We start from the raw sequence: 144,179 nt of genomic DNA on the forward strand, positions 1-144,179 counted from the left end.
TAATATCCTAAGTCGTGTAAGTAATTGATTATTGTGGATTTTATAAACCTATAATATAAATGATTTTAATAGTAGATCAGAAATCAATATTTCGAAGTTAACATAATTATATTATAGGAAACTATACAGGGTGGGACGGTAGAACTTATGTGGTAACTGAATGACACTATAATGTTATTCGGCATTGAGAATGGACGACAAATTGACCATTATAAAAACACTCAAATTAGGTACCAAATTGTTTTTACCTTATATTAGTACATGTATACGCAGTTGGACTTAGCTATAGTGTCTTTATAAATGGATACGTTCTAAACTATTATCCGACTCACCCTGTATACGATTACTATAGAATATTATATTTTTATACATTTTATATTAACCTATTTTATTGTAGGTATTGCTTCATCTGACAACCAATGCAGAAATGCATTTTGACAGCAAAAATAAAAATTTCCGATTCTATTGAAATATAAGAACAATTTAAATATTAGTGCCTATTTGTACCTTAACTAATTCTCAATTGTGTAAAAACATTTGGTATGTTTTAAAAATATTAGCAACAAAATGTGTGAACGGAAAAAAAATAACAACTTAGAAATTAACCAATAGAACACTAAACAAATAATACAATTCAAAGAATAAACATGAACAGTTATAATAGTTATAACGCGCATACTTAACTTAACTAATAATAATTATTATACATTAACATTTGAAAACATTAACGCTAATATTAGGTTAAAAATAAAAATAAAACGAAACATTAAATATGAATACTATAGTAAAATAAATAATAACTATAATAATAATAATACAAAAGATTAATTATAAGTTCATAACCTATTAATACAGGAAAATCTGAAAAATTTTATCATCATTGTTGGATAAATATGTAATACCTTATTTTTGATGTTCATTATCATTTTGCTTTTCCAATGCCCAAGTGTTGTAAAATGATCTTAAAAATAATTAATTTAATATAAGTTCAATATTTTTATTAAGTAAAAATATGTGGATTAAACATATTATATCTATACATTTTGTTAATAAATTCAAACTATACAATAAATATTTAGCCGCAACATGATAACACATCAAATGATATATTTTTTACAAATATGGTAAAATATAGTCAATAATCGCAATAATTATTTTATTTTTATTTATTTATAAAAATCAATATGTATAGTATTTATTAAAGATTTTCTTAAAAACGTATAATATATTTTATGGTATATAGTAACTATGAGTAATAAACAAAAATGTATTATAATATAAAACTATTGGCAGGTACGGGTGCCATTGAATTGCATACCCAGAGTGCCGTCTAACTAATTAGAAAAATAGAAAAAATATTTAGGCATCTTTAATATTGATTTTATAATTGTTATTTATACATCAATATTTATATGCATAAGTAAATAATATACAATTTTGTATAATAGTTATTTTTAATTCATTTCAAGGTGAAGATACTTTAAATTTTTTTAGCATTAATAATAAGGTATAACTTATAACTGTTAAAGTAGTATGTATGTAAAGAGTAAACAAATTATAATATGTTTAATAAATATTACACTTTCATACATACGAGTAGTATCACAATAAAACTATTAGTTTACTATTTAAGCAACGTTTATAAATTATATTTTAGCTGAATGATCTAGAAATAGACCTACTTTATACTATATATTTCTTAAAATTGTCCAGCCTTTTTTGTATTATTTTCTCCTAATATTTTTTCGTTTTTAGATAGACTAACTAGATAAAAATAAATATAGTACGCCATATAAAAATAAAAAAAACTATAATAGTTGTATTTTATAGACTAAAATTTATTAAGGTTGGATTAAAATTTAAGTTAAAAAAAAATTATAGTTGTAAAAAATCACAGGTAATGTCATTTGTTTTTAAGCCTAACTTTATAAGATAGAAGTTTTGGGATTGTATCGTTTTCATTTTCATCAAATCATTTTCTTACCTCTTTCATATATTGATTTAATGAATCGGTGACTTGACAATGTGATTAGGTGATACGTAATGATAACCGGGCAAGGCTAGTCCAGCAGTCTCCATAGATATCCTGATAACAAATAAAATAACATTTAATAAAATAAAAGTATACACAAGATTGACGATCAACAGATACGTCGAATTGTTTAGTATAAGATATAGTGTTATTAATATGTACAATATCTTAATAAAATGCCAAGTTTACTGACCTTGATATACGTTCAAATACAAGTTTCAATTGGTTTCAAAATTAAACGATATTTTTTTGCTGAACACGCATGCTTAATAATACACTAATCAAAATAATGAAAGAAATAAAAACAACTTAACTTTATGATAAAACCATTTATGTAATATGATAATAATATTATAGTCTCATGCATATATTTGTTGATTTGATTTAATAAGGTTTTCGTTTCATGCACATCAAATGACCTATAGTGTAAAATTGAAAAATAATGACTTATAATAAGAAATAAAAACCTGTAGGTAATTGCAAACACGTTCAAATTTATATTACCACGAATATTAAAATATTCTAAAATACATAATATATTAACAAAATTTATATTTATCACTATCGTCTACAGAATCATTAAACTGTAAACTTAACAAAACATAATATTAACAATATTGTATGACATGAAAACAATAATATAGATTTAAATCGTTTAAACTTAAATAATATACACATTATTAAATTATTTTTATAATTAATTTAAGTGAGCATCATATTTAAATCACATAAATATTTTGATATAAAATAAATGATAAAAAAAATATACAAAATATTTGTATGGTTAAAAATTTGGTCTGTAATTGTTTATACAAAATTAATACGCTTTAATGAACGACTGAGTATAAGGCACTTAACATTTTGAATATAATAACAAATTAAATTAAATAGAAATATTTATGATTAATAAAGAAATTTTAATAATTGAAAAATGACTAATAAATATAACGTAGCAACGAATTTCAATCATCCCTTCCCCCATGAGCACTCCATTTTCATGAAAATAATTAACAAGCACACACACACACACACACACACACACACACACACACACACACACACACACACACACACACACACACACACACACACACATACACACATACTATGATTGTAACATTTTCAAACCTTTTCTGTAACATAGTTGAATGTAGTTAAATTTTTAAAAAAGCTGACAATAATTTAATAATAAAATTAACTGTATACTTTATACAGACAATTGTACATCAAGTTTTTGAGAAATGTAAAAAAAAATGTTGAAAATAAATCTATGTTCGGGGGATAATCGCTCTACCATCCTTCCCAGTAGTCGTATCAATGGTCGTGATATCTTCATATCTTTCTATAATATGCAACTATACGATACGCAAGTGACAAAGCATCTGTAAACACCTGTTTTACTCAGCGCATATATAAATACCCATAGTCCATACAACATCAGACAGTATATCGTTTGTATCTTGAAACTGGCCCCGTCCACCCCTTCACATCAATATACAATATAAATTGATTACAAAACAGAGACTAGATATCATATTATGATTTTTTTCAGTTTCAGATGGGTTCCTATAAAAGCAAATAAGTATCAATTTAAAATATTTAAACGAGGGTCCCTGCAGTGAAGTTTTGATTTGAATTATTTACCAAAGGAATCCGATTTCAGAACCGATTAGTATGTTATGGGATTTTTGAAGTGACGTGATTGACTGCCGTTGTCGCAATCGTTTAGTGCATTATTTTCGGACTGACTCAATAGTTTAAACGTTTTTTAAGTGTGCAGTGGTTCGCGGTGGGCGTCGATGGGTCCACGTAATTAGAATCAAATTATCGTGAAGGTACAATTTTTCGACGGTAGCTGTGGTTGGCGGATAAAAGTTACTATAGAATATTATATTGTTACGATATATACTATATATTTTATACTGTGTACTATGATATGTTATAATACATAATATACCGGCAACCGTGGTTAGAAATAGGTTTGTTTGTATATATTTTAATTTTATAATATCAGTACGGCGTGAACTTGATGCGGTCGGTTTTGTGTTTGGCGACGGCCGGCTGAGGGGATAGCAGTGCGGCTACCGCGGGGCCGTGGAAATGGTGCTGGACGGGTAATATGTCAGCGGCGGTCGTGTACTGCTGTTGGTGGTGTGGGTGGGTGGCTGGCAATGGGTTGGCGGTCTGGTGGACGTTCGTGGCCGAGGTGGTGGTGGTGTTCGTGGTGTTGCATGTGACGAGCATGTGGTGAACAGGGAACGGGTACTGGTGCGGCGGCAATACTAGCTGTTGCTGTTGTTGTTGCTGTTGCTGCTGCTGCTGCTGCTGTTGCTGCTGTTGGTGATGTTGTTGTTGGTGAAGGAGGTGATGATGGTGGTGGTGTTGGATTTCCGATTGCAACATCGATGCGCGTTGTATGTCCAAGCTATGGTTGAGGTCGAGGAATGGCGGTGGGGGGAAGTAATAAAAAATAAAAATAAAAATAATATCGGTAGAATAAAAAATAATAAAACGTTTTATCATTATGATATAATATGTAAGTAAATATAAGAAAAACAAAAACAAGAAAAAAATACATTAAGAATAATGATAATAATTATTGTTAAAAATTCAGGGACTGGAACCGGTAACATAGGTGTGTTTCGGTTCGTCAAAAAATAAACTATGGTATCATATTTTGTTCTTTAAAATACAAAATTAAGGTTGCATTGTTGTCAATATTAACTATCTAAATTTTTATCTACTACATCAAAAATTAGAAAGCAAAACTACATACTGTATATGAAAGCGAGTAAAATTTAAAATTGTAATTACCTATATAATAGGTTGGATTAAAAAGAAATAAAAACTTTATGTATATATCCATATGCTATTATTTCGATTTTAAGTACATAATATAACATGTTTGTGTATTTTATTGTTCAGTTATATATCATGAGTTCTATAGGGAGTCTAGAGAAGTGACCAAAGCAAGGAGTATTTTTTATTTATGAAGGAATTAAATAAAAATAAAAAATCATTTTCAGTAAAAATCAAAAACACCTCTTCACATAATACACTGTTTACAATTTTATTTCTTTAATATTATGTGTTGTGCTTTAATAATAGAATGAATTAACCTATTATCAAATTAAAAGGTAATGATGGTTTCTATGTTCGCGCGTTGGCTTTCTTATGATATTTCTGAGTAAGTTAAGAATATTTTTAAATTGTAATATTTGAAATATCGTTTTTCATGTTGGGTTACAAATCAATTCATTTTAATATTTAAGCTAAAAACACAAAACTAATTCTTCTAAACGCTAATTAATTGTGTTTGTAAGACAAATACAAAAATAGACAATACATAACGGTATTATTAAACTTAAAGTTTTTTTATTTTAAAAATTTTCGGTTTCAATACAATTTTTTACGATTCAGTTCCAGTCCCCGTTGAAATATTTTAGATATGTACACCCAGTGGTTCAGCCAGTGTAAGATTTGGTGAAGGATTTTTAATAAGATCTTGGAGTAGGTACAGTATTTTATTAGAATATATCATATCATTGATTAAATATATATTTTTGTTTTAATACAATTTAATATAAATTAAAAACTACAAATTTTCTAAGAAGCACTACCGCCACTACCAATTTAAATTCAATTTTAATTGTCTTTAATTTATAAATACTAAAATAAACATTTCCATTTTCAATATTGTATTCTAGATAAAACAACAATATACATTAAGTAGTTATACATACTTTTGTTTTATAACAACCAATAAATTGTGTTACTAAATTTTTGATTTTTGTTCTTTCAGGACAACATTTTTATACAGATTAGGTAGAAGATACTGTTTGTAGCTAATTTTTTATTAATTATTATTAACTAAAGTATTTAAAAAACTATCAGTGATAGTATAAGAAGTATAAGAATTATTTTTTATAGTAATAGATACATTCTAGAAAACGGGTTTTAAATAAAATAGTTTTAATAATTTAATAACCGGTAGCTCTTTTTGAATACTGGCTGTACCACTGTATGACTAATGCTGTATTCGATTACGATTTAAACGTAAATCAGATACTACATACTGATCAACGTGTTTAAACACTATAGTATTGAACTTAAAGATTTATTCTTTCTTTATTTCGGATTCCTTTTTTTTAAATTAAGTATGTTACTAAATATTGAAAACGATGGTTAAGTCAGAATTTTGCAGTCACATTTAGTTTCAAAGTTATAGCCATTTTGAGCTTATAATTTTAATAATACTGCTTAAATAGCTATTTTCGTTATTTCGAAACACTATATCATATCTTGTTGAATAGGTCTATAGTAAGCCCAAACACTATACATAACATTATTAACATTCAGCAAACTTTTACAATTTTTTTCTGATACGAAGTGATTTTGCATAGCAAATCGAAATATGTTTTCATTTTAAACCATCCGAATGAGTCTAGTAAGTGAGCGATCTAGCGATTATGTTTATATGTGTCATCGGAAAGAATAAATTTACCTATCAGTGGTGATTTTGTTCAAAAATAAATAGATGTTTTCGCTTTTATCCCTCTAAGCGAGCGTAGCAAATGAATTACCTCGCTATTTCTATATGTACAGTTAAAAAATTAGTCTTTACCTTATGATCTACCATCTACCTGCAATGTATTTAAAAAGCTAATATTGGGGTTTTTTTATTTAAACCATTCAAACTTCATAAAAATAAATTGAATAGTTGAAGGAAATACTATTTAAGGTACTCGAATGGCATATTTTTCATTATGCCACGATATACCAATTTATTAATTGATTTAAAAAATGATATGTCCTAATGCCAAATTCTGACTTAACTATAATTTTAACCATTTCAAAATATATTAACCATCTATAAAAAAAATAGGGGTATCAGGTAAATTAATAAGGGTCTAATATTAAATATAGATACCTAATCTACAGTTAGATATTAATGGAAACCAACTTTTTAATGCCTTTTGCGCATAATTTTTACCATAGGAATTCAATATTAAACTATAATTGTATTGAATGTATTAAATGCAGTTAAGAAGATTAGTGTAAATTTATCATTTAGGCTACAAATATACATTTTTATTGGGTCTCTACTATATTATATTTCTATTGAGGTGGCTGAAAAAAATTAAGATTGTTGTTTAAACTTTATTGCTTATGATATTGAGGTTATTATAGTAATAACAAATAGGTGACATTTTGAGCCAAAACTGTACTTTTTCCTTTTTCATCAATGTACTCTTTCCTCAAACAGTATGACAGTTTGATTCATTTCTTTAATTCAAGTCAAAATTGTTCTTAAGTGCTACGAATATTATGTTCTAATATTAAATGTTAAAAGTTTTTATAATATGTAGTCCCTTAATTCCCAATCTTTAAATTATTTCGTATTAATAAATAAATTTTATTACTATAAATTCTTATATGTAGTATGAGAATTTAAAATATAATTTTAATACATATGGATGTATATTGTGATTTGTTTTAATTAAAATAATATTAATTAACTAGGTAGGTCGTAGGTATATATTGAATGTTTTTGGATGTGGACTCCAACTGCATAATTCGGGATGGGATATACAATGTAAGTTAGATAATAACTATATAATTCGTGAAAATGAACTTTATGTAAAAACTATGTACTTATTTCTGTGGGTCTTGTAAAATGTTAATAAAATATTTATTTGTAAATTTAAGTTATTAATGTATTTCAAATATAATTATATTTTATTCTTTTGGGTCTAAATTTCACATTCATTAAAACATTACATGAATTCAACCAACTGCTATTATACATTTATATATCTAATATATATTCACCGCATTGCGAAGTTGCGTTAGATACGGTGAAATTTAATCACAGCGACGACGCCTCAAACGGATTAATGGCTTACATGATTCAATTAATAAGCTGCATAAAATTTCGACCGCAAATAACCACGGTGTAACAGTGCAGCCAATTCTAATTGAACGCCTACCAGCTTTAAAGCCGGGCTCTGTATTCCACATCTATATATTCTGGGTCAGCTGAAAACTGCTGATATTTAACAACTTTATAATTCTTGACAGCTTTCAAGTGCAAGCTACTGTAGATTAATGCAAGGCCCTATTGTCCATTATGACCCAGAATCGCTACCGAAAAAAAAAATAAAAAGCCGAACGAGAACGCAAAAGCGAAAGTGTGTCCCTGCCAAAAGGTCTGGCAAACGAGTAGTAGTTCTATTCATGCTGTAATCTAAATATTAAGCACTCACCTCATGTTGATTAAGTACTGAGCTAAAGCCACTGAGTCAGGATTTCCAGTTATCGTTATGGTCCTATCCGTGCTGGCACTTCCTTCGCGGTCTTCGCAGTTTGAGATCCGTATCATTGCTCCGCTGATTTGCCTGGAATCATAAAATCAACAATAAGTGAAAAATAAAAACCAACAAAATTAAATACGCACCTAATTTCAGCGATTTTAGTACCTCCCTTGCCAATGATGCACCCAATTAAGTCATTTGGTACAGTCATTTCATGAGTTTGTTGACCGCCTCCAGATCTACTGTTAATATTGGCACCAGAACCATTAGATCTCAACTGGCTACCAGCTAATGCCGCCAATGCTTTAAAAGTATATTTTTTATAAATTATAACGTTGTCAAATAATTTTAAACTAAATCATTAACTTACCAGCTGGATTAAATGAGTTTGCGGGTCCTCCCAAGCTTCCAAGTCCAAGTGCCGCAAGACCAGCTAACGGATTCCCAGTCAATTTCCCCAACTATACACATTAATGAAGTCATAGTAATGAATTTTTAAATTAATATATGTACACTTGAAATAAAAATTTATACTTGTGAAGGTCCAAATGCATTTTTAAGCAGGGGATAGTCCAGCGGATCAATTAAACCTAGACTTGCTGCTGCACCAGGCGATGGAGGAACCATAAGCATTGGAGCGTTGTATGGGCCACCACCTACCATCATGGTGCCTACATCACAACCCGCCGCAGATCCTGCACTTGCTAGAGTAAATGCTTGTCCTCCGGCTAGAATGACTGGTGCACCCATCTGAGGTTTAGCACGATACGGTATTGTAACGCCTTTAGGAGGTGACTGAAATATAATTGGTAATTGATTATTTTAACTCTTAAATTATACATAAGATTAAAAACTATTAAAAATGTTTGTTATTTTAATAATATGAATTTTTATTTCTATAAATTATAAGTTTTGTTCTTTCAAATTTATGATCGGATAGAAAAGAAAGTGATATCTAGTACAACATTTTATTATACATTATAATAATTATAACTATTCTGTATTTATAGTGTATATGCTTAAACTAAATATAGAAAATATGTTATAATTTTATAGACTTAGTTATATTATTTTTTTTAATGTACTTACTTCCACCATAACTGCGCAAATGTGAAATATACACTGCGTTATTGAATCTCTCGTACCAGTTAATGTAACCGCTCTCTCTGTAGATTGAGGAAGTACATCTGAAGCCACTTGTATCTGTGCTCCTGTAGCTTCTCTAATTTCTTTGATTTTATTACCACCCTTTCCAATTAAAGATCCACACTGAGATGCTGGAACAATCAGCCGAAGGGTCATACCACATTTCCCGATCGCTGTTGCACCAGTTTTGCCATTTTGCATTTCAATAAACTGTAATAAAAAAAAAAGTATTTATAAATTATAAAATTAAAAAATTTTTTATTGATTTAATATTTATAATTTTAAAATGTTTATATTTAAATTTGAGTAAATTATTTATTTTGAAGGTAGTATGCTAGTAAGTGTATTATTTACAACATTTATTTGTGTAAGGAAACTAAATCTATTTGGGTTTAAATAATTATATTCAAATTATTATTTTTATTAATTAATGAAACTACAATAAATAGGAATAGAAATATTAAATAATATTAGTATAATAAGTAAAGTTAATTAAACAGTACTATATTTTTAGAAAATGTTAAAAATTATTTTTAAATTTAATTGGGTATATAACTTAGGCAGCCAGATTCACGACTCCGTTGTATATCGTGCCATGTTCAAAAGTTTGGCTGAGATCAACTTTAAAAATTTCACGGTAGTTAGTAAATGCTACCATAGACTACCATTATTAAAAAAGCTAATCAGAATGCGATACTAGGAACACAACCCGACATACGAAAAAGTTGTAAACCTAACTATAACCATTAAAAATTAAACCAGATCCAATAGAATAGTCTATCAGTAGAATTATTCATCATGTAAATGATGACAAATTTTTTTCACATAAAAATGAATACAATTATTGTCGTATAACATATTATTATATTAGATAATTAAAACAAACAACTGCAAATTATGTTAGTATTATCAATTCAAAAGGTCAATTATTTATTTTTAAATATATTAAAACAATAAAATAACGTGTTATATTTTCTATATAATATTATTTACTATTATCGGTATTATCTATACCGAAAAAATTTTTTTTTTAAAGTAACAAATTTTGTTTAATATTACAAATATCAATGTTTGATAATGATTTACTATACTTTTATTTTACAATGAAAGATTAAGAAGGGAATACAATTCTTGTTATCCAAAAATATATATTATATAAAATTAGGTAATAAAAATTAATACAGAAAATGCTTATTATTACCTTTTTAATTTTCTATCAAAAAAATTAGTTCGATTATATTATAAAAATATGATACACTTTAGAGGGGTAAACCCAAATTAAAAGGGGTTCTTTTTAAATATCTTAGACATTATTATGCATTTTTAAATAGAAGTATTATTTAAATGTCAAATATAATAAATATTTTAATTTTTGTTAAAGTTTGAATTAAATAACGTTTTAATTTTGTAAAATGATAATAGTTTCTTAATTATTTTATTTTTATTTTAACAATAGTTACATGCAAACTACTACATATGCGTGTATACTTTGGTTTATTTTAAAAATTAAATATTAATTACTAACTATAATACTAACATAACTTTAAAATATTTATCAACTTTAAGACAATTTATATATTTTTAATTATTTTACTTTCTCCTCAAATTATAGATATATTAATATAATTATAAAATACTATCTAAATCAGTCAAAATTCTATAAGTCATTATTTATAACTTGTAAGTTATTATAACACATAAATTCCTGATGAACGATAAGAAAAAGATTTTGTGTTGTACCTATGCGCTAACTCCGCCACAATGAAACATTCACTTAACAAGTACAATACATCAAAACCCAACTCATCAGAGACCATATTTCACTTACCCCCTTTCCGGAGAATACTTTCCCAGCACCCGCACATCGTCTGACAATCTTTTTCACGGGATATAAAGCATTTTTGACGCTAATATAACCAACGTCATGCCCATAAAATTTTCTTAAAAATATCCAACAATATGTATTAATTGAACTTGTTGGATATTTTTGTGTGAGTGACTCGGTGTTTGTAGGAGCGTAGTTAAATATATATAATTTTTTTTTCAAATTGCTCATTTTAGTTCACATCGCGGATTGATTAAAAAATCGTATTAAAAACCTTAAATAAAAATTATGGGTAAATTTTATTTTATAATATATTGGGAAATCAGAAAGTGTTTTAAAATGTTATTTTGACACGGTCTTTTTGATGGATAATAAATATTATTTATATTTGACTTTAACCTATTTCTAAAATATAAACTAAACAAATTTTAATACCTAAATATAAACAACTTAACTATTATTTTTATAACCTATAAACAATATTCAATTGTACATAATCTTAAATGTTCTAAAATATTAATTATCAATTATATAATGAACAATTTGTGGTCATACTATATTAGATATATTAGCCATCTTAACATAATCATTATCCAAGCATGGTTAATGCTATACGTAGAAAAACTTACCTCTTCAACTTTTGTGCATATTAAAGAAAATGCTTTATAGATGGCTTCAGTAGATCCTGATATGGTAACTATTCTCTCTGGACAAGAACCATCAGATATATTGATTTTGGCACCAGACTAAAAAAAAATTAATGATAAACATTGTAACGATGACAGCCAATAGTAAAATTAATTAATATTAAAATATTATTTATTTATTTTGTTAAGTGGTTGTTGGAGGGGGGAAGAGTAATCAAAAGAAATCTTACATACATTTTCAGTGAAATAATATACGGATTTTCTTGAATCATGGAATACTAGAATTAATCGTATAGAACAATTTTAAGAATATTACGAAACATCTTAAATAAATAATGGGTAATTTTAAAAATGTATGTAATAACGTCAGCCTTGTTATATAACATTAGTAAGTAATGCTTCTGAGCTACGGTATTCTTTAAAATGCTACATCTTATGTACTTTAAAGTAATAACCCACAATATTTAATACAATTTTTGACCTAAGCAATTAAGAATAATACCTATAATATATTAAAAATAATAATTTCAATATTAAATACGGATACAAATGCTGACCATCAGATGCATATACTAATTACTCATCATGGTACAAGTTTATATTGTTTAAATATTTTTAATTAAAAATATAATTAATGATTAAAAAATGTTATAATACAATTTACATTTATTAGATTTGGTAATAACTTAAGAGTATTGTGCAGAGTATAACTTAAGCAAAATTCATAAGTTATTACCTAATTTTATTATTTGTAATTAAATAATGAATTATTTATTTTAAGTCATAAATTGTTAGGTATTGTGTATTGTGTATTTTAAGTTATAATTATTTTTAAAAAAAGTTTCATTGTTTTTGCTTATCTAAGTAACGCATTAAGGTTCATCAGTCGTAAAATGTCAAGTTCGATCAACATTAAAGAAATGTATACTTCTGTGTAAGGATAAAATTGTCGGAAATGTTTCTCGCACAATGTATAATATCACTATTTTTCGAGGTCTTTCTTGCCTCAATCCTATGACCCCATTTTTAAATCACCCTGTGATTAATATCTTTCAGGATGGTCCATATTAATCTAATACGCGGGAAGAAATATTTCTCGAAGAATTATATACATACCTCTTCTCTGAACCGCTTAACAATTTCTCCTTTTTTTCCTATTATACTACCAACTTCCTGTAAAATAAATTATATTAGTATCTATAATGAATAAATAGGCCTATAACGTCTAATGCGAGTAATATGAATATTTTTAGTAGGATAATATAAAACATTATTCCAAAATCCAATTTGGTAATTTAATTAAACATCACATTTAGTTAGAAGTTATATAAAATATATTCACAATGTTACAACTATTATTTACAATTTTATTATTCAATTATTTAATCAATTGCTTAACTATAATAACTAATAAATCGTTATTCGATATACACGCACAAGGAAATAAGAGGTAATAACTTTTTACTTTTTAAATTAATTAAATTAAGTCAATATAGATACAAATTTAAGTTTAAAGTAACTTTTTTTCGCTTGTAAAAGTTACAAGTTAATAGAATAAAGTACTACCGCTTAGTTAAAAATCAATTCATTTTTTTAACAACATTTTTACGATCAATGCCAAAACATAAAAAGAATATTTTATAAAAATGTAAACTTAAAAATAAAAATGCGTATATAATAGTAAAAATAATACATTTTATGAGAGTAATGAGTAATGTATTAATAAAAATATAATAGAAACGGAATAGTTATTCAAATAGTTATAGTTTCCTACTAATATAAGTTAATACTAATTATTTAATTTTTTAAAAGATCAAAACATCAACATCTCTTTAAACTTTGAATAGATATATTTATTATGGTTATCAAGTATCATTACCTATCTTAAAGTTATAAATTATTTAAATATTAACTTTCAATCCCATGAGAGTCTATGTTATAAAAATTACGGTATAAGTTTCAAATTTCAACATCATCGATTAAAATAATGGGAAAGTTGTTGGCATATTCAAAACTCAAACTATAATAAAACTTTCTTTTTCTTTTTAAATGTTGGAGCTATATTTAGAAACTATATGTACAATGTACCTACATGCGTCAAATCTCAAGACTAACGAATAGCATTAAAAAAGTTTTGTAAGTAAGTTTTTAATATGTGTTCTACACTTTTTGAATATTGTGTAAAAAATGCCTAGTTAATTTAATGTAGTATGTTTCTTAATTTAAAAAAAAAAAGATTTTATAATTTAAAAGAGTGTTGTCGTTGGAATATTCTGGTAGGGAAATTAAAGAAATATTGTTCACGTGCGTCAAAAGTGGCTTTCAAAATACCGTTCAACCTATAGTCTAAACTACTTTGGAAAGTTCACAATTTAAAGCGATCATCTAATTATTATTATTATTTATTTATACATCAAATTTTTGTATGGCTAAGCAACAAATTTTATTATAACAGAAAAAAAAATATAAATTTTTCTTGTTGATATAAGCAGGACTTGTTGTATGTTTGACTTTAATCAAACTTTGACGTTTTTCTATGGATAAGTGAAACTCTCGAGTATTTGTATAGAATGTTTATTTTATATCCCTTGGAGAGTTAAAGATTTTATGTTGAATGTTTTTTCACATTTATTTTTTTTTTAAGTTGTAAACTAGCATTTTTATTTTGTAAAAAAAGAAATCCATCATAATTTTCATTGCTTATTATACATTAATGGAGTACTAAAATATTTAGATAGTCAGATTTAATTTTTGTAGGTGGTCGTTTTTATCGTACAAATTAACAAAAATTATAAGACTTTAAATTTTTTTTATATCCCTGTAAAAGTTCTAATTAACTTTTTAATTAAAAGTTTTACGTATACTTATTCATTAGTCAAACAGTTTAAAATAAATTTAAATTTAAACATTTCGCATGTTAATTATGGAATATATTTACAATTTATAGATTTTGAACAGATCAATGAATGTATTGATTCAATTGATTCAATAATAATGTGTTATCTTGTGTTTGTTGTGATCCCCTTTTGAGTGAAAATTGTTCAATTTTAAATTTTTGAAAATGATGGTCAAGTAACAAATTAGATCTAGTTGGTACTCTAAGAGAGTTATACGAAAAAAATTCCTTATAATTTTAAAAATAATTAGAAAATAGTTTAAAAACAAAATTACGAAAAACTGGAATATTTACAATTATTTTCTTGAAAGACAAATAGTTAATTAATGAAATCGTCAAAGTTACTTATTACATCTATAAGTATCTAAATTATAATTTTGATTAGGGGTGCAGTAGATAAACATTAACCGAGTACCTCGGTTTTGAACTTTTCCAACTTTTCAAAATAATGCGTGTAAGCATTTAAACCGATCACCTTGTATAACATTATATATTTACCTAAATGTATACATATTATATATAACTCATAAAAGTGTAATATACTATTATGGTTTCACTTATGAGACTATTTAGAATGGTGGAAGTAATAATAACGCTAAATGGATTATTTACTACATTTTTTTTAAGGCTTCAATTCCACGAGGGGAAGGAAAAATCGAAAATTACAATATTCATTATTATGTTTCTTATTCTTTATTTTTTCCCCAGATTAATTCATGAATACATACTATTATTTTTAAATTTTAGGAAAATAAAATTATGCTAAAAACAAATATACAATATTTACCTTTCCTTGCATTATTAGCCGTAATGTAAGGCTGATATTGGAGTCATCTTTCGATTTGGCGTCCATTTGGTCCTTTCGTTGAAATCCCTGTAATCCTTGATTATTCGAGTTACTGTGAAAAATAAAATATTATTATAGTATAATAGTAATTAACGGTACGTGTTAATTAAACACGAATTTGCATTGTATATTTATAGATATCATAATATTATTGTATATAAGTTATTCAAAATTACATAGATACTTATTTTCTAAAAGATATTAAAGAACATTAAAAATTAAATCCACTGAATATTCCACTACATAAACGACTATTATACATACTGCAGTATCTTTAATTAAGGAGACTATATTATGCAGATGTTAATTATACGCGGAGTAGGTATAATTGGCAAACATGATGATAATTAAGATACTCTTCGAGTAAAATTAAAATTAAACTACTATACCGTTATCATCAATTTATATTAGGTATAGTTTTAAAATAAGATATATATATTTGTATAGTGAAAACAACATTTCAATGAAATATTAGTTAAAACAAAATGAATAGGATCTTTGATACACGTATTCAAGATAATACAGAATTTAAAAGTATTAAATACGTAGATTTGTAGGACAATTTGATATTTTAAAAAAAAATACGTATTATACAATAAATTTACAAAAACAAAAACCAAGAATATTTTTATAATATTCTTAATTAATAAGTACAAATTAGTATTGAGGGACTAACACTGTCTAATACGAGGAAAATGATTAATAAATCATATTTGTATTCGTTAGCTTTTACATTAGGTTTTAATATTATGTTAAAGAAAAACAAGATTAATTATTAAATTACTGATCTCTATTTTATAAATAGACACTTAACGAACTGCTTATGTGAAAGAGGAAAGCAACAATTTGTTTCTGAGGTTATTTCATTAAAATGATAAATACATAAATCAATGTCAATTTACAAATGAGATTTCGCAAAATCTACACTCGTGAACATAGTAATGACTTTTAGCTTAAACCATTTAAGTATTTTTTAGTAAACACGCGCGTCGCGCATATTATATGTATATTTATAATTAAATTAGGCTAGATTAGATTAATGCTTAATACTTTATGTGTATAATATAAATTTACATATTACACACGATAATGTGTATCTATTATCAACCAAAATCAACGGTACACACATACAAATTACATGAATCAATAATCTACGTATAGTTTTCTGTATTTTGCTGTACCTAAACATTTCAGGAATCCGAGAGGATTAATTGATCGTTGTTTACGCGAAGTCTAATTAACAATTTTAAACAATAAAATACGTCAATGCGTTAATAAAGATGCATGATCTCTGCTCTTTAGACATTTCCAGTAAAATAAAATATACACAAACGCCGTGTAAAATACACGGCAACCTAATTTGCACCTAACCAGACTACAAGATTGATCAGACATAGAGCGTATCAAAAATTAAGTAAGTTATATATCATACTTTACCAGGTTCCTTTTAAAATATTTATAAATTAACTTAATAATATCAAAAATATATAGGTTGGAAGTTTTCAAAATTTGATAATACTTACTAGCTATGGTATTTAAACTCCTTTTTTTTAAACAATTTTTCTGCTATCCATTTCAATTATATGTTTTAATTCGAAAAATATTGTTTTTAAAGACTTGAAACTCTCCGCCATTGAAACGTGCTACGTATGTTATTATTTTCTACGCACAATGACATTTTAAAAACTGTCGTTTAATAATTATACAATTATACATTATTAAACTTATTTATCATTCTGTTTCTATAACATACCTACTTACTTGTAAGTTAATAACAATAATATATTATGCAACAATAGTGTTATAGTTAATAATATAATAAACAATTAGTTAATTTCAACCGACTGTATACTGCGAATAAGGAAGTGATTTACCTATTGTAGTATAAATATATCATGAAATATATCTTTTGAAATAGAGACTGACAAATAATCTCCTTTTAGAATTGTTTTTCATGTACAATGATTTATCATTTAATTCTCAAATCTAACACATAAATTACAGTGAACTACTCAATAACAAAGCTCGCTTAAAATCGTTTATACAGCAGAATGAGTTATCTGTTTTTTTCTAAGATTTAAATTTATTTTAACATTTATATTTTTATAATATAGGTTATGCGCGTCATTATATGAGTGGTTTTGACGGATGCTCAAAATATTTTTATCTTTAAAAGTGATTCAACTAAAAGAATCATAACAATCAACAATAATAACTTATTTTAAGATTTCTATAATCGAAAAACAGGGAACTCTCTTTGCTGTGTATAATAAAAGTTTATACCTGATCATTTAGTAAAACAATAATACGTGAAAAACATATTTTGAACAAAGAAAACGATAGATCAGATACAATTTTCTACTCTGATCAGTAGATTGAACTAATTTTTATAGAAAAACGCATACAAGTTGGTTCCGTAGAAAATTTCATTGTGCATTGAAAATAATAATTCTTAATAATTCTTTTAGAACTAATTCTGTGTTGTTAGCTTTAATACTAGAGTGAATTGACCTATTATAAATTATGTATAATTTATGTATCATACTATCAGTACTTAAACTTTGACTTTTTTTTCGATAAGTTAATTTTTAAGCAAGATATGAGTAAGTATTGTAGATATTACAAGTTGAAAATTACTATATTTAGATTTAAAATAAAAATATAAAATATTCCAACGCTTAAGGTACAGGCAATTAATGTTCTTATCTATAGCATTGATGGTCGTAGGTCAATTACAATAATATTAAAGTAAACAAAAACAACACACAATTGATACTACCGAACGTAAATTGGCTGTGTTGTATATTTTTAAGACGGAGACAAAGCATGTGAGGGTAGTGTCCACTTAATGGTGGAAAATGTCAAGTTTCTACTTGTCATAAAATGACGAAAAAACATATTTGACGAAAAGTAAAGGAAACTAATACCAAAGTCTCTGCGTTATACCAAAAAGCTATTTCTAATGTTCCAATAAGATATTATAATGAAATATTATCGTAATTTTCTAACGTTGCAATTATAAGTATAATAGGAATAGAAAAATCCAAATTATCAACAGTCAAACTCTGCAATATCTGAATTCTATGTTTCAGATTTATTAAAAACTCTAATTATCGGCATCAATTATTTTTAAATGAAGAAATTTTAAGAAAACAAGTGGAAAAGACAATTGTAATCTCTTTTTTTCTACAGTTTAAAATTGTTACTGCTATTCAATGGGTTATAGACGGATTTATCATGATTCAAATCGTGTCTCAAATTAATTAATCAAGTTTTTGTAATTCACAGTTTCATTTAAAGAAAAAGTGATAATAAGATAGTAGTGCCTTTATTATATGCTTACAATATAGACCGAGTTTAAGATTTATTACATATTCAAATTTTTTTACACTTAAATAAGACGCTTAACAAAATAAGTTTAATATAAATTTCAACATTGAAGATTATCACTGACAATCCTTCCGTAAATATTCATTAAGAGAAGTGTTTCCATTTGCTATCCATTCTGCTTATATTTTCAATCTTTAAAAATCAATTTAGAGGAAAGTTAAAGAGAAATGATCTTGTAAAAAACTACACAAGTAATATTTAAATAAATATAATGGAACATAAATAGCTGCATTAGTTTTTTTTTATTACTGATCAGATCATAAGAGCGTAAGATTTAAAAACCTTCAATATAATGTTCTATGTAGGCTTAGCAATTAAAAATTATCAAAATAATAATTAAGTACCCAAGATTTTTTTTTATAACCTTTGAAGTTAAAATAATTTTAACCAAATTGTAGCTTATTTTAATTAGTATAAAAATAAGTACAAGTTTCCAAGTTTTTTGGAAAAATGATGTTGAGTTTGAAAAGTACTGGACATTTTTTATTTTTAATCAAACTATACGTATAGTAGACCCAATGTGCTACCAGAAACCTGAATCAATATTGAGGATTACGCTGTCTTTTCTTGTATAAAAAGTGTTTGATAAAATAATATTTAAAATAAATCCATAGTCAACATGATTTTTCCTCTATAAATTTATATAATTTATTGTTCTTCAAAAAAATAGTATCATATTAATTATTGGAACTAAAGATTTTTTGCCAATCATCACATTATATTCATAATTATTTTCTTTGCAAAATATTATAATTAATTTGTATATTTTTAATATTTATATCATGATTCGTTGTCCTAAGTTACGTTACCATTTATTTATTAGTTAATTATAATTATAAGTATAAGATAGAATATTATTGTTCATCAATTTCAAATTATCAAACATTTAAATAAATAATTATTATTTATTTTATTTTATGTATGATACATGCAACTCAAATGATAATTTTATTATATTACTTGATAATTTATAAAAAATAATTTCATAAAACTCAATTTTATAGGATTCACTTTTAAAATGGTAATATTTGTATTACTAATATAGAAATCTCTACGATGTTCCTTTCAGTTTTTCGAGTTACACAACATCAAAAAGAAATCGATTTTTAAAAACTTCTATTACGTAAAAATTCCAATTTTATCGCTAGTTTTTGTTAGTTTTTCTCGATTATTAAGAAAAGTTCTAATAATTTCCTACTTTGGTTTTCTCAAAATATAAACTAGATTAAGCCTTCTAGAAATCATGCTCATTGTTAAATATTGAAACAAATTTTCTACTTTAAATTGTGATGATAAATTCAAAATAAAACTTCACACTATTCAGTTATTGTAAAATTAATACGCATAACTTGCTACATCGCTCAGAATCTAAAAATAATAATAGCCTATGTTTAATTTTAATTTGTAGGTGTAGAGCTTTAATATATAGTGTAATCTACTTTTTTTGTTTATATTAATATTTATTTATATTTTTAGTTATTATTCAAAAATTGTATTGTAAACATATTTTTCGTCTAAATATCAAATTGATTTATAATTTAACTAAAATACAATTATGACAATATGTAAGATATAAAATATGGTAAAAGATATTAGAACTTCAATATAAACTTTAAAAAATAATATAATTATTGAAATAAAGGCAACACTTAATTATTTGGTCCTAAGCTCTATTAAATTGAATCAAAGTTATAAAATTATAATTTTTTATTCAATTCTAATAATAGTAACTCACAAAAAATAAGTTGAAATGTATTTAGAAAAGTTCTAAAACTTCTAACAATTACCAACTGATTTTGAATACAACTATATAAATAATAAACTATTATTTACAAAATGTAATTATTATGTCAATTTAATAATGTAAATTAATTATTACAATTTAGGTTGTCATATCATAAAAATGATTTAATTCATCTCCCGGGATCATATTTCTAGGTTTATTTTGTTTTAAATTGTTTGATTCATTTTGTATTTATACACTCTGATTTCATTAATATTAAACTGGTTCAGAACAAATTGTACTGTATAAAGTTTTTCAATAATTTTTTTAGCATATTTTAATTATTGATTAGCTTTTTATGTAAAATATATTTATTCTATGTATATAGAAACTGTAATTTTAGGCTATAGCCAACAATAATATTACTGATAGTAAGTTTTAGTAGAACCTCAACTGAACTCATATACTGTAGGTGTTTAATTTTTACTGTTTTTCTTTACTTAAAAAGAAAGGAAAAACATTATTGAGGATCACTATCTAAATAGGAAAACATAAGGGAGAGTTTTATTTTTTCAACGGGAATCAAGTGTGTCTAGGCGCTGGGGTCGTACTTACTCTCTAGAAAATAAAAGAGACGGTTCTATAAAGAGTGGTACTCCACATTTGTATTTGTATATGTATTTTGCTGTTTCGCATACGCCATGTTTGATGCAGATTTCCAAGTATTATTTTTTTATATTATCATTATTATATTTGTATGACAACTAGGTATGTTGTGCAGCCCAAAATAATGATGTCATTATTCCTACGGCGTGCATAATTGTATGCATACTTATATTAAAAATGATATTAGAGTGTACGTATTTCAAACAAAATATTACTCTAGATACTTAAAACAAATGTATTTTTAACAATAAAACATCGAGAATATATTATGAAATTCTGTTTTTAATTTTTTAATTTATCTTATTATTAATTATTTATGATAATTGTATAAGTGTATTATATTCAAACATCAAACTTCGGTAATTGCTATTTAGTTATAGTCTAACCCTAAAACCATAATATTAATAAATAATTATGTACCTAATTAAAATAAAACAAAACGCACATTAAGCTTGAATACCATAATGAATTATATTTTTTATCTGAAAATCAAAATTAGACATTCAAAAGTAATGAATAAAAATTAATAATTGTTTAGCGAGTATCGATATACTTTACAATACCTATGTATAATGTATTAAAGTGAATAAAATTTGATATTTTTATAAGACATAAAAAACTATACTCTATAATCTATACTCAACTATTAAAACTATTAGTATTTATTGTATCATAGAATATCATTAATAGTAAAGAATAATACATTTTTTATTCAGTTAATATATTATTAAATACTGATTTAATAATTGGCACATTCTTATAAAAATAAATTCATTTAGAAAATAAAAGTGTTTACTTTTAAGTTTCAAATTATAAAAAAAAAAAATAATGATGGAAATAAGAAAATCAAATTATCTTTTATTTTATTTGAATTTAGTTTTAGTAATTTGTTTGATAAAATAACATGTTGTAACATTTTGTAGCTGCTATATAGATAACCTTACTATCAAGATTCCTACTACAATTTTAAAACTTAAGATTTTTAAAGTTTTATTACCTACATTATTTTTACTCACGAGATGATTAAATTTAACTACACTTCAAAATTCATACTGGTATTAATTTCATATAAATAACAACGAACTTCTGAGGGAACTGAAATATAATGATATTTTGTTCCGTGTTTTACAAAATTATATTCATTGTACGTGCTGTTATTTAAATAAAAAACGCGTTCTAAGGATTCGTTTAATGCGGGTCTAGTTTTTAATGAATTATATTTACCAATAGAATTTTTAAATCGCTCTGCAAATGACTCTGCAGTTGTATAAAAAAATACAATCTACTATAGTTATTTTTGTAAGTAAGTAATTAAAACAGTAGAACTATATCATAATAATATTTATAAAATGTTATAGAAGATTTAAATAGTTTACGTATATTAAATAATTTATTAAAACATTAATTAATATTTTAAATTGACATTTTGTCCAACAGGTACGCGGGGTTGACGATAAAAGGACACTGAATTTATTAAAATTCTACACTTCGCTAATTTATACAAACATTTTTACTTCAATGTATTTAATATGTGTATAATCTATTTGCCTTCAAGTGTGCCAATTACTTAACGAGAAGACTCATGATGGTGTTTAAGAAAACGAAAGATGTGTGGTCAAGAGGCTGATCGGAATTTTAAATCAGTTGATGAAAATAAAAACCAAGTCCTTGGCCATGAGATTTATAAAGTGAAAGGGTAGTAAATATTTTAACTATAATGGCATTAGTTTAGTATGTATTACAAAATATCGGTATTTTTTCTCCAATCTTATTAGTTGTAATGGATTTATTAGTTTTTTTATAATATTAATCATATAGATACAAATTTTAAGTAGGTACATCATAGTTTCGGTTTAATTTGGCGTGAACCCATTTAATCTACTGTCAATTGAAACTTGCCATTTTTGGACACTGAGAGTTCGAATACCTTTTCACAATGTTTTGGACTATATCCAGATTAATCTTAATCTGAGTTCAACAATAAGATCAATGATCAGTTTTTATTTTCAACTCTATAGCTAAAATTAAATCGTTTAATGCCAAATTATATTTAACGTATTTATGTAATAAAAACTTGGTAATTTTAAAATTAAACTTTCATATTTTTATTTTGGACCATTAAATCATGAACATTTAACTTCGCCATTTAAACCTTATACTAAAAGTTTCAAAAGTAATAAAACAATCAACACACTCAACAATATTCCTTATAGTTAACCTATTGTTAATTTACTTATTAATAAAACCAAAACCCCATGTGAGTTATTTTATGTCATGTACATAAATTAGACTAATAGGTGCCATGCAAAAATCTTTGTACTTAACTCGTTTAATTCGAGAATGGTTAATTTTAGAAAGAAATAAACTTATAGTTTCGCGTTAAATGTTCGTAATTTATAGTTAGTTGAAATTTTTTTTTTAGGAACCCTACTAGAAATTTACGCCGCTATATAATATTCTCATCTTATGAAGTATACAAACAAATAAAAAATTCCATAATACCTGGAGATTATACCTGCAGCTATATATTATAAAAAAGGCATATCACAAAACTTTATTCAATGAGTTAATCGTTCAAGTATCAAGAACAATATAGTTTTAAAGAATTATATTTATTTACCATAATAAATAACTATATTTAACGGTAAATAATAAATATTAATTAACATGGAAATATATTTTACCATGTAAATAATTATAGTAAAATAAACAATAAATAATTAATAATAAAAACAAATTTACTTGTTTATCAAGTTGAAGGAATATTAAATTTTGCAAACAAATCGTACCACTTAAAAATATTCAAACTAAAATATTGCATACCAGATTCGTACTATAGAAAATATTCACCGAGAATAAAATGCTTTTTTTTAAAAAGATCTAGAATATTTCCTGTTACTTTTTTTTCTCTTTAAAATATAAATGTTTAATAAGAACAAATCTTATATTTTTCATTTTAAATTTAAATTCCACTTAAATCATTTTGTATTATGAATTATGTCAATTTCTTGCATTATTCCTTTATAAAAATCAAAAACTGTTTATATTTTTAAGATATTTTATTATAATCCTTCAATATTTTCATGAAAAATATAATTATTAATTATATAGGATTAATAGTATAAGTTATTTATGAAATTGTAATGTTTTGGTTAATTTATCTGATCTATACAAGAAAAAAATAAAATATGATATAATATGTTCCAACATATGATTAATAATTTTTTATCATTCAATATTTTATTAAGTATTATGATTATTATTTGTTACATACAAAAATATAATTTCTATTAGTATTCTATAAAAAAATCATTTATTGTAAATAAATAAATATAAGACTATACTTAGTGGCAAAATAAATTAATTTATAATATAATACCACAACAGCCATTGATTTGATTCGTCCAGACAGTATCTTAAGCTGATTTTCGGAGTTTAAGTAGGTATTTATTAGTTGTAGATAATGTTCATATTTGCTATATTGCAAATCATTTTAGCGGAATATAAATAAAACCATTGATTTTCTTTGTATAGTACAACTTTTAGAGAAACCACAAATCAAAAATATTTAAAGATTTTAAATCAAATTCGATTAATTAGCTAAGTATTATAACTTAATGAGTATACGTTCACTCAATACATAATAGATATTGCATATTTGCATCTGAAAGTGTATATAATATATACATATTTATACAATATTATAGTCCACAAAATAATACTGTTGTTATTATTAATGATTTTAAATATTTTTATAATTAAATATCCATGCAGTGATCGTCCTGTGACACACAGATGTGTATTATGTAATTATTATTTTTATAAAAATAATTATGTATGTATATTTAATATATACATAATTAGGTTTATGGATTATAAACAGCCAATAAATAATAGTTTGTAGTAGTCACTTGTCATTTGTCAAAAGTGTAATAATATATTTCTTTATGCACTAGACCATGGGTATATAATGTTATTATAATGTATCGAGACCACAAAACGTCGAAACAAAAATGTTAACACGTTTAAAAATAATCGAAGAATCGCAAATTTTACATGCCAAAACCAAAACAAAACAGTATAGCTATGCAGTTTTTTTTTATTAGTTGCCATTTGGCCAAACCATAATTTGTTGTGAAAGTGGCGTGAAACGAAATAACACAATTACCTAACAAAATAATAAAATAAAATGACGAATTTGTCAAAATTCGTTTATGGTCGGGTCGGAGAGAAAACAAATTTTATTAAAACGTTTTTTATTTCATTTGTCCCTATATTATATTGTAATTACAATATAAAAATTTAATAAAAATAATAATATACGCGTCAAAATGACGAAACAATGATAATTTTTGCATCGGCGAGTTTCTGTGTGGTGCACATTTTTATAATCGTCTCTAAGCTCTCGTACATCGACGCACAGAAGCGTAAGCGTTATAAACTATATTTTCGCATTATATATTATTTTATATGTAAGCGCGTACCGCGTACGATATAATGTATACATCGGTAACGTCGTTTTCGAACTCGCTGGGTACCACCAGCACCATCACCACCACCACCACCCCAACCACCACCGACAACTCTCGGTAAAACTTCCGGTGGTCGGTAGCATTGAATCTAGCAAAACGGCATGCGAGATGAAAGACGCCTGCTGTCCTGACGGGTGGGTGGTTGAGTGGGTGGTAGTGGACCAAAACGTGGTGGTGGTTTTCGGGTGGGGGGTATGGGGTAGTTGTAGTGGAGTGGTTACGGAGAAAGGTGAGCGAACCGGCGGCGGCGGAATCGATGCGGCGCGCACTCACGGACCACGGTTATCGATAGTCAGCTGCGGCGGCGAATCCCGGGCGTCAAGCCGTCTACGTCATCCGCCGCGCGTGCACACACACGCACGCTCCGCGTACACGCGCGCGCACGGCGACGCTCTCTCTAGGCCGTTGCTATTGACGACGGCCGCTGCGGTGGCGGACGAGGAAGAACAGCGAGCGCGAAAAGTCCCATCGGCAGCGGCGGAGGTCTCTCATTGATTCATCTCGCGCGTGCAAGCTCACAACTCTCGCCCGCGCGTGTCCCATTAGTGACGGCGGCGGAGGCGGCGGCGTGTGCGTGTGCGTGTGCGTGTGTGTGTGTAACGTACAAGCGAAACTCTCGGGGCCTTTCGGTTTTGCACCTACGGGCTACGACTCCCCAGCACCGTCCACACCGCCCGCAACAGTCCGCCGCCGCCGCCGTCACATAGCCACAGCCGCCGCCAGTCGGTCTCGTGCCGTCGCTATACTACCCTTTTTGCACCCCCTCTGCCCGCCCCTGGCTGCTCGCTCGCCCCGCTATTGCCGCCACCGCCACTCCTGCAGCAGACGGCCGGTCGCCAAGGCAACGGCCACGACGGTGAACGGTACTCTCTACACGCACAGCAGCTCGGAGATCGCACGCACGCGGTTTTACCAAAATAATATTACGTTCTCTCTCTCTCTTTCTCTCACTCTCTCTTCGGGGGGCTCCGGACCGACTACCTACACGGACCGCCACCGACGATGACCGCCCCCCCCCCACCGTTCGGCCGCCTGCACGCCCGGCAGTGTTTACCCTTTTCCGTGTCCACCCGTATCGTGTGCGTGGGTGCCCGCGTTTACAAATGGACATTATTACGTACGTACGCCGAGCGGTGTGTGTATATAACGATCGTGATAGGTCGGATGATGGGGATGCTGTATATCGGATATAGGTGATTTGGCGTAGGTGACGATGGTATCCGATAGTTATTATACGGTATATGAATATTGAATGTATAATATATACGTATATCAGTGTATACACTATACGCTACACGATGTGCCTAGGGGTTTTATTATTATTGTTATTATTATTAATAATTTATGATTGCCGGATTTAATTGGCCATCGCGAATCGCGATGAATAAATATAAACAAAATTTGTTTTCTCGTTTACGGTCGGTCGAAATAATAACGGACTATCGTTCGGATTTACCGGAATCATAGAAATTCCATTATTATCCCGAGTTACTATGGGTTATTGATATAATTATAATTTATAATAATACAAGAGTTGAGAAGTCACATGTCGTATGATTTCACGTTAAAAAATAATAAACAATAGTACAAAACAATCACGGTTATTGAGTTTCCCATTATGCAAAATATTTTCAAGATTTATCTTCATTTACTATCTACTTTAACGTTAGCAATGACATATTAACGACTTTTTCATGGAGTTGGAGGATGTGAAGGGGTAACCAGGAAAAAATCTGTATGTCAAGCAGTCTGGGATACTCATTGGTTCTCCTCCTCTTCTTATTATTGTTATCAAACATTTATAGGAAGCCCACTAATATGGGTCAATGGCTTTTACTTGAGATATGGTGGTGCTTTGTTTGTTTATTCATATTGTTTTTTTATATAAGTAACTGACTTGATGTACAACAAATATATTTAGGTGCTCGGTTTTCAAAGGGTATCGTAAAAATGATATCCATTTGTATCGTAAAAATGATATCCATTTTTAAATAAAAATGTTTGATGTTTTGTTGAACCTTTTGTTAAGTTTTAAAACTTATTGATACATAAAAAAAAAATTGATAGTTGAATAAAAAAGAAAATTTCAAATGTCTATAAATAATTCATAAAAAGACAAAGTATTTTGAACATTTATTTTTCATGTCTAGAACATAATAAATGAAAAATAAGCATTGAAATATTTACGGTCATTCGTCTTCGAATTAACAAAATACAGTATCTATTCTTGATTACAAAAAAAAATCCAAAATTTTGGTTATCTCCAAAAGACCAATTATTTTTATTTTTACTTCTATAATCTAATCACACTAATATACTCAAAATTTAAAACTCATGCATTTTTATTCATCCAAGGGGTAATAACCGAAACAAAACCAAATAAGTAAAAAAGAAATACACCAATGTAAACCAATATATAGTCACTGCTTCATTCAAAATTTTAAAGACTAAAGAAGTAGATGGTAAATCATCCAGATAATGGTGTAAATACACCACTGAAAATTAGATACACGGTAATATGGTACTAATATATGTCATAATGCATATTATTACATAGAACAATGTACTTACGGTAGTATGTTAAAACAATTGTCCTTTTTTTATAATAGTATGATTCAAGTTGAATATTTTTTAAATGTTAAAATGATATAATATACGCGTAGAAAATCGTTCAGAACATAATAATATAGACAACGATTTTACCAATGTATAGAATAAAATACTCAATGTATACATCAAAAACCGAATGAATAACTCTGCTAACATTTTAATGAGAACGATATCATTTGAAAGCTGGTGTTCATTTACAGTGTTTAAATAGGGTTTTATATAGGGGTTGAGGCCGTTGAGGTACATATTTTAATACATGCAATATTTTGATACAATCATTAGTAACTTTTATTGATTTATTTTTCAACAGATTTTTATACTCATTACCTATATACTCTTTGACGTCAAAAGAGTAAATAAGTAATTTTTTATCGTAATGGAAAAATACACGTGTCAACAATATTACTGTCAATTTTCTTGTCAATTTTAAATGTTTAACTTTAGATTTCGTCTAAAGTGGAAGTTTTTTTTTATAAGTTATTTTTTTACACATTAAGTGGTTCAAAATTCATTATTCGTAAATTTAAATTTATATTTATATTCAATAAGAAGTTTGATAGAGACCTAAAAACAGAACCTAAGAAGGTGATTTATTTTTATTTCTGTTTCAAGTAAGTAAATTACTAAATTATATATTTCAAATCTATATTAATAATATTAGTTTTAAATTGTATAGAAGTTTATTCAAATCCAATTATATTTCTATAGGTTTAATAGGTTTAAATATACATTTTTCAAGCCAAGTTATTTTTTTTTCCTTTAAACTTCTTTATCTGAATGATAAACACAATTATTAGATGCCTTCGACAAATTGTTGTTTGTACGTTCCAGACAGTTTTCCACGACTAATAGCGTTCTGATGTGTAATCACATAACATGGTTAAAAAAAAAATTAATTGATTTAAAATTAGTTTTTATAAACCAAGTCAATTTAGGGTTTTTGATAAATTTATTTTATGTAATCATTTAGGTTCTTTAGAATTAAAGATTAAATTGTTTTTCAATATAAATATTTAAGTTGATCGCAAACAAGGTAATATATATAGGTATGTTTTTGCCTAATAACAAAAGAAAAATGGTAAGATATTTCTTTAGCTAATTACTGTTTTTTAAATTGATAAAGTAAATACTTTTTCTAGAAATAGATACTTATAACGATTTTTATAATAAAACATTAAATATACTAAGTAAAGTATAATGTACTTTATAGTAGGTATTGGTTATACGTAGAATAAATAATAAAATTAATCTATAATCAATATGCTAGTAGATATTAGCGGTAAATATAATTCAATCATATTTTTTTTTTAATTTAAAGATTAGCACACTTGCATATGGTTGTGAACCGCATTATTACTAGAACTTATGAATTATGATGGTTTATACAAAATATACATATTTTTATCAATCATACTCCATTTGCCCAAATGAATAAATTGTTTCCATAAAAATGGTTATTTGTACACTTATTGCTCGATAAAAACTTGATATTGTTTTACACTTATAATATATTGTTTACATTTTTAACATCTAAATTACATTTACAAATCGTACATGGCTCATGATTTCCCAAGTGAAACAAGACAAATGTATTTAGGTACTTAAGTAAAATATCTGTGTTACATTTTTCTCGGAAACACAATTCACTCAAGATACCCAATCCAAATCCTACAACAACGCTATTGTCCACAGTCGGAGGACTTTTATAAAATTCGGAAATGTATAAAATAATAAAAAGTGCTAAGACCGTGAAATAAATCCCCAATGATATAATATACTCTGAATAACCAATTTCACTGAAACCATAGATTACATTTAAATAAAAAAATATCAAAACTCCAATTGACTAATTCCAAGTGATTTGGATAAAAATGACTATTAAAGGTGAATATTTAATGATTTAAAAATGAATAATCAGCATTTTTATTTATACCTAATCATTAATTTGTGAATTAAAATGTTTATAAGATAGTTAAAAAAAACTCGGAATTCGCTCAGTAATAGTACCCAGATAGAATTATTAATTAATAATGAACAAATAATGACATTTTCAAAATATTTGCCTATTTATAATCTACATTTTAGTTTTTTCGACTTCTTTTAGAAAAATGTTATTTTCAAGTCAAATAGCTTAGAAACTTAATATAATTTTTACATTTTTTCCCTATTTGTATGTTGATAAAAAAATTTTCTTAATCAAAAACATGAAATGTAATAAAAACGTGGTTTTTCATAAATTGTTCTTACCTTACAGCAATTTAATTTATCATTTAATTCGAATTTTACGTATTCACTTAAGACTACAATAATTAATCCAAGAATGAGGTAGATATACTCAAAACCTATACATTCTATACATTGAAACAACTTCCTTGGTTTTTTAGAAAAAAAAAATTTTAAAAAAATATTGTCGTGTAAGATAATATTGTATAAAACAGCCTATTCAAAATTTAAACATTATATTTAAAAATGTCCATATTAAAATGTTATATTATAATTTAAATCTAAAGTTCATAAATCAGTATACTCACTGACTCTGCAATCTTTTGACATTAAATTTAAGATACTATACGTTCAAAGGCATTATGCAATTTGTATGGTGTCAACTTCAAACCTTATAATAAATACGTTCCTTTAGACATAGCTTAAAATTATTTTAATACTCTTCTGTTAACAATCAAAAATATTGAATACTTTTGAACTTGTACGTCATGTAAATATTTCAGAATATAATACATATTGTATTGTTACAAGAATTTAGTATTTATTTCACAATGTGTTCTATATACTCATATACCTTTCATTATTTATTCTAGAGATATTATTCCCAACACATAAATTTTATAAGTTTTCAATATTATTATTTAAGTATATATAATTAATATAAAAGGTATATAGTATGACATACTTTCTATAAAACAAAAAGGAAAATTGGAATTATTTAAAAGCTGGAATTTTTCATTTGAATGAACTTTTTCCAATTAAAAAAAATACGAGTGCACTACAATTATACGTTTTACTTTCATAACTAAGCTCTTAATATGATTTTAATTTATTTTTAAGTAAAATCATTCATTTAATTTTTTTTTCATACCGATACAACAAAATGTGTAATGCTTTTAAACTTTTAGAATGTTATTGAATTTCTACCAAAAAGAAAAAAAACAAACTCAACCCAGAGAAATAAAATGTATTTAGAAACTTTTTTCTATATAAATATAAATTAGTTTACTATACATAGTTTATAATAAATGATGTGTGTATAAAATGTGTGGGATCATGTTCGTTATTGTACCTACCTTATATGAGTTGAGTTATTATGAGTTTATAACATATAATAGCTAAATAATATATATATATTTTTTTTTTTTATAAAATAATTTTTAATTCATTAGTTATTTTTTGGAATGATTAATGATATTTAATGTGCATAACACTAAAATGTACACGTGATTTCAAACATTTATATACTTAAAGAAATTGGATCTAAATTGGATTTTGACTAAAGCTTTTGATGGTATTTTGATTACATTACTTAGTTCAATACAATATAATATAAGCAGGTGTTCTGTTATTTTATTGTTTTTTTGGTAGTGGTTAATGCTGTCGTTTCAACACATTGATACATTTTTAAAAAACAATGTGATTTTTTTGTTGTAATATAATTTAGAAAGAATTTAAAGTAAATACTTAATTTTTGTAAACATGATGTTTTTTACGATTTACTCTATAACACTTATCTTTTTGATCAAGTTGGCATAGGTAATACAGCAATATTATAATGTAGAAAATGAATAGCTTTATTTTTTTGGTATATATATATAATTGCACAAAATTCACGTTTTTTCCCTGATAGAATTTAGTTATTTTATTGTAATTCAAAAATTATTAAAAAGAGACTTAAACTTTCCACTATTTCTTTAATTATTCTAACCTGACATTCGGTAGAAACTCAATATGATTTTTTTTGTCAAATATTAGTTTAACATATATCATATTAAGAAATTACTTATAGATATTTATAATAGTAATACACTTATACAGATATGATATAAGCTATCCTTTTCCTTAAAACTAAATAATGAACCTCTTTTATTCAAAATAATATTTTTGTACACAATGGATTATCATTGAATTCAATTATAACACATCCATTACAGTGACTTACTCAATGACGACGTACACTCGAAACTTAATATGCAGTTAAAGCGAGATCCTCAGCTTTTTATTTTAAACTTTGTTCCATTATACTCAAAATAATATTGTTAATAACATTTTTAATTAAATAATATTCGAAACTAAAGTAAATTAGTTTTACCAATACAAAGATGAACAATAAACTCAAATACTTACAAATACGCAGAATTTAGTGGATACTTATTTTAATTGAAATATGTTATTAAATATTTAATGATTCAATGATAATTTAAACGATATTGAAATCAAATATCGAATCATATTACAACACTGATGATATTTGTAACGTTGCTACAATAATGATAAAAATAAAAATATATAGTTAATTAATATTATATTTTAATATTTCTATTATTTCTTGCTAGTAAACAAAAACTATAGTTGTTCCGAAATTGAAATATTTTGTTTCTTCAAAACTCGCATAAAACACAATATAATAATAATACATTATATAATACTTATAAAAATATATTATATTATTATATATATATATATAAAGGACATAAGAATTTTTTTAAATTTTAAATTTAGTCACTCTTCACGCCACGTGGCGAATTCCAGTGAAAGAACCATCGAGAGATGCGACAGCGATCAGTGCCAAAAGAGTGATAGGAAATAGCAACGAATTCGCACGCCGATTTAAACGTTAAACTATTTAGGCCGCAACAAGATGAGTGTACACAATTGGAATGAGCAAGATAGAGATATGTGTCTATTTTTGTTATGTCAGAGAATAAAATGTTAGTTTATTTGTAGTAGAAACAAACAAACGACGGCGATATTCCATTGTGCAGACGGCCAAAACCTATCTGTTTAATTGATTTCCACGAACGTAATATAAGTGCAATATATAATATATCATATTCAATACTGCACAAGAAATCCATAAAACAGTTACAGAAACTGTAAAACTGTAGAATATCTATGTAGGTTGTACCTATAATAGATAATACTTCAGTAGGTATACCAATTGCTTAGTTGCATTATTACTAAATATTAAATAATACCATATACTTTTTAGACTTTCTATTTGTATATTCAAACACTATAAGAAACAATCACTATACACTATACAGCAATCTTTATTTGTAAAAATAAAAGTATGTAATTTATTTTTTAATGTGAGCACATACAGTTAGTAGTTACTATGATACTTTCCATACATTTTAAGAATATCAGAAAACCAAAGTAATATTATTATAGATGATTATAGAGAGAAACAGAAAAAAATCAACAAATTCACTCTTCGCACATTAATATCAAATAATTTTTGTAATTAACTATATCTGAAATCATATGACGCCTGTAATTAAGACAACAGTGATTAATTAAATAATAAACTATACCTTTAACTGCATACATAATCTTACTGAAAAAAATAAGTTATGTTTAAAAAATCAAATTAATGGGAATTTTAAATTTGAAACTATAGGCATTCATTTATTGATTAGGCTTTAATTTAAAAGTTTTAAACAGAGACGTAAAAATCATCAAAGTTCTATAATATGTACAAAAAAAAAATAATAATTTTTACAACTGGTTGCTAATCGTAGTTTTCTTATTTAGAGAAAGTTAGGCATTGTATAATCAAAGTTTATAAATCAAAAATATATATTTTAAATTGTATTATTCCATGTGTCTTATAACCACCATATAGATAATATGAATCATTAACTAAAAATATTTTATTGAATGTTGCTGTTAAAAAGTTGTAAATAAAATAATAGTTTTCAAAAACACAAGTATATTAAAGAATAAAATAAATAAATATCTCATACCAAATAATTATGAACCAAAATAAAATTTATTTGAGTATATAAATATAAGCAATAAAAAAATAATCACTTTTGTATTTAACTGCTAAATTACAACACTACATTTGAGATTAAATTAAGTTTGCGTTGTTTATGATCATTATAAAAGCAACATAAATGTGACATATTTATTTATATGTTAATAATATCATAATAGTGCTGCAGATTTCCCAGATACAAGTATAATAATGCATTGTTTTTATAATAAACGAAACACATATGGATATTAATATTTCCTCAAAAACCATTGATCAAACATTATGATTATTTGTTAGACAATTTTATATAAGTTATGAAAAAAAATATTATAATATTGTCAACGGGCCATTTGTTTTCACTAACTTTTATTTACTCACATTTATTTTTCAATTTTTTTAAATAATTTATTGAGTACAATAATTTATAGTTGGAATAATCCGTATAGACGTACCTACATTATACATAATATAATTAGTAAGTTTACCTATTATCGAATTTTACTCATCGTTACAGGAACCGTGTAGATTATAATATATCATGTATTATTTATTATTATTTACTGCGTAAAAATAAACAATATATATGTACAAGCAAATAATAGTTTATAAAACTAAATCAGTTGATGTACCATTTATAGGTACACTATTAGGTGACCTTATATAGTATATGGTTATAGCTTTAGTAACTAATTTTCAAACTCTTCTTTCCACTGATCGTTCAATAACTCATGAGGCACAGTAAACTTAACTATAGATATTTAATATACTGTAGTTATTAATTATTATACTTATGAATTATGATATATTTCAAGGTTTGATTTTAATACTCCCCTTATTTGACTCACGCACACATGACGCACATAGATCATATATTAGAACCACTCTTTCTTAGTACAACCCCCTTCCCACTACTGCAGCCATATACACTTCAAGACAAGGATTTCACGGTTCACTTGACTGATAAAGTACGCGGTGCAGTACTTACACAAATTCGCAGGTCGTTGAAAAACAACACTTATAATAACAGTAATAATAATGATCGTCGTGTGACAAAACAACAGCTTTATAAAGAAAGTAAGATATACATAATATACATAACATATGAGTATATGACGTAATATGAAAAAGTTTTCAACATTTCTGTCGAAACAACTTTCATGGTCCTGGGGACACACTTTTTATTCAAAAACATTATATTCGTGATTCAATCTACGTTTTGTTGGTCGTCGCGTATAAATGTGATATTTTTATTTAGATTTTTATGGGATACAACTGAACTTACATCTAAAAATTGAAAAAAAAATAGCTTCGGCCTATAAGAAACACACATAGGTATGTACACAATATATGATAAACACTAACAAAATTAAAATATAATAAGAATTATATACAATTTTCAAAATAAAATAAAATATCTCTTTTCATTGCAAATTATGTTATTTAGTAGTGTTGTTTCAATTAAAAATTATAAATATCAATGAGAGTTTATGTAAGTCATTATTCGATATTTTTTATAATTATTTAAACACCGTGTAAATAGTTAATCGCGAACAAAGATACAGCAATAATATGCTACTTGTTGACAAACAATGATAAAATAATGACTTAAACTTGGGAAAAAAACAATAACAAAAACATTTATAGTTTCTTTCTTTTTCTCTTTACACATCGTATAAAAGTTATGGGGTCAGAAAGCAATCCAAACGTTTTGTGTGCCACGCTACACACAGTTCCTTCGGGATATTAGACAAAAAATGTATATATCCTTTCTCTCTTCGTATAATATATAAAATTTAAAATAACGAATATGCACGACAAATTTTACTTCCCTCAGACATTTCTAACTCAAATCACCTCAAGTTAAACGTACGTGTTGATGGTACTATCGTCGTACGTGCTCTGTAAGTTTTTAAAAACCTTCAGGGAATATCTATACTACGGGGTACCATAATTTTAAATCTGATCGAATAAAGTTTTTGCACTTGTCATATATTTTAACCTAAATTTTTGTTTTTTTCTCTTAGTGGCTAGATTTTTATTTTTACAATACTTTCAACTGTCAAAATGATTTTCTATGTCATGGATACAAGATATTTATACTTTATAATAAAGGTAGTCATAACTTAAGTTATATTATACAAACGCGTAGTAGTACTTGTATAACTTGTTGCACGAGCCGTTAACAATTTATCGTGCAGCAAGCGTCAAATGAAAATCAAAAATAATGGGTAAAATGTTCACATTCATTTCTTAAGAAGATGTTTTAATTATTATTGCCGATTACTATGATTATTATATTTTAGATGGCAGAATAATACATTTGAAGAATAATGATCGTCCACAAATACGATTATCTCAAACGGATGTTATGGTCCTATGAAAATTAAAAATCTTGAAATACGAATTGAAAAACGAATAACAATGAAATTAAACACAAATGAAAATGTATTATTTGTCTTGTTTTTTTTTTTTTAAAAAAAAAAAAAACCTTTGCAATGTTGAAACCGGTATCTATTAAAATGTAAGAAATGCTAATGTAATCACAAAGTTATGAATCATTACTCAAATGATAAATGTAATAAAAAAGTTGTTTGCAAATATGATTTGCCTATACTCACTCACCTTAAAAAAATTATATTTAGGCAGTTAAATCAATTAATTTGTGGTATTATAGTTGATAATATAGTTACGCGGCTTCCCATTAACTATATGGTTTCTTTTTTCAACACCCAACAAGTTCTAGTCAATAAATAAAAAAACTCTACCCTGAATATTTAGGTTTAAAATCATAACTGTAAAAATACTACATGTATTGTTAACGAACAAATTAAATGTATTTAGAAATTATTCGTCTAGACGTTAATAACAAATTCGTGTAGACATAGTGGCAACAGCTGTGAATTTGTTACTTTAAGTGACTTAAATAGTCTATACAATACACACAACCAAAATAATGATGAATTAAATATAACATTCTATAAAAGTTACGTGAAACACAAGAGATATGAAATTCAATTGTTATTTTGTTAAAATTATCTCGAAGTAGAGAAATACAACTTTTAATTGTTTTTCGAAATGACAATAATTGAAATTCTTTATTTAAAGTTATATAATTTGTTCATTTTCGCTCTTAGTTAAAAAACGATTATTTAAGCTTAATATACTTACATTGAAATCTTATGAATTCAGGACTAAGGACATGGAAGATTGCATATTTTTAATAAACTAACTAACTGATACACAAATATTTTGCATTGTATAAAGAGTTATTTTTTCACTCATTTATAAGTACATAATTCTTATGTGTGTATAAGTATGTGCTGTATACTACATTTTGCTATTTGTATATAAAATTGTTTTGGTTTATGATGATGATGATAATATTTGTTTTAGTAAAATAATTAAGTTACCCATTAATATTAATAAATAACATGAAAATTATTTTTGGAGAAAAAACTATAAAATAAATATCAATAATGAATCATAACTGAAAAGCATTATATTATTAATATAAAAAAACACGTTAAACTGTTCCCCGACAGTTTATAAAATCGTATTAAATTAAAAGATCAATATGTTAGGACATTACTTCATAATATTTTAATATCTAATTATAATTTAAACCTATAGCGCATAAGAAAAAACTGATGACTACTAACCATTATTAATAATGAATAATTTTAATTCCCGTACAAAGATGAAGATTTTCAAATTTGGACTTTGACAAATATAATAATATCCGTAAACCGATATAAAAATGTATCAAACCATATGTATCTAAAAATTATCTATACATATAGTATACGTATATAGAATGCTTATATGTTATTTATATCTGAAAAATTACAGATAAATTCAAGTTTATCTGAAGAGATTTACTATACTTGAATATTCAGCAGGTGCATTTCTAATCTCAATATCAAAACTATCAAAACAAATTTAATATCAATATTTACATTTGCACAAAGCTCAGTAGTCTTACATCATGCGAAAAAACGGAAATGTTGTTATTATTCAAATTACCAACACAGTTTTATTAACATAGTTAAAATATAAACCTCAGAAGTTGAAAAAATTCTAGTAATTTTAGTAGGTAGTTATATCTGATATCATTTTTATCAATACTTTATGAAAACTATTTTCATTAAAATATTATATATATTTTATATTAGTTTAATTTTAATTATTTAATTCGTTCACCATAAAACAATCAATAATTTGTAAATATTTTCGTAAACCTAGAGTTCTGAGTTGATGTATTGCTATTTTAACGAGTACGTGTAATATAGGTATACCATATAGGTACACCTCCTAATCATGTCTTGGTTTTACTCTCTTATGAAAAAAAAAAAACTGAAATATGTTCTATTTGAATAGATATATATGCCTAACTAACCTTTGATTGACTGTTGGTTTTGTAAGCGTCCGATTGCGTGTACGCTATAAGTGATGCTGCAGTAGTTGATCTACCGAGTGATTGCGGTTCCGGTGTCGGTGGCGATGATTGTGGATGAGGTTCGCGTGGTGGTGGAGATGGTGGCAGCGGTCTTATCCTAAACGACCTGGAACCGGATGGGTCGCGTAGTAGGTATTATCCTCTACAGTGGTCTGGCGGGAACAATAATGTCGGCTGCCGTTACCTAAGTACATGCACATAGGTATATAATACAATGTATAATCGGGCGTACGGAGGTATTGGTGCGAAATCATAATATTACGCGCATAATAAATGCATCACAATTATGATTATCCATCACGTCACGCCGGACTGCGCGTCGTGCGGATAAACACTAAATGCATATATATATGTATAATAATATTATTATTTACGGTCAAGCCGACTATATGATAATATTACGTTTGGCGGCCGCTAGCCATCCAACGGGTATTCGAGAGGATAGGTACAAGCAGCGGTGTGATGGTGGTGTGATGACGGTTATTACACGGCAGTGGAGGATCTAATGTGGTGGCGGTAGTGGCGACGGTGGTGGTTGCGGTGTGGATGTGGCGGTGGAGGTGACGGTGGTGGTGGTGGTGGTTGTTTTGGCGGTGGCGGCGGCAGCGGAGACGATTGTGTGTGGCGGTAGTGGTTACGGATGATGATGTGTAGTGGTGGGATGACGTCGAGCGAGTAAAGTCCAGCGAGACGACCGCGACGACGGACGACGACGGCGACGACGACGACGACGCGACAACGACGACAACGGTGGTGGCGGCGGCGACGATGAGCACACGCACACACACACACACACACACGCGCGCGCAGCAGTGGCAGAGTAATATTTTATTATTGCGTGGACGACCGGCGAGCGTGATCGACGGGACGTTATTGTGGGCCGCTGCTGCTGCTTCTGCTGGGAGAATACGTTTGTGTATACATGTACACGTGAACGTGTATATGTGTGTGTACGTGATGGAGTTGATTGTGCGCCTCCGCGAAGAAGTTGATGAACACTCGTCCGTCCGTGTGCGCGCGCGGACGAATGCGTATGCGCCAACGCGTGTTTGCGCGCATCGCGACGTATATATATATATATGCAGCGCTGGGCGGAACGCGCGAAACGTTCGCCCGGCCCAACGTGCTCAAGAAGTGCTGTGGCGCTACCCGTGACGACCACGAGCGCTTTGCTATATACACATATATACCTGTGCCTGTCCCTCCCCGCCGGCGCTTGCTCGTGTGGGTGCAGGTGTGTGTGTGTGTGTGTGTGTGCTTATGTGAGGGTGTGTGTGGGCACGCTCTCTGCTTTGAGTTTTCGCGCAGATCAGTCTTTAGAAATGTCTGTCTGTTTGATGGTAATATAATATACGCATTGATGGCATGCCTCTGCCTGTAATATTACAATAATTGCGAGTGCGATGCGATTGACTATAATATCAGAATATTAATATGTATAAATGCACATTACTCGCATTGCATGTATTAAACATAATATATTGGTCATAAAATCAGAGTAGGGCGGAATGGGTATTTTAAATTAGGAGTCGTGTAACTCTCCTTACTGGATATAGTATATAGTAAGAGTAACTATAGTAAGTAGGAAACCAGCAAATTATCTCCTTAAAATTGTTTAGCCGTTTAGGTACCCAACAATACGGTTAAAAAAATGATTTGGTATATTAGATGTATTAATTACATTTCAGTCATTTCAGAGATATTTTATACATGAATCTTTATTGTTCTATAGAATCAACAAGAATGGACTACACCTACAAATATGACATAATATTAAAACGAATGTTGATGTATCCATTGTATGCGCTCGAGCTGGTAGATAGGTTCAACAACTCTTGGATCAATTTGTACGCGGTTTTTTTGAAAAATAGTTCGCATTATCCGTAGAAGATTTATAAACCTATATATTGCCATTGAAATCCCTCGATCGCCCCACTACTTCCTCCACGAAAACTAGTTTTATTTACATAGTTTATAATAAACATTATAATAATACATTTGATTTGTGGGTTACCTTGGTGTCGAATACACTACAGACGACTTTAAACATTACAATATATAATGCATATGCAGCATATAGGGACACAATATTATACCTAATATAGATACAAGATATATTATATATTATATATGTTTTAGCGTGCAAGTGACTACCATTAGTAGAGCCAAAGAAACAAATCTTGTTGAGGCAATATGAAATTATGTTATTTAACACTGCCGCTGCGTGCAAGGACAGTCCCGCTGCTAAGTGTTTATTTTACGATTGATTTTTAAAACCAATAACTGTTTCAGACCAAAAACTGCATCTGAGTTGTATTATATTCATTTTACATTCCCAGAGTGCACGGTAAGTTGAAAAAACACGATCATAGGGATTAACACTATCACTCAAGTACGGGTAATACGACAAAGTAGTACCCAACGTGTAGCTATTTTAAAAATTTTAATGTAAAATCACTCATGCATAATGTAAATTTGGACAAAACCAACCATTTATACGTTTATATAATATTAATTATATTATAGTTTTAACTCTAAATGTAGTGTTACATTTACAAAAACCCAGGTCGAAACCTCTTGATATACCACATTCAGAGTTATATTTTGTGGGGTATAAATCTCTAAATGATCAAGTCTTCGTACTCTAAAAATATTACTTACATTGTCCATTCGAGAAATAGCCGGTACGATGTTAGATGTTTTCCAAGTATTTTCTATGCGACACGCTAATGTTCGTAGATCTTGCACTTTATTTATTTTCCTTGCAGCAAAACAAACTTTATTGGTAACTGAACCTTATGAATTGAACTGGAAAATATTTGAGGTATAATAGTATTTTCGGTAAATATATGTTTTCTCCCATACTACATCCTATCAAAATTGCAAGGAATGAAAAATTCAGAGAAATATTTTGAACAATTCAATAACAAAAAAAATCATAAAAAGTTCAATAATGTCGTCCAAAATGTGGTGTATAAAAAAAGGCTTGTCCTTTTATACACATAAGAATAAGCCACCGTATAAAATTTTATTTGAGAAATAACATTTCAAGTATTTTTTTTTGTTTGACATACATCTATATTGAAAATTCTACTATTAGAAACTATTATAACCTCACGACAATATATTTTAATTATACTATAAATAATATTTTCCATTTGTTAAAACTATTACCTAATTTGAAAATTATAACGTTGGTTAATGAATTATACGTATATTTATTATACTTATGTGTATACCTAAAGCATCTATATTTTCAATCCTAAATAGATATTAATGTAAGTGTAATACACATTATTTTTATGTATCTATCATTGCGTTTTGAAGCAGAAAATGTATTTTAATTTTTAATTTTGAAGGTGATTTCTAATACTAAATTTAAACTAGTAAGTATAATTTGGTATAATTCGATACAATTTTTTTTTGTAAATCAAAAAAGAATAATCGTAGACTTGAAACTTTTTAAGTAAAAAAAATAATATTAACTAGATTGTTAGATTCTTGTAATTTGTTTAAATGTTTTTTACTCTTCGATACAATAATTGATTGACTTATATGCTTATCAAATCAACAATTATTAAACCTCGAAAAATCTATTTTAATATTTTAGATAATATTTGAAATTAAATTTATAAATTTAGTACACTTGGAAAAAAACCTCATTGTATAATATATATACCCCGATTTATATTCGTCCGTTATTTATGTATAGTTTTTTCGTTAATTTAATCTGACGAAGGTACCCAATTTATATTTTGTCAAGGGATGAGAACTGATAGGATAGCTAACCTTCACCACTGGATCAATTCAATTTCGTAATGGCCATAAATTAAAACTAAAAAGTAGCACGAGAAAAACTAAATATATATTGCTATTTTTCTTCCTTGAAATAAAAATAAAATAAAAACATAATTTTCAGCCTTAAATAAATGTATAATTAATGTATTCAAATTATTTTTATTATTATAAATATCAATCAAATAACATCAATTTATAAAAAAAAATGTATAATAATTATTACGTATATAATATAAAGTAATATCAAAGCTTTATTAATTATTTAAATACTGATACCTGGTTAAATTTAAAATTAGGTCGGAATACCTTAAAAAAAAAAATCTTCAAATTTAGAAAATTATTATTTTATTATAATGAAAGGGCCAAGGGGCTTAATATTTAAAACCTGAGGCATATACTTGTCAATATCAAGATTCATCTTTATATTTTAATAAAATAAAGAGTATTTTCACAAAAGCATTTCTACCTTTACAAAATTACTCTATAATTTGTAATTATTTAAGCTGATACGAAAAATTATCATTACAATGTTCAGTACATTTTTGGAATAGTTTACGGAATTAAGATTTTTGGATTACTTTACTAATTCAAATTTTACCGAAAGTGTGAATATTTGTAGAATTTTGGTAAGCTTTTTGTGAATTATTATAACACAAATTCTTATTGAAATAGTTTTAAAGAAATGTATGTAGGTATACGTAATGGTTTATACCTTTAACATAAAAGTTATTTTCTCTTGATAAATTGAAATGGGTTTTTTTTTTCATATTATGAAAATGTCTACGCTTGTTTTAAAAAAAAAAATCACGTTTACATACACTTTATAGCTGAGTACTTAAGCCGAATATGTTTCAGAGTAAAAATCAATACCTACTGAATTTCATAAATGCATATATTATTATATTACTGTCTTATATATATTTTTTTTTAATCATGTCAACATAAACTTGTATAGGTAGGTATATAATGCATATGAAGAGTGTAGGTTTTTATATAGTATAATGTATATTCATAGTTCTTATTCAAACCAACACTTAAACAGAGATATTGATTAACTTATTATAATATTATACTCATCTGGCTTACGTGGTTTTATATTTTAAATCTTTGAAAATGGTCCTTCAATGCACTATAATAGGCTTCATAAACTACATAATATTATCCTATTCAACCTTCATCAAAATTATGTTGGTTGTCTTACATTGACTGTAATTAAATCAATAATATACGTGTACTATTACTTATTAATAGAACAGTGTTTGTTCGAATCTATTCTGAAAATTAACAATTTAAGTTTTAAATTAAAAACACTCAAGATTAGACTATTATAATATACAGATAATTAATTATAGAATGGGAAAATAAACATAACTTTTTATTCCATGAACGTATTTGATAAAATTTTGAAAGGTTGTGATTATTCAATTGAATATGTATCTTGTAAGTACTTATACGTACTTATAAATTATAATATAATATATTAATGTATACAAAATCATATAGGTGTTGTATAATTTTATCACGCAGTATGATATATATATATATAATAAACACTACCTATATTTAATTATTATTACCTACTTACTTACACATATCTACAATGAGTCTATTGTGTCAAGTTTAAAGTTAAGAAACGTAGAGCTTTATCGTCTATACGTATATACATCTCTTGACTTTTTGAACACTGTATATATAAATCACATTAACACTTCATAACCCGCAGCAAAAAACATAATATTATTAACATTTTAAAATATTTAAAATAAAGCATTATTGTTATTAATATTAAAACTTAAATTTCGTAAGTTTAATAGATTTACAAAACGCATTAAAATATATTTAAATACTTCTCGTAAATGGACACAATACATGTACAAATCGAAAATGTTTAAGTAATAAAAATACTATATTTATCTTTTATACGTTTTGTTCATATTTCATCTTATTTTAATGATTTTCCTATTCGAAAAATGTTAAGTGTTTGGTAAGAAGATGAGATCGCATTATAAATGGACGCCAATTTGCAAATTCATTGTGAAGAACAGAAAAAATTTACAGATTTTTTTAATTGTACATAAACATAAAACATTTTCATAATATACCCATTTTTTGCTACATACATATTATATATACAATAAATAATAATTTAATATTTCAATATATACTAATTTCAATGTATATATATATGTATAACCAATTCTCTATAGCGTATCTCTATAAAAGACATTTAGTAATTTCTCGCATATGTCCACTATGGCACTATGTAGAGGTTTTCTCAATAGTGGACAACTCCCTATAGTGGACATTTTTTAATTCTCCGTTGCTGTCCATTATAGAAAGGTTTTACTGTAATAAGTAATCAGATATATTATACTTTTAATCATATTTATTTTTTATTTTTAACTGATAACTTTCCTATTATTTTAGTTTATTAACCATTTTTTAGTCTTTGCGTGTGTTTTTTTTTTAATCTTTATATTAACGACTATCTTAGAAAATGTCTACTATGTCTTATTAGCTATCTTGTTAATAATTGCCATACTAGCTTTTTATTGTCTGTATTAATATATTTTTTTTAATTTAAAACAACTGATGGTCTTTAATTCATTTTTTACCAAGAAGTGTACTTTTCAATTCTTTGCTTAATTGCTCTGCTATATATTTTACAGAACTATTCTGTATACTATAAAGAGTGAATAATTTATGATTATTATTTAATTTAAAAAGTTCCATGCTTACTTCAGTAAATTTACTTTTTCTTGGTGTATCATTTACTGCTTTGCTACACCCACACACTGTTCTGGAAACCATACCTATTTAGTGTTTAGGCCAAATGTGATTATTTTAAAACTCTATTCATCAGAAAATAATTTGAATGGGTACTTAACAATCAATAAATGGAATTGACACTACTTCATAGATATACCCAGTCCGGGGAACTTATGCTTCAGTACTTCCAAAATAAATTTGAATGTTCAATTATAAAGCTTTATTAAAATGGCCAGACTTCTTAAAAAATCGTAAACAATTATTAGATTGTTCGACTCTGCAAATTCAATATTTAAAGTACCTATTTATAATTAAGTGATGCATACTAATATTTTCTGCTCGACGAATACAAAGTATACGAACCATACAAACGATTCTATTTCATAGCACTAACTTACTGCGTTTCAATACTGAGTTTGAAAATATTCTTTCAAAAGAAGAATAGCTTATTTTACTACTTACTGGCATAGAGGTACAACCAAACAGACAAGTACCTATATTATATTGTCTAAAGTCTAATGTGCAAGTGTCTAACAATGTTTGTTCACGATAAGAACACTTTTTTCAAATATTATTTTGGATAATCAATACTGTATAAGAGTCTCAAATCTCAATTATTATCTTATAACAGTTTTTGGTCAATTCAAACTAAAATTAGTATAAAAACTAGATATACAGCAAATACAGTTAATTCGTATAAATATTTTAAAAATTTAATGTTTTAGGAATTTTTACCGGATTACCAACACTCATTATTTTATCAACATTTTTTAATATATTAAGTCTATAAAATTATTTTTATCATCAATTTTTAATTGTTTTACATATTTAATGACAACGTGCATTTTTAAGTATTTATTCCAAAACAGAATAAGCAGAATATTTTTTGGAGTATTTTGATAAATAAAAATCGAGTTTTAGAATAATAATTTATAACTAATAAGTATTTAAAATGAATAAAGTGTACAAGTAGAGGGGAGTTGTTGAGGGATACCCCTTAAAATGTTGGTTAATTACTTCAGTCATTTATACTTCAAATACTTACCTATATCATATAGGCTATATAGCTATGTATAAGATACAACTAATAAACTACTTGTCCGAAATTTGATTTTAATATATTAAATACTCCAAATTACATACGGCTTGGGAATAAAAATTAAAAATGTACCTATGCTACCGTATGAAAGAGTAAAAACATAAAAAAAAATATAACAATAGAAAGCTGTAAAGAATTTTGTTTTGTATAATAACTGAAAATTATGTGCAAGAAATATTTTTAAAACGTTAGTGTTTTCTAAAAAAATGAGCATATTACGTGAAATTAATTATTCCGCAAGTTTATTCAAATGTAAATGTATAGTAAATGTATAGGTAAAGACTAAAGATTTAAGATACTGAATACTGATACAGATATACGGTAGGTACCTAGTACATAAGTAAACGAATAACTTATACAAATTTTATTTAAACATTTTAAACTTAGAAAGATAACCGAACAGCTGGAGCATACGTCTATAATATTATAGTTATGTTATATAGGTTTACGAAGACCCACAACGTAGATGTAGATATATATTTATGTCCTGTATCGAAACGGCCAAACACGGGATACCTATAGGTAAGTATACCATAAAATATATTATGATTTACGACGGTCGTTGTCGATATATTATATATTATGTTTACAGAGAGAGAGCTATAGTCAGTGAAAGGGAATTTGATAGTAAATAATTAATATATTACTTATATAGTTATATAATATTACAACCCTTGTACGCGTATACCGTACATGGGTATATATTACGCATACGAGTATTAAATAGCACGAAATAAATGCTGGCTGTACTTACATATTTATTGGACCGCATATATAGTGCATACCTATCAGAGATATTTATTTATAGTGGAGGGAATCGATTAGTTGGCAGTTAGGTTAACCCTAATTTGTTATAACCTCGAGTTATATACCTGCTGTATCTACTTATAATGCATTTTCAGTATATTTTGTATATTTTTAAATAACATAACTATAACTAATGGTTATACAATTATTTAAACCGAGTTTTTTTAGAAATCAATAATAAAAAAAAAAAAATGTGCAATAAATTAACAGTTTAAAATTATTAAGATATTATAATGTCACGATTGGTATAACCTATATTCGATAGGTAGTGTGCTGTATTTTGCAGATACCTGCACGTATATCTACCTAAGTTTCAAATGTAAGTGCCTAATTGCTAAATAATCTTGCATTATACTGTCCATACGGCATTCGTCGAAATTCAGGGCGTACTAATGAAAATTTAAGAAAATCGGAATATTTATAAAAGCTTTAAAGATAGAATTTTGAAGCAAAAATCACAAAAATTTGTAAATTATTTTATGAAGGAAATGTATAATAGTTTTCTTTTTAAAACTAAGATTAGACATTTTAATACATACAAAATATTGTTCATACATTTTTCTACCTACAATAAAAAAAGTTTCCAGGAAAGTCAGATTAATTTTTTATGTGTATTTAAAGTTCAAGTTATATTATAATAAATTAACTACCTATCTATTTCTCCTCACTTGATATTTAATATTTCGTTGCAATTAAAATACAAATTACCGTGTATACTTGACATTTTTACCAAATGTTTATAGGTAGGTACTATAATTTTCTATACAAGATATAAATTTCAAAATATTTGGACTCTTTTTATTATTTATAAGCAATTTTTCGATTTTTTAATGAATATCCATAAGACTTTTTGCTGGGTCAACAAGTTTGAAAATTTAATACAAGATTTTGCATACGTTGTTCTTATAACTGTAAAAAAATATTACAACCAATTTTTTTGTATACATTTGAAGTGATAATTTGTTATTTTGTAAATTAAATGTATAAAATCTTCAATTTTTAAAGTCAAGGAAGGAAAAACCCTAAAAAAATAACAGAAAAATGGGAATTTTAACGCATAACCAGTTTTTGACAAGATCGATTTTTTCATTTTGCTGTAACTCAAAAACGAATCATTGTTAACACTTGAAATTTTCACCAGAATAGCAGATGATTATATTCCCGTTATCTATTTACGATTACATTTTTAAGATATTTTTGCTTTTTTTAAGCTATTTGCAGATAATTAAAATTTTCGATCTTTCTAAATGATTTTCTTGAAATGCCAATAAAAAATTTTGGCTTTTCAAAATATCTTTAAAATTTAATACAAAGTTTATTATAAGTTATTGTAATAAATAAAAAATAAAAAATCGTTAGTCACAATTTTTGTTTATAAGCATTTTAAAGTTCAAATGTATACAAAATATGTCAAAATCGCGAAAATTTGCAAGGTATTTACAAAGTTGAAAATTCATAAAATTTTTGTGATTTACATCTAAGGTTTTTAACCCATCACAAGGTTTTCCATAGGTTTTCCTTCAAATAATTGTAAAAAAGAGCTCCAGCGTCAAAATAGAAAACATTTTGTGAGCGTGTAAAATTTAATTTTTTACAAAATCCCGAAAAATAACGATATATTACAATTTAAATATAGCTAATAATATAATATATCCTACTAATTATCCTAGACTGACAAATCACCTCCATTCAGAATCATTTTTTGTATACCTGTAATGATACCTGTCATTGCATTCAAATTTAACATATCCATTATAGTTACCTACTCTCCATCTCTACTACACAGCAGTCAGCAGAGCGATACTCTTTTATTTAATTTAATTTTATATAATAAATAAGAAAATTTAAAAATGTGATAGACAATAATTTATATAACGAGCACATAAAATTACACCCAATTTGTTTATATTATAATTATTCTATTAATAATTAAATTTGTCCTTATATATTTATTGCATTTTTTGTCCACATATCTTTATTTTTTTAATGCATGTTTTTCAAATTTGTCATCCATATTTAACTATTTTTTAGTGCATAAACATCCTAACCCTAACTATAACATAACATGATTAAAAGGAAAAAGAATAAACCTGATCAGTTTATATCACATATTACTCTAAAATAGTTCACCTTTACTATATTAAAATTGAACTACAATTTATTAAATATAATTTTGTATTACAAATTTAGTTTGTGTATTGTATCTACACTAAAAAGCATGCCAAAATCAAATGTCTCTTGTTGATGGGTCTTTTTCCAATGAGCAGCCAAACGATTTTTTTTACGAAACCTCTTAAAACACATATTGCAAGTAAAATTGGGTTTCAAATGAACAGCCTTGTGTAATTCATAGTGATTTTTACGAACAAATTTTTTTTGACATATTTCACATTCATACCTGAAAATAAAAAAGTTTGAAAATTAACATGGTTAAAAATAACTTATAACCATATTTAACATATTTATAATACATTTAAGTTTCTATTAAATGAATAAATTTACCGATAAATATTATCATGTTTTTCAGCAATGTGATATCGAAGACTAACACGGTTATAAAATGATAAGTTACAAGAATCTCGAGGACAACTCACACGTTTGATTTCTTTTTTTTTATTATCCTGAAAAAAAAAAAAATAAAAAATGTTTTTTTTTTCTGAAAACATCACTGACATTAACTTATGTAAAATTAAATGCCGTAAATTATTTTGTTTACAGTTTTGGATCAATTTAGATTTCTTTACATAGAAATATTTCATACCTTTGGATGTGATTGCATATGTACATGTAACATTACATCATTGTCAAAACGTAAGGGACACTGTCGGCATTTAAATTTTGGCAAACGTTTTGGCCCATGGACTCGAACAATGTGTTTTTGTAAGTAATTAGGAAAATCAAACGATTTTCCACATTCTGAACAAATCACACCTCTACCATATACATTTTTTAATAGCATATTCATCAAATTAAAAACAATATTATATATTTAAACAGTGATTTACCTTTCTTTTGTTTCATGTAATCGTTTAATATGCCTATTTAACAACTGGATAGTAGAAAATTCCTTATCACATTCAAAAGTTGGACATTTAAACATGCAAAATGGATGTTCTTGTTTTCTATGTGCAAGCAAAGATCTTCTTTTCTTAAACTCTGTTTGACATACATCACAGTTAAATCCACTTGTATTCTAAACAAATATGATTTAAAATACATACATTAAGGTTTTCAATAATTGTTTTGTACCGTAGTAATACGTTTAGGCACATCTAATTAATACAACCTATTAACATGTTCATATCATTATGCCCCTAATTCTAGCTTTAATTTTATAGATCTTGTTAGTTATTACTTATTAATTATTACCATAACTCAGGGGTTGGCAACCTGTGGCTCTTTCAATCCTAAGTTGTAATTCTCCAAGTCCATACACAAAAATAATTATTTTATCAGGTATAAAAAAAAAATTTAATTTATTTTACATTATATTTTTTTTTGCTTTTAAGAATGTGATATTGCACAGGCCATCGTAATCAACTAAAATTAAAAATGTTTACCAAACTTTCCAAATGCATGTAAAGCCAATGCTCCTATTGATGTAACCATATAACTATCTATTATTCAATAACTGTATTATTTATTATTATTGCTAAAATACTTGAATATATTTTGTGCTAAGAATATTTGTGTTTTCACATGAATAAATATTATTTAGTGTAAATTTGTTAATTTTAAATCGAAATTCAATTATATATAAGCAAATACTAAAATAAACATTTTTTGTGACTCTTTAAAAAACTGGGAAATCATGTAAATTGTAACTTTTGGCTTTGCTGTCTCGAAAGATTGCCAACCCCAGCTGTCATATCTAATCATAATTCACAAGGTTGAATTTCAAATGACACACAAAAATGAATTTTTTATTTATGACAGAGACAACACTTGCAGATATAACGTTCTCTTAATATTTTTAGATAAAAATATTGTCATATATTGCAATTGTGTTGCATCGAGTACACATACCTGATCTGGATGTACTTTCATGTGATTATTCAAATATTGTTGAGTAGAAAATCGTTTACTGCACAATGTACATTCATATTGTGCTTCTTGATGAGTCTTCATATGGAAGTCTAATTTTCCTTTTGTAGCATATTTCTTATTGCAAATGTAACACAAATATAAATAGTCACCTATAATGAAATAAATTGTTATAAAATAAAGTGTAAATAATAAATGCTGGATAAATTATATATAAAACAACCAGTATGTTTAGCTAAGTGTACATCTCTTGTGGCTTTTTGAGTAAATTGTCGATCACAGTACGAACATGCGTATGGTTTGATATTTTCATGGATCAACATATGTAGGCGTAAATTACTTTTTTGATAGAATGTCTTATTACAGTAAGCTAAAACAATAATATATAAAGGATTAAATTTGCAAAAATGTTTTTTTTTTTTTTTTATCACCAATTGACTAGAAATTATACATATTATTACAAATTCAGAACAAAACATTGTATAAATAATGAATAAAATATTAATAATAAAAACAGTACAGATTACATAAATTAGTATACCAAGTACTTGATATTATTTTATAATATACTTTTAAAAATCAATGGTAATATTACATATAATGCATTAAAATGAATTCTAGGGAAACAATGTCAAGTAAAAGAATAATAAAAATAAATTACTCTCTTACACACATACATAATATAAAGATGGTTAACTAATTAAAGACTAAAATATATAATTACCACAAGTTAAATGTAGGTTTGTGAATTTTGATTTAAACTGATGTGTTTTTAAATGTTCTTCTAGTTCTTCAAAGGACTTGAATTGGTTTTTACATTTTTGACATGGAAATAAATTTTCAACTGGAAATCATTTTATATGTTCATACTAATTAATAATAAAAAAAATTAATAGAACAAGAATATATTTTACGTTGTATTAATATATCACCTTACTTTGATTAATTTCTTTAGGGAAACATGATGAATTTGAAGTCATATCTTGTATAACATCTGGTTCCTCTTCTTTTCTATATAATTTTATATTTGGTGTTTGAGGACCTTTTTCATCCTTAAAAATGCATACACTTGTCAATTTTATATAAGTATTAATGATTTACAAAAATTAATATATCACCATGTTTGTCTGATCCATATCATAATTAGATTCTTGAAAAACATTCCAAGGTTCTGATGAAGGGCTTCCATAATCTCCAAAAGATGGAGCAACAAAATCTGTAGGCAGTCTTTGATCATCATCAATTTCAAATCCGTCTTTAGAATTACTATCTTGTATGGGTCTTAATCCAACACTCCACAAAATTGGACTAACTGGATTTCGAAAACCTAGCACAGAATCTATTTTTTCTTTAATAAGTGGAGTGATGTAATCAGTGCCATTCATGTTAAGATCTATATTATTAGGTGTCATTGGTGGCTCAATCACATTGCCAAGAGATGCTAAATCTTCTGCTTTCCATTCTGTACAAACATTTTGTAACCATTTCTATAAAATAAGTAAATAACATTATAATATCAATATTTTATCAATATTAAATATGTAAAATTATACCTTCAATTCATCAATTGATGATTGAATTCTTTTAAGAAATTGTTCATGCTGTGAGTTCAGATTTATGGCAGAATGCACAAATGTAAAAGATTCTAGAACTCCAACTTCAGTCATCTATAATATGAAATTTAAATAATTTGTAAAAAAATGTTCAGTTATGTTTTATATAAAAAATTCTATAATAACTAAAGCTTAGATATTTATGCACTTAAACATATTGAATATGTAAGCATTTATAAATCAAAAAAATTATCAAATATACTATAAAAATTGCAAAATACATATTTATAGAAACAAGAAAATATTCACGAATAAACATTGTATTTATTACTCTAATAATAAAACAAGCATCAAAATTCAAAAGTAATTTGTATATAAATACTTAAATTTATATTCTAAAAAAATATACAAATGAATCATTATATTATTACTATCCTTTTAAATTAAAAAATATTTAAAATATATATAAAAAAAAAATATATCATATGAATATATTGTACCAACAAGCAAAATATAATATACTACAGCCTGTAGGTACTTTAAAATTTTAATTTATATTATTTAGGTATAAAATGTATGTTTAAAAATATGATTTTAAATTATCCATAGAAAACTTGGGACTTTTTAAATGGCTTCATAGTACTTATTCAGAACTCTCTCTGGTAAATTTAACAATTTTAAACCTATACAAGGCATTCACTGATCAACATAACTTTCTTAATAGGCTAGATACAAATTTATTTTTGATTAATTTAATTCAAAATTATAAAAATGTATTAATCATCAGATAAATTAAAGATTAAGTTTTACAGAATATACTACAAAAATAATGTTTTATCGATTTAACATTTGAACTGTAGTTGGATATTGGTCCAAAATAAAATATTATTTCAACTACAAATAAATTTCAGATATTTCAAGAATAATTTTAGTTAACGATACTTACAAAGTTTAATAGTTTATTGAACAAATCAAGTAGATCTGAAATCATTTCCACATACATTTTTATACTATGTAAAAAGTACAGCCCACCACTAATTAGTAATTTATGTAAAGTAAAATATTAAACAATAAATATTGTTTTATCAATTAATTTTAATCGTTTAAATTTTAAAATTATTCGTTTCTCGGAAATCTTGAATTTTGAAATATTCCTCAAACAGCTTAAATATAATATACAAGTGTAATCACAGAGATTGAAAGATAGAATAGCTGATAATTGATAGGTATCTACATTTTCAAAGTTTTGACCTGAAACCGAGTGAAACTCTTATTTCATATTTCATCAATTCTATATTTCTTTCACTTTGTACAACTTATGTTTATTATTATAATATTATCTACGTCTTTGATTCTGTAATCTACGGTAAATATTTTTCTATTTTGAAAATTGATTAGACGACAGGGTGGCAACGCCGACATTGCTGCTGTTCGTATGAGAGACATATACAACGTAGCTCTGACTGCACTGCAATATAATTTATTATCACTATTTAAAATATATATTATCTATAAACCTTGCTTACCGATTACCATATAGTCATAGTGATTACTGACACCACCGGAAAAAAAAAAAAGAGTTACAACTAATCACCATAAAGCGCCTAGCACGTCTATATAGTAGTAGCGACCTAACATACTGGCTTTACCTATTTAATTTTGTCGTTGTCCTAAGTGTGTAAGTATTTTGTGATTATTGTCATACTCTCATACTCGTCATATCTATTGTTTTGACGCTAGTATATTATTTTGCTAATATTAATTATTATTATTGTTCTGTGATTATACTAGTTAGTTTTTCCGTTAGTACTTAATTCTAAATTATTACTTGTAATCAACCGCTTTAAAATGAATTTAACCACTAAATTTTCACCAAAAAAATTGGGTACACACAATGGCGCATTCCACTGCGATGAAGCATTCGGTTCATGTATGCTACAATTATTATTTCCCGACTTGGAAATAATTCGTACTAGAGATGAAAAATTGTTATCCGAATGCGATATTGTCATCGACGTCGGTGGTGTTTACGATCACAGTACACGCCGTTATGATCATCATCAAAGAAGTTTTAATCATTCAATGAGCACACTAGTTCCCAATGCCAAATGGACAACGAAATTGAGTAGTGCAGGCTTGGTGTACTTACATTACGGCCATGATGTTTTGAAAAAAGTTATTGCATCCGATATACCAGATGATACATTGAATACTATTTATTCTAAGGTATATGAATCTTTTGTACAAGAAGTAGATGCTATTGACAATGGTATTCCAATTTGTGAAGGTATGCCAAAATATAATATAAACACAAATTTGAGTAGTCGAGTCGGCAACTTTAACAAAAAATGGAACCATGTTGGAGAATTTGACGATATGAAAGCATTCAAGCAGGCAATGCAATTAATTAAAAGTGAATTTGAAGAAACTGTATTGTATGCATTTCAAACGTGGTTACCTGCTAGGTCATTGGTAATTGATGCACTTGAGAAACGATATGAAACACACAAATCTGGTCGTATCATAGAACTCGGTACATCATGCCCTTGGAAAGAACATTATTTTGTATTAGAAGAAGAACTTGGTAAAGACCTTTCACCAAAAATTGATTTTGTTATTTTTGAAGACACTTCAAATTTTGCGTGGAGAATACAATGTATACCAATTACTCCCCAATCGTTTACACTTCGAAAGCCATTACCAAAAAATTGGTGGGGTATTAGAGATGATGAATTAAGTACAATTTCTGGAGTACAAGGTTGTATTTTTTGTCATGCAAATGGATTCATCGGTGGAAACAAGACTAAATCAGGAATACTAGAAATGTGTGAAAAAGCCTTAGAATAATTTTTTAATAATAAACAATAATTAATGTATTTATTTGAATTGTTTTTTTCATTTAAAAGTATGATGTCTGACATTTGATATTTTGATAAATTATATATTTATAACACATGTTATAAAAATTGGGATCATAAAAATCATTTTGACCCCTTTTTAAGCACTTAACAATAAAGCAACAAGTGCAGTATGAAGTAATGATATCAAATAATTTAAAATTTATAATTTTATAACCAAATATAGCAATGCATATGTCATAACATTTAACACTTGCTGAGCTTCGTGTGAAGTTGTTTCTTCTTCATTTTCAATTGTTTGAAAATTTCATCTAAAGTATTAAATTGAATATATATATTTTTTTTTTTTTACAAACAATAAGACAGTGTAATGCTAATCTTATATTCATCAATACATTTTGCAAATATGTTCTTAACTTAAACATTTTAACAAAAGTGTTCACAGGTCGATTAGTTTAAAAATACATTTTGTAGCAAATATTATATTAAAAACTCAAGCAACTTAAATACCTAAGTCAAGGAAACATAATTAGATAAATATATCAACTAAAATGTTTGTAATTTATTAAAAAAAAAATTCAACTAACAGTTTTTACACTTTATTTTCCTGCAAGAATTTTTGTAAATGTTTGTATCATTAATATTGACTTTGTCTTAAATTTTTCATTATTATTAAAATTATAATTCAATAATTGTCTATATGAATCAAATAAAATTTTTTTTTGATTTATTCCAAGTCAAAGCATAATTTAATAATTTTGGTTGTAAATAATTCATGGTAATATCTTAGTTAATATTTTTCAATTTATAGAGTAAGCACATTAAAAAATTCAAGAAATCAATTTTTAAAACACAAAATAATTAATAGGACAGACATGCTAAATCTAAGAATATTTGGTCATTTTTTTATAAACCTACCCATGCTTTCAACAACTTTATGTCATAGCATGAATTATATATTACTATAGTTAATTTAATAAATGGATCATCTCAGATAAATTTGTCCAATTAGGAAGTAGATAGAACCAGCATATTGGAAAAGTTCCAATTTTCAATATTTCAATTGGCAACAATAAGATCCTACCAACTTTATATATTAACACTAATATTACAAGCTTTATTTAATGATTTATACACTTTAATTTATTATGTCTTTTAGAGTTTTACTTAATAAATCTAATAAAAAATATACAACAAAATAATTTTGAATCTATCATAATTCATATCTCACAAAATTCAAAATATGCAGTTATAATATTCATAGTCATGTTAAATATAAATTACAATAATTATTACTAATTTGTCTCTGTGTCTTCTTGTTCTTTGTAATGTCTGTATTCAGGTTTTAACTCCCACATATTTTTATGTGGATGTTTGAGATTATAATTACAAACTTCTTTTAGGATTTCTTTTAAATATACTACTGGTTGTTTAGTCAATGTAACTAAATCTTTGATGTTATAATATTGATGTTTCTCAAATGCCTTAAACAACATAGCCATGACAGCATCTTTATCATCACGTGCCTTTTTGCCTTCAGATTTCTTCTTTTCATTATATTCAATATTATGTTTATGATCTGATATTGGCTTGAAATTTTGAACTACTTTGTCTAACTTTTGAACTTGTCTGGTTGGAATATGTGCTTTTCGTATAGCTTGTTTTTTTAAATCCATATAAACCTGAATAAAAACCATAAGGTATCATAATCACAAAAACATGAAATAAACCATATTTTACTAATTACCTTATCTCCAATAGGCCGACATTCTAGTTTCTGACTTATTTTTCCTAGTATAGCTAACCTATCTGTTTCTTGCACAACTGCATCTGGATTATAAGGCATTCTTTGTTCAGATAATGCAACCATTGTTTGGCTAGTAAAATGTGACACATCTAATTTGAATGATTTGGGTATTGGCTCATTGTTCTTTTCACCCTCCAAGCATAAAACGGCTTCGGACAGATGAAGTGAAATATCTGGTCTTTTTCCTGGTGTATTTGTTACCTTAATTTTACCCACATCTAAGCTACCCGGGGCATTATCCCATTTATCTGCGACGTATTTAGGTACTTTAACAAGCCATAAAGCATTTCCTGCCTTTGACATATCCAAAGATCCACTACTCATCTAAACAACAATAATAAAACAAAAATTATAATAGTTACAAAATATAGGTATTACTTATGGAGAACTATTTATCAGGGATTGCATAGTGCAATGCAGCATATTACCTTTAATTATAATACTGTAAAAATGTAAAAGTTTAAAAATACAAAATATATTTTCTAATAGTTTATCCGTTTAATATATTAAGATAAATTGAATGAGATTTTTGATAACTTATTAAACTACACAGAACACAACTTTAAAAAACGTTATCACAGAAAGATTTCTAGTAAGTAAACAAGCAGCTGCCTAGTGCAGTAGTGCCAAAAGTACTAAACGGCAATGTTGATATTCCTTATCGTTATCACATTTTGTCTTTTTGCCTTAAAGATAATATTATATACAGTTGACCACAGGCACTTTAAGAAACAAAAAGTACCTTTTTAAATTTTTTAATAGGTATGTATATCCGTATATGTATATGTATATTGATTAAATAACATACCTTATTGTGAATGTGTAGTTTCGAGATCTAAAACTGACTCTTTCACCCAGATAATGTATAAAATGTAGGTTTTCGTAACAAACGATTTTTCGAGTATTCTCGTAGTGAATTTTTAGATTATAAAAAGTATTATTGATTTCAAACATGGGGTGAGTGGGTGACGTTCCCTTAAAAATTCTAGACTAATTGCTGAATTATATCAAACACCTTATACACTCTTAAAAAACGTAAAATTATAATGTTCTATTTTGCCTATTTTGTTTCTGCAAATCATTTATTCGTGTATAAGAAGTTTTTAAAGTCAGAAAATTCAGTAAGATAATGCACAGAATACAGTTTTTCCATAAAAATAGTTTTGGCAGAAATTTTTTGGATTATCGGAATTTTTATTGTTTTAAAAGATAAGCGACAATCCTGTATACTTTCTAGACTAATTGCAGAAGTCTAACAAACGCCTAACACTCTTAAAAAAACGTAAAAATAGTTTAGTTTTTTAAACCATCAATTGGAGGCCTTGGCCAATAATATAAAAAATTGTCTTTTTTAAAGTTCTTTTGATAATTTTTTTTAATTCAAATTTGTAGATATATTTTCCTGAAATATATGAATTTCCAAATTAGGAAAACTCAGTTCTAAATAATTCCAAAATATTGTTGTAGATTTTGAGATTGATATAGGATAAAATATAGGAGATTAACTTCATGCACTTGAGTGAAATAATTAGTGACCGGATAAAATAGAAAAATGTAATTGGAAATAAAACATTAACATTTTATATTAATAATTTGAAATGGAATCTTTAGTAAAAATGATATTTTAAAGTATTATTTCAGTAAAAATAATAGTTTAAACACAAAATATATAGATTAAATTTAATCTATTCATTGGTTTTTTACTGGTTTAAGTATATGTAAACACCTAAACCTCAGTTATATACAAGAGAGGTTGTTATAGGGACTATAATTATGTATATTTTTTTTTGTATACGTTTATAATCAGTATTAATCCGGCGTGGTCTAATTTACTAAGAACTTGAAAAAATAAATATAATTTAATGATAGGTACCTAATTCTTTATAATACTTAATACTGCAGTGTTTGGAAAGACTGTCGTTCATGAACGCACGTTCACGCGTTCACATTCGTATTTAGTAAACGATATGTGAACGTTATTCGTTTTTTTCAAATAGAACGTGAACGTGAATGACATTTATATTTTTAATGAATTTTATCGATTTTTAAGACGTTCAATTTATTTATCATTTAATAAATATATGTATAAAGTATGTGTTTTCCCATTATAATTATGATATTTATTTGATTGAAACTCAAATAACATGTCAGGTATTAAAAATAAAATTCAGATACTTTATAAATTGTATATGCTCTAATTTAAATTGTATTTTTATCTTTGAGTTGAGTCGTAGATGTTTATGGGTTTTTATATTTACTGCAGGTTAATGATTCATAAAAAAAAATTTAAAAAATTAAATGAACGATCCATGAACGCGTTCATTTTTTAAAAGAACGTGAACGCGTTCGTTTGAAAAAAATACGAACATAAACGAATTCATTTTTTAAATGAACGTTCCGAACACTGCAGTTATTAGGTATGTATGCAACTATTCACTTCAAGTCTTCAGAATACTATTGACATTAATTAAATATACAAAGTTTCTATATCATGTATACATATATATATTTTACAGTGGTGACTGGTAGCTCATAAGATACACATCAGTCATAAGGTGGTGGAACCTAAATGGTAAATTACCATTCCTTTGATTTCGGTAACGAATCCAGTTTGTGTTTTTAAATTAGATTTTTTAATAATGAATACTATAGGCCATAATATGAAAACATGGCTGGTGATTTACCTAGTCGAGATTTTAAACTGTTGGTGTTGTAAATTGTCAGGATTTTGAGGTCGGGATTATCATTGTCGGGATTTTTAACGCCTCCTTTAAAAAACGTATAAGATACTTATGGAATATGGTAAAAAAATATTAATTTTTTTATAGGTAGGTACCTACATATTCAAAACAATATACTACTTATCTAAATTAAATTTTTTTAAGATTTTTACCACGATAAAATAAAAGTAAATTAGAAAACATATTTATTATTGACTTATTATCTATGAAATATAAACGCAAAATCTTAAAGTACCTAATAATAATTTAATATTTGAGCTGTACTCACAGTAATTACTAATTACACTAATAAAATTAATCAATTACATTTTTAAAAACTAAATCCATACGTTTGTCTTTTTATTTTGTATACATTCTTTAGTAAATTTTTCAATAAAATGAAATTTTTTATCTTTCATGCTTTTATCAAAAATTCACACGGCAAATGCATTTAGTCTTTCTTCTACCATTGTATTTGGAAGAAATGTAAAATTAATACCTATTTCAATATTCGTGGTCAACTCAAAAATAAAAACACAATTTATGGTTTAAAGCATATACATTTTCTAAAGTATAAGCTTACTATAGTATATAGTATATATCATTATAGCCCATACGGGCCATACGGCCATACGACATACACGATACACAAAACACACCCAACACGTGCGATACACCACTATACGATTACACTTTTATGCATTTTTATTATGATTAGCCGATTAGTAGCGGATAATGCGGTAGTTTTCCGTGCATTCATTAAATGCAATAAACATTATCTCAGGAAGTAATTGGTCTAAAAATATGATTTCAATACTGAATTACTTGGTTTTCTTGTATGTTATCAATAAAGTACAAAATAAATATGGCAGCCTAATGGTGCCTAGGTAATATTATGTGTTACCGTCAAACACTATTTGGCAGCCGGATGTCGTAACATACAAGTGATAGTCACGAGTCGTTGCAGCCATACATTTTTTTTTAAATTTCTGATATAAAATGTTTAAAATGAATACTCTTCCAAAGAAAATTAAAATTTCGGAAGACCAATTCTATTGTGAAAGTATAATCATTTATTTTTTATTTTTAATATTTTTGATAGGTATTTGAAATAATTTTAAGTCATTTTGATTTAATTTAATAAATATTTTGTAATTAATATAAAATGTTGATTAAACAATATTGCAGAAATTTGATAGAAATAAGTATTACATTTAAATTATCGTCAAAGTGTAAATAATATAGCTAACCAATCGTAAATTTTGGCTTCTATGTCGATATATAACTATCAAAGATATAACGACACAACTTCAGCACTCAAGATAAAAAATGGGTAAGAAAATATACGGGTTTTGATTTATATGAAGCAACCAGCAGCCTTGTGGCAACTATCTAGTTAATATTTGAATCTAGTAGGTGATTAATAATATATATATAACCATTAACCATTGATTAAATTCTTCAGAACTTTGAAGTGTAAGGCCCGTTCATAGATAAAAGCGCGTTTTCGGTTACATTAGTTAAATACATGCGCGCCACTCCGACGATGGCGCGTTTCCTTCGCCAGTATAGCGCGTATGAACTTAATCAATGTAAACTAAAAACGCGAGTGTACGATACGTCGCGTATGATACGCGTCTATGTGAAACGGGCCTGAGAAACTAAGGAAGAACCTTCCAAACCTAACCCTATTAAACAACTATACAAGGCTTAGACCTCGTCTTAGCCATTTTGACTTTATATTTATTTTTATTTTATTTTTACGTTATTACAGCATAAATAGCATTAGTATTATTGATATTTAGAAGGTAACCTAACCTTCACGTTGAAAAGTGCGGCTGCGAAAAGTATGGTTAAAAAAAGATCATAGATGAAATATACAGCAACGAAACGGTCATGCCCGAGTTCGATAAAAATATAATTTATCTATACATGTACAAAAATGTATAGCACTATAGCTATATATTTTCAATACTTTTATACAAATAGGTAATAAGAAAAAATTATAAGAGATCTTGTACTATATTTTCAACAATTTTAACCTCGCAAACAAATGTTTATCATCACTTATATAAAAAAAAAATCAATTGAACATTTCTTATACATATTGGTCAAAAAAAGTTAATAATTTTAGAAAATTATACTACGTATAGAAAATGACAACAGACATTTAGTTAACATTTCAAGTTCTTATCTACAATTTGTCGTTTTTGAATTTCAATAAAATAAACAAAATCAATTTTGGTTAACAATTGGTTTAGAATAAAAATTCTCAATTTTCGAAATAAAATATTTAAATTTTACATTATTAAATTAAAATGTAGTCTTTAATAAATAAGTTATCTTAATGATTTTGTTGAAAAAAAATGATTTAAGTACAGAATACATTAAATTTAATCTAATTTTGTGGTTTAAGTACCTATATGTAAATATCTGAATCTAAATTAAATACAAAATGTTGGTAGGGATTACAATTATGTATAATTGACGTAGTTTTTTATGTTAAATATATAGTTTACAATCAGTACTTATTAAACACAGTAAATTTTAGTAAACAACTTAATAAAAAATAAACTATAATAATACTTACACATAATACTTATTGTCATTATAAAACTATTCACTTCATAATACTGTATAAATATTGATAACATTTAAATATGAGTTCTAAGTATTTAGTATAAGGTATAATATAAAAGATATTCAACACTGTAAAAAGGTCATTGTTTAAAAATTATTCAAGTGCGCTGTCTATATGTTATTAATTTCTTTCGTGTACTAATTAAAAAGAAAATGTTAACGATATTTAGTTTTACCAACTTTTGGGTTGACTTGATCATATTTGTAACAGTATTATTCTCGATTATTTATTATTATTGTATTTCGACATTTAATGTTTGGAAAAAACTTAACGTGCCTTACATACGTCCAATTCCTTTGTTTGGCAACTACTTAAACGTGGCACTGGGCATAGAGCATCCAATAGAAACGTACAAAAAAATTTATTACGAACTGGCTGGACACAAGTACGGAGGTATGTTTCAGATGCGAACTCCGTACTTAATGATCCGTGATCCTGAAATTATCAACAACATACTGATAAAGGATTTTTCGTATTTTACCGACCGTGGCATTTACGTGAATTTTTCAAATGAACCACTGTCAGAAATACTGTTTTTAATGGAAAACCCCCGATGGAAAACACTTAGAAGTAAATTGAGTCCTGCGTTCACATCTGGAAAACTTAAACAGATGTATAGTCAAATTGAGGAGTGTGGCAATGTGATGATAGATAATATATATTCCGAGTTAAAGAAAAATCCCAATGAAATTGATGTACGAGATATTTTGGGACAATATTCAATTGATGTTATCGGTACTTGTTCTTTTGGGCTGAAACTGAATGTAGCAAGCAATGATACTTCTTTGTTTCATAGTTTTGGAAAAACAGCATTCCAATCATCGTTATTGTTTTCATTAGAGAAATTTGTGTGATGATATCACCAGCTATTATGAAAATTATAAGGCTTCCTTTTTTTCCTAACAAAACAACTGCATTTTTCGGATCAGTATTTAAAGAAACGATGGCGTACAGAACAAAAAATAATATAGTGAGGAATGATATTGTTCATTGTTTAATTCAAGCACATCAAGACTTGGTTGTTGATAATAATTCATCTAATGATGCAGGTAAACGGATTTGTTTAAAATTTAAAATAACAATATCTATAATTATTTAACTGCTGTGTCATAATAATATATTTTACTATTTTAGTAGGACTAACCGGATCTCAAATATTATCAAATGCATTTGGTTTTTTTGCTGCTGGATTTGAAACTACATCAACTACTCTTTCTTTTTGTTTATATGAACTTTCACTGAAAAAAAACATACAAGACCGAGTTCGTGAAGAGATAAAATTGACAAAAATTAAACATAATGGAGTAATTAATAATGAGTTTTTGAATGATCTCATTTATCTAGATATGGTTATAGCAGGTATTTACCGAATACATTTTTAGTAATATTGATATAATATAATACATTCTGCAACTATTATAGTAAAATAACTAAAATTAATAATTGAATACTACAATATTATGCGTAATTAATTATACACATAATTAATTTAATTATTATTAAATTACAAAAAATTTAATCATCAACTACTTTTTTTTATTTTTTTTTTTCATTGAATATCAGTGTTTTTTAATGTCTTATCACTTGGATGTGTCGAATTTTTAGACTATTAAGTAAAATAATTTATTAAGAAAATGCCACACCAGCATGTTTTGTCATTTAATAAAAAAACGTGTATTGTTACATAAATGCAACATAACAAATTTGTTTTCAATATAACTCATTATGTGTTATTGTTTTAATATTAGAGTGAGTAATTTACCTAATATCAAAGTTAAAGGACAAAATATTATCAGCGAGGTAACGTTAGATTTTTTTCGATACTTGAATTTTTAAACAAGATGTGAGAGTTAATTTGTAATATTTTGCACATACATATATATTGAATAAATCCAATTTTTTGTAAATTATACAATAATTAAATTAATTATATAATTATTTACAAGTCATATTGTATTCAATAATTATTAGTTAATACTTAATAGTTGAATGAGCAATGAATGTATTGATTTTACAAGGAACTATGAAGTATATTTTATTTTTTTCTGTCTGACATTACATTTTAAAACAGTTATAAAACTTCGATTTAATAAAAATGGATTGTTTCTGGTAGATAATTGGATCTAGTTGAAACTTTAGTTCACTTCAAAAATAAGAAATTATAAATGCTTTTTTAAAAACCAGGAAAAACAAAAATAAAATTAGGAAAAATTGAGTTTGAGTTTCTATGCAAATTTTATTTTTAATAAAATCGATTTTGTTTTTATGGTGTATCTTAAAAACGAATTACCGTGGATACGCGAAATTTTTAGCAAATGTTTAAGTTATCATTTTCTATTTTCGATAACATTAAGATTGGAGCCTGAAGGATGATGTAGTACCTACTGTAGTGTGGTGTTTAGCCGCAGTCACTAGATTTACTAGTAACAGGCAAGTATACTGTTCGCCGTCGTTACTTCTCTGATGGGTGTCCGCCGTCCGGGTTCTTTATTGTCGCCGCTCAGAATTGCTCTTTGTGTACAATTATATATCACTATATTCGAATTTAACACACCCATAATAGTGACCCACTCTTCACCTAATGTACAGTTGAGCGGTTTGCGGTATCCATTTGCCTACAAATATTATTTTATTATTAGAAAAATAGAAGAACTATATATAAATATTAATTAATAATGACTAACGAGTAAAGATATAAACGTGTATAAGATAATGGGTAGGTACTTAAACTAGTTATATTTTTCTCAATAATGGATATACCTCTACAACCGTTCTGTTTAATATCCATTATTTATTTATTTTTATTTTATAAATTTAAAATTATACTATTATTATTGATTAAGTACCTATAATTATTACTATACAGTATACACTATGCATTATATACTTAATAATTACTTTCTTGTTACTTATAAGCTATTTTTATCATTTCTATAGATCCAGAAATAATATGAAACAATTCGACGGTATTATTTAGTTGGTTATTGTTTAGGTTTAGAACACAAGTAATTTTTAAATAAAATTTGATGTTTCTAATGACTAATATTATATTTAATAAAAAACAGAAATATTCAAGTCATAACAAAATATATTTTAAATTCATGGAGATAATATTAAAAAAAAATTAACTTAAAATGAATTAACTCTGTTATTAAGCCACAAGTTTAACTTAAAAAAGTAAAATTAACTTTTTTACTTTTTAAATACTGATCAGATACAATATGATTGTCTAATTTAGTTTGGGTGATAGTAATTGTTATTTTAAAAATAAAATTTATTTTTTTTTAACACTGAAAAATAGTTTAATAAATATACTAGTAAACAAATACTAGAAATTATTTAATTTTTTCAGAAACAATCAGAAAATATCCTGTACTTTTTGCTTTGTTCAGAGTAGCTACAAAAACCTATCGTGTGCCTAACGAATCATTAATAATTGAGAAGGGGCAGAAAATTATAATTCCAACCTTTTCATTGCATTTTGATCCTAGATATTTTAGTGACCCCGAAGTATTCAATCCTGAAAGATTTTCTGCCGAAGAAAATGCAAAGCGACCTAATGGCGTTTATCTTCCATTTGGTAATGGACCCAGGATTTGTATCGGTAGGTATTATTATAAAAGTCTGTATAAAGCAATTTCTAGTTATTGTCGTGTAATTAAAAATAAATTTATTTTATTTATTATTATTAATTTTTTTTATAGGAAAACGATTTGCTGAGATGGAAATGAAATTAGCTCTAGTAGATATTTTATCAAAATTTGAAGTGGAACCGTGTGAAAAGACCGAGATACCTATACAATTTAGTAAATTATCTTTGATAGTGATTCCGAAGGATGAAAAAGTTTGGTTAAAACTAAATCCAATTTCAGAATAATAATTTAGTACTTAAATATAAAATTTGATAAATGTAGATATTATATAAAATAATATTTATATATTAATGAGTGTGGTGTAAACAAATCTAACCTTAAAAAAATTTTTTTTGAATTATTAAAATAATTATTATTGGTGTATGTATAATAAATAATAATAAATAAATAAATTATGTGTTAAATATATTTTACTGCATGTAAAAAGGTGCAGGTCAAGTTGTTACCACTTACCACTGTACGGTATAGTAGGATATAAGTTACTATAATGGAAGATATTAAATTTGAATTCAATTATCTAATATTGTTGTGTATGAATAACGATTTTGAGCAAAGACTGTGTGCTTAGAATATTTATATTACTATTAGTAATAAGGTAACCGATATGTTAAATTAATATTATTTGCATAGTACAATGAATTTACATAGTATGCTGAAATTATCAGTAATGGCGAATCATTTTTAAGTATCTAATTTCGTTTAAATTTGTAATTAAATAATATCTCTTAAAAACCTGTGTTAATATATTTTTTTAGTTTGTTTGATATATTATAAAAAAAATCATGCGTTTGTATCTTTAATATTTTTTAATGGCTATTATAAAAACTTATGAAAAACATAGTATTACATTTTAAAGCGTTCGGTCCAATGAAAACAATTTTATTGACATTAATAAAAAAAAAAGAAAATTTCAAATATCTATAAATAGCTCAAAACGAGTCAAAATATTTAATCATAATAATAATTGTATAATCGAATTGTGCTTTAATAAATTATTAATCTATCTTACTACTGTTTTATTTGTATAGTTATAAACCAAGTTCAGTCAAAATGTATTAAATTAGTGTTCAGTAAACTCCTCAGTATTTGCAATGCAATAAATATCAGTAATATTCATTTGATTATTATCAAATATAAGTATATAAACAAAATAACCTGCTTATAACGCTCTATCACTAACGCTAACAGATGCAACGTTTATAATCCAGAACATACCTTTCCAACTGCCACAAGTATCAACTTCTAGACAAAATGTTTCAAGTATTTTGATGGGAATTGGGAAGTGTATGTTTTATAAAATCATTTATAATTTAAAATCACATTAAAATTCTGTACTATTATTATTTTAGCTGGAATCTTGTATGACAAAGACTTAAAGAGTTTCATCATGGGCACATTTCAAAAACTGGGATAAAGAATTTTTAGGTAGTTAATGCGCAATAAAAATATTGGCAAAACTACTGGATATGCATTTAGTGACTTCTATGATCCCGTATCTGTTTTTCATAAGCTCAATGGAAATATATAACTGGTACTAATCTGTCTAATCTAACAAGTTGTAAGTTTGGTTTTCAATTTCAAAGTTAGTAGTTACTGACTACTGAGCTAGGTCTGACAGTAATTTTACTATTGATAAAGTAGCAAAAACAATAGTTTTATTTAATAAAATAAATTTAAATATTTCTATCTGTTATTTATTTAAAATTAAACATTTTATTTATTTTTTGTTTAAAATCATTGACAATAAAACTATGTAAAAAAGCTACTTACTAAAAATATATACTGAGTGTATCACAATGATCTGAGACATTCAAATGTAATTTTAATGTAAAATTGTTATATCTCCATAATACAGTGTAAAACTATTAGATAATTTATAGTTATATATTTTTTTACTATTGTAAGTAAATAAATACCACTCAAGTATAAATTATTTAATATGTACCTAATATATAGTAAAATCTGTATTAATTGACTTATTCTTATATATATTACATATCTAGTCAGATATCAATTTATGAAATTTTAGTTACCTATAAATATAATATATTAACAATTTGTGAATTCATGGGTCCCTTGACCCTTATGCATATGTCAGTTGGGTCCATTATCTTCTAAAAGAATACCTAAATAAAAATATGAAAAATAAAATGAAATATTGAATTGATGACATACAGACAACATGGTACTGATACAGCTAGTCACGAGGATAATAAGGGTACTTATTGCTTATCATAACTATTAAACAATTACCTATACAGTAAAATTACATGGATTGATCAAATTAATTAAGTAAAATGTACACAATATATACAAATGTATTATATAAGATTATAATTTTTTTTTACCACTTAATTTATAAATTGTTCTAATATATATGTCCCAATGGCCTCGATGCTAAGGGTTTGTCTTTCTTAATAAAAAAAAAGTAAAATTACAAAAAAATTTTTACAATTGTTTCTATTGCTAGTTTGTGTGCACAATATTTTAACCACATACTTAATTCAAAATAACTTTATAATATTTCTCAATAAATGCTTATTGCTATACATGTTGTGTGTATTAATATATAATGTAATAATAACCAAACCTTTCACAGACAAACCATTCTATTTATATTGCCAATTTAAGTAGTATATATTTTGAAATAATAATAAATTAATAAATAAATATCTTTTTAATTATGTAATAGAAAATATTGGGTATTATACTTTACATTTTTGTATTCATATAAAATATTAAAGATAATTTATCATTATTTAAATTGAATAATAATAAACAGTAAGCATAAGTTTTATTTAAACATAATTAATAAAATTCTAAGTATTATTTTTAAATAAGAATCTTATAGATTTTATACATAGGTACTTAAATAATTTTTTACAGCCTGTTAGGTTTAAACTTAGTCATACTGGATATTCTGGATATCCTATATTTTATTCAATTTTTTTCTTTTAACATTTAATTATATTAAATATTAATGTAGTCTACAATATTATTATTTATTTTTATTTTAAGATACACTTTAAGTATTTTATTTGACAAGATGGGTTAATTTATTGAAAGCAATATAGTTATTATAAATAATTTTACTACCTACAATTTTAATATACATATGACACATTGGCTTAGTATAAAATACTTCTGTAGAAAAATTATAATTCAGTACATTTATTTGAATATTATTTTAGTGTTTCAAATGACTCTCGAGGGTATAAGGCCAGTCAAGATTATGGACAACGTTTTGAAATCAATTATTGAAATTGATCACAAATGTGTGTTTAAACCAGAACCAACTATTCAAATTTTGTTATTAAAACTCTTGGAAATTTAATTGTAGTTGGTAAGTTATCAAGTTTCAGCAAAATATAACTGAAAATATTTAAGGATTAAATATTTTTAAATAAATGACATGTTTTATTGTACATATATTTTTTAAATTTAAAATTATTCAGATTACAAAAAGTTATTGACATAGATGCATTAAATAAAGACCTGGTCTACAAGATTACAATTTAGGGGATGCACATAAAAGTTCTAAATGGCTATTCTATAGAAATTATTTAAGTATTCACAATAAAATCAAATATTGAAATATATTTTGCTAAGCTTTTCTACAAGTTGGAATTTCTTGTTTGTACATAACGTAATAATGATAATAAAATAATGTTTTCATAATATTTTTTATGCTATAAAAAAAATATATATATATATTATAAATACGACTTAAGAAATCAAAAAATATTGTTGAATGTATAATATTATTATTTATTAAAAGTTTTATAACTTAAAATGATTACCAAATTATTAATTTAGTATTAATGTATTGTATTTTATGTATGTATATGGTATATTATTGTTTTTCCTTTAATAAGGAATTTTAGTTTTAAACTATTGATTCATACTTAGATTAATTAACAATAAATAAATTTATTAAATCTATATATTATTCCATTATACTTTGGTTAACACTGTTTCTTGAAATAGTTCCTACTTTTTTTGTAGTTTGGATAGTGAATAGTGATTAAAGGTGAATTGTATAATTTTATTTTTTTTTGTCTATATTTAAGTTAACGTATTAAACAACATGTGTGTTATTATTGTATTTTATATTGTTTAATTAAAAATTAACTCTAATTAATTACTGCTAGGTGGCGGTGTGTCAAAACAATCACCATGATTGGTCTATAATAACTTACTATCTTAGTGAACTATTAAAATAAGTTGGTTTTCTATGCAACCCAGCATATGACTTCATCTATTCATTTTTTCCAAACAAAATTGTTTATTTAGTATATACATAAGATAACTTTGTAATTAATACTTAAATGTATTTTTCTTATAATTTTATGAGTTGTTACAATTTATACACATAATGTAGGTAATATTGAGTTAGAGTGTGATTTTATTTAAATAGAAATTCCTATATTCAATCTGGGTTATTTTATGAGAAAAAAAATTTACAAGTAGGCAATCTCATATTCTTACTTAAAGTAATTTAAACATTTGAGATTGGATTTTTTATGAATGTATATTATATAAAAAAAACTCCTTCTAGCCTTTAGTTTTTGTAATGTGATTAAAATAACAACTTTTAGTTGATTTATTGGAGTTTATACTATTTTAATATTAATTATTTGTTTAAAATTATACATTGGTTCTTTTGAAATATCAGTTACAAATTTAAAATAGAGCACGCAATTTAAGTAATTGTTTAAAATAGACAACAGGTTGGAAGAGTGTTGCGATAGGTACTTTATCATTGCACTAAAAGCGCCATATCTAATTAATGCTTTAATGAAACATGACAAAAAACAGTGACGGTAAGAAAACATATTTAATCAATGCTTGTAAAATATTAGTAGATATTTATTTATAAGGTATGTGTTATTATTTGTAATTCGTATAATTTAAAAACTATTATGAATAAATTATGATAGTATTTGCATTTTTCAGATATTTTAGGCTCTTATTTTTTCTGTACGTCTTAACTCTGACGACCGTACTCTGCGTCTTCGTCCTGCGCCCACTACTACAGTAGGTAGTAGGTACTACCTAATACTTATTCAATATAATATTGTGTGTGGGATGTGGGTGTGTGTTTGTAGCGTGTGACGTGTACCGACGGCGCAAACCACTTTATCCGCGCTTGATCGTTAACCTTATCAGGTGGTGTAAACCGCGGCTATAACAGACGGACGATAAAAATCATTACACAAAACAACAAACACAACGAATAACGATAGTAATATTATTTATTAGTTTATTACACAACACTCGTTATACTACTGCTGTACTACACCAGTTGGTGATGTTTTAAAGGTACGTATTTTGTTTACTATTAATTTAAGTGCTATGAATCGTTTTTAATTTTAATTTAATCATTGTCAATACTCATTATGTGACACTGTGACCGATATTTAAATCTCTTCATTTCTTTATGAAAATCTTCACTAATGTATGCATATTATGTATTTTAAATTTTAGACATAGGTAAGGCGATTTTGTTGTTTTTTATCAGTTAGTAGAAATTAAACACTTGATTCCAGAGATTTCAACCTATTATGATATGCGATTAAAACGTACCTAAAGAATGGATGTCAGCATGCACAGTACTATTGGAAACAGAATGAGGATGTGGCCAAATCGCCAACGGATTGGGTTACGCATACGATCAGCTTCAGCGGGAAGAGATAAGCGTTCAGGTGGTTAAAGTTTTAAAGTTTTTATATTTCATTTGATTATTTAATTGTGGTAATTAATAGAATTGCGAAATCGGTCATGGGCATTTTTATTTGACAACTTACGTCGTAACATTGATGAAATATACCAAATATGCGAGTCTGACGAAAATGTTTATGAATGTAAAGTGAGTAATCTTTATAACTGTTATATTTATATTATATTATCATGGCTATTCTCACATTATGTATATTCATGTTTACATTTGGTTTAGGAAGCAATTATGGTCTTACAAAATTATATACATGATTTTCATAGTTTGGTTGAATGGTTTCGATTAAAATGGGAATATGAGCATACTGATCCTCCTCAAAGGCCAAATTTTCTTGCTTGGGAAATTCGAGGAGCTTCTCCCAGGAAGGTTAATTTTTAAAGTTATTTTTAATTTTATAATTTTAATAATTTTTATATTATTTTATTGACTAATTACATTTTTCAGATGATTCAAAAGCCTCCTACTGTTTCAACTGGATTAACTCGAAGGAAACTGGAACTATTATCTGAATCAATATCTAGTGATAAAAGTTCAATCAATTCTACTCAATTAAAAAATGAAGAGGTTATTATAGAAAATATTTCAATTGAAAAGTTATATTCTAATCAATGTTGTCAAACTGACTTTGATTCCATCGGCAAAAATACAGACTTAGATACTTCTAAGGAAGTATTCAAACCTATAACAAAACCAGTTACTAAGTCTTTGGCTTCAGATTGCAGTCAGAGGAAACAAATTCCAGTTCTTGTTCCTAAACCCTCGAAAGTATTGAAATCAAAAGTAGATGAAAAAGAAAAAACTAAAACAGATTTGTTAAAAAAATCATCAACATCAACTCCTCGTTTAACAAAACCTACCAATACTACTACATCTACAAAGACTATTGAAAATGTTAAATGTAATCCAAAGACTGTAATTTCTAAAGAAAACAAGCAAAAATGTAGTGAGAGTATAAATGTGGTCAATACTAAAGAAGATAAAACAACATTGCAAATATTAAACACCACTAAAAATGATTTTGTTGATTATTTAAACAATAGAGATAATACAATTGGTCAGAAATCGAATTTGGCTAAATCTAAAAAGAAATCAATTGAATCTATTAATGCTGTCAATATAATTGAGAAACCAGAAAAATTAACTCGTTCTAAAACTTCAATTGATATTAAAGTTCCAAAAGCATCTAAACGTGGTATTGTAAAAGGAAATGACGGTTGGGAAACTGTTATTAGATCACGCCGTAGTAATCCATTAACGCAAAGTTCAAGTAGTATAAAACTCAAATCACCATTTGATATAAAGAAACGTTTTCAAGTACCATCTTCTGCTAGTTCCATGCCCACTTTAGCTTTAGATATAGTATCTAGTCCAGATAAACCAGAAACTAAGAGCATTTTGCCTGATAAAAATGACCGTCCTATCATATCTAATGCAGTGGTGTTCCCTAAGAAAAAACGTAAGCCAGATAAGCCCTCTGTTCCTAAAAATAAAATAATTGATCAGATGAGAAAAGAAATGTTAAAAGACGAAATTGAAGAACGTCGAATGTGTGATGAAGAATTGATGCGCAACAGACAATTCTTTGACGAAGAGATGATGTTGGCTAGAGAAATACGAGAATTAGAAAATGCTGAGAGTAGTTGTAGTGATGATATGACACAATCTGATCGTTATTCAGACCTTTTAGATAACATGATACTAACAGAACGAATGTACACAATAAATGAAATAAAGGCATTGATACAATATGGTAATGAAAGTGCTATTGATTCTATTGCAATGCCTTCATGGGATATAAGTAGATCTACAGAATCCATTAAACAAACTTATAGTGCAAGACAAGCCAAAGCACATCAAAAACGTCAACAACTATTGCAAGACAAATCAACTAAAGTCCGTGAACTGCTTAAAAAGGTAATATTTACATTCTTTAATTTATTAGATAAACATTAAAAAAAAAATACAGTGGTTTACCTTAATAATTTATTCTATTTGTAGGTAGGGGAGAGAAAAATGTTGCAAAGTCTAATTATTGATGAAAAACGAATTAATATAGATAAAAAACTAAAACGTGCTGAAGAAAATCGTAAGTTACACTTACAGCAAATTCAAAAAAAAGCACATGATGAAGAAGAAAAACTTCGTGAAATAGCTTTTATTAATGAGTTAGAGGCACAAAATCGACGGCATGATATTCTTACACTCTGGCAAGAACAAGAAGATAGATTACAAACAATATTAGAAGAACGCAAGCGTAACCAAGTCCGAAAAGCTGCTAAAGAGGCAGCTGTTGAAGAACGCTTAAAAGCATTAGAAGCTGAACGCCAGGGACGTATAGAACAAATATTAGAAAGAAGGCGAATAAAAGAGGAACGCATTGGTCGAGAACAACAAGAAAAAGAAAAGGAAAGACTTGAACTAGCTAGAGAAAAGGCTAAGGAAAGAGAAAACAAATTAACAGCTTTATATGCAGCACAATCAGCTAGTGCTGAAGAATTGCAGAAGAAAATTCAACAAAAACAAAAGGAATCCGCCAAGAGACATGAACAAAATATTGAGCATATAAGGCAACGAGCTCTTGAGTTAGGTGTTCAGAAAAATGATATTGACATGGATAGATATTGCCCTTCTTGTGAAATCTTGGTATGTATAGTTTAAAATAATTATTTTTAGAATATCATAAACATAATAAATATGTACATAATCAATATTTTAATACTTAGAATTAGTAAATGAGATATCCGTATTTTATTAACACATTTTAATTGAATTATATTTAAATTATTTAAATAATTTTATGATAAACAATTTTGTAATTAAATTATTTAATTTAATTTAAATATCAGTTACTTGATTTCATTACAGTTATAAGTTGACACTAATTAATGAAACTATTATTTTTACCCAATATATTTTATCATTAACAAATTTAATTAATTTATATATAAGATATTTTAACCTAGTTTCAATAAAATACATTAAGACAATTTGATTTATTTAATATTTAAAATTTGTAGTTTGAATCAGTGATTGCTTTACAAAATCACTTACGAACAAAAACACATAAAGAACGTATAAAGAAAATTAAAAAACAAACAAAAGTGGAACATTCTGTAATAGATAAATTTAGTCAAGATATGAAAAAGAAGAAATTAAAGAGAGTAAAATCTTTTGATACCATTTCATTGGATACAAATGTAACTGATGAAAATAATGATAACAAATTAAAATTGAAGAATAACAGGAAACGATGTATGAAGTTACGGCATAGAATTTTGACTAGGTAATATTATTATTATTTTTTTATGATTTTTATATTTTATATGATTATTTACAAAGCTATAAAATTCTATAGAAGTAAAAAAATTGAAGATAATTTACTAAAACAAGATTCATCAGTGGATAAAACAACTATAGAAATTTGTGTTAATTCTATTGCTAAACATTTGAATGAATTAAAAAATGAGCAATGGTCCAAAAATGCGTTAAAAAACTTGGAAACAAAGTTACTATTCTTGGAAAAACGATCAAATGAAATTCCAGTATGTATATAAATTGATTAATATTAATTTATTTTCATAGATTTAATAATTCATGTTTTTAATATAATTAATAATAATAACTATTATCTTTATTATTACATATATGAATAATACTGAACACCAAAATACTTACATAATATAAATAATTTGAATATATTATATTTTTTCTATTATATATTATTAATTAATGATTAACATTAACTTTTTTCTTCTTAATATACAATTTATATTTATGTATGATTGCCTTATTAAATAAATTAAAGTATAGGTAAACAAGAAATACTATTTTAATAAGGGCTAATATGTACTTTCATATATTTTTTTTTTTTTTTTGTAAACACAGTTCATTGAGAAGAAAAAAAATTGGCAATTTGTTGAATAAAAAATATATATTGTATAAAATCAATGTTTAATTTTTAATATTTATTAAAGGAATAGTATGCACTATTTTTATATTTCTTAAATTGATGAGCATTAGGTATATATTTCAAAGTTTTTTTTTATGCATAAATGCATATTATTTACTAATATTAATTAAGGACACATATTGAGACATGCAAGGTTATTTCTAGACAGTAATTGAAGTAGACGTTGAAGGATATACTGAAAGAAAAAGTTCAAGGTCAGAATACATGACCCAAATCCTGTAAGATATGAGTAAAGTAAAATAAAAGGACCTATATTTATTAAGCTAGAGCGTGTATTCATAGAGTGCTACAAGAAACTAATCTAAGGAATAATAACAAAATATACATGTATATTTATTTTTATTTTTTTATATAATTATTATACTATTTTGTTATTCTAGACTAAAGATTTTCAATCATTAGTTTCTCGAAGTGATGGTTTGACAATTTTAAATAGAATACTATTGATGGGGTTAAATGAAGATAAAAGCACAAATACATCAGATTTCATGATGAAGTATGTTACAAATTAAATTATAGCTGTAATCTATTCAAAATGAGATTGGGTGGCCAAGTTATGTACATGGATGAGTAAATCAGCAGGTGGTTTACTTGGTGGGGAACTGGTCGCCACCCTGTACTTATCTCATTTTGAATAGACTGGCTTAAATATATTGGCTTATTATAATTTTATTGCAATTGAAATTTTATTGAAATTCTTAAAATATATTATATATTTCAGTAACATTTATGTTTATATTTAATTTAAATAGTTTATTGATTTTGGTAATAGTACATTTAGATTTCTGTTCACAGACATGTAACAAAGGCAAATAAACTGTTTTTAAAAGTATGCAATCGTAGTGATACAAACTCAAAAAATATGATATTTTCAGAAAATTTCTTCACTATTTTAGATTTACTTACAGCTGAATTAAATGTAATTATTATAACTTATACAATCAATTATTACTTTATATACTTTGGTTAATTAAATATTTTTATTTCTATAGAAAATTTTACCTGATTCTGGTATCGAAAGTAATTTTAAAATGAAAGCTCAAACTGAATGTGAAATTAGTGGACAGTTATTAGAATTATTAATGACTGTTTTCTTATCATTTAAAATTGTTGATGAAGAAGATAATGAACATGTTCATGACTTGATTAGGTAATGATCAAATAAAATAATACATTTTTATTTGTATTAATCAATTATGTTTTATTTTTAGTTATATGTGTTACATTGGCATAATCGACAAGATTGTACAGTTTTTTACATTAGTAAGAGATAGTTACCCAGAAACCAATGGACATGTGACTGATTTTGTGGTTCATTGTTTATCCTTTATTGGCAGTCTTTCAGAAGTCAAGTAAAAAATTTATATTTTAAATTTTATTTTTATTTAATTTAAATTATACAATATAATTTTAGCATTTGCACACCAAATAAAAAGTTCACGGAAATTCTTAAAAATACTGAGCTATTAGGTGTAATGCCAGTGTTATACAGTGTGTTGTTACGTGATGACTGTAGTGCTAATGGACTAGGACCAACAGATATATCTGCTGCCGCACTTAAAGTTACCAAAGCTGTGTTTAGCATGTTCACATCAATTGCTAAAATGGATCCAGAAACATTCCAAGTAAGATGAAACAACATAATGAATATTTAACATAACATCATGTTATATAAGAATGTAATGTATTTAGTGTTCACAATGTGTAACATTTAATTTTATATTTTAGGAAGTGCTTAGAGCTGAAAGTTTATCTGTTCAATTCCGGCATATAGCTAGATATTTGTTATGGTTTTGTTCAAAAAAACCAGAAAACAAAGATATTTTAAATGAGGTTATTGTTGCTGTTGGATATTTCACTTTAAACAGTTCTCAGCATCAAGTAATTAGATTTATACATACTTTATAATATGTGCTATAAGTTCAAATTTGTATCTTAATTTTTTTTATTATTTTTAGTCAATGTTACAATCTGGACAATCCCCAACAGTGCTCCAATTACTTTGTACGTTACCATTTCAGTATTTTAGCAATCCTACATTGACTTCAATACTGTATCCTACACTTTTGGCATGTTGTTCAAATAATGCTCACAACAGAATACTAGTGGAATCAGAAATATGCTTTGATGTATGTGTCAAAAATATTTTTAATTATAACTGTTATATATTAATTGATTGATAATATTTTAATAATAAGTTACTTTGTACAATTGAACATTTAAACTACATAATTTTGATTTTTTTTTTCTTACAGCTTCTTGAAGAATTTCAAAAATCCATTCAAAATCAAAGCAATCAAATCATTAAATTAATCAAGTAATAAATCTGTATCATTATAACCATTTAAAAAATGTATTAATTATAAACATCTAATACTTAAATAAACCACATGTTTATAAATTAAAGTATATATAAGGGTCTACCAATAGGTGAAATTAACGTACTAGTCTGTTAGCCTTGTGATAAACAAATTATTGTCTTGGTATTTTTTCAGTATTTAATTGTGAAGCTAAAAATAATACTAATATAAAATAATGATTTAAGTGTATCATTATTAAGTTTGTTTCCTAAATTAATTTTTATTTCTGTTTTTTTTTTTTTAATTTTAATGTTTATTGTAATTAATTAAAATTTATATTATGTTATTCATTTGTAGGAGTATTAAATATGTTTTATAAAAATAAAGTGGTTACTTACTTGCATGGTTAATTTAGTTCAATTTATTTATTTGATAGTATTTACCAAACAGAGTTTTTGTAATTTTTTGTAATTGAAAATAACAATACATACATTATTGACTATTATTTCTGGAACATATATTTTGAGATCATCATCTGTTTAAAAAATTAAAAAAAAAAATTAGACTTATGAAATAATTATAATGTTTAAAAGAAATTTATGTATTCATTTTTTGAATTTGATTACATAGAAACAAATACTGTAAAGGTTAATTTAAATATTTCTATAAATTAAGTTATCATAGAAATCACCATGAAATAATATCCAGCGAAATGTTAACAATTTTAAGTTATATTTTATCAAATGAAAATAATTTGAATAGTATTTTTGCAATATTAGGAGATGTAAATGTAAATTTAGTTGATAGTAATTATTTTTGAAACACTATCAATATAATATAGTTTTAATATAGTTTTAAATCTTTAGTTAATGAGGTATTTTACTAGACCACAAAATAATTGTTGCTATTCCTGTACATACCATATTATTTTTGTTAAAAATATTATTGATAATTTATTAACAGTTTTGACAATTACTATGAATTTAACACTAACAGTTAACTATATTTAGATAAAAAATAAATTAAATTCCGAACTACAGGTTGGTAAAATAAATTTTATGACATATTTATAAACTGCTGATGATACCTGAATTCCTGTGTTTATCATGGAAGAAGCAAGATATCTCAGTAAAAAGTAAAAAAACACCCAACAAACAAAATCTTATTGTCTTACTAATCCACTTACATCCACTACACAAATACAAAAATAATTTTATTAAAATATTAACTTTAAAAAGAATTGTATGAAAAAAAATAATTTATAGTGCAGCATCCAATGTAAAATTCAACTGTAAATCAAATCAAAAATAAGCACTAACTTTGGTACCAGAGAAGTTGATATAGGTACTGAAAAATACAAAAGATGATACTGCTACATACTTTAATAAAGTAACTGTTAAATTATTAATATTGCTTGTTATTAGTTTAATTAATTCATTATTGTATAATATTATACATAATCAACTGAATTTATTTTTTAAAGATTTAAATTAGCAGTTTTGGTTCAATGATTAAAAAGAGAAAATCAGGCTGATGCTATTAAATATCTATAATATCCATAAAAACCAATATCAATAATAGGATATTTTGCAAAACTATGAGGAAAAATGATCAATGGCCAGGTAAATTTCTAGAGATAAACTATTTTTAAACAATCAATTTAGCTTAAGGCGTTTAGCTTATTTTGGAATATGCACGTTATTTATAGCATAACTATAGGTTTAACTAGAATAATTAGATTACTATAACGTAACTATAGTCTATAGGCATTTGGGTAGGTACCTTATTCTTAACAACGATGAAAATATTTAAAAAAAATGTCTAAACCAAACTAAAACACTTAACCATACTGAACTTGAAAAACAATTTATTAAGTTTTGGAATTTTGAAACAAGTTTAAAATGAACTAGGTAGTTGTTTACAGAATACAAATGATTATTGATTAATATTAATAATAATATATTTACGTTGAGTGAAAAATAGTATTGTTTGTGGTTTTGGTGTACTACAAGGAAAAATTAGGTTATACCTACGTGGCTACGTTAGAACTAATTATATCATATTAAGTGGGTATACTTGGTGATAGTAGGTGATGCTCTTTTGGTGATTTTATAATTACTGTTGTCGTCTTTTTCAATTTATTTTTATAATGGCAATACATAACGTGTACCTATGTCATATACGCTATTAATGGGAAAATACAGTAAATTATCGATATTTTACTCTCATAATAGTATAATACCTACCTACTAATAATATCTGTGCATGACTATTTTCCTTTCTAAGTCAATCACCGTTATTAGTTGATCTATATTTTATAATTCATAACATCGGTTGGGTTATGTATGATTATCAATGATCGTAGTCGTTCATTAATTGTGTATAAAATGTACAAATATTATTTATAAAATACAATCATTAAATAAATAAATATTAATAATATTATTTTATAAATAAGTAGGTACATTTAAGAATATTCAAACAGAAATTTACATAAAATTACAGAGTATACATAAATTGAATAGTTTCTGTAATAATTAATTGAAAGTACGACAAAAGTGATTAAACCAGCTAATACAAATAATAAAAAAAATACTACATTTCTATACATAAAAGTTGTTTTACATTATTTGAGGTACTCAATCAAAAATAATAAACATAGGTTACATAGATTCATGTTTCGGTTAAAGAATGCTGAATTGTAGAATAGTCTTAGATTAATCCCCTAAAAATCATCTATCTACCTATCAAATTTACTTTTGGTATCTATCCAAAAAGTAAATGAAAGTAACACATATTTTTTTAAATTTAAAAAAAAAAAACAGTATCTTTTGTTGGTTAAAATTTTCGAAATAAAGTTATGAGCACGTAAATTAATTATAATAAGATGTAAGTAAGTACCTGATGTAAAATCGATTATTAAAAAACGTAAAACGCACTACCTCCCGCTGGTATAATGTATTATAATTTACATTATTAAGTATTAATATTTATTATAAAATAAGAAAAAATATGTTTGCTAAATATTGGCCACATCTGTATTATGGATATGCAATATTTACCTAAAGATCACAATTTTTGGAATTTATTTTAATGCATACAATGTATGCCAAATGACATACATGTGGGGTTTTTTGGGTTGGCCGTATAAGTACTTAGTGTGATATGCACTTGGTACTCTGTTTTTTGGCGTTTCCGCTTCATAGGATAATAGATTAGATTAAGTAAAAAATATGTGTTTTAGATAACTATATATTTATTTGAGCTGTGACGTGTGTGTAAAAAATAATAAGTAACTTGAATAAATGTTTTGATTGTTAATACGTATGAAAAAATTATGTAGGTATATAGTTATATAGTTTTCGTTCTCGATATTTTTTACTTTTTCATGATTTAAATTGACTGTTGTCTAATACAAAAAAAAAACCAATGTTATCTAAATCTATATTACCTACGGTATTATATAATTGAGTTAACTAAAAATGCAATAATTTTCTCATCATTGTTTTATGAAATTTATTAATAAAATAATTCATTGAAATTGTATTTTTTTTTTTATTATAATGCAATAGATATACATAGTTATAAATATAAAAAGTATGGTGTTTGTATAACAAAGTATATCTTGAGAAGTAAATAGATCTTTACTAGGTACATTTAAAGAAAGTTTTTTATAATATACAATATTTTTGTGATACCTAAGTTATAGTAGGTAGCATATAACATAATATGTTCACATTATTATTATTATTTACTAGTTTAATTTATTATAACTGAACAAAAAAAAATGAAAAGAAAATTAACGACACGACAAGATAAAAGTTTTATTCTGAACAACAAAGTCATTGTTTCACAAACTACTTACACGGCTGTTTTTTCAGGAGGTGAAATTCAATTGTGTTAAGTGGACTCAGGTGTTGTAACTTGTAATCGCTTATCCCACATAAATAATTAAATACGAACGTAATTTTAGCAAAACTACACACTTCCCAGTTCTCTTAACCGTAAAAACTCCGCACGTGATCATAATTGAAAAATATAGTCTATTTAAGGGGTGACTTAGTATCTAACTTTATTGAAGAGTTTTAAGATTGAATTGTAGTTTTTTTGTTTTTTCTCTTAGGCTATACCTGTCTACATAGACTGTTTATTTAGACGTTATTAAAATATAAAATTAATTAATAAGTTAAGTATTGTTTTAAAAATCAAAGATATTTACTATTTAAGTACTGCTCAAAACAGACTTTAAAATTAGTAATAAAACTAATAATTAACAGCGGTGTATTTAGTCTCTAAAATAATAGACTTATATTGAGCGGATTTTTGGTGCAACGTTTTTTGAAGACTTCGTTCTACATCAGTCGTAACTGAAATGTAATTTTTGCAACGATATCAAATTATATGCAGACAAATATTTAAAAATTTGAGAAAGTTATAACAATTAGTGTAGACACTTATAGATCATTTATGAGTTATGACTTATCACTTTGCATTATCTAGCTTTAAAGTATAAATAATTAGAAGGAATAATTAATTTTAAATAATGCCTAAATTATAGGTACTTATCTAGCTAGTATGCTATTTTTTTTCTCTTTTTTAGTATTAAAAGCTTTGCTAAATATGCCTATATCTAATTATAAAATTTTCTAATGGTTAGTTTTAGCTTTTACAGTTTTACTATAATACGCATACAAATACAGTGAAACAGAAAAAAATATGGACAATATCGTATAAAACAGAATAATGTTCATGATAATTTGTAAAAAAATAAAAGTTTATTAATATTTTTATTTTTAGTTTGTATATTCCCTTAAAATTCGTTTTCTTTTTTTTTATAATTATTATTGATTTACTTTTATTTTATTTAATTATTACATTTTAAATTGTTATTATAAATGTTTAAAAAATAATAAAAAAAACCATTTTTCAGTTAATATTGGTTTTAAAGCAATTTTTGAGTGAATTAAGGAAGCTAATAACCATTTACATCTCATAAAATAAAATCGTTAAATTTGAAATACGTTTAAGATACAAAAACATTTTTTAACCAAGTAGGTATTTGTATTGTTTGTTACTATGTAGTATGTGGGTTATATAAATATCTATAAATATGTCGTAGCACTTTACACGTTCACATGACAATATAATTAAAATATTAAATACTATGGGCCATTTGAAATCAGGCGAAACATTGAAATTACAAATTCGGACTACGTAAAGGTAAAACGGAAATTATATATATATATATATGTACGAATAGGTGCAGGAGTAATAAAGTGCATACTCTAGTACAGAAAATGTAAATTGCTGGGAGCGAAGTTCCCACAGGGTAACAGCGGTAACGGCACAGGTGTCTCTAGACGGCCCCGTGTTTATACATAATACGTTTCACACATCATTAGCGTCTGTATATATATATATATATATCGACAATCATAATATTATAGCTCCAGGGCTGTGTTAGACATTAACATATATATAATATTATGTTCAACGCTCGTAGTGCATATTGTTATTAATCGAATAACATGCACAATTTGTACCAAAACATTTCCTCTATTCAAATTTACGTACGTATATACTATATTATATAGTGTATATTATACACATACATAATATACGTAAACCTAATTCTGTTGTATATAATATTTAGGGTCGTTTCCTGTATGACAGTTTTTTGAGCGTGTGATTTTTTCATGTTACAGGTGCAGGTCAAAAGTTATTTTAATTTGTTATTTTAGTAAGGTCAGTTTGTTTTTTAGTTTAATGTTATTGAGAAATTATTATACAAATTTTAAAATAATTAGCTTGTGTGTTTCATTAGGTATTCAGATACATACTACTGTGAAATTTATTTTTTTTACAGGATGTATAAAATTCAATTTCTATTATGAAATTAATTGTTTTTAAATAGTTAGCTATACTGATAACATGGTTTATTATATTACATAGCCATATAGGTATCCACTTTATCCATTTATTAATTTATAATTATAATCACTATTTTTGTACTTAACGATCGTCACGTTCCTCTTGTATTTACCACTGAAGTCTAAAAGTGTGGGAATTAAATATTCCTACTATAAGGGAAAAAAAGCGACCTGTACATTAACAATTAATTTTTCTTTTAAAACTTAAAGAATACAAAGCTAGTAAAAACATTGTATTATTTCCTCTTTGTAGAATTTGTGAGCTAATATTACCTATTTGCTGTTGAAATTCTTTATTTATAAAAACAATAATAAAATAAAGTTGTTATGTCTTGTGTTATAATATAAACTTATAGGGACAATATTTAAAATTTGTTATTTATTATTATTTGTATTACTTATTTATTTTTAAATATATAAATACATATGATGGGTGAAGTACGAAAATGAGTAGTGTAAGTGTACACATAAGTATATTACCCTGGTAATATGTACTCATATGCACACTTCTAGGGCTGGCGGTATTTTCGGTGCACCGGTATTTACCGATATTTAAAAAAATACTGATGTCCGATATTTTCGGTATTTCAGAATACCGGCATACCGTGATAGTATAGTCGGTAATACCGTAGATACCGATAGTGTACAAATACCGGATACCGGTTAGGTACTGCCAGTCGCCCAGTCCTACATTATCCATCTTAAATATGTACAATATATACATTATCCAGTGTGCTATAGATAAAGTATGAAGTATAAAGATAAAGTATAAAACCAAATAATATTAATCAGAAAAAAAATATATATAAGGTACCTATTTAAGTATATTAGGTAGAACTTAAAAGTTATAAATTTATTTTATAAATGAAAAAAATTGAAAAATTAAATAACTACAGTTATTATTGGAATAGTTCAAAAATTAAAGTGGAATTTGGAGTTACATTTACATTTATTTCATAAATATTTAAGTTTACATAGACATTTTTTAAAACTTTGACCACCAGAAATAGATTGTTCATTAGCTATTTCACGCAAAGATTTTTTGTAGCCAACACTTCTAAAATATCTGTTAATGATTCAGAACGTACAGAAAATTGATTTCTTGAATAAAGTTAAAGTTGAAGAAGAGTGCCATTTTTATACCCGAGTTTATAGTATTAATTATTGCTAATAGACACAATCAGAAAAAGTATATTCTGTATAGATCACCTTTACTTCTGCTACTTCTGGTAGTTTGACTCTAACTGTATCGCCAATATTGCATACTAAAAATTAGTTAATGGATTTGAATTTTATTATTCCCGCTTATTGTTCCAGCGTCAATTTTGAATTTTTTGAAATTTCCATTTCTATGGTGTTCTAAAACATTTTTAATAAAAATAAATAAACATTCACTTAAATATAATTTATTCGTAATTGTAATTATTACTTGTATTTTTCAAAAATTACGAAGATATACTTGTTCATTACTAAAAGTACCTCCAGCTACACGATTCACAGCAATGAGATACTACAGTCCTGTTGATAAAAAAAAAAATTTAAAAAAAGTACCTATGTGAAAAAAATTTATCTTTTTATCGAAAACATGGTTGTTTCTTTGGTCATAGTTCAATATGACATTTTGCAATATTTTTTCTAACTTTTATTCAGTAGTTAATTTTTTTATGTGGCTTTCGATGAATAATTTTTAATGTATCCAACTTTTTTTTTTAATATTTTATTATTTTGATTACAAACTCATGAATTCATGACTGTTGTTTGACTTAGTACCATGGGAGCTTCAAAAATATGTCAATAAGACGTTTCGCAACTTTTTCTACCCTCTTTATTTTAATGGTTTTAATTGAATGAATTTAGTTAGGTGATCTTGATATACATAATAAACCGATACTCCCCACCCCCTGCGACTGTATATCGATCAAATCAACTTAATATCTACTGTTCATTTCTGAAAATACAATTGGTTAACCACTTTTCTGGTCCTTTGGTTTTAGATTTTTGTTTAGTTTGATGCGACTCGTAAAACTTTAAAGTTTAAATAAATAGACACTGTTTCTTGTGTTGTTTTCATATATTTTATTTTAACTTCAGTATTTGTGTGGTGTTTTCCATCATGTCCAATACTTAAATGTGTATCATATAGCACGTTATATAATACGTTTTAATTTATAGTGTAGTAATATTAAATATTTGTACCACCTTCTGACATAGGAACTGAGAAGTATTAATTTGTCTTCTCCACCAAATACCAATACTAATAATGTATCTTTTTGAAAATCTGTATGGTTTATTTTTTTTTCGGTTAATTTCTGATAATATGCCATAATATTTTGATTCCATTAAAAACACTGACTTCTCATTATTTTCATTAATTAATTTATTGAAACTATCATAAAACTGCTATTTTTGAGAACATATTTTAAAACTAAATATTAAATAATAGAACTTTAATAAGCTGAACAAGTGAACACGAAAACCAATATTTAGTAACATATTTTAATTTAAAATTATACAATATCAGTTTATACATTTTATCATAATGTACTTAAATATAGTATTTAAAAAGTACAATTTATATTTTATTATTTTAAATATTACCTACAATTGATATTTTGTCGTATTTTATTTAATCAAAACACTTTATTCACAATTCACTCAAAGGCAGATAATGTATAAATTACTCAGTTAATGTGCAAAATAAACGTTTCACAAAAAATATTTTACTTTATCCAACCAATATAGGCATGCATGTTTACATTACCCGATTTTCGTACTCAACCTATAACACATTATATAATTATAATATGAAAATATACTATTTTTATTGATAAAGTAGTGATAATAATGGTTAAAAAATGTAGCCATATTTACATTTTAAATTAGTTTTATTTTAACATATTTCTGTTTAGTAATTGTTGTAATTGTTTTTACTGACTATTTGATATTATGACATGCAGTTGCAGAATATATCGACGTATAATATGTTTAATACGTGGTATACTTACCTACTGTGTATAAGTGCAGGTGCTTTGGTCAAGGGGAATAATTTTAAAACGTAAAAAATACAATTTGTATATAGGTATTAGGTAGTGTTAAAATAAACGATGATTCTATATATACGGGTTCCGGTTTCATATCCGCGTGTTTCCTTTGTACACTGGAATAAATAAACAATATTTGATTCGATTCAGAGATTATCGCCGAATAATACAATACGATGTTTTGCGGCGTTAATCGAATCCGACACATTATGCAGTGCGCATGTATACAACATATTATATAGTGTATGTATAATGTTTATTTCATTATCGTTTTTCTCTCTATTTTTTTTTGCCCTAGGGGGTGTAAGTTTTGTTTTGGGGTTCGTGTGACGTTCGAATAAAGCGCTTTAAAACACCCTATGTGCGTCAGGTTTCGCCCGAGGCCTGTTATTATAAATAAATCTGCCTTTTACTACGCAATAACTGGCATTAGTATTACTTCCGGACTTTGTGATTAATACACAAACAAAGCTTATATTATATTTATATTTTATCTCTTTAATGTCTGCTATGTGTCGTGAATAGAAATGGACTACAAATTTATTGTGATGGGTTGTCATCAGTGCCGTGTCCTAGACATTGGGGGAGGGGAATAAGGGTAATTGACAAGGAATTTCAAATTTTTGTGATTGTATTATGTATTTATATAAACCTGACTATTTATATTGTTTATAGCCATTTGCCATTTATCATGGTTTAAATAATAATTTAAAAATGAAATTTTTTTAGTATAAATGTAATTAGTACGGCTCGGATTTCAATGCATTTGTTTTTTTTTTTTTTGGAATATCTTACAAAATGCTTCCCATGTTACAAATGTATTTCAAGTACTTCGTGTTCTAACCACAAAATTTTTTCGGGGCAGTTTTTGCATTTTAGCAGATTTTCTCGTATTATGACAAAAAAAAAAAAGACTTAACAGTACTATGTAATATACATTTTTTTCATTTTGAACTTAACATTAGGTACCTATTCCGGATTTAAATTAGATAAGGCTGAAATTATTATTCCAGAAGACTTAACGCCTATCGATATGACATTTTTCAAGTTTGTTCCTATCATCTCAGTTAATGTAGAGGTCATTTTCAGTATATAAAAACTTGTTGGCAGACAACTTTAATGATCGACGTCATTTAAGTTTCGAAACATTAAATTTCTTTAACTCTTATTTTACTGTTTAATTCAAATGTACCTAATTAAAAAAAATAATAATAATTATAATAATAATATTATTATTATCATAATAATTTGAATTTAGTTAAAAAATAATGCATTATTTGATAGGGCATTTTTTGGTATTTGTAAGGGGATTTATACCAGAGCCCTAGTAATTAGTATGCTTATTTTTTGATTTCAATTACTTTCTCGCGTTGAGCAAATAACCAAATTAATTTATGACACATATTTTTACGAAACTATTGTTAATAGTATGTATGTTAAGTTATCTATTTTGAAAATTATTTTTGTGAAAATAATAATCATTTTAAATAAGAATAATTTATGAATAAAAAAAAAAATGAGTTTTTATTAAAATAGGACATTAGAACAATAATCCTTCATTCTTATAAAACAATAAGCATTTGAAGTATTATGGTTTTTACGCATAGGTATTTAAAAATTCCAAAAACCAAATTTTAAATAAATGCATTATACTAAAGAAAAAAATGAGGTTGATTATCCTTAATGAATTGCCTTACAATGTATAATAACATATTATTGATTTATTTTTGAGCGTTTATAATTTTGAATATTTATTAAATTTATAGTAATTCTGCTAATTCAGTTTAAATTATTTAATTTTTAAAAATATTTCTTAATTACTCGCGTAATACAAAAATATTATAAAAAAGTTATCATTTTTTTTTTTTTTTTATAGCGCATTTAAAATTTGAACTTAAGTGATTATATATATTATTCTTATAAAGAATAAATATGTATATTCACTTACTCTAATCAAAACAAGTGTATCGCTGATACAATATCTGATTATCTTTGTTTCTCGTTCTGTAATTTTAAATTATTGGTGTTTTATTGTTTTTCATCGTTTTTAACACGTTAGATGGCAGTTTAAAAATAATAAAAATGTTCTCCTTTGTTATTCATGTATATTACACCCTATATTATATCGTACGTAGTTTTGTTAAAATAAATTATTACATGGTACTGCCGTATTGCTCTTTTAATTTGAAGTTCCTTAAATAAAAAAAAAAAAAAAACGACTAAAAATGAGTGAATGAGAAAATAATATTTTTGTCGCGGGGACATAATATATATTTTTTTGTCCATACCAATCACACTGATGGGGGAACGATTGTCGAGCAAATTAAAGGGAATTGCGTCCGTTGCACAATAACATAAACGTTCTTCATTTTCTTTAATCAACATCCCAGAGAGAATGTAGAGACGACGGGCGCGGCCGCGTGAGTGTGACAATAGGCCAAAGTGTGCGTACTAAAGCACGGGGACTGCGGCAGGGATCTTTTGTCCCTAGTATATTTTTGCACTTTTTTATCCCTCTTTGTCGCACCTCTCTTGTTTGCCTTAGTCCCTGCTCTATTTCCAGTGCCTTTTGTAATTTTTTATGTTTCCATACTTATAGCAGCTCTCTGAGAGATTGACTCTCGCTTCATTTTCGCAATTTTCGTTAATACTATTTAGAAAGTTCTTTTCACTAACATCATATTATTATGAATTGGTGAATTGTAAATTGTACTTAAAGGTAAATGATACTAACTTTTTTGATTTAATTTTTAAACGTATTTATGATACTTGTTTACAATTCATTTTTCGTGTGTTATTGTATTTTATTGTGAAAAATAATATATATTCTTATAAACTAATAATATCACTAAATAAATTACAAATATTTATTTTACCGTAATTTTATATTGTTAAGTTTTGAACCAAAAAATTATTGATTATTATTTTGTAGTAAATTAGTCTTTCTTGTTCTACAAACTCGGAATAATTGGAATTTTTTGCATTACGCGGAAAAAAATAACGAGAATAGAATTTATAGTTTATACTTATATTGATTTAAACACATTATACTGCGATACCAGGGGCGGCTCCAGAGACTTGGTTAGTGAGGGGCCTTAGTTTTAATTTTTTTTATGATTATATAGGTTTTTCATAATATACATAATATAGATAGCACGTACATACCGTCATATCTACATACTCGTACGTGTCTATGATAGTCAACGGTATAATATGTTTTTAGTTTATAATTTTTTTTTCAACAGTATACAATTTTTTTTATAAGTATAGGCCCCCTCCCTGGGGCCGCCCCTGTGCGATACCTATCAGTTAAGAAAATTGTTTACATTTCATTCCTAACACGCGTTTTGTATCATAATATTACGTTGTTATACGCTACGTACATTTATTCAAGAAATTACATTTATTTTTGTTTAAGACTTCTAATAAGTATTATTTAAAGATTATTTGGAAATAATGCATATATATGCCATGTAATTGTTTTAGAACGTTTCAATTATTTTTATCAGGAATAACTAATACTGTACACAGCACATTTGTTTGGAAAATCAAATTTTTTGTGTAGAATCAAATTAAATTAAGAAATTGTGTTAATAGTTAAGCATAATGTAATCGTTTGTGTAATAAATTGATAAACAGGGGTGTTGGTGAGGACTGAGGACCAGTTTATTGTAGTGTACACTTTTATTAATTTGTCTTTATACATAGTATATACTATAGCTTATGCGTACATACAGTATTAAATATATATAAAATATGCATGTACTAACTTATATATATATACACATAATATAGTATATACAATATTGCAAAAGGGCGTAAACGATAGTGTGCAAATTATAATCATCATCAAGTGACACGTGGGGGATTACTGTTGTTTTTTTTATTGTAGTCTAGTATTGAAATCGACTTGTATATTAAAAAGGCGAAAAAAAACTGTCATATAAACTGTTTAATTTCGATGTATTATGTACATTTTTCATGAAAAAATCTTAACTATTGATTTGTAGGTACATAAAACAAGCCCTTGTTTGATAGTCTAACCTTAATTTAGGAATGAACAAAAGAACAATTAAAGGAAATTTAAGCAATAATAAAACATATTTTGAAATTTGTACTTGTATTATGGTAAATTATTTTCACACCAAATTATTGATAAAATATGATTGATAGTAGGGGTGTGTAAAGGAAAATGTGTGAATGATTTAAAAGTTTAAAAATAGTTCAATTTATAAAGAAACTATATAAATGCATGGAATAAAAAAATAATTCCTCATAAAAAAAGAACCTGCACCAATATGTGACACTTGCAACAAATCTCTATCAATCGAGCATATTATTGTCACCTGTCCCAAATACACTAAAGCCCTCAAGATTCTCAAAAACCCTATCTCACTTTACCGAGCCTTCAAAGACGAGAACATAGCTGCAATCAGTTACATTCTTTCGTAATTTTACTCAAGTAACCTGTTGTAAATAATATTATAGTAAAACTTCTACCAAATGCCATGTATATAAGTATTCTTCTTCTTGTTTAACTTTTATCAAATGTTGGCTAAAACCATAGTTGTTGAAGTCTTAATAAACTTAAAAAAAACATCTAGGTATATGGTAAATTGTTTGATGCGAAATATTAGTATATCTACTCATAGTTGCGGTTTTATTAATTTTACAATTTTACATTATAAAGTATATTATAGTATATATTAGTTGTCTTAGCCTAACAATTATAATCAATGCCAAATTGTCAAGTATAATGTTTCAAAGAATAGGAAGCCACTACACACTATACATAGTATATTAGTATATATTTATGCTATTGTATATATTCTGAGTGTTCCAACTATACCGTTTATATCAATTATTATGCATTGAAAACAGTAAATATTACAAACTGGACATACCTATAAAAATTTATTAAATATGCTTACAAAATATAATTTATGAATCATGGGTTTATATATTATAATAATATACATTATACAGTATACTCGATCCGCACGGACATGGAGTAGAATAAATGTATTATTGATCCATGAATAATATTTAAACAAACGTAAAAATACTGTTTACCTATAAGGAAGTACAAGAAGTAGAAGTGAACAAATTATCTTTTCTTTCTATTATAAGCGTAAATGGTCACTTGGAGGCAATATGATGTGACGTTTTGTAGTCATGTATACAGTTTTCAATCATGATTAAAAAAACGCTCAAGCACGCATAACCTTCATGGAAGGATTTTTCAAGAATATCGAATAATGCATTACATTATATAAATAACATTACATATGCAATACAAACTCTGGTGGGGTGGATTTCGCGGGTAAATATTCATTAGCATTGTAGGGATTGGAGGAGGGTTTGTCCGCAGTTATTGCACAAATAAAACCGATGCAATCGTCGAAATAATCATTGGAAAACCGCCTTGTCATCCCTTATGTTCGTGTCCCGTTCTTCCGATTATTATTATATATATTTTTTTCATTTTTATTATTATTGTATATCAACCACTAGGATATTATTTCATTTGGTGGATATTTAGGGGTATCCCAATTCTCAATTCTAAGTATTGTTTTTCAACCGGTAGGCGGCAGGAGTTTTTTGCGGGTTCGATATAATATGTTATGTCAGTTTACATTGTATTATAATTTAGTTAGTGAATTTATTATTTATGCATAGTGTATACGGTATTATGGATAATGTTAATTAATATGCTATTAACATATATGCTGTATCTACCTCATATTAATATCTGTGTTTGAATAGCACTTTTTAACATTTTTTATTATTAATTCTTATTTTAAATAGATAGGTGGTATAATTATATAGATAAATAATAAATTAGTTACAGCCAATTATCGTTCTACACAAAATTAATATAAAGTATTATTAGTTTAAATTATTTAATTTGTTTTATATTTTTAATTGTTAACCCTATAACAGAAACTTTAATAAATTAATATGAATAAAAAATATGACAAATATAACTAATCACTAAACACTATTCTATCGAATTGAAAAAATGAGGAACTGTTTCTGTTGTATACTAGTGTTTGAGCGTACTTCGTTATTTAGTGGGTTACTGTAATTGATGAATAAATGCATTTTAGTCCAAACAAATTAAAAAAAGTTAAAACAAATTGTTGGCATAAAATTTTATTGTAATATATTTTATCATTTTATAAATCAATAACGATCTACCAGTTATCACATATGATTGTGTGAATAAGTTCTTAATATAAATATCTTAGAACTAGCTTAAGCATTTAAAATTTTTTAAATAAATATGAACAACGAATAGAAAAAAATGAAGAAACAATAATATACTATATATACGTAATATACTAATATGTAGTAAAATGTTTCAAGTCTTTAAGATTAATAATTTATTGAATTAGATATATCAAAGTATTTAAAACCGTAAAAAAGAAAAAGAAATCGTAATTTTTTGTTTAAATATCCAATTTTGTAAAAATTTAAACCTCAAAATGTCAATAAAAATATTTAGCTATATATTATTGATAGTTTGAAATTTTAAAAAGAACAACGTATTAGGAATTCTCATTACATTTTCAAGCTTTTTGGATAAGCATAAATACTTTTACCAAAATTTATTGAATAAAAAGGTAGGTAAGTGAGTTCTGCTGTGTTGTACATTAGTCATTAGTTTTCGAGTGGGTCGCTATTATAAGTCTATTAAATTTGAATTCAATGATATAATTTTATCATTGTATACGAAAAATGATTCTGAACGGGAAGGTCAATCACCTATATTACTAAATGATAATTTTTTTTTATATAGCTATTAAAGTTATTTATTATATTTTTAGTATTATAGTAAGTTTATATATTTTTTTCTGAAAATATTGCATTATTTTATTATATTATTACTTATTAATATTTAATTGTTAAAATAATACATACTTATACTATATCATATCAACTTCTATAACTCGAAATTCTATAATCAAAAAGAGGTTATAGAATTTTGAGTATATATATAATTTTTATTATTTTTTTTTTTTTGGTACTAATATGAACTACTCATGACGAATTTTTGTCGAAATTCGAACTTTAAATGCATGTATGTTACATTAAAAAAAAAAATAAAATCAATTTTACCGAAAATCGGATTTGTGTAAAATGTCCCGTTTTACCTTAATGTTTCGTTTGTTTTTCTTGATTATAAAAATAAATAGTGGGAATTTTTTAATTTTTTAAAAAAACTAACTAGATCCAATTATATATCCAGAATCATCCTTATTTTTAAAATCATCTTTATAGACAATTTATGGTGTACTTTATAAAAAGAAAAACATCATGATAAAATCGATACAATCATTGCCGCTCAGAATCTAAAAAACTAAAAAAAAGTTAAAAACTTCAAACATCTATAAACTTTTCATGCGAAACCGTTTTAAGGTAATTTATCATCTCTAACAATAAGTACAAAGACAAAAACAAATAAAAAGAAATCTATACCTACATTTTCTGTTAATTTTTTTTAGATATTAATCTATAATATTTTGTAGTAACTAGTAAGCACCTAACTAGGATTAAACCAGTGATCATCAATAATCTTTCGTATCTTTATATAACAATTAAATATCAGATACGGTAGTTTTTCAATGTAGTACGCACTTATTATACTATATACATTTGTATGTGATCCAAAATGTGTACACTTGTATGCTCAAGTATAGATGACTCTTATCTGCCCCAATAATCTATAAGTATTATTATTATATGCTCATTGAAACCAGTGCATATGTAGAGGACGCGTTGAGGCGAGGAGGTTAAAATCACTTGACGCGCTGCCGTGTAAAAAAGAGCATTAGAATTATATTTTTTTCCCTATTATTATACAGCTTGCCCCGGTAATCCCGATCAAATCTCCTGTGCGAAGTGCAAACATCTGTTGGCCAGAGGGTGAGTGTTTTATCGAATATACCTTATCAGACCCATATGGTAACCCTGCAGCCTCGTCACTGTTTTATATGAGTGTAACAATCTTTCTGCCTATTACAACTAATCCGGTTATTCGTGAATATTCGTTATTCGGCTACTTTTTAAAATTTTACCAAAATCAGCATGTCCCCGTAAAAATATAATAAAATATATAAAAAAATATTTGAAATAAAAAAAAATAATCATTAATGATACAGGTCAGATATTACAATTACCTGAATTACCTACATACTTAAACAATAGTTTTACTAATTTTTCTATTTATTTGTATAAAAAAATGTATTAATATAAATAAATTTAAATATTTAATTATTGATCTACAAACATTATGAAGTACCAATGAATAGTTTCTATATTTATTATATAAATTAATTGTAATACGACGTTTATTTGTTTACATTTTTAATATTACTTGAATAGCTACCTAATGCTTGCAATAATTGTATAAGCAAAAGTCTAAAGTTTATCAGCGGTATTTTAGGTAACTGTGCCCATAACCAATTTAAGTACCTCCGCTGTAACAATATTTACACAAATTTAGAAACAAGTTTGTGAATGCAAGAAAAAAACACGTTCAAGTCATTGGTAAATATTTATTTCTTTAATATTTTTTTTTACTTCTCAACCAAAAAGTTCGTGGTTTTATTTTTGTATTGGAAAATCCACCCTTTTTGTAAAACTACAATTTCAATTTCGGCACCTAAAACAAACCATCATTCCCTATAGTTATCTACCACTCGAATTCCAAATACGAACGCTGACTATCCGTGCATGAACTTGTAAACATTGATTCAGTATACGTATATGGTTGTCATGCCTGCCGACTCATCCCTTTTTCAGATTAGCAGCTATTTAAGAGGGTGGTCCCAGCCACTTCATGTAATCAGTAGGCTTAGGTGAAATCTTTATTGGGTTTATGTTGTCTTCCTAGATTTTCATGAATTCACTTCTCATAATAATTATTTTTACTATAATATTTTATAAATGTTATAGTACAGATTATATTTTTGTTTTATTGTTATTTGAAGTTAACATTTTGGAAACATTGGATATTCAATCGTAATATAATTATTTTTCTTCAATCTATTTTAGTTATTTTGATGAAGAAAATTGAAAAAATATGAAATGTAGAAACTTGAAAAGTTTTAGTTTTTTCTATATAAGTTTACTATTATTTACTAAAATAACAATAATATATAAGTATTAATAATTAAATTTTATATTCAAGGTGCTTGTTAAAATTAGTTCAACTAGTCTCATTATAGTGATTACACATAGTAATTGAAATGTATTTAAATATCTTTAGATATATAGTCTGAAACGTCATTTATATTTAAAACGTTCTTTTATTTATATAAAATGATTTATCATTGAATTCAAATTTAACACATATATTACAGTGACCAATACAATAACGTTAAAATAAATTATACTGGAGAGCGAGTTTCTCAATTTGAAAATTAAAAATATTAAACTTATTCATTCATTAGTTTTAATTTTTTTAAATTTTTATAATATAATGTGTACTAGATTATATGTTTTACTAAAATTTTCAAAACGTAATACATAATTTAATTGAGGGTTGTAATTTTTGAAATATTTATAATGATAATATTAGTGTGTATATTATAAAATAATATCACAATACTGAGTAATGAACATCTTGTCATGTAACCTACTTAGTCAATAAATTGATTGTGAATATTCTATATATAATCAGGTCAATTAGGGGTATGCATTTGTGCATTATAAAACCTTGAAAAAATGTGTTTAAAATATCAAAAACTGCAATTAAATTCAAATAATTTTTTTAAGATATGTATTAATATGGTCATATTTAAAATCAAATACATTTTAAAAATATAATCGTTGAAGTATTTAGCGAGAGAAAAAATAAAACCATATTTTATGTTCTTATTTATAATTTACAAAAGTTAAATAAAAATATGTTTTAGGTACTTACAGATTAACAAATTATTAAATCAATTTAATAATTATGTCATATAAATTTAACAATAATGCTAAGCCAATTATAAAATATATATGTTCATAATAAGATGTTGTATTAAACAAATTCATATATCAATATATCATGATATGTAACGTAGTTTTTTTTTTTTTTTAGAATTTTTATGATCGATATTATTATGTATTTATATAGATTTTATGTCAAATATTTTATTGATACGTATTTTAATAATTCAAACCAAAAGGGTTGTAACAAGCTCAATCGTTTTTTTAATTTATATATTCTGACAGTATGCATATTATGTGTCAATGACGGTGGGCTTTAAATTAAGACATTATAGCATTATATTTAGGGGAGGACCGGTCGTGCACATTTGCATCCAGAGCAACAAAGAGATTATTGCTTTGTGATGGGGTTGTAAGGGTGTATGCAAATAAATTTTTAAATTCGACTAATGTATAAGGGGCGTTGTTGAATTTTTATATTCACTATATATATGTTATAAAAATAACATTATGTTCGTAATTCGATACTACATATATAGTAAAGAGTTAAAAATGTGTATATAAAAACGTCATTAAAAACAAATCAGCTTTTAAAATTTATTTAACAAGTGAAACACGTTTCAACATGTCAATTTCTATTAATAATATCTAATATTCTGGATTTTTATTATATTATACGTCTTGTATTATATATTTGGCCAACTAATAATTAGTCATCAGTAAGATTAAATAATTATAAACGTTTAAAAATAAAATTCAAAACTATATATATATGTATAAGGTGAACTATAATGATTCCGACATTTATTATCTCAAAAATTCCTTAAACTTGAAAAATATATATATTTTTATTTAAAATTTTTCATCGTTATAAATCCATAAGTTTTTTCTTTTTTGAATACAACGTATATTTTTTAATTTATGTATCAAAACAAATTTTTCTTTTGGAATATTTCGATATAAAAAATTGATTTTCTAACAAGTATTTAATTGGTTATAAATATTAAATTTTAGATAAATGGAGTGAAGTTGCTCAGTGGTAGTTATCAAAATGTTGATTAATATTCCGTTGATCTTAACTTTAAATACTTAAGAATAAATAACTATTAATTATAATTTGATTTTTTTGTTTCCAAATACTTCAAAAAAGTATTCTGCTTAGGAACATTTAATTAAAAAGATATGTTGTCATTAAAAAGTGACAAATTTTCAAATAATGAGTGTAGATACTAATGCCGATCATTTTGTTTATACAATTAGTAAAATAATTGAGTAACTATAAAAATATTATTATAATATTATTAATTATAATTATAGGGGTTCTCTGGTTTGTCAAACTAAAAATATAAATTAAAGAAAAATGTATTGAAAATTGAAGGTTTTTTTAGAACTTGTTAGAAAGTGACTAAGGTTAGCATCAAAAACACATTAGGAGTTTCAAGTTTTTATATAAATAAAGCAAATAGCTTTAGTTATCTCAGGTGAACACGAGAAAATACAAAAACCAGTAATGTCTCGTGTGTTTGTGTATAATTTATATGCGTTGCGTAAGAATTAAAATCGTGTCTAGTTCATATAAACGTGACTTTTCAGTTTTCACGAATACTATCTATTCACTTTGTGTTGTAAAAAGTGGTAAATGGTTAAATAATTTTTAATATGTATGTTATATATAGGAGTATACATTAAATGGATAACAATTTAACTGAAATAGTGTATTTTAAAAATGTTATACATTATATATTTTTGTTCTTTTTATAATCATCAATTAAATGTTATATTTTTCGTTGTTAATAATGCTCTTAAATAATATATTCAAATTCCTAAATTATAGAGGTATTATATATACATGTCTACTTATTTAAATAAATTACATATTATAAGTGTTTGATACTACGTTTAAAGGCTTGTATTAAAATAAGGCTTTAGCTGTACCTATTAAGTGCAATTTCAAAAATCTTAATTTTAACTTAAATAAGTATTTATATAAAAACTTTTTAATTTACATAATATAGATATTGAAAGGATTTTTACAAATTTATTTTACGGAAAATTATTATTTTTATTAATAATAATATTTCTTGGCTTCCGTATAAATCCAATTGCTAATATTTAAATTTTATAAAGCCCCACCATAAACTGCAGATTGTGCTCTTAACACGCTTTACTTTGAATTTAGCCTGGATTAATATTGTTTCTCAACTTTTGGCAACGACTTTATTTTAATTAAAACTGATCCATATCGTTTTTGCTGAGCTTATCAAGCAAATTGTTTTTAATCAAAAATATTTGCATTTGGAGAATTTATGATGGTTTAATTTAACTAAGTCTTTCATCTTTGGACGAAAATTCTATAATTGAGTACGTGGTTAAACCACATACAATATATTGATGCAAAGGTGTTGTATATAGACGCTGTACCTTAAAAATAAAATCCAGGATGAAAATCAGTTTAAACAGATAAAATATAAAAATTATTCTAAAATAAAAAATAATAGTTTTTTAAAATATTTTTCAATTAAAAACAACAATAAATGTAAAAAAAAAAAATTATTAATAATTATAATTAGATATAAGTCTTGAATTTTTTTGGCTATATATATTTGAATTTATGAGTTTTTTGCAAGAAAATTAATTTATCATGACACATGCTAGCATATTGTAGAATTTAATATATTATACGTTGTTTTTATTGAAACTTTTAACATAGTAACAACTACAGAATAAATCATTTTGCGTATAAAGTGCTATTTAAAAAAAAAATGTTTAGTATTTTAAAACGCTTTCTTATGTTAAAAGGGAAACTAAATCATCCGGTATTCAGTAGCTTTTCAGTTAACAATATTATATTACCTATATTACTATATCATTTTTAAGCAACATGCGGATAATTTTTGTCTCAAACAGGATACTAGCGTCCTAGTCAATAATATGTTAAAGTATAGTATTTATATGTATATAGTTATATATATATATATATATATATATCAACACTAAATTCTATTTTATAGGTTTTTATAGTATACTTTTAAAGTAACTATGATACTATCACTGAGAGATTATTTATATATATTATATATTAAATATTTTTGATTAAAAATCTCATACAACCGATATGAATATTGTATACAATATAGACGAGTTAACTTGAAACGTTTTTATGTCAATGGGAAACACGTGATGGAACAGTTGCAGTACATGTACACTTACAACAAAATGTTGCCACTTAGCCCCGGGGAATTTATGCGGTCGTTTCTTTTGACGTTTACCCTTATTTTGTGATACATAAACACGATCTACTTAACTTAATATTACTACATACAACTATATTATACACCTTTTGACATTTGCCCCTTATGCGACGATATACGACAGCAGACAAGCTACTGCAATGTTCATTCCAAAAATACACAACCCAACTAACGCATTAATAATCTTTTGCTTCCAAACACATTTCCTGCATCTGAAGTGTTTATTTTTAAAAATCTTAATTTTTTTTAGATATTATTAAATAAATAAATTATGAAAACAGATTTATTTCAACTATTATGTACCTAAAAATGAATATTTTATAAATTATTCTTATTTATCAAAAATCTTATGAACTAAAACATAAATATAAAGTGTAGGTACTAAAGAATCGCACATCGTGGATAATATTTGAATAGGCACTTGTCTTACTTCGTTAATTTCAGCTATGTATAGATACATTAATAATAATTAATTAATCATCATTGTATTAAAAATTTTTTTAAGCAGATATAAAAATATTACTTATAATCAGTTAAGTACTACATTTAACATGCGACTAAAAATTAAAATATTTAATATTAATATAAAACAGACAATAGCAAAAGTAAATACAGTAATTTTTTATGTTATTATATGATAAAGTTTATATAGATACATAACTATTAACATCTTCTATATGAAGATATATTATGTGCTCATTATCAAAGAGGCACATATCAATTAGATGATTAAATAATCTAAAGAATTATTCATAATATTTTCTTAGTATTTATTTGTTCACAAGCTGCTATATAATTTAATTGTATTATATTATAAGTACTTGGCATGTTTGTATGATTATTATTCTTACAAAGAGTATCTAAATAATTAAAATAAATTATTTCTATTGGTTTTAATTTTTGGAATATTATATTAGATATTTATATAATAAATTCAAATTTGTTTAAACTAAAATCAATTGCAGTAAATCTAATTAAATATATAATATGGTATACATTTACTTTTATGCAAAAATATTAAGTTTTTCTCATAAAACGTTTTCCACTATCTCTATTTAGACTTATAGTTCTGTCACGTGTGTATTCGACATTTTTAATTTGAATATTATGCGAGGGAATTTGTTTATGGTTGAGTAGTCATCAGGTTACGCATCAATGAGTCCACTCCCGATTGGCGCATTGAGTCCTTATACGCGAATGAAAATCTTTTATGCGAATTCACATTAACATTTTCATCGTAGTGCTTTTCTACACACCCGTAAATCTACCAAGTCGATAAACTATTCTTCGTGAACCGAAAATGAATGGTAAAATTGTTTATTCAACTGCAAATAAGGCGAAAATATGTATACATAAATACACGTCACTGCCAAACCTTCTCATACTGTTGTACAATGCGAGTACAAAACGTAAAATAAAATCGTAATATTTGTCGAAGAAAATTTTTTTTTGAAACAATAGGTACTACTGATAAAAATAATATTAGACAAAAAAAACATACGTAAGTTGAGTATACCAAAAGAAATATTTCTGTTTATTCATGCAAGAGGTTTTGTCATCTGAATTCATTTAGGAGCTTTGTCTTCCCTCTTATACTTTACCCTAGTCTGTCTCCCACGAGTCCTCTGCTTAAACCGAATTACTGAATTTTCCTGATGTAGTAAGGGTGAGTCTACGGAGACCTTTTAGAACATTGCATATAAGCCACAATATTTTTTCGTCGTCACATAATGTAGAATATAGATTGTACAAGCCTCTCGGGGGAATATTAGCTATCACAGATTATACTTAATATATTTAGAGATGGTCAAACACACATTTATGTTTGGTCGGGGTCAAAAAAGTTATATTTTTATGTTTCCATACCACTTATAATTATTAAAACACGACTTAATAAGGTTATATTATTATTGTATTTTAAAAATAACAAATTAAGTGTTAAAATAGTTTAGAATTGTAGGTAATAAATATATTATGTATTATCAATATTGATAAACATAATTTAAATAATTTAACATAAAACTATTTACATACTGAGTGTTTTCCCATTCCCGTTGTTATCTAAAAAAAAAAACAAAAGTATTTATTTTATATTTTGGCTTGCTCATAAATTATTATCCGTTAGTGAGGGGAAAAAAGTCAAAACACAAGTTGTTTATTAACGTGAATGTACTTAAAGATGCCTTGTGTATGTATTTTTTCTTCATTTTTTACGCTACGTTTTTTTCTTTAAGTATATACTGCCCTTGATAGACCATGATTTATCGTCTCAGTATGATTCGACGGTGCCCGGATGCTTTTTAACGTTAATCATTGCCGCCTCGTGATTCAAGACTGGCGCCATCTTAAGTGTTGGAAGCTCTTGGTCAGGAAAGAGTAGAAGAGGAGAGACGTAAGATTCTGCTACTGTTGTATCACAACCCACAGGAAGCCAGGCGCTAGTTGTTTTCCCTTTTCATTCGTCTGTTCACCGTCGTCCACTATTGTGATGACCGTTTTGAAATATTCAGTTGTTTTTAATATGAAGTATTGGTTTTAAAAACATTTTATTTTATAATGAATGTTTTGTTTTTTTTGTTGTTGTTATAAATATTTTGTATCTTTGATTTTTATTCTCCAAACGTTTAAATAATAATATATTAGATTAAAATGTTATAACTTATTAATAATTATTAGCTGTAATACATATTTGTGATGATATAACCATACTAAAATTTAACTTTTCATTTATAGAAACTATACCTTAGGTATGAATGTATGAAATTCTATATTTTTTTGTTCAACAATAATTTAAGTTTTTAATCATAAATAATAGGTAATAAATAATAAAATATCAAATATTATCTTAAATATAGTATCATATAATATTTAAATAAATTATTCATTATGATAAAAGATTAAAAAAATTTTTTTCACATGTAAATTCACTTTAAATATATTTTAGACCCAGTAGAGCATTCGAAAAGGAGTTGAAATGCAGACAATGCAATGCCTTTTCCGTGAAACTATTAAATTATCAAATTATGTTAAATGCGATATAACAAACCTTTAAAATGTTTTTGCTTAAAATAGTTTTAATTTTAACCATAATGTTTTTACACATGTTGTTGCAATACATTTTTAACTACGTTTTTTCCTAGCTGTATTTACTATCTATGTATATCTTTATTGATCGACTCGCTTGACCTGATAGGTGCCTATCTCACGCATGAACTTTTTCCTCTCTCCCTATCACTAAAAACACTATTAATGGTTGTATTATTTATTATTTTGTATTAGGTATATTTCAAAAGTGTATTATAACTAAAAATGTCTATATACATTTAAATATTGAAGCAATAATTGGAAATATGGCCATATTTTTATACAAAAAAATAAATAACACACAATGCTAGCTTATTATAAAAAAAAAAAATAATAAAAAACCGTAACGAATTTTCAAAGTTGCCGTTGGCTATTTAGGGGACAGCTGCACAAAATCCCTGACGATCGTTACACACAGTGTTGTACAGTCACTTTACCTCTGTCGCAGGGATGACTGCTAGACTATAGCGGAAGAGTGGATGCTATTTAATTAACCGACAATTTACGCGGTCATCCTAATCCATCCTCCAACCTCCACCCACTCCCTCGCACTAATTCCTGGCTGTTCGTCACGGTTTTTCCAATACCACAGGAGTGGCAAAAGTAAACAGCCGATCGTTTTTACCCTCGCAAAAATATTAATTTTAAAATCCTCTCGCATGTGGCCGGGTTTGAGGATTAGTTTTGAAAATTTACCGAATCCCACGCGATTCTGCTGAAAGCTGTTTTTTTAAAAGCACCCTCCACCCAAATTGGATTTAAATTTTGCGGGCGAAAACAAACACGATTTTGGATGCCCAAGGATTAACGCCTTTTCGAAGCATTTTTTGTTGTGTTTTTCCACTATCGTTGTGTTATATTGCCGCGTATACAATATATTAATAAAACAGCTCAATATATACGAATATTGTGATGGGCAAGGGGTGGTGTAGACAAAAAAAAAAATACTAGAAGGAAAAGCCTTATATATGAATGAATATATTGAATGAGGGGTAGACGAGGGGGTAGAAATAATGGTAAAACACTTCCTTGTATCGACGGTTGCGTTATTGATGGTGCAACGACTTTCAATAAATCTGTCCATTACGTCTAGTTACCGTAATTATTATTATTATTATTATCACCAGCTATATATTATATAGTTCGCAAGAAAGAGAGAGATAGAGAAAGAGCGAGCTTGTGGTTGAAACCGGAATTAGAATCCAGCATTTCCGATATGCATTTACAGGAACATAACTGCGACATTATTTCGGTTATGATATTAAGAGACGAAAGATTTGTATTGATGGTCAAAAGTAATGGCGTTATATTTAATTTGTTTATTGTACATGTATACATAATGCATTTATTTAATATTTATTTATTTTATTTAGAGAAAGATATAAAAACTACAACATTTTCAGTAATTACTATTAAAGAGATATTAAATAATTATTTGCAAAGTTAAATTTGTTTGTAAAATGCAAATATAAAATATTTTTTTTAGTTTCAAAAAAACTTTACAACGTTGTCCCTATACATTGGTCCTAAGGAATTAGGAAACGAACGATAATTTTATATAAGTAGGTACATTAATTTATGATTCTTAATTCAATAATTAATTTGTGTATATTCTAATTGTAGAAGTTCCTCTTTATTGAACCGAGAATATATATATATATATTACGAAGAAAAGTAAATCAAATACCAATGTGTTATAGCTACTTTTGATTACAATGATATACATTTGAAATCATAATATTATTCTTGATTTGCCAGAATATATTATGGAGTTTGTGTAAATTGGGATTGTTTATTGTGTAGTTATTAATCTGTTCAATAAACAAAAGATCAAAATTATTTTATCAAAAATAAATAAACGATTGATAGTATTATGATAATATATGTGTTATTTAATTATTATTTATTACTGAAATGAATACGAGTACCTAGTTCTTAGTATTAATGTTGTGTAGTTATATCATGAAAAATAATACTCATATGCAAGTATGTGGTATTATTTTTAATATTTTACTATTAAATTCTAACAGGTATTTGATTAAAAAAGTCACCAAAAGTTACACACCCGTATTATAGATTTATAGAGCTGTCAATTCACCCCTATATTGTAATAATAAATGTATGATTTTTGTAAATATAGAGAATATAAAATATAATTTGTTCTATATCGGACACGTTACAGCTGAGTACATTGATCTCGTCATCGAAATATCGATAGCCATCCGTGGGCGCTAATACCGAACCCGATCGAGTACATGACGTATAGCTGATGGCTACAATGAACAAACAGCCAACGAGATGATATTATGTATGATTTAAGTCACATTGTACTTGTTCAGACTTACTCGATTGGTGTTGGTACAGCAAGTGAGATTGTTTGACGTCTTACAGGTCACTATGTTGTCGTGTATTTGTATCACGGTCGTACGTCTACTATCTTTGTTGTATCAAGTATTCGATATTTGTGGTATGAATAATACGCATTATATTATAATATATTAATATTATGTACCTATCTCGACATCTAAAAATAAAAGGTTTATATAAGATTTATGATTTATTTTTCTTACGTATGATGGATATTTGTCGGTCGATATTACCATTATTCGTTCGGACGCCAAATTTAGTTAGTCTGTGTTTAGTCACTAGTCGGACTACACATACGTGTAATTTAGTTTGAGAAATAAAACTGTTTCATTATACATATTTATATTTTTAAATCAGAGCTTCCAGAATCGTCTTTTTTCGTTTTTCCTTACAACAGTGGCGTTTCCGCTACCTTTATCGCATGATCAATCGTTGTTTTTCTATTGCAGTTATTACAAATAATGTAAATATATATATATATATATTGTATTATATGCGATTTATTTATTATTTGTATTTAAGTAAAATAAGAAATTTTGAAAAATCAAAAGAAAGAAAACTGTGAAAAAAACTTTTAAAAATAAAATTAATATAGTATATTACAACTTAAAAGTCATACCAGTCATTTTTGTATCAAAAACAATTAATTATCTTGAATAAAAGGCTCAAAATATTGTAAAAAAAAATGTTGAGGTTTATACATAAAACTATAAAAGTTACAGTCTGTTATATTCTAATTAAAATCATGATTCCATTAATTTAAAATTGAGTTTTTAAAAATACTAAGGCCATACTAAACACTATATCATATCTATTCATTAAATTATTAGTTCAAAAATATCATAATATTTCAGAATAGGCAATCTAAACATGTTAACACCTTTGTTCAATCGTTTATTTTTATTATGTATAAATTAGTTAGGTACTAGGTAATACGTTTAATAGCAAGAAATACAAATTAATGAAAACATTAACATATAACAAGAAAATAAAAAACTGTGATAATCGATTTTTTGTATAATATATAAGGTTTTGAGTGTACCTATCAATTGAATAAAATTATTGCTAAAATGATTAAAAAAAAAAATATTTTATTACGTCAATATTTTAGCTTAAAATGCTCTTTAAAAATGAATGTGGTTTTATAATTTGGCGTGGAATTCAAGCATCAGATGGGTTGGGTAGACTATTGCTTTATATCCTCACTAAGTTTGAGTTAACCGTATATGATTTTATAAGATTATAACAAACACAAAAATAAGTAAGTAAAAAACATTCAAATTTTTACAAAATAAATTTATTTCTGGTATTGCTAGGAATCTCGTAAATATTTATATATACAAAATATACTCGTATACGACATACACCTACATTACAAAGATATATTATCAGAAATTAAATTGTGTTTAGAATTATGGTTGTTCAATAACATTTAAATTTTAAAGGTTTTACTTTTAATATCTGACATACTTAATATCACAACTACTTATATTTTCAATAATCAAGTAGTATAAGAGTCTAACGGCGATTCGTAGTCTGAAACAATATAACAAAAATTAGACAGATGACTGCAACTTTGAAATAGGGTAGATCACAATAAGTGAGGCGTAGGTTCGGGGTAAAAAATAAAATAATAACAATTTCACTCAACCATTTATTGAAATGTGGTCCATTAAAAATCAATTGTTCTTTATGGTGAATTATATACGGTTTAGACGAATGGGGACAGAAACAAACGAGAGGGTGTACGCGTATAATTGTGATTGCTATATTTCAATTGTACAATTGTAAATTTTTTTACATATACACTTACAGGTTTTTTTTTTATTGAATCCTGTACGAGTGCCAGTAAAGAGTTCCGATCGAATAATCGATTCGGCAGCGACTGGTAGAGTGAAATAGTTTATTTTTTTTTGTTTTGTGTTTTCGTGTAAGGTACAAAAAAACCCTCTGGATGTGAAAAAGAAAAAGGGGTGGCCGGTCGGAGAAAAGAAAAAAGTATTCGTGTATCTTTGGAAATTCTTTTTATGTGTATAGAGAGGAAAGCGGAAACCATCGTTTCACCGTTTTTCCCCGAGTGCCGGAAATCCATTTTCTCTAATTGCTCCAGCTCCGTCGTTCCTTTGAAAATACATTCAAGAGACATCCAAACAATATTCACGGAGAAGGATATATCTCGTTTAAAATACTGTATTATATACTGTACTACCTATATATTCTTCTCTTTCTCTTGTTTGGTTGTTTATAGTTGCCGGACTTACATTGCAGTGGGTACAGTTAAGTATCATTATCATATTTTTTTTTACTGAAAGATGATTAATGATTTTTATTTTTTGTGCATGCATATTATACCGTTTCTCTGTGACGTCATTGACCAGGTGTGGGGGTGTAATTATTGGGCCCCCGGGGTTGATTCGCGTGACTCGGCAGATGATACCATATCGGATAGTGATCAAATTAGGTTGAAAAAAAATTACTAATCATATATTGCTCGGTAATTCACCCGACAAAAATATACCCATAAAAACCCCTTATACGCAATAAAATTAACTCGACTGTTTATAAACACGTATGTTACACTGTTACATAAAGATAAAGTAAAAATGCATTCTTTGTTTATTTCTAAGCAAATTCGATGAAGATTAATACTTAAATATTTGTAAGCTTAAAAATATTGTAATTTTCTATAATAGTAAAATAATAAAATCTGTTTGTTGATAATTATTTGTTCAATAGTTTTTACACTCGATTAAATTATCATTAATTAATCACATTTATAACTTATATTATTTTAATAGAAACTGAATAATAATAATAATGCATTTTGTATAAAAATATATTATAATATAAATAATAATATAACTTAGTATGTATTATACAATTTAATTACAATTTTTTAAATGTGAACGTAAAATATAATATTGTATAATATTAGTATTATCCTTGCTTATTTAGATAAAGATTAAATTAGGTTAAGTAATATTTTATTAGGAATCATTAAAAATTAATTTAACGCTCTATAATATAGTTATCGAACATAAAATTAGCATAAATAATTATTATATTATTTAATTATAATATATAAGTTGTTATGTTAAACAACTTAAAATATAATATAATAATTTTTCAGTTTTTGAGATTGAAATATTTGAAGAACCGTTTTAAAAAAGGTATTTGTCATAATTTGTCAGACTGTATGTTAGTATACATAATATTTAATGAGGTTTTTTTCTTAGGTATTAATATTAAAATCCAAAATATACATTTGTTTTATTGTTACTTATAATTATCTTTATGTGTGTACTGTATATACAATAAAATAAACAAGTTATATTTAAAGATAAATAGAATGAGTTCAAACTATCTTCGGTTATGTTTTATGGTTTTTTTTATGTCATCGTAAAAATCAACGTACCTTTAATAAATATACCTATACTGGCTATACTAGTATTGAAAGATAACTATCAAGCCTATTGTTTAGTATATCTAAGTATTATTATACTTAGATTGGAAAGTATTTTTTTTTTTGATCATGTATCTAAGTCATTAATTAATTATATCTTTAATTAAATAATATTAATATTTAAGAAACTTGTTGCAAACCATATAAAATATATGTTTTTAAATTTAATTCATAGGTACGTAAGATTTATGTTGTTGTGGATTCATTTTAAATCACGTATGTTCAAAATTAAAGATTATTGTTTATTAATATTAACTATAGTATATTTATATACTGACATTTTCTCCCACGTGTGTATAAGAGCAATAATTCCCAACATAATAATAACAAATGATGCGTGCATATGATCTCATATAGAAAAGCATGAGTGTAGATTTTTGAGTGAAATTGATGAGTTGGCCACCTGACATGAGGACCCTGAGATTCTCGCAATGTGAGTTTGACATGAAATATGAAATGAAATTCAACCACATATACTAATATTATACTGTCTAGTTCGTTTTCTTACAAAGATAATTTATTTTTAATAAATTTGTCCATCAACATCTTATACTCATAGTATTTTATATAGTATCCATTATAATATAACAATATAGAACATAATATTATATTTCAGTAATTATACAATAAATATAATATACATATTATTATCCAACATCATCATTAATTTAATTAAAAAAATATATAAATGCATAGAAAATATTATTTTATTCAACCTTTTATACAAACCTCGCTGCAGATAAAATAGCATATTCAATATTATATTTAAATTCAAGTAATATGTGTTATGTGTACATGCTTATGATGAATAACATATAAATAATGTAATATAATATTAAATAATATACATAAAGTTATTTCATTTTGATTCAATAGTTAATCATTACTTAATAGCTAAATTGTATTTATTGACTTATTGAATTAATTATTAAAAATTGATATTTTAATGAATGTTGTATTACTGTTATGAGTAAAAAATGTTATATCTAAATAATAATATGTATATTATATTTTAAATACAATAATATAAATTGGTTTGATAATAATTCTAAATTAATTCAGCACAGCTGCTAAATTAAATTAAATTTACATTCCTTTCAATAACATATCTCTTTGTTTAAACTTTAAATTGTACTGTTTAAGTTCAAAATACATATATTACAATTTTACCATTTACAACTTTTCTTGGAACAATCCCAAAAAATTTAAACAACACTTTTATCATAGTCAGCATATGCCAACTGATTTTGTGAGAAATCTTTTTCAGCCATCATTTATAACTTAAACACTATTTATGTGTACATGGTTTGAGTGTACGTCATCTTCTTCAAAAGTTTCTTAATTTTGTATGGTGGCCAAAGCGTAAAAAACATTTATATATTGTGTAAAATAAAGTACATTATTTATTTTAAATGTATAACTTATTACTAGAAAACTTCACAATTTTGTATGAAACATTTATTAATAAATTATTATATTTATATATAAAAATAATAAGAAAATATTCTTGTACAAAATTAAATTTTGAAAAATACATATATATTTTTCAAGTACGAATAAAATACACTCATACATGGAAAATACCTTTTTTACCAACATTAATTAACATTTGTGGAAATATTTATTTCTTTACATATTTAATTAATAATTATATGTTTTTTCCATTTTTTTTCAAGCTTTTACTTTTTTGAACGAAATCATATATTTTAGTTTCATATTGCAAATTATGATATTTTTTAAAAAAAATTTTTCCAAAAATTAAGTTTAGAATAGTTAAGCAAGTTAGTGAATTAATATTTTTAGACGTATCTGGGTAATTGTATAGTACCTTACTCCTATCACCAACATATTATATACTTATCAGTTATTACTAATTCATTACTCGTTTGAATTTTTGAAATTCCCAGAAACATATTATGCTTTTTCGTATGAAATAAAAATTTAACTTTAAAAAATAGTAAAATTTTAATGTTTTTTCTAAATTTGATTTTGATTTCAAGTTATGTGATTAAAAAAAATCATTACTAATTTTTAATGAGTATTTACTATTTATCGAAACATTTAACATATTTATTAAGTGACCTATTCAATGACTTAGTACACTTAACACTCACTGTACAGCATTTTAAATTTTCCGGTTTTTAACATTGCAAATATATTTTAATGTTGCTTATTATTATTGATTGACTTTTTTAGATAAATTAATTAAGCATTTTTCACTTTGTTTACAATATTTATCATTTATCAAATACTATTATTATTTTAATATTATATTGTCTTGAATTCTATAAATATTTTATTTAACTGCAAATTGTATTCCTTTAAAAATTCAATAAATTTAATAAATTTATTGAAAGTGTGAAAATATATAAAATGGGAGAGGGGTATTTGTTATTCTTACTATAATTATTGGTTAAGTGTTTTTCATTATTAATTTATAAATGAGCAAAACTATTTTCTCAGTAAAATGATAATAGTTTGAGGTATGGAATTTATGTCGTACTATGTTATATGATATACAACGTGATATGAATAATTTAGACGACTAATAAAGGTTAATGAAAAAAGGTTCTACAGCTGTTGCAATGGTTTTTAAATGAAAACATTGTTTATAATAATATACAGTGATTCACCAAGTATGCTCATTATTGCAATTTTTTCGTTTAATAATACATTTATTCAAATTCTGATTCTGAGTTTTTGTATACAGAAGTGTTCTGTGCTTTGTAATTTTGTAATAACTAAAAAAAACTTGTTTAAATTTTGATTTTGATACTTGAAATTTTCAGAAAAACTACCCATTAAATAATTCACGGTAAAATAAGTGGTGTTTTCATTTGAAAAACAAAAGTTTGTATCTCCACAAGACATTCCGCAAGTACCATTAAAAATATCAAGAATTGGAAAGTATGGTAATAAGTGTGTTTAAAAATTGTAAAAATCGGAGTTTCAATAAATGCATCATATTGAAGAAGAAAATATCATACTCGGTGAATTACCCTATATATTTACCACTCACCGTATTCGCCGTGATGCGAAAAGGCTGAACGTTTAGATGAACAAATGTAAGTAAGTATCTGTGGTTTATTATAATGTGGTAATAAATGACACCGCGGTGGCAAGCGTATATCGGACAATTCGTATGTGTAGGTCCGAATATATTTATGGCCTTTCAACGCTCATGAGGAAGGATAATATATACAAAAACCTCGAACATCGTCTTCGTCGATCAGTGTGCGTGAGCAGTAGCACAGTGCATGCATACTTACGTATACGTTATGTGATATATATATATATGTACGCATTTATAAGGTACACGCGCAGAGGGTTGGTCCGTCGCGGGTATATACTGCAGCAACATTCGTGACGTTTTTTTTTGTTTTGGAGACAACGGATGCGATAATAAATTATCAGCGGAGGTCCCATGTATATTGTATAAAATATATATGTATATAAATTCATATATTATATTTTACGCGCGTGTATAGGTCGTGTACGTATATGGTTGTAGACATAGGAACATAAAAACATGCCATGTGACGTGGGTATATTATACCGTGTACGATATATATCTGCTGCTGCTGTCGCCGTAGCCGTGGTGGTGGTGGTGTCCTGCCGATCGTCAAAAACCGCGGCGGCGACAGCAGTCGCAGGGCAAATAATATAGCGCCGGGCTGACCCTGGGCGTTTCCTGTTTTGCCCTAATCTGACGCCATCTATCACGTAAGAACTCGTCTGTCGAGATCTCTCTCTTTCTCTTCTTCTCTCTTTTATTTTCTCTATCTCTTTCTGTCTCAGTATTTTTTTTCTTCTGAGACACTCATGTACATTATATTTTATACCTAGTAGATATCTGGTATATACATATATTATAATATATATATATATATATATATATATATATATATATATATATATGTATAACCGTATACGTTTATATGTAGGTGGACACCCCAATTAAACGTCACAACAAGGACGTGTTGGTCTTTTATTATATTGTAGTATTACATTGTACGGGTCATATTGAAGTATATTATTTTATTTTTGTCGACGACCCCCGCCCGATCGTCGCCACCGACGTCGTTATCGGTTGCACCATCGCAGACGTTTCGCGTGTGGTTTGGAGACAACACGATGATATTCAAACCTTTTTTTATTATTATATTTATTTATTTGGACATCGTTAAATTTGCACCCTCCGATTGACATATTATTGTAATCGAAAACAAAGAAGACACATTTTTAAAGCCTCTTTTTCAATCGAACCATGTGTTCCGTCAATTGCAAAACACATTATTCAACATTTAAAATTAATGTTTTTCATTTGACCTAAAATTGTATATTATTTTTACAATAAAATGTGGACTTAATTCATATAGTGTACGTGTACCTATTCAATTGTATAGATTATGTATTTACTAATATATATATATATATATATATATATAAAGAGCTAAAATTAATAAATATGCAAATAAAAATGAACAAAAAATCGAAAATATCTTTTCAAACTTTAAAATATGCAAAAAATAAAATATAGTTTTACTAAATCTATTCACACATTAATTTATATGAATATTATTATCTGATATTGATATAAAAAATTCATATTACAATCAATTTTAAAACTTCAATAAAATGAAAACACTCAAAATATTATTAACTATAACAAATAGCAAAAGTAAGCTCTCCGAGATAACAAGTAATATTTTTATTACTATTTACTATTACTATATAACAATATATAGGATTAACCAAATAATCAAAGGACCAAGAACGATGACAAAGCGAGAGTTTAGTAAACTGATGCCATAATCGTTTATAACACGTATATAAGGCAGCTGTATCTTATCAAATTTTATAATCTCTCTATCTTAATCATAAATTTCAGTTGGTAGGTATGTATAAAATATTAAAATCGGCAATCGGTATCAAGAAAATAATATGTATACAATTTGAAAAATACTTCTGTTTAAATAAAATACAAGATCAAATTTGTTTTGGAGTATAAATGAAATGTTTGAATACTTAATTAAAAATTCTGCCATAATTATTGTTATATTAAAATGATGGTAAATACAGCATATATTTCTGTGATGTATATAATAATAATTCCTATTTAAATTTTCTATCTAAAAGATTATCAATTCATCAATTACCATAGAATAAATAAATCAATACTTAAAAATTAGATTAAAATGAATAAGGTTAGTAATTATCTTGTTTTAGGTAGTTCTTGTAAATTGTAACAACAGTTGGACAATATCCATATTAGAAGTATACAAAATTCAATGTTTTTGTCGAAATTCGTTTATACTTATACATATTATTATGCCTGCTGTATAAAAACAATAATAAAAAATATGGGTTTTTGGTTTATTATTTGACTATAATTAATTAGTAAATCATTTTATAAATTGAATTCACTTATTTCACGTTGGGTTTATTTTTTGACGATAATTTATATAAACACGCAAAAAAATGTCCCCACGGCTCTCGTCACGACCTTCCTAGAGAATTGTAATGCTCGTCGCCGGCGACGTGCCCGAACCCTTCCGGTCTCCGATTACTATCACCGTGTCCGATATTAATCATCGAGAACCTCTCGATGTCACGGCTGCGGCGGCGGCGACCACGATTTCACACGGCCCCGTCGCCACTGCAACCGTCATCAGCGCCACTACCGTCATCGACCCTATCCCCGAGTATTATATTATATATACTTCACGATAGGCGCGTGCTGCGACAATAAAAAAATAATAATAACAACAACAACGACGACGATTACTACGAAATCGAATGAAACGTCGCCGACGTTGCGGAGACTATATTATCGGCAATGACTGCGTTATATATTGAATACAACAATATATAGTATTATGTTTGTATGTGCGCGCGCGTGTGCGTATAATGGAGACCGGACGTGGGCAAAAGAGAAAAAATTGATAGTCCCGGGGACTGTGCATAATATTTTATCATTATACGGTAGCCGATGTGGACGTACGCGAGCGCTTGCGACACGTGTCACGCCGCAACGCTTAGAGACCAATAATAATAATAATAATTAACGCCGTATTGTGTCTGTGCATACTGCGCGTCACGTGGCGCCACCGTAAACAAATGATAACACACACACACTCGATGACGACGCGCGTTAATAGGATACAATATCTATACACATATATACATATATGTTATTATATATATACTATTTTTCGACACCGCGTAATATTATTCACCTGTATTATGTATAATATTCATCGTATACCATCGTCGCGGAGTCGATTTAATGGGAACCGAAGGATAAACAATCGAACAGAGAACGTTTCACACGAAATGTTTCCGTCGATTTCACTTATATTTGTATATTATAATATGTACCTATACGATTTTTTTTTGTTTTTTAATTTAACGTCACTCCCGGAAATGGCATTTCGACGCCCTTTTTCCGACCCAATAACGATCGAATAAGTTACAATATAATACGATCCCCTCTCCGTAGTCCGCACCGCCGTCCAGCACACAATTATTTTTTTTTCATTTTATCTGAATGAATTATTAACTATATTGTACACAGTAAATATCTACAGTATTTACCTAATATTTATACACTGTACATTGAATAATATGTTTTAATTGTCAGAATAATTAAATAAATTAAATACGATATCCATTATCCACCTATACGTGTAGTTAAGCTAGGAACAATACTTAAATTGAACAGCTTTTTCGATAAACTGGATAAGCTATTACTTATAACTAATCATATATATTTAAAAATGTATATTAACTTTTTAAGAGGTTATCGAAAACGTATTTGCTATTGAAGCTATATTTTTGATATTAAATTTTTTATTATTATTACCTTGTATGGAAAATTGGAAAATAGAATATTCTTCGTAATTTATAATAAATATGAAGCGACCAATTATAAAATATTTGTTAATTTATTATTTTTTCAGTAGTTATACCAGAAAAATAATAGCTGTACGTTTAATATTTACTATGAATTACATAGTTATAAGTACATATATGTATTTTAACTTCAGTATTTGTCAGTAACATAAATATATAACTGTAATTTATTATATAATACATATTATATTAAGTACCAAACTATTCAGGTTTTGTACCTTTACAACAAATTATATTTATTAACTAACCTAAATGTTATTTTGACAATATTAAATAGTATTTAATAGTTGAAATAAATTATAAATTAAAAGTTTTACACATATTTAGTATTGCTAAAAGATTTTAGTTATTAGATACTAATACTTACTACAATGTTATCTATAAATTATAAATATCTTTTTTTGGTGCAGCTCAAATAACTCCTATCAATTATTTGTTCGTTTCCAAACAATTTGAATCCCTACAAATATGTTAATTTTCAAGCTGTTCTGATATTCTTTAACAACAATTGGGGCTAAACAAATCATTTTTTGACTAGATAATATAGAAAAGTGTGTCTAAAAATGTTTCTACTTTAGTCTGAACTCCAATAACAAAACAAAAACATAAATGTATATAATTTTTTTTTTAAATTGAGCTTTAAATTATCGATATATCTATTAAATTTCTTATAAAATTAAAACACAAATTTTTATAGTTGCACCTCTTTTAAGACAAACTTAAGTTTGTATCAAGTAGAAAGAAATTTGTGTTGTTTAAAATAATAGCAATTATTGAAAAGCAGAAGCCAAGTATGCTTTAGTCTTTTTATTTATTCATATAATATTATATCTATACGGTCACACATATATGTAATATATTGTACAATTAACATTAAATTATGAATGAATGCAATTTGTTTTGTTTTACAATTTTTCAATATTATCTGTTAACTAAGAATTATATAATTTACATGATTAAATATATTCCATAAATTATTATTTTTTTTTCTTTTAATTACTTATATATACTATTTTTGATATCTTAGGATTTTTTTGTATCCTTAATGTATGACTAGATAGTGGGCGTGAGAGGGTGGAAAAATTAAATTTCAAATGACAAAAATAATATCTGTAATATTATGAATAACCCGACATTATCGCGCCTCGAATAGACAACCGGCTGTCTGATTAACCATAACTAATGGCTACGAAGCATCGGGCGCCGGGGCAGCAGCATCTGTCGATTCATCGGAGGGGTTGATATGAGTCATATTATATGCCAAACCACCCACTGAGTACACCTTTGCGTTTCACGCAAGTCTTGAATTAAGACTTCTTTATGATATATTTATTTTCATAAGTTCATATATCTTATTTTCAAATCTCTCATACTTGCTGATTGTATGTTGAAGAATAGATGATAATTTAATTTTGTAAATAGAAACTATTGGCAGTAGCAATATATGGTGGCTACACTATTAACAGAACGTATAAGTGTATTTAAAGAAGTCTAATGATGTTTTGATTTTAATATTAAAGCATAACTCATTTTATTTAATATTTTTTTTTCTTTATAAAAATTGTAATTAATTACTATATTAGGAATTCGAACTCTAATGAAAAAGAAGTATAATTGGTGTTTCGAAATTTAGAATTTTCTCAGTAACTATATCTAAGGAATTGAACACAAGAGAAAAATATATACCAAGATAGAGAAATCTGGAAAAAATTTAAGTAAGTGCGGTTTCAATGGAGTTTTACTTTGGATTAAATAAGGTTTACCAAATCCTGTCTCAACACTTTTTAAAATTAATCTTCCCGTCTTTTTGATATTATAGAAATTAATTTTTTAATTATTAATGCCAAAAGTCAAAACTATAAAGTATAAATCATTATAAATATTACTTGCCATAATATATTTTTAATATTATCTCGAGACTGAAAGGATAAAAAATTTTTATTTATTTTTTTATTTTTAAATGTTCTCAAATAAGAAAAAAGCTCATTATTTTAATTTATTTTATTTTTTTAAAGAACCAGTATTATTTATATTTATTCATACGATTATCAATAAAGTATAATATATTGTTTTAGTTTATGGACACTGAGAGATTGGTGGTGGTATTGGTTTGGAAAGTAGTGGTAACTGCGTAGTGAAGTCAACGGGGAGACGGGAAGCAAACCAGGAGGATCGAATGTTTGCACGCAACAAACAAGTTGTAGGGCGCGAGGCTTTTGCGTGTGCTGGTCACGACGACTTATGCCATCCTCACACACACAAACAAGAGTATATTATATAGGGTCATCCTTCTAATCAGTCACGCGGACCCCTAAAAAGCCCCAGTCACGGAACACACTGTATGTACACTTACATATAATATGTATACGTATGAACACTAATGGACAGTCGGTCATTGACGTATTCGATTACGGTACATTAACTTTTTGACATTATCCGCCTTGAACGAGAAAGATTTTCGGGGATCACGTTTCGGAATGAAAGACTCCGTTTTATATTTCTCTGGTCAATTTTTTGACAAATTGAGTAGAATGAAAAAAATATAGTACCTACCATCAAAATATATATATTGGTTTAAGTAGTAATAAACTATTATTAATGGCATATGCATTTCACACACACACACACACACACACACACACACACATTTACAAAAAATATTTTTAGAATTCGATATTCAAGCGTGTTTTACTTTTGGTATAATATGCTCTTTGTATTCTACGAAAACACACGAATTTGATTAGCATACTCGAGATTATATTATAAATTTACTTAACATTTTCGAGTTATTTGTCTTAATTTATTCTTTGTTTGTGTTGTATTATTTTTACTTAACAGATAATTAATTATGCATAAATTATGCATAAATCTTGAAAAAAATTAATATTTTTTGTTCCAATACTCATATTATCATATTATAATATGTTCTAATTTGTAAGTTTTAATATTCAGAATAATAATTAGTTTTAGCGTACATTTTAAAATAATTATTTATTTACATTATTAAAAAAATCTTTAAACATTTAAATGATTTCCTTATTTACAATGATTGAAATATAGTGATATTAAAAATATACAGAGATATAAGGGTTTTATTGCGACTAGTTAACCTTTTGTTATTGTAGCCATCAATTAAAAAATATAATTTATTGGTAGGTATACATTAAATATGTTTATCTTAATAGTTACATTATGTTTTAATTATTCAAAAATTAAGTATTACTGACAAATTTAATACGATACATAAGACGATTATGAATTGTAGGTAAAATTGCAAGTGTAAATTATATAGTACGGCTGATAAAATTTAGTTTCATAATATTATAAGTGCGTTAAATTATTGTTTTTTTAGTACTGAACATTTTCTAAACAGATTTTTAAAAACTAAATTGTTTGTTTTGAATTAGTTTAGCTAGTTAAGTGAATAACGAAGTCATACATTTATTATACATGGGGTGGTTCTAATCACAGTGAATGCCTTTGGAATTAGTATCCTCAATGTTTTACAGGGGAGCCCATTCGATTGGAAACTGTGTCTGGTAGTTAATTCGCGAATTTTATATAATTTACTTAAACCGGAAGGGGTGAACAATGTAGAACCCTCTCATTTTGGCCGACTAAAAAAAGTCTTTTGTCGGCAGTCAGCCGTGCAGAAACTATGTGTCCATATGGTCCATTCATTCATGAAAAAAGCTTCTCTTAAAATGCAAGTCTAAACGATCGCCTCCGCCCTTCATAATGTTATTGAAATAACGTGATTTATATACCTACTAAGAAGTTCCACGTATTTATTTGAGATAAAAGGTAATGAGTTTAGTCTTTTAAAGATTAAATGTAAATTTACTATGAAAATATTACATACTGATTTAGCATGCGTAGCTACTATACTGATTATTTTTACAATGTATATAATTACATATTATTATATAGTACGTTTTATAACAACATTTTTTTTTTAACTATTCTTATATTAATATTATTATTTATTAGCCTTTTGTATATTATACAATGATAGCTCAAAAATTATTGCAATATACAATTTAAAAACAATTAATTACAAAAATGTTAAAAATTTCAAGTGAAAAAACTATTTTTAATAATGAATACTACTGATACTATAATATTAGTAATAATAGTTTTTATTCAATATTTATATAATATTTTTCAATTATCTCAAATAAAATTACTCAGAAGACAATACCCGTAAGGATAATTCAACTCGTTCAAACCTGGGTAAATATTTATAAACATAAAACAAGCAATAATTTATATAATTTAATGAGACTCACGAGTCACGACCACCCACTGGCGTCAAAGAACGGATACCAATCTAGGTCTGAAAAAATAACATTGTATTTGCGTGTTAGCCGTTAGGGACAGGGTATTTTTATAATAATACATAGAAATCATTTCAAATATTTCTACAGATTTTCTACAGATTACAATATATTGTTAATCTACATAGATCTGTAAATAATATACCTATCGTTAATTTTTTTTTTTATTTAATACACACATAATGTGTTAACTCAATTTACAGAAATTGCGTATGATAAAATAATTATTATTAAGAGTATTAAATAACATACAACATATTGTGTTATATTAAAAAGTAAAAATCAATTTGTTATTATATATAACTACTTATAATTAATTTAAAATCTATTAATTTTATTTTTAGAAAAATAAATAATTTTTACGTAGTTTATCTCAGTTATTCTATAGTACTTTGAAAACAATACTCTAAGATTTATCTTAATATGATAAAAAAAAAAAATGTTTTGCAAATAAAAATTAATAAAATATAGAATGTCTATAGTTTAAGGCCTGACAATTTAATACAAAGCTCCTAATAAGTTATAACTTATTACTCATAAGTGTGATTCATATTGAATTATTTGAAACTAAAAAGTAAAAATTTAAGCATAAAGAAAACATAAAACATTATCAAGGGTGTATTTGAGTTTTGACTATGGGGGGGGGGGCAAAATTAATTTTTATTCTGTACAAACTAAAAATAATTTAAAGTTAATTACCTAAATAGGCATAAAATTCTTATTATGTTAAGTATGATATCATTACGATTTACGATTTTTATTAACCGGACAATTTTTAAATAAATTATTAACTAGTAATGTGTTATATAGAAAAAAAATACTAGCGATGGGGATGGGGGCGAATGCCCTGTTCGCCCTGTTCAAATACGCCCTTGAACATTATTCGTAGGTACTTAAAAATGTTATATATATTACCTATATTTTATATACATGATGAAATTTTCAAATACAATATTTTCAGCAAAAACTAATTCAATCTACTCAATTATTACAATTTATAGTACAATTTAATAGAAATATCATAAAACACAATTTGAAATAAAGTTAGTGATACAGGTGAATAATTTTTCTCTGTTCAGAATTGTTTTTCGAGTAATATGTATATTATATCATTGATTTCAAATTTAACGCATCTATCATAGTAACCCTCTATTTATACGTATACTGTACACAGCACAGAGTGGTACCTATAACTCACCTTTTAATTAATTCATTTTAATATACATTTATTTTTTTGGTTATTAATTATTATTAGTATTTTATTTATATTTATAACAGTAAATTTAATACTTTATTTAAAATATATTAGTTGACCTATTTGTTTAAGAGTTAAAATTCCTTAAGAATAAGAAAATCATAAAGTTTTGTTTTTTAATAATTCTAATATTAATAAAAATTATTTTTTCTTATAGAATTCAGGGTAGGTAATCATTTATAGAACAAAAAAATAGAGACTAAATTATTATTTATGTAATTAATTTACATGTCATTAAAAAATGTAATAAAAGAACTTAGATTTGGAATAGGTACAATAATTCGGTTACAAAAGTGATGCTATAATTCTGCTTGCACTCAGTTATTTTTTTCTAAGTGATTTTTCAAGTGTCTGTGTCGATTTGTTGAAAAGCCGTTTGCCCTAACATAAAAATAGTGAGTTACACCACCACATACATTTAATATTGTGTAGGTCATATATATTATACTTTTTGTATTAAAAAAGCGATTTAAAATATACACCCGCTAGTGACAAGTGAATTTCAATACATACAGATGTAAATCGATTAAATATTTCTGTGCGTCTTTTTTGATGTGCAAAGTATTCCGCCTATATTTATATTATGTTATTCCTTTTCATCCCTGCGACGTCACCGCCGATGTCTGTGGTACTACGCGTCTGTGACAACTGACAGCATTTTTACGTATACAGCAAGTCACTAATATAAACCTCGGGCAATCTCCCTGCGGGATCTGCTGAAAAAAAAACAATATTAATATTATCCGCCCATGTCTTTACTAAGATTGGTTGGTCACATTACCCTTCGTACGTAGTGGTTACTATAATAAGTATAGTCCAAAATTATACGCCGGCATCTTTTTTTTCCGTTTCTTTTCAGAGGTCATGCATTAACGTTAATGGAAAGTCCATTTTCCTCTTTGACGAGATAATGTATTCGTGATGGCCGCGCGTGTAAAGTAGCCGGCCGTCAAAATAATATATGGCTATGAAAAAAAAAAGGGTATCATCATCGGACGGACTGCGTACGATGACTGGACGAAATACGTGTGACACCCGAAGACTGATTTCTGACAACCGCACCGACCCTGCAGCGTGTCCTAATCTAATATTCGATGGTAATCAACCGACGCCGCCGCCTCAAACTACCGCTGTCTCGTTTTCCGCCAAGTAAGTGTATTATAAGTTTCCAGAGTATAAGACCAATTACGTGTACACCTGGTCGAAATTTCGTGTAATTGGTTTGCCAAGAACAATGTCTTTTCCGATGGTTGACGCGCGCATGTCTTACACCTTATTATTGTTTAGTACATAGGCTGCAATTCGCAGTAACCTTCACTATATCGAACCATTATTATGTTTTATTTCTATTGTTCTATAAACTAACTAATATTCTAATAGGTATATGCAGTATATTTATATGTAAAGTGTCTGAAAACTTCCTGTGACAGTGTTTATTTGTTGTATAACTTTTTTAATTTCTGTATTTTTACTATAATATTACACTTACAAAATTTAAATAATTTATAGTTTAAGTACATATAGATGACTTCAAAATAATATTTATGTTTTCAATTTATTTTTGAATAAATTAGCATATTAATCATATGGATATATTTAGTTTTACTTATAATAATATCTATAAACTTGTTTCAATTATTTATTTTGATTATTAGCTTAATTCTATAATGTTTTGTAAATCGTAGTCAATCAAAAATATAGTTGGTACACACACGCAATATTGTTTAAAGCAATTATAATTAAATATTTGTAATATGTTTACGAACCACAATTTATGAAAATGACGTTTTAAATTTTAACAAAATCGAATCGAATCAAATCGAATTTGTAGTTTTTATATTAACTCAAACCATTCTACCAATCTTTAAAAATTCTAAACTTTAAAAAACATATTATAAAATAAATGATGATAAAAAATACCTAATATATCCATTTTGTTTTCATATCTTTCATAAACAAATTTAATATAAATTTTGATTACATTGGATCGATTTTTGAAACTGAACTATTACCCATTTAATTCGGTTCAGATATTATCAATTTATAGTTACTAATATTAGTAATGTTTTAAATAAATTAATAAATATTAATTATTTTATTCGTCATATATTACAATTGCAAATCAATCATGGTTAATTTATATAATACAAAAAAAAATATTAAATACAAATAAACAGGTCTAAGTATAGTCTTTTTTATTATTTTTACAAAGTTGAAAATAATTAAATTTTATAAATCTCTCAATTTTTTTTTTTTTTTGATATAGCTTTAGGTTAGATTAGATACGCGTGTCTAACTCAGTGGAAGTATAATGATTCGAATAAAAATATATGAAATTTTTGTTTTAGTCGTTTGGTCACGGGCATACTTTAGGACGAATTTTGCAGCAAACTCTCGGTAGTTCGTAGACGATCTTTGTTGGGTTTGGTGTATTTATAATGTATACATATTATACAGTGGTAAGGACGGTAAAATGTTTTTTTTTTGTAGTGAGCTAACGCTACCGCTAGATTATCTTGTTCATGCTAATCACTAAATATTCTTGTATTTTTAGACGGCAAGCTTAATCCATGTATCTCACGTACGTAAGTTATGTATTTTTTGTAATAAACTTAAAGATGTCTTATTGAAAATTAGTAGTATGTGTTGACATCTGGCCACTGGACCCAATGTAATTAGTAAGGGTATTACATAACATTTTAAGCTACTCGACATTTAAAAAAAAATTATGATTGATTAATAATGTGTAAATAAAACAGCTAATTCATGTATAGTAATATTTATCATTTTCTGTGATAAATAGATGAATACAAATTGTAAATGTATAGCGACAATAAATGATAATATTCACTACGCTATCCGTACATTTCTAGCATGCTTACATACTTCGTTACTTCTTGTAGTGCACTGTAATGACGCTTATATTATGTCAATCGCTACAAATAAAGTTACATTAACATTATGCTACTTAACCACTGTTTAAATATATTATATAAAATACCTGATATAAGAATTATTATAACACTGAGAATAATAATAAAATATGGTTATTTTTATTGAAATAACTGAGATTTAGCTTAGAAATTGTATTATAATATTAAATATTCTTAAAAAAATAGATTAGGTAAAATTCTTTCACGATTATATTAAAAATTGTGTACGTATTATGTGTAATATTTTGGATGTATATTTACAAACTTGTATTGTATTGAGTATATCTCATGTTGTAATAAAATATTAATATTAAACGTAATAATATGATGTACATTATAGAATTAGTTATCACAAAATACACAATCGATACTTTTTGACTTTGTCCAAATTATTATTTAACATTAAAATGACATACAGCAGTAAGTTGACATTCACCATAAATTTGAATGAATTCAAATAGGTATAGAATTATTAACAACCATCTTCATTCGATAAAGCATTATTTTGATTATTCTAGGTATATAAACCAAATGTGTCTTTGGAAAACTTATATATAAAGGATCAAAATTTTTCCCGGGATAATTAATATCGTAATAAGGTTCTCTCGAACCACGTTCTAATATTTATATACAGTATAATATAATAAAAATATGCAATTGGTTTAATATTTAAAATTATCTCATATATTAAACAGTTTCTTAAATAAAAAGTATTTTTATAAATATAAACCTTGGTCGTAAAAATTATTTAAAAAGATTATGAGACTTTGAAAATGTGTCAACTCATTTTTGGAGGTTTTAGCTAATAAAATTGACATTTGTTAGTATTAAGATTTGAAAGTGTATTCCACGCTTTATTCTATAATATCACACTACAAATATATGAGTAGTTCTAATTATTTCTTAATTGTTGTAAAATTTTTTTTTGATTAAGCATTTTAAGAATGTTTAACTCGTTTTTGCTATTCATTTTTCTTTTTTTCAGCAATGAAATTATGAAAACGAGAAAAACCATACTTTGCAGATTTAATTTGGCATACTTAGTCTAGACCTTAGTGTTAAATACTATTAAAGAAAAACACACTGATGTTCACAATTCATACCCAAAAAAATGTAGGAAATATTACGCCCGTAGTCGGATTGCCGGTTTCCCAACTAGATCCGACTATGTGTATTATATATATAATACGTACCTAATATAAAATAATATTATATTATATATAGATATACGAGAACCGTGTCCCATAAATAATATATATTATATATATATATATATATACAGCGTTGTGCCGTGGTTGCAGCAGTAGTAGAAAAAAAGGGGTTCGCCGCCGCTACCGTCGCTCTCGTTTCGTGTCTTTTTCGTGCGGGACCGCATAGAACACACTACCGTATACAGAGCGCGGGGTCTTTATAACAGCAGCAGCGACGGGTAGCGCCGCAATACTCGCGTTCCGCAAGGGTCGGAGAGCGGAAGAACGAACGGCTGCGGCGGGCGAACAACGAAAATAGCGGATAGTCCCCGGGAGTTAAAAGCATATCTGTGTAATGTACCCCGGGCCACGTGCTCATATATATATACACACTATATACATATCGCGGTCCCGCGCGCGACTCCCCGACGATACGACGACACGGACTGCGTATATTATAAACAACTGTTTATATATATAGCTGCATGATATACGTGATGTATATTATAACAAATACTGTATCGTATAGAACGTTCGACGGATTTTTGATTTTTTTTTTTTTTTTACATATTATTATATTCTTTGCATATCATTGCAATATATGGCACTTTCCTAATGTATTTATACGAAATACTAGTTATAAATGGGTACGAGAGCAACTAAATACTATTGTAGGCGCATTACTGTAAGTAAATAATTGCGTTTACGGAGGTATGGTAAAAACTTAACAAAATCATTTATTTATTGTGTAAGGTTAGGGCACTATTAATAGGTACCTACATTTAAAATCAAAATTGTGTTAGTTGACGTAAGTAAAAGTTGAAATGACTATGAAACATTTTATTATTCTATTAACTATGATAAGTATTTATAAATATAAAAATGATACTATTGCCTATTTCGTTTATGATAAATTATTGTATTCGGCCCTTTTGCCAACTCATACTATTCAAGGACTCAAGGTTATGTTATACCAATTGTGATGAACGTATCTATTAGGTTTTTATAGTAAGAGAAGTCAAAAAAGTATATACGATAATAAAATACATGACAATCATCATACTCTTGTAATAGAATAATTAAAAAATCTTGTCGTAGATACGAAAGTCATGCTCCATGGATATCCTCCATATATGGCCTTCGCGCTATATTTATTATGAACTCTTTAGTTTTTACTATATCTGTAAACTGTGAGTGCAATATAAATTATAACGCATAATATGCTGAGTGTCTATAATCTATAAATAGCACGGTCAATGGTAACTCGCACATACAAAGTGATTATATAGAGTGAGAAATGAGAATAGTTAGAGATTGATAATTAATAATTATTCACCTTGGAAATGGCGTTATTTTAATCACAGAGGCTCGTAAGTGAAATTTAAGGGATGAGGAGACAAGCCCCCAAAAGTTTTTAGTGGATGTCTTAGCTTAACTATCTTAAATATTATACTTAAGAAGAAATTATTTATGATTAGATATTAATTAGTATTGATTCAATTAATTTAATGATTTATGTTTAGAATACTTATTAAAAAATTCAAAGATACCTATATTTATATAGGCACATCATTTGTTGTTGTACTTTCTTATGATTTCATTTTCAAACAGTTTATTAGTAATGCCTATATTATACCTACACGTAATAATAATTGTTTAATTTATAAAACTTTGTAGCTTTGTAAGTTGAGCGGTTCTAGTGCTTCAATAAGTGTGATAAGAAAATCTCACTGCTACCTCCTCCGTCCACAGTATGATCACACCAAATTTCCGCTTATGAAGCAGAGGCCTCCTTCACGATTGCACCTAACACATCGTTTATAAGTATACACATATACATAGGTATTTTACCTTATTATATTATTATAATTTATCTATTACCTATACTATACATACATCGTCTTTATAATAGAATTATTGTATACCTTATATCAATCGCCGACGACGGAATTTCACACCGCGAAATCTCGCCCGAAAACCCGAACGCGTATTATTATTTATTATTGTCGCGGCGAACGGGATAATTATGACGGTGATGGACTAATTATTACTATTATTATTATTATCGGGGCATAAAACAACGGCGGGCGGTCCTCGGCGGGCGTGCGGTTATTATAATAATAGTCATAGTGTATATTATCGCGCTGCGTATTATTATTATTATTATTATTATTATTGTTGTTGTACGCACACGGCGGCGGTTACTGGATTGCCGTCGTGGTCGTTCCGCTGCAGGTATACGCGCGACGGGGCCCGTCATCGTAGTCGCGGCCGTCGTCGTCCTCGTAGCCGCCACCGCCGCACGCGGCACACACGGGTCCAAGCCCGGCGGATATCAATTTCGCGCGGGCGTCGCACAATGGGGAGCGGCGGGCCTCGTGCGGTATTGTACATTATTATTATTATATAGTGCGCGCAGCACTTTTGTATTATTTTATTTTTGTGCTGCCGACTGAACGCGCACCGCGGTTTGCGATATTATTTCCTTCCGTGAGGCTGCCGTCGGTTTTCCGTAATTCGTACGTTATACGTATTACTATTATTATATAATACACACATATATATATATATGTGTGTGTGTATATGCGCGACACAATGACACGCACGCCGTCGACAATGAGGGGGCGTGTTTTTCGAAAACAACGCATCACCCGACGATCCACGGGGACAACGAATTCAAATATAATATAATATATGAACGACGATTCTGCAGACATGATGACGTGTTGTAGGTATACTACACGTCACATGTTCCTATAATATGCCGTTCGTCGATAAGTCACATATTATATTATAATATATATTCCCACAATATATTTTGATCGTCGCCCTACGATTCTCGAGCGTTATAAAATATTACTATTATATTATTGTCGCTATATTTTATTCGATAGGACTATAGGAGTAAAGGACATTATTAAAATATAGGATAATTCGCAGGAAGTATACAAACCGTGATGGGCAGGCTCGTTTTCGTCCAAGGTTCGATGGCTCGGTAAATAATATTATTTATGTACTTAATTTTTGTTTTTATTGCCAGAATAAATACATATAACGGTTTTATTTAAACACACGTTTTCTGTATACACATTCATTTTTAGATATTTACTCGCATAATAAAAGTAATAATTAATTTATTGATCACATAAGTAAAAATAAGTAAATTTGTTTCATTAATAAATATTTTTTAATTATTTTGGTAATTAATTAAATTCAAATCGTATGCATATTTAACTGTTTTTTGTGCATTAAGCAAAATTTAACCTATAGCATATATTGATTTGGATAAACATTATGTTATTGTATAAAGTATTTTAATTTATAAGTAGTTTTAACTTTTAAACAAACACATATTTTTCCCATTTACTTGTAATATACAGACATAATTTCAGCTAAAAGTTGTATACCTAACGTAAAAAACTATAAAAAATTTTTAAACCGTCATACCGACACTTAGAATTAAAATTAAAATTTTAAAATTGCTTAGTAAACTTGTTATTAATTTTGTGAACAATATATAGCTTAACTGTATGGTTGTATATTATATCGTTAAATTTGATTTTGGTGAAAACGGAAATAAAAGTTATCTAATTTTTCCGAAAACTTCTGATTTCAACCGTTTTGTAATAAACGATTGCTGTACCTAAAGCCGTAGACATTTTGAGAATTCCACTAAACGACTTGACCCAATAAGTTTTGATTGCATCGTAACTGACAATATAAAACGAGAATTATTTTTTCGTGATTTATAAAAATATTAATTATAATTAAATTTCATTATCAATCCCTACATGTTTATTATTTACTATAATATTTCTTTACGATATGTGTTAAAAGATAAATACACAAATGTTAAATATAAATTAGTAACCACAATGTTGCCAATATGATCCCACCCTTTGTTGACACTATTATAATCTTGTACAATTACACGTTAGATAATAATATAATATAATATATAATATATGCACTATGATGATGACCCTTCGATAATGAATTTTACTCGGAGTAATGAAAAAATAACTTTCAATGCTTGCACTAGTCAAACAAAAAACAAAACAAATCGCGGAGATTGGATTTAATTTTTCATTTCACCGCCACACGGTATTCCATCCCGGTATTTGCTGAACTCTCGAGGCTCGATAATTAACCGCACAGTCTCAAGGGACAGTATAACCCTGTTTGTGTTTTCATTGATGCGGCATTTCAGTAGCTTAATTTATTGACTCTTTTTCGTGGGGCTGCAGTTCAATTAAAACATTCCCAGAAATTCGCCCTATTGAAAATCCTCCGACCAAGTCGTTTTCGCGGACGTTTCGGCAGCGTACCGGCCGGAAACGGCTCGTGAGCAAAGCCCGTCGTTTCCGGTCAGCTACAGTCCAGACAAACAGCTTCCGGTCAACGTGGCCGTGACAACTAGCCGTTTTTCTTCCGCGCCGAACACCGTTAGCCTATTGTTCGACGCAAGCACAACTCGTAAAATTTCAAATAAACTCAAATACACCATTACCCCAACTACATAGGGCAATAATTTTGAGAAACGAATACACGCAAGCACGCAGCTTATATTGTGTTATAATATGCATTACACATTTTACATGTTTCAATGAACCTTTAAATATATATATAATATATCAATAAATCAATATTGTTATTTATAATTTTAATTTCAAATAATTTTGAATGCACTGCATGCTAAATTATATATGTAAATGGAAATATAGTATATAATTTGTAATACTTACCTACTTATTCAATAATATATAAGTTTGACTTGTAGTCTATAATGATTATTGATATTAAATTTAGTAAGAATACCTTTTGATTATTATTAATTAGGTATATAGTATGTCCAAAAAAATCTGAGACTGCAGTATAAATTTATAATAAACTTTTTTTATATAAATATGTATGTATATCATATATACCTAAATAATTGAATATGATAAATATGTAATGTGCTATGAATGATTTACTTTAATTGAGATTAGGTAATGCTCTCTCAGAAAAAAATTGCAATTCGAGAACTTTATAAAATGTCATTAACTTAAAAAAGATACTATACCTATAAAAAAATTATTCAAATTATTTTATTATTGATCTTGCTTCTAAAATACATTGATACATTTACAGATATCATATATAGACAATTCTGTTCGTCATCTTCATTGAAATTAACCATACAATATTTTCTTATGATGTAATAATAATAATAAAATACCTTGAGGGCGTTTCTTTGAAGTTGTGTTTCTAAACGCATGACTATTGTCACGCCTGCAATACATCCTACTTATTACGGCACAACATGTGCTTATTGTATAAATAAATAATAAATAAATTGTGAATTCTTTCTATTTTAATTCCACTTCTATTTTAAATTATTAACATTTTCGTGTCATTGAAATTTAATTTTTTTACGTTTCAAACTATATCACCCAGTGGTATATTATGTATTTAGAATTTAATATTCACTACAATTGTCGTACATTCTAGAAGAAATCTTCTTATTTTTATTTTTGCGTATAACAGATAAGTATACTATGCAAATATCTTAATCCATAGATGGAAATAATGGGGTCAGAATACCGGGAACCCACACATGTCACCTAACTGGGAACTATACGCATTGTTTAAACCCAGACATACGTACACGTCATAATGATAATGATGATGCTCCTGTTTTTTTTTGTCCATAAAATAATATCTGTATACGATGAACTACCGTTTGTGGGGTGCATTGATGCAGGGGGAAGTATATCGTATTTCCATGCAAAGCATGTGGCCCGTTGTTGTCCACCTCATGGGAATCGGTCGTCTGAATTTAAAGCCACCAGAGACCTACTCATAGGGAGAGGAGAAATAAAAATGTCGAAAAAATACCAAACGTCCGGAGAGAGGAGCGAACATGTACATAATATATTATACATAGTGGTACTTTGATATCAATATTTAGGAATTTGTACTATTTTATATCGCGATGCAACTTCCTTACGAATTTTTCGCTATCATTTATAACATTAACAAATCTAAGAAAATTGCATATATAAATTTTTATACGTAACATATATTATATACATAGGTATATAATATTATGTAAGTATTATTATTTACTACTAAAAAATCTAAATAAAAAAAAATTACATTGGTATATAATATTATGTACAGTTAGATATAAAGTTTATATGGAAATAACGAAAATCCTTATGCGTTACGGATGATGAGTAGCGTAGAATATAGTGGGGTTCAAAAAGGGTTGTATGGGCCAATGATAATTGAAGTATCGCGGATTAATTCAGAATTCCTCGTTATCCAAACACTTGGTAACCAGATTTTGTTTGCAGACAAACAGAACCCGACAGTCCAAATTAAACGCGTACCACTACCGTCTCCACCAGCAGTCACCGCCGCCACCACTGCAGCACCGACGACTGTAATAGCAGTCGTGCCGATTGTGTATATACGTATACGCATATAGACACAAAGCGCCAGCTTTATGTATAATATACGTATATATATGCGTAAGTAGTATACGGTTCCCACTATATAATATAATATCCTGTGTTTTCGTTGTGACGGATTTACCATTTCACAAGTGGATCCTTCCTTTTCGACCGGCTAATTTTGTTTCGCATGACGTAGCATCCGTCACGACTCACTTTTATACCAAAAATAAAATAATAAATAAACAATATACCACTATACACACGTATACTATATTATGTTTATTACTTTTTTCGTTTCATTTTAAACCAGATGTGTGAAAACGATTTTTAGATTAAATCCATCGTTAATTTAATTTGACAAAAAAAAAAAAAAACGCTCGTAATATAATAAAATTGCATACATGTTTAGTGCTATATACTATACAATGCGTAAAATAATATACTTCCGACAATAAATATGATCTTTTATTATCCAGGAGATAACATTAATTAATTATTCAACCAAAAAATTAAAAATGTTTAAAAATCAAAAACTGAATGAATAATAAAAGGTGCCTACTTGCGATATATTATTTCAGACTTTGAGACCTTTGACCAAAAATAAAATCAGTTTATTTCATTGTCATATTTTGTGTATGGATATGATTGTTGTTTTTCTATTGGTTTGATGTAATAGCTGAAGTATTATTGAATAAAGCCATTTTGTTCATTCTACTGTGCATTATAGACATTAGGGGACAATAAATTGAGCGTAATAACTATTAAAGCATTGGAATAATATTGCCATATCTTTATAATCCCCCTTTCCCTCTTTTATTTTATGGTTTGTGATATTAATAATTAAAAATGAAAATATTCAATAGTTAAATATTTTAATATTCACAATCCTGTATTCTTATTTCTTATATCAATTTAGGTAATAACTTGTACTAACGGATGCAACTAATAGTTATTACTATAAACCCATAGATTATTCAGCTTATTGATTTTTATAATTTTTCTTATCGTATAAATTTAATATAAAATTATAGTTTTCGAGATTTTTATGTTAAAATAATTTAGTGAAATAATGAATCTTGTTTCATGTTTGGAGAAAAGAGATAATAGGTATGTAGTAATAATTACCAATTTATAATAACTAATTATTAATAATCAATTTATTAATACTATCTACAATCTACTTAATCACACCTAATTAATTTTAATGTTGCTCATTATAATTTATAATTAAAACTAAAATCATCAATAATTAACGCAAGTTTTTAATTTATCATTAATTTAGATTTTTATATTCTAATGATTACGTATAGTATAAAGTACAAAATCGGTATAAACATAAAGTTTTTATGTTTTAGTAAACTTTACATTGTATTTATAATAGATGATACCAACTTATGTCTTCTACAATTATTTACAAAAAATAAATTGGAATTATTATGAGCGTATAGTGTATGTACAGTAAAATCCCGTTACAACGAACTCCAGAGGACCGAATTTTTTTTTCGTCACAACGGAAATTTCGTTCTAACGAAAATTCGAATAATCTCTTTATATAAGCACTGTTTTTCGGTAGAGAATTTCTATGACTTTCGTTATAACGGGATTTTTTGTTGTATTGGTATTCGTTGTAACGGGAATTTACTGTAATATATAGAATATAATTGAATATTTCGTAAGCTAGGTGATAAACTATTAAATTATAACTTATTTTGCAAACACTGTAAAAGTAATTAATATTAGCGTTGTTGTTATAAATATGACAGATTTTTTAGGACCCCCAATCGACATCGTTCAATACTATAGTTGTTGATTCGATGAATTAATTTTACATGTAAATCCGATTATTTCACTCCGCGCGTTCGTATATATGTATATGTCTATATATATATATATATATATATATATTATCTCTATGACTGGGTTTCCTGGACCGGTACGTATAGGGTAACAACGTTAATAATTTACACACAACGGCCACGGTGATTGACAACTTCGCCGGGGGCGGGAAACAAAGATATTCGCACAGTCAGATGACTCCGTGTTGCACCGGAAACAATGGTCAATTTTTTGACGCGTCGTGACGTCAAAATAGTGGCTGTTTTATATGAAACGCGCAGAGCCCCCAGAAAACGATACATAATAATATATACGAGAACAGATGGCCTGTGAACCCGTCAGAGTTACGGTTCACCAGTGCAGCAGCGGCGGCGTAGCTGGGTTACAAGTTACAACACGCCATGTTGGTCGTCCGCGGGCGCGCATTCAAAACGGTACATCATACCTAGTCTGCTATGTATATAATGTTATTGTATAGATATATTTTATTATATTACCGAACATCCCGAAAACGACCCGGGTAAAAACATGTACACGTCAAGTATATATAATACGCTGCAGCAATAAACGCGAGCAACCAGATGATTTATTATATTATAATATATTAGGTATGTATAGGTACATATTCCTACGAGTTTAAGTAGTACGTATTATACGTATACATATATATATATCACAAACATAGTTCCGAGTATGACACATGACTCTTTTCAATGTTATTTTTATTTACTAATTTAAACACACGTGTATTAATTCTTACAGTCATACTCCCAAGGAAGCTCAGATATTATACATAAATATATTACATACATAATGTAGTTGATAAACAGTATTGGTAATTAGTTAATATTATTAAATTTTATATATTATGGCTATCGTAATAATTTCCAAGCATATATATCGTACGCACGTATCATGGTATTTGCGAACGCTGAAACGTATTCAAATTATAATTATAATAACCCCATATGTATACGTACTTACATCTACCGAGATAAGGAATCAACTTATAAATTATAACGGCCTATTTATTTTAGATTCAGGGAACTTATAATATTATATTAAATTAAAATAATGAAACATGCGATTTATTTTCGGCAAAAATTAGATCAGTCTACCGTATATTACTAATAGAAAATAAATTATTTACCTATAGGTAATATAAATGTTACAATATGATGAAATATTATATGAAGAAACATGGATAGGCTGACAGACTATCACTACTCAGAATTATTTTTCGAATACGATTTTTTATCATTGAATTAAAATTTAACACATTCATTAACGTGACCTAAACTCAATGACAATGTACACTTAATACCTTTATTATACAGCAGATGGGCTGAGAAACTTAGATTTTTATTACTGTGATACTGTAATTATTTCTCTATAATTATTCCCAACTTCATTACGATTATGTCTCGTCTTGTCAACGTTAGTTTGGAACCATTCAGCATCAGTTAAATTCCATGATAATAATACGCTGAAGTACTTATTGTTACTTTATAACATAAAAGCATTACTGTTGCGTTTTTACTCATATATTATTTTTCTAGTGACTATATTATCATCGTGTATCTACACTTTTAAATAATCGATATTGCATACAAATTAATTTATAACTAACACAAATATTACAATGATTTGACTAAAAATATTTTTATTCATACTTAAGGCTAGTATAACTTAAATTGTAGTTTATATTTATAATTTATTAAGATGTATTGTTAAAAATATAAAATATAATCTTATAAAATACATACTGAATTCCAATAACTAACAAAATATAGTTTTTTTTACATATATTAAGTACCAAGATTTGTATATTTTAACATTAGTAACGGTAATTTATAAAAGTTAAAACATGTTTCAAGTATTCTTAACCAAATAATTGACAAAACTTAAGTTGTTTCAAACAATTCGTATTCCTTTTGTTTTTCAGTGTTAAATATCATAGAGATGGTTAAGAATGAGTAAGTATTTGATATAATTTATTTTAAATTTTAAGAAATATTTTGAGACTCTGTGCATGTCGATGAGATGTGACGCAACTCGCAGGATTCAGAAATTTCGAATTAATTTAAGACAATATATTGTTACTTATGTACCAACATGAAATCAAAATAAATATATAATAATATGAAGCACGTCGACGCATGAAAAGGAAAATGATAGGTACAACGAGCATACACAAATGAAAAATCGTCGTTTTGTGTTAATCTAACTTGAAACACGGAATTATAATGTTGCTACTAGGAAATAGTTTTTATTTTATAAATAAAAAAATAATTGTAATTTTTTTTTATATACATATACATTATTATCTAGTGAATCGTTCATAAAAGCTATATCAAATTAATTGTATTGTTCCGAATTAAGTGACATATTGCTTTTAAAATCAATATTTTTTTCGAAAAAAACTTATAAATAGTACATTAGAATAAAATTGCCCAAAATAGTAAAATAAACGTCACTTCTATTTCTTTAAAAATACAGAATTTTAGTCCCTTAAGACTATTTTTAATTTTATCAATAACTCTTAACAAGAATCAGGTTTTAAATGCAATAATCTTGTTCAAAAAGTATTGATGGTACTCTTGGCAATTAAACAATTTTGATTCATCTAGCATGCGAAGTAACAATTCTGGCAGCTGCAGGAGTAAAACCTATTTAATTATTTTGTACGTAAATAAAAAAGAATTATTTTCAACATTTCTAATAACAGTTTTTCCAATTTTTATACACTTATAACGTAATTGCACTACGGACTTTATTGTCTTCTATTTGACTATGTGCTATTATTATATATATTTTTATTTATAGTTGTTCGATTACATACGCCATAAAATATATTATGTATTACTATACAGTATACACAACAAAATATGTTGCTTAGTTGTTAACCCTTTCAATCAGTATAATCACGGTTTTAACCCTTCTTCATTTATGGTCACGTATAATTCCCCGTATCACTGAACTGGAATAAATAAACGTCATGTTTCCATTATGCTCTATAGGGCCTATAAAATATAGTCAAAATTAAATAAATATGGTTTTTTTTTATCACAAATTGATTTTTTTTTATTCTTAAAATTTTTTTACAATATATGGTACGCATAGAGTTAGTATTTTTAATTATAATCATTATCCCATATTATCTATACAATTTACATGTATGACTATATAATATTATACATATATATATTACCTTGTATATAAAACCCACACATTTATATCATTATTTGTACTCTGTACAGTATCTCTAAATTTAAATAACTAGCATTATATATATATTTAGAAACGTTTACTGACTGGTAGATTCTTGTGGGGTTGAAGTGGAATGCTAAAAGGGTTTAAGCAATAAGTGGATTATTAGTGATGGGATGGTAAGGGTGGGCGTGGAATATTCCTCTAGGCACTCTTCACCAGGACAATCTCCTGTTATACCACAGATATAAACAAATTACCTAACCGATAGTTGATCCAATTACATACAGAATAATCCCAAAATATTAGTCTCGGAAATCACAATTGTATACATAATATGCTGCTTGTATAAAGGATTAGACTATAAATTGTATTTTAATGTAAAATTACTATTTATCGGACTGCACCGAGTTATCAAATAAGAACAAATTTTCCATATTTCTTTTTCTGTAAGAAGAATATAGAAGAATTAATGGGAAATTCTGTTTTTATTGACTAATGACACTTATATAATATTTACATACCGTATCCTAAACTTATTTATACAGTATAAATTATTGATTATTATTAAAAATAATGTTTTAATTGCACATATAATATAATATTATATTTATAATAATTCATAACTTTCCATCACTAAATTATTTAAAATATATATACGTTTACACAGGAACAATCTTAAAAAAATGTTTACTAAATTTTGAAATTTCAAAAATTTTAAAGGTCAACAGTCGACTGAAAGTCTATATCCTATTTCTAATGGGTGAAGAGATTAGCACCCCCCTTCGGTTAGTCCTTGCGTATATTTAGTCACATATATATCATAATGCATAATATATTATTGATTCACAAATACAATTATAAATTTGATCATTGTCCAAATCACTATATCTAAATTCAATACTATATAGGTACTTCACAATTGCTTTCATTATTAATCAATAAGTTTGATATTATTGATTTGACATGACATTTCTATTCAAATTTAATATGATATAATATTTATATATATATATATATATATATATATATATATATATATATATAATAAAAAAAAAATATCAAACAATTTGTTTTAAAAAATTATACTTCTATTCACACGTATTAAAATACCTATACATTTTATAAATGTATAATTCAATACCGTATACGTATTACGTGTAAATACGATTTAATTTAAATTATTATTTAACTACAGGCATGTATCTTTTTTACGTTGTTTTTTATAAAATTGAAAATAAGTATTCCAGTATATACTTTGGGAAAAATAATATTTTGTATTACATATTACTACATATTTTCACTAAACATAACATATGTTCTGATGGCTAATATTAAATATATTTATTGGTTTTAAAATAAATATTTTTTGTAGCAAATATAATTTCAGGATTCAAATTTATTAAAAATGTTTTTATTGCATAAATTCTCTTTTTGGGCGATTATTTGTTTATTTACAACAGATGTTCGTGATCATGTATAACGACTAACAGACATGTATACATAAAAAAACAATTATTTGGTTTACGCAGATTGACAAAGTAACTGACTCGGCAATAATGCATATGAAAAAAAAGAGAATTGCATAATTTTTGTAATCACACAATCCTATATTATGATGATATGTGTCCGAGTGTGGTTGCAGCTGCCGATTCAGAGGGTGTATATAGTATGTACACACACACACACATATATATGTATTGGAAACTCGACACTTCAACACTGCACTAACGATTCACATGCGGACCTCTTCCTCACCGTTCCGCTGTCCATGCCCAATCGACTGGAAATTTAATATTGGAAATTATTTCTTTTCTTTTTTATGCCCCTAAAATCCAAAAACAACATTTCGTATTAAACAGCTCGGAAAATTCGACTTTTGTATGTTATTTACTACGACCACCTTTTGTATTATATTATTATACGCACACCGGCAATAATATACAATAATAAAATGTCGCATATAAAAAAGACGATAAATATGGGCAATAAAATAAAAAAATTGTATTTTTTGTTGTTTGGTGCAATTACACAAATGACATAACAACTCCAAGGTTCGGGCAAATACATTGATTTGTGGGTCCGATAAAAGTCAATAAATCGATTTAAACGGATGTAGGTATATTATATTATGGCTCCAATGTGATATCAGGTTAAACATCTTTCCATCCAGGCATTCATGAGTGTAGACTCGATATATGCTTACCTTGTACATAAGGAGTGGTTTATTTGATCTGATTTTTGGTTATTTCAATGAATGCCCATATCATTCATCCTAACTAAAACTCAAATCTGATAAATTCTTAAAATTAAATTATGTGATGAATTTTTGTTTTTAGGTAATTGAATTCATTGACTGAGATTTTAAGACAATATGCTATGGAATAATTGTAGTAATAAATGTCTTGTACAGAAAACATTCTCAATAAATAATTTTTTTATAAAACTTAAATAAAATATTTATTTTATTTAATACTTTCAATGCAATGATGTATATGAAGATTTATAATTGTATTTAACTTTATTGTTGTTATATTTACTTCAAATTTAAATATATTTATTTTAACCAAGACAAAAAAAAAAATGATGCGTTTACATATATACTGTGAAGTCTAATCTCCTCCACCCCTGATCTTTATCTAATTTAACCAAATTTATAATTACTTATAAACTAAAATTTACAACTCAAGATTTGCTTGATTTAATATCAAAAAATGGAGTGTTAATTTTATGTTTTATAATACGCGATGATTCCTATAGCCTGCAACAGATATATTTTTTTATTGTATCTTGAGATTCGGATAAATATAAGTTTTATTTAATAAGAATTTACATTTTAACTATAATATTATGTATTTTTAATTGTTTATATAAGAACAAAGTTATTGTAATCGATAGAATTCTATTATATAAAACAATAATAAAATATTTAATAGATTAGTTGCCTATTTGTTTAATTATTAAATTATATTAGTATATAGCTAAACAAAGCATATTTAGGTACAATTAACTCTTAACAATTAGATACTAAAATTAATCACAAGTATGTAAAAAAAAATTAATACCCTCGAAAAAGCATTTTACATGATTAATAATTGGTTCCATAGTCTATACAACAGTACAATTTACAAAATGTAATTAATCTATCTACGAGAATACAGCCTATATATAAAGTTTATTTTTATGAACATTGTAATTTTATGTAATAATAGGATTTCGTAAATGTTATACAATAATATTATTACAGTCAGTGATACAACTAGGCTAATAATTTTGGGGAAATGGAGCTATAGCCTCTGGACTAGATAGTATTTAATATTACTTAATATATTATGCTTACAGGTTAAAAAACAATTTTCCGACTGCTATAAGGTCTCGATATTGACAAAACAATAAATTAATAATAACAAATTATTTATACTGATTTTAATATATTAATATTACTGTAGTATAATAATATTTATCAATAAAATATAAATAACTAATCAATTATTATTAAAAAGATTTTTTTTCTAATAATTGTAACTTTTTTTAGAATTTATATATTACTTGAAGTATATATTTTTTTATACTTAAAATTTCCAAATTTGAGTATCGAGGTTGTAACATTGAAGTATGTAATTAGGTTCAAATTATATTACATAAAAATAAAATATAATCTTTCATATGTTATAATGTTTCATATGATCATAAATACACAAAAATACAATTGCATTTTTTAATAGAAACTTAAGGTGGGCTAAAATATCAACAGTGAGAATAACCACTCACTAAACGTGAGTTCTAAACTAAGTTCCTCTAAATGTGATACTGTAGATTATTTTCATACGAATTGTGAGTTACCGTTATGACATGATGTTGTTGATGTCGGTGAGAGCAGAAAATTAAGATGTACGCAAATGCAGCAAAAATAAAAACTTCTATTATAATTTAGTGTTTGTTGTTTATGTGTACATGATATATCTTAGTCCGCAGGTATTTATAATCGTAAGTAAGTATGTAACTGTATACTGGTCGTATACTGTTTTGTATTTCAACTATTATCGAAAAAAAATTGAAAAAATAATTTTTTATTTTACAGTTTGGGTTCAATAACTGTTGATTGTTCTTTTGTCAATAAAACAAAAATAAATAATATTTAAAATATAAAAGTATTATACTAAGCAGGAGTGTATTTATATATATGCACAGTGGGTACTTTTCTGCGGTAGCATATACTGTATACTGTATTTCAAAGCGGTGGGGGAAAAATAGCATAATTTTCTATCAAATTTTAATTTTATTTCCTCTACAAATTTACGCTTTATATGTGTCTGTATAGTTCGGTGAATAAGAATTAGTTATAAATATAACAATGGGAATTTATATTTATATTTCTAGTTTAAGTCGATGGTTTACCAAGCAACAAATATGGAAATCGTGATACGGTAATGTATTATAATGCACAAATATATGTAGAACCTATATCAGCATAATATTATATAATTAATAAGAATAATGCACATACACAATTATTGTAGGTACTCACAAGTCAGAAGTCACGGTGGAATTTTTTAGTGCGTCAATAGACATTCACCAAATTTTTAAATACGTTTCTATTAGGTACTATACAATTGAAATATAAAATATAATAATAAAAAATAAATTTCTTATTTTGTGACATCATTAAAGTTCAATACTTTGAGCTCCGTAGTCCGGTGCTAATTCTCTAAAATATTTAAAATTGTTTTCTTATTTTCCAAACGCCAACCGAATGTAGCCATGTAATATATTATACACTATATATTATACATTTATAGACTTATCGAAGCGTGGTTTCTTTTCAAAAAAAAAAAAAAATGTCGACGCAGTCTTACAATGTACATAACGTGAGTGTAGGTATATACTATATTATAATATGTACGTATACAATAATGTTATTATTATTATTATTATTTTTAATATTTAGTCGTCACGCGGGCGTGTACGGGACGCCGTCGCGTTTTGTTGATCGAACACTCGATGTCCGACATACGAGGGACGACGACGCGCGCGCTACGTACGCGACGCGACTGTGTGTGTGTGTGTGTGCACATACAGCCCTCCTCCCTGTCATCCATCGCCGATCGTTCACGCGGGGTTTTCGAGTGGCCACTTGTCGTCGGCGGTGCCTTTGACGCCAGTCGCGCGGCATCACAGCGCTTGCCACATAATATTATGCTTGTGTGCCGCGTCGTCTGAGTGTCTCTCTCAGTTTGCCGCAGTCGTCGTTCGTCACCATATACAACTGACTCGTCGTCAAAACACACACACACACACACACATACACGTGTATACGCTGCGTCGTCGACTTGTGTGCGTGTGTCTGTGACAAAAACACACGTCCACCACCTCCCTTCTGCGTTACGAGCAATACGCACTATGACGTGTATAATATATATATATATATATATATAAGTATATAATATAATGTGTATATAGTCGGTCTCTTTTGGCCCCGATCGCGCACCGCCACCACACCTTATACATATATATATATATATATATATATATTACATAAATACTTATATATTAACAACTCGTTTATATATGTATATGTATGTGTGTGTTTATATTGTTTATATACGCTAGAGCACCTATCGAAGAAACGTCGTCGACTCTTTGCTGCGGCGACACGTATAACAATATTATAATATATAGTATATATAAACGTATACATTATTGTACTTGACACTCAACAGTCGATGCCGTTTGACGTAAAATATTTATAACATAACGCATAATAATACAAGTACTGGGCGGTATAGCAATTAGTATAGGTATAGTATAATAGATTTTCTCGTTTTTGTATATTTTGTTTAGTTTAATTAAATATTATGTTATCTAATCGAATAATATACAACTTATTACGAATTATTATAACTATAAATTAATAAGAGTATATAGCTACCTATATTATAGGCCCCAGGAGTTGGCTTGGAAACATTGTTAGGCGTTGATTAAATTAATTTAAAAAAAGCACTAAGTCATCTAATGATGAGTGAAAAGGAATATACTGATATTTAGATGAAAATTGTATAATAAAAATTATTATATAATAATACTTCACGAACTTGTCATCATTTGTTTGTTTATTTCACTACGAATAAATGGTGTGGTGATAAGTATGAGGAT

General features: G+C 26.6%; 5 protein-coding genes, 1 long non-coding RNA gene and 1 pseudogene across 9 annotated transcripts; 4 read left to right on the forward strand and 3 right to left on the reverse strand.

Moving 5' to 3' along the window:
• Window positions 1-936: 936 nt before the first annotated feature.
• LOC113555491 (poly(rC)-binding protein 2) lies at window positions 937-40,073 on the reverse strand. 3 transcript variants are annotated; one of them, XM_026959826.1, is made up of 12 exons: window positions 39,476-40,065; window positions 39,014-39,257; window positions 15,648-15,759; window positions 13,081-13,137; window positions 11,947-12,063; window positions 9,436-9,702; window positions 8,881-9,141; window positions 8,717-8,807; window positions 8,490-8,649; window positions 8,299-8,430; window positions 1,985-2,086; window positions 937-961 (listed from the first exon to the last, which is right to left on the reverse strand). In XM_026959826.1, exons 3-11 carry the CDS (start codon window positions 15,711-15,713, stop codon window positions 2,002-2,004), a joined length of 1,236 nt encoding a protein of 411 aa, XP_026815627.1. In that variant the 5' UTR covers window positions 15,714-15,759; window positions 39,014-39,257; window positions 39,476-40,065; the 3' UTR covers window positions 937-961; window positions 1,985-2,001. The 3 variants fall into 3 exon arrangements, 2 of the variants coding, with proteins under 2 accessions (XP_026815627.1, XP_026815626.1); XR_003405393.1 differs by lacking the exons at window positions 937-961; window positions 1,985-2,086 and adding exons at window positions 2,800-3,598; window positions 3,677-4,457 and having other exon boundaries at window positions 39,476-40,073; XM_026959825.1 differs by lacking the exons at window positions 937-961; window positions 1,985-2,086 and adding an exon at window positions 2,800-4,457 and having other exon boundaries at window positions 39,476-40,073.
• A 9,594-nt stretch (window positions 40,074-49,667) lies between these two features.
• LOC113557374 (gastrula zinc finger protein XlCGF26.1-like) lies at window positions 49,668-54,224 on the reverse strand. The gene is made up of 11 exons (XM_026962855.1): window positions 54,090-54,224; window positions 53,144-53,257; window positions 52,709-53,077; window positions 52,528-52,642; window positions 52,315-52,434; window positions 51,814-51,960; window positions 51,573-51,742; window positions 50,552-50,739; window positions 50,308-50,479; window positions 50,049-50,167; window positions 49,668-49,944 (listed from the first exon to the last, which is right to left on the reverse strand). The coding sequence occupies exons 1-11, from the start codon at window positions 54,144-54,146 to the stop codon at window positions 49,725-49,727; spliced, it is 1,791 nt and encodes a 596-aa protein (XP_026818656.1). The 5' UTR covers window positions 54,147-54,224; the 3' UTR covers window positions 49,668-49,724.
• Window positions 54,225-54,725: 501 nt separating this feature from the next.
• Window positions 54,726-56,023, forward strand: LOC113556981 (UPF0160 protein MYG1, mitochondrial). Its single transcript, XM_026962227.1, has one exon. The coding sequence runs from the start codon at window positions 54,992-54,994 to the stop codon at window positions 55,988-55,990; it is 999 nt and encodes a 332-aa protein (XP_026818028.1). The 5' UTR covers window positions 54,726-54,991; the 3' UTR covers window positions 55,991-56,023.
• A 1,177-nt stretch (window positions 56,024-57,200) lies between these two features.
• On the reverse strand, window positions 57,201-58,398 carry LOC113557224 (general transcription factor IIF subunit 2). Its single transcript, XM_026962615.1, has 3 exons — window positions 58,237-58,398; window positions 57,749-58,132; window positions 57,201-57,683 (listed from the first exon to the last, which is right to left on the reverse strand). The coding sequence occupies exons 2-3, from the start codon at window positions 58,130-58,132 to the stop codon at window positions 57,297-57,299; spliced, it is 771 nt and encodes a 256-aa protein (XP_026818416.1). The 5' UTR covers window positions 58,237-58,398; the 3' UTR covers window positions 57,201-57,296.
• A 4,866-nt stretch (window positions 58,399-63,264) lies between these two features.
• Window positions 63,265-67,159, forward strand: LOC113559412 (annotated as a pseudogene).
• A 713-nt stretch (window positions 67,160-67,872) lies between these two features.
• Window positions 67,873-70,432, forward strand: LOC113558976. Its single transcript, XR_003405781.1, has 4 exons — window positions 67,873-68,106; window positions 68,172-68,380; window positions 70,014-70,165; window positions 70,278-70,432. It is a non-coding gene; the product is annotated as an uncharacterized LOC113558976 (long non-coding RNA).
• Window positions 70,433-71,996: 1,564 nt separating this feature from the next.
• On the forward strand, window positions 71,997-79,101 carry LOC113558724 (S phase cyclin A-associated protein in the endoplasmic reticulum). Of its 2 annotated transcripts, XM_026964242.1 has the most exons (17): window positions 71,997-72,144; window positions 72,310-72,315; window positions 72,372-72,527; window positions 72,588-72,691; window positions 72,779-72,925; window positions 73,004-74,473; window positions 74,558-75,202; window positions 75,577-75,842; window positions 75,915-76,101; window positions 76,910-77,025; window positions 77,325-77,448; window positions 77,522-77,679; window positions 77,741-77,881; window positions 77,944-78,154; window positions 78,258-78,410; window positions 78,488-78,658; window positions 78,785-79,101. In XM_026964242.1, the coding sequence occupies exons 3-17, from the start codon at window positions 72,416-72,418 to the stop codon at window positions 78,848-78,850; spliced, it is 4,071 nt and encodes a 1,356-aa protein (XP_026820043.1). In that variant the 5' UTR covers window positions 71,997-72,144; window positions 72,310-72,315; window positions 72,372-72,415; the 3' UTR covers window positions 78,851-79,101. The 2 variants fall into 2 exon arrangements, with proteins under 2 accessions (XP_026820043.1, XP_026820042.1); XM_026964241.1 differs by lacking the exon at window positions 72,310-72,315 and having other exon boundaries at window positions 71,999-72,144.
• Window positions 79,102-144,179: the final 65,078 nt, after the last annotated feature.

The sequence above is a fragment of the Rhopalosiphum maidis genome, chromosome 4 (assembly GCF_003676215.2).
Source record: "Rhopalosiphum maidis isolate BTI-1 chromosome 4, ASM367621v3, whole genome shotgun sequence".
Taxonomy (NCBI): domain Eukaryota; kingdom Metazoa; phylum Arthropoda; class Insecta; order Hemiptera; family Aphididae; genus Rhopalosiphum; species Rhopalosiphum maidis.

Excerpts from the sequence above, each read along its gene's own strand:
- LOC113557224 (XM_026962615.1), bottom strand. The coding sequence starts at position 58,132 with ATGAGTAGTGGATCTTTGGATATGTCAAAGGCAGGAAATGCTTTATGG. Across the intron at positions 57,684-57,748 it reads GTCGGCCTATTGGAGATAAG|GTTTATATGGATTTAAAAAA; the intron begins GTAATTAGTAAA and ends GTTTTTATTCAG.
- LOC113558724 (XM_026964242.1), top strand. The coding sequence starts at position 72,416 with ATGGATGTCAGCATGCACAGTACTATTGGAAACAGAATGAGGATGTGG. Across the intron at positions 75,203-75,576 it reads GCCCTTCTTGTGAAATCTTG|TTTGAATCAGTGATTGCTTT; the intron begins GTATGTATAGTT and ends TAAAATTTGTAG. Across the intron at positions 77,882-77,943 it reads GGCAGTCTTTCAGAAGTCAA|CATTTGCACACCAAATAAAA; the intron begins GTAAAAAATTTA and ends ATATAATTTTAG.
- LOC113557374 (XM_026962855.1), bottom strand. The coding sequence starts at position 54,146 with ATGTATGTGGAAATGATTTCAGATCTACTTGATTTGTTCAATAAACTA. Across the intron at positions 51,743-51,813 it reads ACACTTAGCTAAACATACTG|GTGACTATTTATATTTGTGT; the intron begins GTTGTTTTATAT and ends ATTTCATTATAG. Across the intron at positions 50,480-50,551 it reads TTACATGAAACAAAAGAAAG|AGGTGTGATTTGTTCAGAAT; the intron begins GTAAATCACTGT and ends TGTATATGGTAG.
- LOC113555491 (XM_026959825.1), bottom strand. The coding sequence starts at position 15,713 with ATGGACGCCAAATCGAAAGATGACTCCAATATCAGCCTTACATTACGG. Across the intron at positions 13,138-15,647 it reads GGCTAATAATGCAAGGAAAG|GAAGTTGGTAGTATAATAGG; the intron begins GTAAATATTGTA and ends TTTATTTTACAG. Across the intron at positions 12,064-13,080 it reads TTAAGCGGTTCAGAGAAGAG|TCTGGTGCCAAAATCAATAT; the intron begins GTATGTATATAA and ends ATTTTTTTTTAG.
- LOC113556981 (XM_026962227.1), top strand. The coding sequence starts at position 54,992 with ATGAATTTAACCACTAAATTTTCACCAAAAAAATTGGGTACACACAAT.